The 144,179-nt window shown below is 38.6% G+C and overlaps 3 protein-coding genes and 1 pseudogene across 5 annotated transcripts; 1 reads left to right on the top strand and 3 right to left on the bottom strand.

Annotated features, from left to right (window-relative positions):
• Positions 1–36,207: 36,207 nt before the first annotated feature.
• LOC124126066 (selenocysteine-specific elongation factor-like) lies at positions 36,208–113,420 on the bottom strand. 3 transcript variants are annotated; one of them, XM_048398302.1, is made up of 7 exons: positions 113,342–113,420; positions 96,193–96,362; positions 86,162–86,254; positions 84,312–84,488; positions 69,716–69,799; positions 61,441–62,134; positions 36,208–36,680 (listed from the first exon to the last, which is right to left on the bottom strand). In XM_048398302.1, the coding sequence occupies exons 2-7, from the start codon at positions 96,343–96,345 to the stop codon at positions 36,532–36,534; spliced, it is 1,350 nt and encodes a 449-aa protein (XP_048254259.1). In that variant the 5' UTR covers positions 96,346–96,362; positions 113,342–113,420; the 3' UTR covers positions 36,208–36,531. The 3 variants fall into 3 exon arrangements, with proteins under 3 accessions (XP_048254259.1, XP_048254260.1, XP_046345447.1); XM_048398303.1 differs by having other exon boundaries at positions 113,347–113,367; XM_046489491.2 differs by lacking the exon at positions 113,342–113,420 and adding an exon at positions 112,261–112,679.
• Positions 113,421–118,519: 5,099 nt separating this feature from the next.
• LOC124126070 lies at positions 118,520–124,114 on the top strand (annotated as a pseudogene).
• A 4,476-nt stretch (positions 124,115–128,590) lies between these two features.
• LOC124126067 lies at positions 128,591–132,051 on the bottom strand. Its single transcript, XM_048397950.1, has 3 exons — positions 131,859–132,051; positions 128,888–128,990; positions 128,591–128,714 (listed from the first exon to the last, which is right to left on the bottom strand). The coding sequence occupies exons 1-3, from the start codon at positions 132,049–132,051 to the stop codon at positions 128,591–128,593; spliced, it is 420 nt and encodes a 139-aa protein (XP_048253907.1).
• A 513-nt stretch (positions 132,052–132,564) lies between these two features.
• LOC124126068 (putative deoxyribonuclease tatdn3-B) lies at positions 132,565–133,254 on the bottom strand. Its single transcript, XM_046489494.2, has one exon. It carries the CDS (start codon positions 133,252–133,254, stop codon positions 132,565–132,567), a length of 690 nt encoding a protein of 229 aa, XP_046345450.2.
• Positions 133,255–144,179: the final 10,925 nt, after the last annotated feature.

The following is a 144,179-nucleotide window of genomic DNA, read 5'->3' as shown; positions in this document are numbered from 1 at the left end:
GGTGGTGAAAATTTACAATTCTGGCATGAATTTGCACATTTGTCAAACTTCCAAAATTTAGGCTCAAAATAGACTTTTCAACATCTGTGGATACTGCGCAAATAATATGGGGACTTAAATTTTTTTTTCGATTTTGATGATTTTGACCACCCCGGGGTGGTGAAAATTAACAATTCTGGCAAGAATTTGCACATTTGTCAAAATTTCAAAATTTAGGCTAAAAAAAGACTATTGAACATCTATGGACACTGCGCAAATGATTTGTGGACTAAAAAAATTTCGTGTAATTTTGATGATTTTGACCAACCCGGGGTGGTGAAAATTTACAATTCTGGCATGAATTTGCACACTTCTTAAAATTCCAAATTTTAGGCTCAAAAAAGACTTTTGAACATCTATGGACACTGCGCAAATGATATGGGGACTAAACATTTTTTGTCTAATTTTGAAGATTTTGACCACCCCGGGGTGGTGAAAATTTACAATTCTGGCAAGAATTTGCAGACTTCTTAAAATTCCAAATTTTAGGCTCAAAAAAGACTTTTGAACATCTATGGACACTGCGCAAATGATATGGGGAATAACAATTTTTTTCGATTTTGGAGATTTCGACAACCCCGGGGTGGTGAAAATTTACAATTCTGGCATGAATTTGCACATTTGTCAAACTTCCAAAATTTAGGCTCAAAATAGACTTTTGAACATCTGTGGATACTGAGCAAATGATATGGGGACTTAATTTTTTTTTTCGATTTTGATGATTTTGACCACCCCGGGGTGGTGAAAATTTACAATTCTGGCAAGAATTTGCATATTTGTCAAAATTCCAAAATTTAGACTCAAAAAAGATTTTTGAACATCTATGGACACTGCGCTAATGATTTGTGGACTAAAAAAATTTTCGTGTAATTTTGATGATTTTGACCATCCCGAGGTCATGAAAATTTACAATTCTGGCAAGAATTTGCACATTTGTCAAAATTCCAAAATTGCGGCTCAAAATAGACTTTTGAACATCTGTGGACACTGCGCAAATGATATGGGGACTAAATTTTTTTTTCCGATTTTGATGATTTTGAACACCCTGCGGTGGTGAAATTTACAATTCTGGCAAGAATTTGCACATTTGACAAAATTCCAAAATTTAGACTCAAAATAGACTTTTGAACATCTGTGGACACTGCGCAAATGATATGGGGACTAAACATTTTTTGTCTAATTTTGATGATTTTGACCACCCCGGGGTGGTGAAAATTTACAATTCTGGCAAGAATTTGCATATTTGTCAAAATTCCAAAATTTAGACTCAAAATAGACTTTTGAAAATCTGTGGACACTGCGCAAATGATATGGGGACTAAATTTTTTTTTCGATTTAGATGATTTTGACCACCCCGGGGTGGTGAAATGTACAATTCTGGCATGAATTTGCACATTTGTCAAAATTCCAAAATTTAGGCTCAAAATAGACTTTTCAACGTCTGTGGATACTGCGCAAATGATATGGGGACTTAATAAATTTTTTTCGATTTTGATGATTTTGACCACCCCGGGGTGGTGAAAATTTACAATTCTGGCATGAATTTGCACATTTGTCAAAATTCCAAAATTTAGACTCAGAATAGACTTTTGAACATCTGTGGACACTGCGCAAATGATATGGGGACTAAAAATTTTTTTTCGATTTTGATGATTTTGACCACCCCGTGGTGGTGAAAATTTACAATTCTGGCAAGAATTTGCATATTTGTCAAAATTCCAAAATTTAGACTCAAAAAAGATTTTTGATCATCTGTGGACACTGCGCAAATGATATGGGGAGTAAAATTTTTTTTCGATTTAGATGATTTTGACGACCCTGGGGTGGTGAAAATTTACAATTCTGGCATGAATTTGCACATTTGTCAAACTTCCAAAATTTAGGCTCAAAATAGACTTTTCAACATCTGTGGATACTGCGCAAATGATATGGGGACTTAATTTTTTTTTTCGATTTTGATGATTTTGACCAGCCCGGGGTGGTGAAAATTTACAATTCTGGCAAGAATTTGCATATTTGTCAAAATTCCAAAATTTAGACTCAAAAAAGGTTTTTGAACATCTATGGACACTGCGCAAATGATTTGTGGACTAAAAAAATTTCGTGTAATTTTGATGATTTTGACCATACCGAGGTCATGAAAATTTACAATTCTGGCAAGAATTTGCACATTTGTCAAAATTCCAAAATTTAGGCTCAAAATAGACTTTTGAACATCTGTGGACACTGCGCAAATGATATGGGGACTAAATTTTTTTTTCCGATTTTGATGATTTTGAACACCCTGCGGTAGTGAAATTTACAATTCTGGCAAGAATTTGCACATTTGACAAAATTCCAAAATTTAGACTCAAAATAGACTTTTGAACATCTGTGGACACTGCACAAATGATATGGGGACTAAACATTTTTTGTCTAATTTTGTAGATTTTGACCACCCCGGGGTGGTGAAAATTTACAATTCTGGCAAGAATTTGCATATTTGTCAAAATTCCAAAATTTAGACTCAAAATAGAATTTTGAACATCTGTGCACACTGCACAAATGATATGGGGACTAAAAATTTTTTTTGATTTTGATGATTTTGACAACCCCGGGGTGGTGAAAATTTACAATTTTGGCATGAATTTGCATATTTGTCAAACTTCCAAAATTTAGGCTCAAAATAGACTTTTGAACATCTGTGGATACTGCGCAAATGATATGGGGACTTAATTTTTTTTTTCGATTTTGATGATTTTGACCACCCCGGGGTGGTGAAAATTTACAATTCTGGCATGAATTTGCACATTTGTCAAAATTCCTAAATTTAGGCTCATAATAGGCTTTTGAACATCTATGGACACTGCGCAAATGATATGGAGACTAAATTTTTTTTGGTCTAATTTTGATGATTTTGACCACCCCGGGGTGGTGAAAATTTACAATTCTGGCAAAAATTTGCATATTTGTCAAAATTCCAAAATTTAGACTCAAAATAGACTTTTGAAAATCTGTGGACACTGCGCAAATGATATGGGGACTAAAATTTTATTTCGATTTAGATGATTTTGACCACCCCGGGGTGGTGAAATGTACAATTCTGGCATGAATTTGCACATTTGTCAAAATTCCAAAATTTAGGCTCAAAATAGACTTTTCAACGTCTGTGGACACTGCGCAAATGATATGTGGACTAAAAAAAGTTCGTGTAATTTTGATGATTTTGACCACCCAGGGATGGTGAAAATTTACAATTCTGGCATGAATTTGCATATTTGACAAAATTCCAAAATTTAGACTCAAAATAGACTTTTGAACATCTGTGGACACTGCGCAAATGATATGGGGACTAAAATTTTATTTCGATTTAGATGATTTTGACCACCCCGGGGTGGTGAAATGTACAATTCTGGCATGAATTTGCACATTTGTCAAAATTCCAAAATTTAGGCTCAAAATAGACTTTTCAACGTCTGTGGACACTGCGCAAATGATATGTGGACTAAAAAAAGTTCGTGTAATTTTGATGATTTTGACCACCCAGGGGTGGTGAAAATTTACAATTCTGGCATGAATTTGCATATTTGACAAAATTCCAAAATTTAGACTCAAAATAGACTTTTGAACATCTGTGGACACTGCGCAAATGATATGGGGACTAAAATTTTTTTTCGATTTTCATCATTTTGACAACCCCGGGGTGGTGAAAATTTACAATTCTGGCATGAATTAGCACATTTGTCAAACTTCCAAAATTTAGGCTCAAAATAGACTTTTCAACATCTGTGGATACTGCGCAAAAAATATGGGGACTTAAATTTTTTTTTCGATTTTGATGATTTTGACCACCCCGGGGTGGTGAAAATTAACAATTCTGGCAAGAATTTGCACATTTGTCAAAATTTCAAAATTTAGGCTAAAAAAAGACTATTGAACATCTATGGACACTGCGCAAATGATTTGTGGACTAAAAAAATTTCGTGTAATTTTGATGATTTTGACCAACCCGGGGTGGTGAAAATTTACAATTCTGGCATGAATTTGCACACTTCTTAAAATTCCAAATTTTAGGCTCAAAAAAGACTTTTGAACATCTATGGACACTGCGCAAATGATATGGGGACTAAACATTTTTTGTCTAATTTTGAAGATTTTGACCACCCCGGGGTGGTGAAAATTTACAATTCTGGCAAGAATTTGCAGACTTCTTAAAATTCCAAATTTTAGGCTCAAAAAAGACTTTTGAACATCTATGGACACTGCGCAAATGATATGGGGACTAACAATTTTTTTCGATTTTGGAGATTTCGACAACCCCGGGGTGGTGAAAATTTACAATTCTGGCATGAATTTGCACATTTGTCAAACTTCCAAAATTTAGGCTCAAAATAGACTTTTCAACATCTGTGGACACTGAGCAAATGATATGGGGACTTAATTTTTTTTTTCCATTTTGATGATTTTGACCACCCCGGGGTGGTGAAAATTTACAATTCTGGCAAGAATTTGCATATTTGTCAAAATTCCAAAATTTAGACTCAAAAAAGATTTTTGAACATCTATGGACACTGCGCAAATGATTTGTGGACTAAAAAAATTTTCGTGTAATTTTGATGATTTTGACCATCCCGAGGTCATGAAAATTTACAATTCTGGCAAGAATTTGCACATTTGTCAAAATTCCAAAATTGTGGCTCAAAATAGACTTTTGAACATCTGTGGACACTGCGCAAATGATATGGGGACTAAATTTTTTTTTCCGATTTTGATGATTTTGAACACCCTGCGGTAGTGAAATTTACAATTCTGGCAAGAATTTGCACATTTGACAAAATTCCAAAATTTAGACTCAAAATAGACTTTTGAACATCTGTGGACACTGCACAAATGATATGGGGACTAAACATTTTTTGTCTAATTTTGTAGATTTTGACCACCCCTGGGTGGTGAAAATTTACAATTCTGGCAAGAATTTGCATATTTGTCAAAATTCCAAAATTTAGACTCAAAATAGAATTTTGAACATCTGTGCACACTGCACAAATGATATGGGGACTAAAAAATTTTTTTGATTTTGATGATTTTGACAACCCCGGGGTGGTGAAAATTTACAATTTTGGCATGAATTTGCACATTTGTCAAACTTCCAAAATTTAGGCTCAAAATAGACTTTTCAACATCTGTGGATACTGCGCAAATGATATGGGGACTTAAATTTTTTTTTCGATTTTGATGATTTTGACCACCCCGGGGTGGTGAAAATTTACAATTCTGGCATGAATTTGCACATTTGTCAAAATTCCTAAATTTAGGCTCATAATAGGCTTTTGAACATCTATGGACACTGCGCAAATGATATGGAGACTAAATTTTTTTTGGTCTAATTTTGATGATTTTGACCACCCCGGGTGGTGAAAATTTACAATTCTGGCAAAAATTTGCATATTTGTCAAAATTCCAAAATTTAGACTGAAAATAGACTTTTGAAAATCTGTGGACACTGCGCAAATGATATGGGGACTAAAATTTTATTTCGATTTACATGATTTTGACCACCCTGCGGTGGTGAAAATGTACAATTCTGGCATGAATTTGCACATTTGTCAAAATTCAAAAATTTAGGCTCAAAATAGACTTTTCAACGTCTGTGGATACTGTGCAAATGATATGGGGACTAAATAAAAAATTTTCGATTTTGATGATTTTGACCACCCCGGGGTGCTGAAAATTTACAATTCTGGCATGAATTTGCACATTTGTCAAAATTCCAAAATTTAAACTGAAAATAGACTTTTGAACATCTGTGGACACTGCGCAAATGATATGGGGACTAAAATTTTTTTTTCGATTTTCATGATTTTGACCACCCTGTGGTGGTGAAAATTTACAATTCTGGCAAGAATTTGCACATTTGTCAAAATTCCAAAATTTAGACTCAAAAAAGATTTTTGAACATCTGTGGACACTGCGCAAATGATATGGGGAGTAAAATTATTTTTTGATTTAGATGATTTTGACGACCCTGGGGTGGTGAAAATTTACAATTCTGGCATGAATTTGCACATTTGTCAAAATTTCAAAATTTAGGCTCAATATAGAATTTTCAACGTCTGTGGATACTGCGCAAATGATATGGGGTCTTAATTTTGTTTTCTATTTTGATGATTTTGACCACCCCTGGGTGGTGAAAATTTACAATTCTGGCATGAATTTGCACACTTCTTAAAATTCCAAATTTTAGGCTCAAAAAAGACTTTTGACCATCTATGGACACTGCGCAAATGATATGTGGATTAAAAAAATTTCGTATAATTTTTCTGATTTTGACCACGCCTGGGTGGTGAAAATTTACAATTCTGGCATGAATTTGCATTTTTGTCAAAATTCCAAAATTTAGACTCAAAATAGACTTTCGAACATCTGTGGACACTGCGCAAATGATATGGGGACTAAATTCTTTTTTTCGATTTTGATGATTTTGACAACCCCGGGGTGATGAAATTTTACAATTCTGGCAAGAATTTGCACATTTGTCAAAATTCCAAAATTTAGACTCAAAATAGACTTTTGAACATCTACGGACACTGCGCAAATGATATGGGGACTACATTTTTTTTTCGATTTTGATGATTTTGACCACCCCAGAGTGGTGAAAATTTACAATTCTGGCATGAATTTGCACATTTTTCAAAATTCGAAAATCTAGGCTCAAAATAGACTTTTGAACATCTGTGGACACTGCGCAAATGATATGGGGACTAAAATTTTTTTGTCTAATTTTTCTGATTTTGACCACCCCTGGGTGGTGAAAATTTACAATTCTGGCATGAATTTGCACACTTCTTAAAATTCCAAATTTTAGGCTCAAAAAAGACTTTTGAACATCTGTGGACACTGCGCAAATGATATGTGGACTAAAAATATTTCGTGTAATTTTGATGATTTTGACCACCCTGGGGTGGTGAAAATTTACAATTCTGGCAAGAATTTGCACATTTGTTAAAATTCCAAAATTTAGGCTCAAAATAGACTTTTGAACATCTGTGGACACTGCGCAAATGATATGGGGACTTAATTTTTTTTGTCTAATTTTTCTGATTTTGACCACCCCTGGGTAATGAAAATTTACAATTCTGGGAAGAATTTGCACACTTCTTAAAATTCCAAATTTTAGGCTCAAAAAAGACTTTTGAACATCTATGGACACTGCGCAAATAATATGTGGACTAAAAAGATTTTTAAAAAAATTAAGTCCCCATATCATTTGCGCAGTGTCCATAGATGTTCAAAAGTCTATTTTCAGCGTAAATTTTGGAATTTTGACAAATGTGTAAATTCTTGCCAGAATTGTAAATTTTAACCAAGCCCGGGGTGGTCAAAATCATCAAAATTACACTAAAATTGTTTAGTCAAAAGTCTTTTTTGAGACTAAAATTTGGAATTTTAAGGAGTGTGCAAATTGATGCCAGAATTGTAAATTTTCACCATTCCCATATCATTTGCGCAGTGTCCACAGATGTTCAAAAGTCTATTTTGAGCCTAGATTTTGGAATTTTGACAAATGTGCAAATTCATGCCAGAATTGTAAATTTTCACCACCCCGGGGTGGTCAAAATCATCAAAATCGAAAAAAAAAAAATTAAGTCCCCATATCATTTGCGCAGTGTCCACAGATGTTTAAAAGTCTATTTTGAGTCTAAATTTTGGAATTTTGACAAATGTGCAAAATTCATGCCAGAATTGTGAAATTTCATCACCCAGGGTTGTCAAAATCATCAAAATCGAAAAAAAGAATTTAGTCCCCATATCATTTGCGCAGTGTCCACAGATGTTCGAAAGTCTATTTTGAGTCTAAATTTTGGAATTTTGAGAAAAATGCAAATTCTTGCCAGAATTGTAAATTTTCACCACCCAGGCGTGGTCAAAACCTTCAAAGTTGCACGAAGTGTTTAGTCCACATATCATTTGTGCAGTGTCCACAGATGTGAGAAAGTCTTTTTTGAACCTAAAATTTGGAATTTTAAGAAGTGTGCAAATTCATGCCAGAATTGTAAATTTTCACCACCCCGGGGTGGTCAAAATCATAAAAATTAGAGAAATTTTTTTAGTCCACATATCATTTGCGCATTGTCCATAGATGTTCAAAAGTCTATTTTGAGCCTAAAATTTGGATTTTTAAGAAGTGTGCAAATTCATGCCAGAATTGTAAATTTTAACCACCCCGGGGTGGTCAAAATCTTTAAAATTAGACAAAAAATGTTTAGTCCCCATATCAATTGCGCAGTGTCCATAGATGTTCAAAAGTCTTTTTTGAGCCTAAAATTTGGAATTGTAGGAAGTGTACAAATTCATGCCAGAATTTTTAAATTTTCAGCACCCCGGGGTGGTCAAAATCATCAAAATCGAAATTTTTTTTATAATCCCCATATCATTTGCGCAGTGTCCGTAGATGTTCAAAAGTCTATTTTGAGCCTAAATTTTGGAATTTTGACAAATGTGCAAATTCTTGCCAGAATTGTAAATTTTCACCACCCCGGGGTGGTCAAAATCATCAAAATTACACGAAATATTTTTAGTCCCCATATCATTTGCGCAGTGTCCATAGATGTTCAAAAGTCCTTTTTGAGCCTAAATTTGGAATTTTAAGAAGTGTGCAAATTCATGCCAGAATTGTAAAATTTCACCACCCCGGGATGGTCAAAATCATCAAAATCGAAAAAAAAAATTTAGTCCCCATATCATTTGCGCAGTGTCCGTCGATGTTCAAAAGTCTATTTTGAGTCTAAATTTTGGAATTTTGACAAATATGCAAATTCTTGCCGGAATTGTAAATTTTCACCACACCGGGCTGGTCAAATTCATCAAACTTACACGAAATTCTTTTAGTCCCCATATCATTTGCGCAGTGTCCATAGATGTTCAAAAGTCTTTTTTGTGCGTTAAATTTGGATTTTTAAGAAGTGTGCAAATTCATGCCAGAATTGTAAATTTTCACCACCCCAGGGTGGTCAAAATCTTCAAAATTAGACAATAAAAATTTAGTCCCCATATCATTTGCGCAGTGTCCACAGATGTTCAAAAGTCTTTTTTGAGCCTTAAATTTGGATTTTTAAGAAGTGTGCAAATTCATGCCAGAATTGTAAATTTTCACCACCCCGGGGTGGTCAAAATCTTCAAAATTGGAAAAAAAATATTTAGTCCGAATATCATTTGCGCAGTGTCCGTGGATGTTGAAAAGTCTTTTTTGAGCCTAAAATTTTGGAATTGTAGGAAGTGTACAAATTCATGCCAGAATTGTAAATTTTCACCACCCCGGGGTGGTCAAAATCATCAAAATTAGACCAAAAAAAATGTTTCGTCCCCATATCATTTGCGCAGTGTCCGTCGATGTTCAAAAGTCTATTTTGAGTGTAAATTTTGGAATTTTAACAAATATGCAAATTCTTGCCAGAATTGTAAATTTTCATTACCCGGGGTGGTCAAATTCATCAAAATTAGACAAAAAAAATTTTAGTCCCCATATCATTTGCGCAGTGTCCATAGATGTTCAAAAGTCTTTTTTGTGCGTTAAATTTGGATTTTTAAGAAGTGTGCAAATTCATGCCAGAATTGTAAATTTTCACCACCCCAGGGTGGTCAAAATCATCAAAATTGGACAAAAAATATTTAGTCCCCATATCATTTGCGCAGTGTCCATAGATGTTCAAAAGTCTTTTTTGAGCCTAAAATTTCGAATTGTAGGAAATGTACAAATTCATGCCAAAATTGTAAATTTTCACCACCCCGGGATGGTCAAAATCATAAAAATTAGACAATAAAAATTTAGTCCCCATATCATTTGTGCAGTGTCCACAGATGTTCAAAAGTCTATTTTGAGCCTAAATTTTGGAATTTTGACAAATATGCAAATTCTTGCCAGAATTGTAAATTTTCACCACCCCGGGGTGGTCAAAATCATCAAAATTACACGAAATTTTTTTAGTCCACATATCATTTGCGCAGTGTCCACAGATGTTCAAAAGTCTATTTTGAGTCTAAATTTTGGAATTTTGACAAATATGCAAATTCTTGCCAGAATTGTAAATTTTCACCACCCCGGGGTGGTCAAAATCATCAAAATTACACGAAATTTTTTTAGTCCACATATCATTTGCGCAGTGTCCATAGGTGTTCAAAAGTCTTTTTTCTGCGTTAAATTTGGAATTTTAAGAAGTGTGCAAATTCATGCCAGAATTGTAAATTTTCACCACCCCGGGGTTGTCAAAATCTTCAAAATTGGACAAAAAATATTTAGTCCCAATATCATTTGCGCAGTGTCCATAGATATTTCAAAGTCTATTTTGAGTCTAAATTTTGGAATTTTAACAAATATGCAAATTCATGCCAGAATTGTAAATTTTCAACACCCCGGGGTGGTCAAAATCATCAAAATCGAAAAAAAAGTTTTAGTCCCCATATCATTTGCGCAGTGTCCACAGATAATCAAAAGTCTATTTTGAGCCTAAATTTTGGAATTTTGACAAATATGCAAATTCTTGCCAGAATTGTAAATTTTCACCACCCCGGGGTGGTCAAAATCATCAAAATTACATGAATTTTTTTTAGTCCACATATCATTTGCGCAGTGTTCACAGATGTTCAAAAGTCTATTTTGAGCCTAAATTTTGGAATTTTAACAAATATGCAAATTCATGCCAGAATTGTAAATTTTCACCACTCCGGGGTGGTCAAAATCATCAAAATCGAAAAAAAAAATGTAGTCCCCATATCATTTGCGCAGTGTCCGTAGATGTTCAAAAGTCTATTTTGAGTCTAAATTTTGGAATTTTGACAAATGTGCAAATTCTTGCCAGAATTGTAAATTTTCACCACCCGGGGTGGTCAAAATCATCAAAATTACACAAAAAATTTTTCCTCCCCATATCATTTGCGCAGTGTCCACAGATGTTCAAAAGTCTATTTTCAGTCTAAATTTTGGAATTTTGACAAATATGCAAATTCTTGCCAAAACTCTAAATTTTTACCACCCCGGGATGGTCAAAATCATCAAAATCGAAAAAAAAAATTTAGTCCCCATATCATTTGCGCAGTGTCCGTCGATGTTCAAAAGTCTATTTTGAGTCTAAATTTTGGAATTTTGACAAATATGCAAATTCTTGCCAGAATTGTAAATTTTCACCACCCCGGGGTGGTCAAATTCATCAAACTTACACGAAATTCTTTTAGTCCCCATATCATTTGCGCAGTGTCCATAGATGATCAAAAGTCTTTTTTGTGCGTTAAATTTGGATTTTTAAGAAGTGTGCAAATTCATGCCAGAATTGTAAATTTTCACCACCCCAGGGTGGTCAAAATCTTCAAAATTAGACAATAAAAATTTAGTCCCCATATCATTTGCGCAGTGTCCACAGATGTTCAAAAGTCTTTTTTGAGCCTTAAATTTGGATTTTTAAGAAGTGTGCAAATTCATGCCAGAATTGTAAATTTTCACCACCCCGGGGTGGTCAAAATCTTCAAAATTGGACAAAAAATATTTAGTCCCAATATCATTTGCACAGTGTCCGTGGATGTTCAAAAGTCTTTTTTGAGCCTAAAATTTCGAATTGTAGGAAGTGTACAAATTCATGCCAGAATTGTAAATTTTCACCACCCCGGGGTGGTCAAAATCATCAAAATTAGACCAAAAAAAATGTTTCGTCCCCATATCATTTGCGCAGTGTCCGTCGATGTTCAAAAGTCTATTTTGAGTCTAAATTTTGGAATTTTAACAAATATGCAAATTCTTGCCAGAATTGTAAATTTTCACCACCCCGGGGTGGTCAAATTCATCAAAATTAGACAAAAAATTTTTTAGTCCCCATATCATTTGCGCAGTGTCCATAGATGTTCAAAAGTCTTTTTTGAGCCTTAAATTTGGATTTTTAAGAAGTGTGCAAATTCATGCCAGAATTGTAAATTTTCACCACCCCAGGGTGGTCAAAATCATCAAAATTGGACAAAAAATATTTAGTCCCCATATCATTTGCGCAGTGTCCATAGATGTTCAAAAGTCTTTTTTGAGCCTTAAAATTTCGAATTGTAGGAAATGTACAAATTCATGCCAAAATTGTAAATTTTCACCACCCCGGGATGGTCAAAATCATAAAAATTAGACAATAAAAATTTAGTCCCCATATCATTTGCGCAGTGTCCACAGATGTTCAAAAGTCTATTTTGAGCCTAAATTTTGGAATTTTGACAAATATGCAAATTCTTGCCAGAATTGTAAATTTTCACCACCCCGGGGTGGTCAAAATCATCAAAATTACACGAATTTTTTTTAGTCCCCATATCATTTGCGCAGTGTCCACAGATGTTCAAAAGTCTATTTTGAGTCTAAATTTTGGAATTTTGACAAATATACAAATTCTTGACAGAATTGTAAATTTTCACCACCCCGGGGTGGTCAAAATCGTCAAAATTACACGAAATTTTTTTAGTCCCCATATCATTTGCACAGTGTCCACAGATGTTCAAAAGTCTATTTTGAGTCTAAATTTTGGAATTTTGACAAATATGCAAATTCTTGCTAGAATTGTAAATTTTCACCACCCCGGGGTGGTCAAATTCATCAAACTTACACGAAATTCTTTTAGTCCCCATATCATTTGCGCAGTGTCCATAGGTGTTCAAAAGTCTTTTTTGTGCGTTAAATTTGGAATTTTAAGAAGTGTGCAAATTCATGCCAGAATTGTAAATTTTCACCACCCCGGGGTGGTCAAAATCTTCAAAATTGGACAAAAAATATTTAGTCCCAATATCATTTGCGCAGTGTCGATAGATATTTAAAAGTCTATTTTGAGTCTAAATTTTGGAATTTTAACAAATATGCAAATTCATGCCAGAATTGTAAATTTTCAACACCCTGGGGTGGTCAAAATCACCAAAATCGAAAAAAAAGTTTTAGTCCCCATATCATTTGCGCAGTGTCCACAGATAATCAAAAGTCTATTTTGAGCCTAAATTTTGGAATTTTGACAAATATGCAAATTCTTGCCAGAATTGTAAATTTTCACCACCCCAGGGTGGTCAAAATCATCAAAATTACACGAATTTTTTTTAGTCCACATATCATTTGCGCAGTGTTCACAGATGTTCAAAAGTCTATTTTGAGCCTAAATTTTGGAATTTTAACAAATATGCAAATTCATGCCAGAATTGTAAATTTTCACCACTCTGGGGTGGTCAAAATCATCAAAATCGAAAAAAAAATGTAGTCCCCATATCATTTGCGCAGTGTCCGTAGATGTTCAAAAGTTTATTTTGAGTCTAAATTTTGGAATTTTGACAAATGTGCAAATTCTTGCCAGAATTGTAAATTTTCACCACCCCGGGGTGGTCAAAATCATCAAAATTACACAAAAATTTTTTACTCCCCATATCATTTGCGCAGTGTCCACAGATGTTCAAAAGTCTATTTTGAGTCTAAATTTTGGAATTTTGACAAATATGCAAGTTCTTGCCAAAATTGTAAATTTTCACCACCCCGGGATGGTCAAAATCATAAAAATTAGACAATAAAAATTTAGTCCCCATATCATTTGCGCAGTGTTCACAGATGTTCAAAAGTCTATTTTGAGCCTAAATTTTGGATTTTTAAGAAGTTTGCAGATTCATGCCAGAATTGTAACGTGGTCAAAATCTTTAAAATTCGACAAAAAATGTTTAGTCCCCATATCATTTGCGCAGTATCCACAGATGTTCAAAAGTCTATTTTGAGCCTAAATTTTGGAATTTTGACAAATATGCAAATTCTTGCCAGAATTGTAAATTTTCACCACCCCGGGGTGGTCAAAATCATCAAAATTACACGAATTTTTTTTAGTCCCCATAACATTTGCGCAGTGTCCACAGATGTTCAAAAGTCTATTTTGAGTCTAAATTTTGGAATTTTGACAAATATGCAAATTCTTGCCAGAATTGTAAATTTTCACCACCCCGGGGTGGTCAAATTCATCAAACTTACACGAAATTCTTTTAGTCCCCATATCATTTGCACAGTGTCCAAAGATGTTCAAAAGTCTTTTTTGTGCGTTAAATTTGGAATTTTAAGAAGTGTGCAAGTTCATGCCAGAATTGTAAATTTTCACCACCCCGGGGTGGTCAAAATCATCAAAATCGAAAAAAAAAATTTAGTCCACATATCATTTGCGCAGTGTCCGTAGATGTTTAAAAGTCTTTTTTGAGCCTAAAATTTGGAATTGTAGGAAGTGTACAAATTCATGCCAGAATTGTAAATTTTCACCACCCCGGGGTGGTCAAAATCATAAAAATTAGACCAAATAAAGTTAGTCCCCATATCATTAGCGCCATGTCCACAGATGTTCAAAAGTCTATTTTGAGTCTAAATTTTGGAATTTTAACAAATATGCAAATTCATGCCAGAATTGTAAATTTTCACAACCCCGTGGTGGTCAAAATCATCAAAATCGAAGAAAAATTTTTTAGTCCCCATATCATTTCCGCAGTGTCCACAGATGTTCAAAAGTCTATTTTGAGCCTAAATTTTGGAATTTTGACAAATATGCAAATTCTTGCCAAAATTGGAAATTTTCACCACCCCGGGTGGTCAAATTCATCAAAATTAGATAAAAAAATTTTTAGTCCCCATATCATTTGCGCAGTGTCCATAGATGTTCAAAAGTCTTTTTTGAGCCTAAAATTTCAATTTTGAGGAAGTATGCAAATTCTTGCCAGAATTGAAAATTTTCAACACCCCGGGATGGTCCAAATCATAAAAATTACACACAAAAAATTTTTAGTCCCCATATCATTTGCGCAGTGTCCATAGATGTTCAAAAGTCTTTTTTGTGCTTTAAATTTGGATTTTTAAGAAGTGTGCAAATTCATGCCAGAATTGTAAATTTTCACCACCCCGGGGTGGTCAAAATCATCAAAAATTGGACAAAAAATATTTAGTCCCCATATCATTTGCGCAGTGTCCATAGATGTTCAAAAGTCTTTTTTGAGCCTAAAATTTGGAATTGTAGGAAATGTACCAATTCATGCCAAAATTGTAAATTTTCACCACCCCGGGATGGTCAAAATCATAAAAATTAGACAAAAAAAATTTAGTCCCCATATCATTTGCGCAGTGTCCATAGATGTTCAATAGTCTTTTTTCAGTCTAAATTTTGGAATTTTAACAAATATGCAAATTCTTGCCAGAATTGTTAATTTTCACCACGCGAGGGTTGGTAAAAATCATCAAAATCGAAAAAGAAATTTAGTCCCCATATCATTTGCGCAGTGTCCACAGATGTGAGAAATTCTATTTTGAGCCTAAATTTTGCAATTTTGACAAATATGCAAATTCTTGCCAGAATTGTAAATTTTCACCACGCCAGGGTTGGTAAAAATGATCATAATCGAAAAAAAAATTTTAGTCCCCATATCATTTGCGCAGTGTCCACAGATGTTCAAAAGTCTATTTTGAGCCTAAATTTTGGAATTTGGACAAATGTGCAAATTCTTGCCAGAATTGTTAATTTTCACCACCCCGGGGTGGTCAAAATCTTCAAAATTGGACAAAAAATGTTTCGTCCCCATATCATTTGCGCAGTGTCCATATATGTTCAAAAGTCTTTTTTTAGTCTAAATTTTCGAATTTTAAGATGTGTGCAAATTCATGCCAGAATTGTAAATTTTCACAACTCCGGGGTGCTCAAAATCATGAAAATCGAAAAAAAAAATTTAGTCCCCATATCATTTGCGCAGTGTCCGTAGATGTTCAAAAGTCTATTTTGAGTCTAAATTTTGGAATTTTGACAAATGTGCAAATTCTTGCCAGAATTGTAAATTTTCACCACCCCGGGGTGGTCAAAATCATCAAAATTATACAAAAATTTTTTACTCCCCATATCATTTGCGCAGTGTCCACAGATGTTCAAAAGTCTATTTTGAGTCTAAATTTTGGAATTTTGACAAATATGCAAGTTCTTGCCAAAATTGTAAATTTTCACCACCCCGGGGTGGTCAAAATCATAAAAATTGGACAATAAAAATTTAGTCCCCATATCATTTGCGCAGTGTTCTCAGATGTTCAAAAGTCTATTTTGAGCCTAAATTTTGGATTTTTAAGAAGTTTGCAGATTCATGCCAGAATTGTAACGTGGTCAAAATCTTTAAAATTCGACAAAAAATGTTTAGTCCCCATATCATTTGCGCAGTATCCACAGATGTTCAAAAGTCTATTTTGAGCCTAAATTTTGGAATTTTGACAAATATGCAAATTCTTGCCAGAATTGTAAATTTTCACCACCCCGGGGTGGTCAAAATCATCAAAATTACACGAATTTTTTTTAGTCCCCATAACATTTGCGCAGTGTCCACAGATGTTCAAAAGTCTATTTTCAGTCTAAATTTTGGAATTTTGACAAATATGCAAATTCTTGCCAGAATTTTTTTAGTCCCCATATCATTTGTGCAGTGTCCACAGATGTTCAAAAGTCTATTTTGAGCCTAAATTTTGGAATTTTGACAAATATGCAAATTCTTGCTAGAATTGTAAATTTTCACCACCCCGGGGTGGTCAAATTCATCAAAATTAGATAAAAAAAATTTTAGTCCCCATATCATTTGCGCAGTGTCCATAGATGTTCAAAAGTCTTTTTTGAGCCTAAAATTTGGAATTTTAAGAAGTTTGGAAATTCATGCCAGAATTGTAAAATTTTCACCACCCCGGGGTGGTCAAAATCTTCAAAATTAGGCAAAAAATGTTTATTCCCCATATCATTTGCACAGTGTCCATAGATGTTCAAAAGTCTTTTTTGAGCCTCAAATTTGGAATTTTAAGAAGTGTGCAAATTCATGCCAGAATTGTAAATTTTCACCACCCCGGGGTGGTCAAAATCATCAAAATTACACGAAATGTTTTTAGTCCCCATATCATTTGCGCAGTGTCCATAAATGATCAAAAGTCTTTTTTGAGCCTAAAATTTGGAATTTTAAGAAGTGTGGAAATTCATGCCAGAATTGTAAATTTTCACCATCCCGGGGTTTGTCAAAATCAGAAAAATTAGACAAAAAATTTATGTCCCCATATCATTTGCACAGTGTCCATAGATGTTCAAAAGTCTTTTTTGAGCCTTAAATTTGGAATTTTGACAAATGTGCAAATTCATGCCAGAATTGTAAATTTTCACCACCCCGGGGTGGTCAAAATCATCAAAATTAGACAAAAAATTTCAGTCCCCATATCATTTGCGCAGTGTCCACAGATGTTCAAAAGTCTATTTTGAGCCTAAATTTTGGAATTTTGTCAAATGTGCCAATTCTTGCCAGAATTGTTAATTTTCATCACCCCGGTGTGGTCGAAATCATCAAAATTATACGAATTTTTTTTAGTCCACATATCATTTGCGCAGTGTCCATAAATGTTCAAAAGTCTTTTTTCAGCCTAAAATTTGGAATTTCAAGAAGTTTGCAAATTTATGTCAGAATTGTAAAATTTCACCACCCCGGGGTGGTCAAAATCATCAAAATCGGAAAAAAAAATTTAAGTCCCCATATCATTTGCACAGTGTCCACAGATGTTCAAACGTCTATTTTGATCCTAAATTTTGGAATTTCACAAATGTGCAAATTCCTGCCAGAATTGTAAATTTTCACCACCCCGGGGTGGTCAAAATCATCAAAATTAGAAAAAAAATGTTTAATCCCCATATCATTTGCGCAGTGTCCATAGATGTTCAAAAGTCTATTTTGAGCCTAAATTGAGGAATTTTGACAAATGTGCAAATTCTTGCCAGAATTGTAAATTTTCACCACCCCGGGGTCGTCAAAATCATCAAAATTACATGAAATTTTTTTAGTCCCCATATCATTTGCGCAGTGTCCATAAATGATCAAAAGTCTTTTTTGAGCCTTAATTTGGAATTTAAAGAAGTTTGCAGATTCTTCCCAGAATTGTAAATTTTCACAACCCCGGGGTGGTCAAAATCTTCAAAATTAGACAAAAAATGTTTAGTCCCCATATCATTTGCACAGTGTCCATAGATGTTCAAAAGTCTTTTTTGAGCCTTAAATTTGGAATTTTGACAAATGTGCAAATTCTTGCCAGAATTGTAAATTTTCACCACCCTGGGGTCGTCAAAATCATCAAAATTACATGAAATTTTTTTAGTCCCCATATCATTTGCGTAGTGTCCATAAATGATCAAAAGTCTTTTTTGAGCCTAAAATTTGGAATTTTAAGAAGTGTGGAAATTCATGCCAGAATTGTAAATTTTCACCACCCCGGGGTTTGTCAAAATCTTCAAAATTAGACAAAAAATTTATGTCCCCATATCATTTGCACAGTGTCCATAGATGTTCAAAAGTCTTTTTTGAGCCTTAAATTTGGAATTTTGACAAATGTGCAAATTCATGCCAGAATTGTAAATTTTCACCACCCCGGGGTGGTCAAAATCTATAAAATTAGACAAAAAAATTCAGTCCCCATATCATTTGCGCAGTGTCCACAGATGTTCAAAAGTCTATTTTGAGCCTAAATTTTGGAATTTTGTCAAATGTGCCAATTCTTGCCAGAATTGTTAATTTTCATCACCCCGGTGTGGTCGAAATCATCAAAATTATACGAATTTTTTTTAGTCCACATATCATTTGCGCAGTGTCCATAAATGTTCAAAAGTCTTTTTTGAGCCTAAAATTTGGAGTTTGAAGAAGTGTGCAAATTTATGCCAGAATTGTAAAATTTCACCACCCCGGGGTGGTCAAAATCATGAAAATCGGAAAAAAAAATTAAGTCCCCATATCATTTGCGCAGTGTCCACAGATGTTCAAACGTCTATTTTGATCCTAAATTTTGGAATTTCACAAATGTGCAAATACTTGCCAGAATTGTAAATTTTCACCACCCTGAGGTGGTCAAAATCATGAAAATTAGAAAAAAAATGTTTAATCCCCATATCATTTGTGCAGTGTCTACAGATGTTCAAAAGTCGATTTTGAGCCTAAATTGAGGAATTTGGACAAATGTGCAAATTCTTGCCAGAATTGTAAATTTTCACCACCCCGGGGTGGTCAAAAACATCAAAATTACATGAAATTTTTTTAGTCCCCATATCATTTGCGCAGTGTCCATAAATGTTCAAAAGTCTTTTTTGAGCCTAAAATTTGGAATTTTAAGAAGTCTGCAAATTCTTGCCAGAATTGTAAATTTTCACCACCCCGGGGTGGTCAAAATCATCAAAATTACACGAAATTTTTTTAGTCGCCATATCATTTGCGCAGTGTCCATAAATGATCAAAAATCTTTTTTGAGCCTAAAATTTGGAATTTTAAGAAGTGCGCAAATTCTTGCCAGAATTGTAAATTTTGACCACCCTGGGGTTGTCAAAATCTTCAAAATTATACAAAAAATGTTTAATCCCCATATCATTTGCGCAGTGTCCACAGATGTTCAAAAGTCTTTTTTGAGCCTAAAATTTGGAATTTTAAGAAGTGTGCAAATTCATGCCAGAATTGTTAATTTTCATCACCCCGGGTGGTCAAAATCATCAAAATTACACGAAATTTTTTTAGTCCACATATCATTTGCGCAGTGTCCATAGATGTTGAAAAGTCTATTTTGAGCCTAAAATTTGGAATTTTAAGAAGTTTGGAAAATCCATGCCAGAATTGTAAAATTTTCACCACCCCGGGGTGGTCAAAATCTTCAAAATTAGACAAAAAATGTTTAGTCCCCATATCATTTGCGCAGTGTCCATAGATGTTGAAAAGTCTTTTTTGAGCCTAAAATTTGGAATTTTAAGAAGTGTGGAAATTCATGCCAGAATTGTAAATTTTCACCACCCCGGGGTGGTCAAAATCAGAAAAATTAGACAAAAAATTTATGTCCCCATATCATTTGCACAGTGTCCATAGATGTTCAAAAGTCTTTTTTGAGCCTAACATTTGGAATTTTGACAAATGTGCAAATTCATGCCAGAATTGTAAATTTTCACCACCCTGGGGTGGTCAAAATCTATAAAATTAGACAAAAAATTTCAGTCCCCATATCATTTGCGCAGTGTCCACAGAAGTTCAAAAGTCTTTTTTGAGCCTAAAATTTGGAATTTTAAGAAGTGTGCAAATTCTTGCCAGAATTGTAAATTTTCACCACCCCGGAGTGGTCAAAATCAGAAAAATTAGACAAAAAATATTTAAGTCCCCATATCATTTGTGCAGTGTCCACAGATGTTCAAAAGTCTATTTTGAGCCTAAATTTTGGAATTTTGTCAAATGTGCCAATTCTTGCCAGAATTGTTAATTTTCATCACCCCGGGGTGGTCAAAATCATCAAAATTATACGAATTTTTTTTAGTCCACATATCATTTGCGCAGTGTCCATAAATGTTCAAAAGTCGTTTTTGAGCCTAAAATTTGGAGTTTGAAGAAGTGTGCAAATTTATGCCAGAATTGTAAAATTTCACCACCCCGGGGTGGTCAAAATCATCAAAATCGGAAAAAAAATTTAAGTCCCCATATCATTTGCGCAGTGTCCACAGATGTTCAAACGTCTATTTTGATCCTAAATTTTGGAATTTCACAAATGTGCAAATTCTTGCCAGAATTGTAAATTTTCACCACCCTGCACTGGTCAAAATCATCAAAATCAAAAACAAAATTTAAGTCCCCATATGATTTGCACAGTGTCCACAGATATTCAAAAGTCTATTTTGAGCCTAAATTTTGGAATTTTGACAAATGTGTAAATTCTTGCCAGAATTGTAAATTTTCACCACCCCGGGGTGGTCAAAATCATCAAAATCGAAATTTTTTTGTTGTCCCCATATCATTTGCGCAGTGTCCATAGATGTTCAGAAGTCTATTTTGAGACTAAATTTTGGAATTTTGACATGTGCAAATTCATGCCAGAATTGTAAATTTTCACCACCCCGGGGTGGTCAAAATCTTCAAAATTAGACAAAAAATGTTTAATCCCCATATCATTTGCGCAGTGTCCACAGATGTTCAAAAGTCTATTTTGAGCCTAAATTTTGGAATTTTGACAAATGTGCAAATTCATGCCAGAATTGTAAATTTTCACCACCCCGAGGTGGTCAAATTCATTAAAATTACACGAAATTTTCTTAGTCCACATATCATTTGCGCAGTGTCCATAGATGTTCAGAAGTCTTTTTTGAGCCTAAATTTTGGAATTTTGACAAATGTGCAAATTCTTGCCAGAATTGTAAACTTTCACCACCCCGGGGTGGTCAAAATCATCAAAATTACACGAAAATGTTTCAGTCCACATATTATTTGCGCAGTGTCCATAGATGTTCAAAAGTCTTTTTTGAGCCTAAAATTTGGAATTTTAAGAAGTGTGCAAATTCATGCTAGAATTGTAAATTTTCACCACCCCGGGTGGTCAAATTCATTAAAATTACACGAAATTTTTTTACTCCACATATCATTTGCGCAGTGTCCATAGATGTTCAGAAGTCTTTTTTGAGCCTAAATTTTGGAATTTTGACAAATGTGCGAATTCTTGCCAGAATTGTAAATTTTCACCACCCTGGACTGGTCAAAATCATCAAAATCAAAAACAAAATTTAAGTCCGCATATGATTTGCACAGTGTCGACAGATGTTCAAAAGTCTATTTTGAGACTAAATTTTGGAATTTTGACAAATGTGTAAATTCTTGCCAGAATTGTAAATTTTCACCCCGGGGTGGTCAAAATTTACAATTCTGGCAAGAATTTGCTCACTTCTTAAAATTCCAAATTCTAGGCTCAAAATAGACTTTTGAACATCTGTAGACACTGCAGGAATGATAATGGACTGAATTTTCTTAATCCGATTTTGATGATTTTGACCACCCCGGGGTGGTCAAAATTGACAATTCTGGCATGAATTTGCACACTTCTTAAAATTCCAAATTTTAGGCTCAAAATAGACTTTTGATCATCTGTCGACACTGCGCAAATGATATGGGGACTAAACAAAATTTGTCCGATTTTGATGATTTTGACCACACCGGGGTGGTGAAAATGTACGATTTTGGGAAATTGAACACACTTCTTATATTTTAAGATTTTGAGTTCAAAATACAAAATTTTCAGCTTAAAATACATTTTTGAACATCTGTTAAGACTGCGGAAACGATAGGGGGAATAAAAAAAATAATTTGATTTTGTTGATTTTGACCACCCAGGAACTGGTGAAAATGCACAATTTTAGCATTTTGGGCTAACTTCTTATACTTCAACATTTTGAGCTCAAAATACAAAATTTTCAGCTTAAAATACATTTTTGAACATCTGTGGAGACTGCGCAAACAACATGGGAAATAAAAAAATAATAATTTGATTTTGTTGATTTTGACCTGAAAAGGCACAATTTTGGCAAATTGGGCTCACTTCTTATATTTCAACATTTTGAGATCAAAATACAAAATTTTCACCTTCAAATACATTTTTGAACATCTGTGGAGACTGCGCAAACGATAGGGGGAATAAAAAAAAATTTGATTTTGTTGATTTTGACTTCCCCGGGTCTGGTGAAAATGCACAATTTTGGCAAATTGGGCTCACTTCTTATACTTTAAGAATTTGAGCTCAAAATACAAAATTTTCACTTTCAAATACATTTTTGAACATCTGTGGAGACTACGGAAAACGATATGGGGAATAAATTTTTTTATTTGATTTTGATGATTTGGGCCAACCCGGGTCTGGTGAAAATGCACAAGTTTGACAAGAATTGGCTCACTTCTCAAAATTCAAAATTTTGAGCTCAAAATACACTTTTAAACATCTGTGGAGACTGTGCAAACGATATGGGGAATAAAAATAATTTATCCGATTTTAATGATTTTGACCACCCCAGGTCTGGTGAAAATGCCCAATTTTGGCAAGAATTGGCTCACTTCTCAAAATTCAAAATTTTGAGCTCAAAATACACTTTTAAACATCTGTGGAGACTGCGCAAACGATATGGGGAATAAAAAAATTTCTCCGATTTTGATGATTTGGGCCACCCCGGGTCTGGTGAAACTGCACAAGTTTGGCAAGAATTGGCTCACTTCTCAAAATTCAAAACTCTTAGCTCAAAATACAAAATTTTGAGCTCAAAATAAATTTTTGAACATCTGTGGAGACTTCATAAACAATATGGAGAATACAAATTTTTTATCCGATTTTGATGATTTTGACAACTCTGGGTCTGATGAAAATGCTGAATTTGGGCAAGAATTGGCTCACTTCTCAAAATTCAAAATTATGAGCTCAAAATTCATTTTTGAACATCTGCGGAGACTGTGCAAACGATATGGGGAATAAAAATAATTTATCCGATTTTGATGATTTTGACCACCCCAGGTCTGGTGAAAATGCCCAATTTTGGCAAGAATTGGCTCACTTCTCAAAATTCAAAATTTCGAGCTCAAAATACATTTTTGAACATATATGGAGACTGCGCAAACGATATGGGAATAATAAAAATCTCCGATTTTGATGATTTTGACCACCCCGGGTCTGGTGAAAATGAATAGTTAAAACAGCTAAAACTAGAGACTTTAAAAAAATTGCGAAGAAATTAACCTCCATATATTTTATAACTATATCATGTACCATTGTATACCAAAAATATCAATTCATCATATGTATATATGTATATGTATGTGTGAGTGTATATGTAGGTATATGTGTTTGTGTGTAATACTGTATATATACTCACACGCAAAAGAAACGCAAGTCGAGTATGCAGTATACATGTTATTTATTTTCAACAGTAAAGACAATAAATACAAATGACAAAAAATTGACTGAAGACAGTTTAATGGATTAAAAGGCAGATGACATAATTGTTTTTTTTCAAATGTTAAGGGCTCACACAGTTTCGGATCAATACCCAAAATGTCAGTCAATACCTGGTGTGACCACCATTAGCATTGATCACTGCCACACATCTCCTGTACATTGAGTGGATCAGACAATTTGTGAAGGCCCTAGGGATCCTCCTATACACATCCAGAGCAGCTGTGCGTAGTTCATCGGCAGTTGTAGGGACTGGGCGCACATTGTGCAGACACCTTTGAACCTCATCCCACAAGTGTACGATGGGGTTCAGATCAGGGCTGAGGGTTGGCCACGGTAGAACACGGATGTGGTGTTGTTGCAGAAAGGCCATGGTAGCTCTGGCAACATGGGGGCGAGCTTTGTCCTGCTGGAAAATGTGTTGTTGATGTTGTGCAATAAATGGAACAACGTGGGGTCTGATCACTTGGTCGATATACCGCTGACCTTGACCAACATTCAGAAAGCACATGGGTCCAAGACTCGCATTAAGTCCAATCCCTGCCCATATCACGACGCTAGGTCCACCCCCATGGATCCCTTTCCACAACGTTTCTGTCAGCGAAACGATCACCTCGACGATCACCAAATTCTGACTCTTCCGTCTGCATGGGAGACACAAAAGCGACTTTCATCAGAGAAGATGACACGCCTCCACTCACGATGACGCCAATTGCGATGACCCTGTGCCTACTGAAGTCGTGCTTGTCGATGGTTGGAGAACAGGACGACGTGCTGGTCGGCGACATCTGAGGTTGTTGGAACGGAGACGTCGGATCACAGTGTCCCGGCTAATATGTTGATTATGTGTTCCTATGGTCTGTCGAGCACTTTCACTTGCAGTTAGGAACGGATGTCGCTGGTGTTGACGGGAAATCTGCCGATCTTGTCGAGGTGTGGTGACCCTAGGACGACCGCTTCGAGGAAGGTCATCTGTGGTCTGTGTAGCATTGTATCGATGCAGGAAACGGTAAATTGTGGTTATGTTAACGTTGAAATGACGGGCATCATCTTGGACAGACTCTCCAGCTTCCAAACGTCCGATAGCCTGGTTTCTCTGAATTTGAGTTAGGCGTGGCATTGTTGACCAAGGAGTGGTAGGTCCAAGAATCGGCCATAGTTTTATACCCACTACAGTTCGTGCATTTTCGATTTCGCGAGAAATGGGAGCATGATACCCACATATTCATTGAAATGGTGCGTTTGGGCGATTCGTGTTTTATGTTTGCGTTTTTACTCGGGGCTTCTAAAATGCAACCAAAAATATTGATAACACCATCAGGCTTCACTACATGCTAAAACTCGAATCAAATTATGGTTCCGTGTTTGTTACCTATTTGCTTTAATCCACTTGCGGGTTTTTTTGCGTGTGAGTATATATGAATATATGTGTGCTATTATATTTTCTAATTACTTGTAATTCCTCTGCACTGCACATTTATTCTGCACTGTCATTATTCACATATCACAATGTAATGAAATATATATAGGAGAAGGCCTCGTACGTGTGTCACTTGTGCCCAATCCATTTGATTTTTCGCATTAAATATGTTTAAATCAAAAAGTTAAAAAAATATAAAGAATTCTTGTAAAAGTAACAAAATCGGAAGGATACATTTCTTCACAAGAGAAATCGCATGTTTTCCAAATTTCAGTCAAAAGCCAAATTTTGGTTGAAAAACTGACAAAATGTGAAAGATGAATTTTTTCAGCAAAGGAATATATTTTTCCAAATTTTACACTTTAGTCAAAAAAACAACTTTTTTATTAAAAAAGTTTCAAAATCTGGGGGACGACATTTTTCAAAAAAGAAATCCAATGTTTTTTCTCAAATTTTACATTTCAGTTAAAAAGTCACAAAATCTGAAGGATCAAAGTTTTAGGAAGAGAAATCACTTGTTTTCCAAATTTTACATTTCAGTTAAGAAAGTATTCTTGTAAAGGCCTCAAAATCTGAAGGATACATTTCTTTACAAGAGAAATCACATGTTTTCCAAAATTTGCACTTCAGTCAAAGATCTTTTTTGTTGTTGAAAAAAATGACAAAATCTGAAGGATCATTTTTTTCACAAGAGAAATCACATGTTTTCCAAATTTTACATTTCAGTCAAAAATAATTGTTTTGGTTCAAAAAGTCACAAAATCTGAAGGATGAAGCTCAAGTTGTCTCTTGGAGCAGTGTATGTACAGTCCGTTTGACTCCAAATGAGAACGATGAATTGCAAAATAACTCGAAATCCAGAAAAGTGTATGAAACATTAATACGGTACTTGACCATGAATACCCTGTACCAAACAAAATCTGAATTTTGTTTAATTTAAGACCCATGACGGATGAAGTTCTTTAAGAAACTATCATGTAATTTTGTATAGAAATGTGTACATGACACGTAGGGGGACAAACTGTGGAAGGAACAGCGCAAGCACGGTCTCCACGTGCTACACAGTGACCGTGTTCATTCAATGACAAGATGCGCTACTCAGCAGATGTTAAACAGTTGATGTTGAATGTGTATGATTTCTTTAGAAGTGAAGCAGAAAGAGCAAAGCATTTTTATGCAATTAATAAATTCTTGAAACGAGCTTCAAAAGCTCTTGGTATGTCCCCTCAGAAACTTAAAAATGTTGTTAGTCGACGAGATACAAATAGTCAGGCCAAGGAGATAGGGAACAAGTCAAAACCACGCAAGGTTGATAAATTAGACAGTTTTCAGAGGGATCAAGTCAGACGTGCAATTGTTAAACTGCACTCAGAAAATAAGTACCTGTCCCCAAGAATTTTGAAGAAACACCTTGAAACTGACCATTATTTACGTGTTACAAAGTACAAACTATGGCAGCTGTTGCATACATTTGGTTACAAATACAAAAAGATAACTGGAGAAAATAGGGCTGTGTTGTGTGAACGGTCTGACATTGTTCGTCTCCGAAATCATTACCTTCGTACCATGAAGCAGAAACGTGAAGAAGGATATCAGCCCGTCTTCTTAGATGAGACATGGGTAAATGCGTCACACACAGCCAGCAGTCAGTTGGTACCCAGTGGTGACTGTAAGGAGTCTGGAAGAAAGTTACCAATGGGAAAGGGTGAAAGACTCATAGTTCTCCATGCTGGTTCTGCTAGTCAGGGTTTTCTCCCAGACTGTGACCTTGTCTTTAGAGCCAAGGCCAAAGACAACAGGGACTACCACACAGAAATGAACAGCAATGTATTTCTGGAGTGGATGAAAGATAAATTAGTCCCCGCTTTGCCTACCAAGTCTCTCATTGTCATGGACAATGCACCGTATCATAGTGTGCAGGATCCAGAAAGCAAGACTCCAACCTCTAATAACCGTAAAGGAGACATGGTTACTTGGCTGCAACGGAGGAACATTACCTTTCCTTCTCGAGCGACGAAACCACAGCTCTATGAAATCATCAAAACTATGAAACCTGACCCCGTGTATAAAGTTGACAGTTACATCAAGGGTCAGGGTCAGGGTCACGCTGTCTTACGACTGCCACCTTATCACTGCCACCTTATCACTGCGACCTGAATCCAATCGAGTTGGTATGGGGCATCGTCAAGGGCGACGTTGGACGATCGAACACAACGTTCAAATTACGAGACGTTGAACAACTCGTAGAGGAATCCCTTAGTCGGGTAACAGTAGAAACATGGAGGCGTTGTGTGGCCACATTCGTTGACGAGATAGAGCCACGTTATTGGTCACGAGATGTCCACGGCCAGCAACATATAACCTATAATAGTGGCAGTCGGTTCAGGCAATAGCAGTTCCGACGGCGAGATCTATGGCATGAGCGAGTCAGATTACGACTGAAATTATCATGAGACGGACCCTCTTACGCTCTGTCATTTCCCCTACCACAGAACGTGCAGTGCATGCGTGCTTGCGCTGTGCCTTCCACGGTTTGTCCCCCCTACGTGTCATGTACACATTTCTATACCAAATTACATGATAGTTTCTTAAAGAACTTCATCGGTCATGGGTCTTAAAACAAACAAAATTCAGATTTTGTGGGGTACAGGGTATTCATGGTCAAGTACCATATTGATGTTTTATACACTTTTCTGGATTTCGAGTTATTTTGCAATTCACCGCTCTCATTTGGAGTCAAGCATGTATGCCGAGAGCCTGTGAAACACTTTTATGAATTATGTATTTAGAAGAATCAGTATGTCACTGAAGTGAAGTAGAAGTTTAACCATTAACATCATTTTGTATCTCCATGACAGGGGCATTTTTACAATTGTAACCACAACATCCTGTGCATAGGAAAGTGCACTCCATCCCTACTTTGTCGCTACATTGCTTCCGCATCTCTGCATTGCAGGCACAAAATATCATCTTCAGGACTTTCAGAGGAGCAACGGGTCTGTCAGTCTCAGTGGGAACAAGCAAGGAACAAGCAATCCCTCTCTGTGGTGCCACAAGATTTAATGCAAAGTTATGGTTTTTCACCAAATCTGAAACAATTTCGGTTTGCAAAAGATAAAAGACTCCTGTAAGTGTTCAATTGGTTTAATTTGCCACACTGACTTCAGAAAATGCGTGATTTCATGAAAAAAACCCATGAACATGCCAAAATGTCAATTTACAAATTAATAGCTAGTGTGTCCACCTCTGGTTGCGATGCAAGCAACACATCTTCGTCTCATAGAATGGACCAGACGTCGCACAAAGTCCTGTGGGATATCTGTCCATATCTGCTGAAACATGTTTCGAAGTTCCTGGGGTGTCTGTGGAACACGTGGTTGACATCCAAGGCGCCGATCAATATGATCCCACAGGTGCTCGATTGGTGAGAGATCAGGGGAGCGAGCCAGCAAGGGGATGACATTCACGTTGTTTTCTTGAAGAGAATCCTGAACAAGTCGAGCAATATGAGACCGGGCGTTGTCATGTAATGGAAAATGGTAAATGTAAAGGTAATGCCTGGGCCATGACGACGCAAAAAGGGTAGAACAGGGCCGATGATCTCGTCGCGGTAGCGCTGTCAATGGAGATTTCCCTCTACCACTATCAAACGGTCCTCTGCCTTTCTGTAATCCCACCCCATACCATAACGCTGCCATCCCCGAACCGATCTTCTTCCATGACACAATGATTGACATAACGTTCACCTCGTCGTCGGTACACTCGAATCCGTCCATCGCTGTGGCTGAGATGAAAACGAGACTCGTCAGTGAATAGAACTTGTTCCCACCGCATAGCCGTCCAGCGTAGACGTTGTCTGCACCACTGTAGACATGCTTGACGGTGGTTTCCTGTCAAAATGGGACGTCTGTTGGGTCTTCTGGCGACAATCCCTGCACATCTGGAATCGATTTCGTAGGTGTGTTGTTCGAATCGAGTTGTCTTGTCGATTTTTGGTTACGTGTGGCCTGCCACTCCGAGGATGGTCTATGAATGCATTCGTCTGTTGCTAACGTTGCCATAAACACCAAATGTAGTTTCTGTGGACATTAAATTGTCTTGCAACATCACGTTGACTCGATCCTGCTTCAAGCATACCAATGGCTCGCAGACACTCATTTTTGGACAGGCGTGGCATTTCATAATGTTGAATAATTGCGTAATTTTGTTGTTTTTCTGAGTGGTTGTTGTCAACACGATGCTTAACAATGCATATGGAATCCCGTTTACGCACGTTTTTATACCCATTCTTGGGTAGTGAAATGCATGGGACTTGCATAAAAGTAAACTTTTGCATGGAATGCATGCTTTCCTGTAGCAGTTGCGTTTTTGTGATTTGATTCCATACATGTACTACAATATTGAAAAAACAAACTTTACTTGTTTGAAAAATACACTAAAATATGAATGTCACAGGAACTTTTGTTGTTGAGTATACATTGATTGCATGTACAAACATTAGGTGCTGTTTCATGCCCTTAAATGCTGCCTTGATTTCAAAGATACTGTACACTTGTGATGAGTTCCGTCTCATACTGAGATCCGTGCTAGGAGTGGCTTGTGGTGACCATCATTACCAGCAAATCTGTGTCCACCACAATAGGTTAATGCTGTGTTTGGGCAGTATCCATTGCAGTTGATGCTATCCACCAGTCCACATCTGCAGTGCTTTGCTTGAGAGTCAGTCCTCTGACATCAAATTTGTTAATGAGTTGTGTAGTAGTCTATCCTGGTTTTTGCCATTCACCAGAAAAGCCTTCTTTGATTTAGTGGTTTTCATGTCCAGTTCAAAAGCCATATCAGCAAAGGTATTCTGCCAGGTTCTGATTGGCAGTTTTTGCTGAGGAAGCATTGCCGTATCCATCGAACACCACTTTAGTCTTTGGTCCATCGTGATCAAGTACATAGAACACACAATGGTCACATACCTGTCCAAATGTAGCATCTACAGGCCAGGGCTGTAACATGGGGCAAGTGACCACCGTCAAGGTTGAAGCATGAAACATCAAGTAGTACATCCTTAACATTGACTGGGGGCTTGACCAGGACGCTCTTTGTGCTTTTGCCCATGATGCCTTTTTATCCCCGGCATATAATGCGGGGGGATATAGCCATCAGCCAGCCAGTCTGTCTGTCAGTCCATCCGTCCGTAATCATTTCCTTTTCCGGGGCAGAACTCGAAAAAAATTCAGTGTATTTGATCGAAACTTGGCCAATCTTTCAGTCACATACTCATGCTGAACTGGTGCCTTTTGCTTTTGCTAATTTTAGAATTTTATATATTTTACGTTTCCATGGCCACAAGGTGGACTTAGGTTCTATAAGGGTAGTGTTCATTTCCGGAGCGTAACTTAAAAACTGTTAAATACTTTCTTACAAAACTTTGCATGTCTACCAGGCACCTACTGAAATGGTACCTTGAGCGCTTTAGGAATTTTATACATTTTTATTTTTTACGTTTCCATGGCAACAAGTTGGATTTTAGTTTTCATATACGGTGGGTTCACTTATGGAGTATAACAAATAAACTGTGAAATATTTCCTTGCCAAACATTTCATGTCTATATACACTGGCCAAAAAAAGAAACGCATAACAGAATAATCAGTGTTTCATGACATGTTTAATGAAATAGGATTACACATTAAATAATGAAGATACAACAACCAAATTTTACACAGGATGAGGCAGATGGTTCTTACACTACAAACAGCCTTTAAATGTTGGGACGTCAGTGTCTGTGATGGCACTGTGCCAAAGTCAGTACCGGTTGTTACCACCACGAGCATCGATCGCAGCTCTGCACCGCCTGGGCACGGACTGTATGAGTCGTCGAATCATGCGTTGTGGAATTCTTCTCCACTCATCCTGCAATGCATGGTTCAGCTGTTGAAGCGTCTGTGGTTGAGGCTGTCGGCGTCGGCGTCGTACACGTCTGTCTAGCAGATCCCACAAAGGTTCAATGGGGTTTAGATCAGGCGATTTGGAGGGCCATGGCAGCACAGTAACATTGTTGTGGGCAAGATAGTCCATGGTAACACGTGCAGTATGCGGTCTTGCTGGAAAATCTCTCTCCTGGCGTCAATGGCGGGAATAAGGTGACGTTGAAGGATTTCATCACGGTAGCGTACAGCAGTTAAGTTTCCCTGCACGTGCACCAGATCTGTCCTACCATTCACGGATATGCCTGCCCACAACATGACACTTCCACCGCCGTATCGGTCTACTTCATAAATACAGTGTCGAGTGTAACGTTCATTTCTCCGTCTGTAGACACGCATCCTACCAACATGGCGATACAGCAGGAACCGCGACTCATCACTGAACCATATCCTTCTCCAGTGCACTAGGGTCCATAGTCGAACATTTCTGCTCCATTGCAGACGTGCACGATGATGTTGCCGCAGAACGGGCGCTGTATATGGTCTCATTGCTCGTATCCCATGCTGCCTTAGACGATTTCAGATGGTTTGCGCTGAGACTCTACGAAGACCAGGAAGATTGTTAGCTGTGTATGCTGCACTGATTGTCCGGTTGCGAAGATGAAACACCCGGATGAAGCGTTCCTGCGTGGCAGTTGTGACCCTGGGTCTTCCACTTCTCGGTCGATCTCTTGTAGAGTTGTGGAGTCTGAAGCGCTGCCACAGACGAGAAATGGTACTCTGCCTCACGTTAATGTGCCTGGCTACTGATGTCTGACTTTGTCCGGCTTCCAGACGTCCAATGGCTCTGTTTCTACTGTCTTCATTCAGTCTTGGCATCAAGAGAGTCACGTATACAGAACATCAGAGAGTGATTCGCAGCAGGACTGCAAACTTTTTATACCCATCAGTATAAAGGTTAAGTAGCCGTATTTGCACGTGGAGCATGCTTACAGCTTTTTCTCCATGCAGTTTCTCCCAATTTGGTTTCAAGATGCTGTATTTTGGCGACAAGTCACCAAATGTTGTGTTTGGGTGCAATAAATTTGTGTAAGGTCAATATTCACAGTTAGCAATGACTATATTGAGTTATGGCATCTTTCTGATGACTCTTGTTTACATCAGGAAGGTGGTGTTTCAGAAACTGGGGAAGAAGATATGATTCCATTTTAGAGCTAACCTTTATTACACATGTGGCCCTCATGAATAATGATGTTGAGTTCACCTCTATCCCTACTCCAGGCACAGTGATGTAGTTCTTGTCACCACTAATGCTGGTCACTCAATCTTTCCTCTTCAGTTTTATGTCTGGGTATGTGTGACCAGTTAAAGCTGAAGCTGACTGGATACCAAGTGAAATTGCCTGATCCACATAAACACATCAACCACTAGGCTACCCGACACCTACAGAGATCTTCCGCAATTGCACAAAATCATGTGCTGTTGCCTGATTACTGAAGTTTCCACTCCAGGATTTTTCTGTTCATTGAATGGTAAAGTAAGTGAAGTTGTGGTACTGCTCAGGAGACATGACATGAATCAAACGTTTCACTTGGTAAAGAGAGGTGGGCAAATTTTGCATATGGAAAATGGCTGGCTGCATGAAATTTGGAGAGGCCGGTCAAATGTGACAAGTCAAATACTAACTGAATACTTTTCAGCCAACTGTTGAGCGGAAACACAAAGCCAAATGGACTGTGCAAAAAGCCACTCCATGATGGACGTTGTGACACAGGTATATTAAGTGAGAAACTTATTAACGAGCAACTCTCCAAGCATTTTGCAAACTTCTAGAGGGGTGCATTTGACAGTGAAAGTTCAAGAGCCCTAAACTTGATGGACTTGAATCTTGATGTGTTTGTTTTTTTGTAAACTTTCACTGGAACTTTTCCGAATTGACCTAAAGAAGCAGCTGTCATGACCCTTCAGGTAGACCGTGGGAGAGAGCCTGGACTGCCTCAGAACCTGGAGTGCTGACACATGTAATACCACCCACAACATGCAAAGTACCATGACCTGTGAGATTCGTACATTGATATTTAAGTTGTCAAAGATACAATTTACCAGATCACCATCAAGATTTCTCATCTGTGATGAGTGCATCTTATATTCATTTGCGATTACAAACTACTCAGAATATCAACCAATTCTTGAGACTCGTACTGTACTTGCCACCAACAGTGTTGGTGTAACAAATGATCTTGGTTAACAGGCAGATATAAGGCGGCATTCATATACCTCGACCCAAGACATGCATTATACATATACTGCTTCAAGTCAACACAACTCTTAACTCCTTTGCAGCAGCTCATGAACAATATAATGACACTGGACATATTTCGTTGGGACCTAATATCATTCCTACTCCAAAAGTTGATTGATTTTGATAGTAGTGTACTTGGCTATCCTCCTATTAAGTAAGAAAGTATTAAAACTATTGTATTGACAGAAGGAGATGTTTTCTACTGTTTTCCAGTTTGATTAAAGTATTGCAAATTTTTCCTTCATACTTTTCAAAATGCCACAAGGGGAACCTTGGGGAACTTAATGCCAGGGGTATCAGTATGACTTTCTGGAGGTCTCCCGAAAAATGCAGCGATCTACTATTTTTTATCTGGTTGTGGTTATTCTTTGTCTAATGCTCTTGGCCTACAAGCCGAGTTGGTGCACCCGTCCAAAGCCGAGCTGGAATTCCTGTCTTTGGCTGCGTTTGAGTTTTCCACAGGTACAGCACCAAACTCCATTCATTCATTCAAGTCACTGAAGCTCAATCGCTTAGTGCTAGCACTAGTGGTATTGAAACTGTCTAAGACTATCTGTCTACAGCCACACCATTGAGAAAGCGCTGCTTCTCTTTGGCTCAGTTGCCCAATTGTGTTCAAACTTTGAATGTGTGTATGTAGGTAGTTCCACAGGTAGTGCGTGTGTGCATGTTACTTGGAGCACGTTATTGATGTATATTTTTAATCTTGTCTTCTCTTGTCAATGCTAGATAGCATACACTGTGTAAATCAGAGAGAAATATAACTGCAATAATGTGATCTTTAAAGGTTTTAAATATAAACTATATTTTTCACTCGTAACATGTTGACTGAGTAATGTGGTTGGAGTGAGTGGTTTTTTTACACACAGATTGATCTGATTCTTCATCATCAACCATTTGTTTTTTTCTTGAAACATGTCTTTATTTTGATTATGGGTAATAAACAGAATAACCAACGCAGCACAAGTGACTACAGAAAATCTGTCACTCGTGATATATACTCTGTATTCAATCCTACGTCTAGGGTTATTCTATAATTATGTTACATATGTGCATAACATGGTATGCTGTGATCGAATAAATATTGCCTGTATCAAAATAATCATTTATAAAGCATGAAATGAAACAAAGTTGAGAAAAAGCTTTTAGTCATGCATCAAGTGATGAAATACTGTATTTATCCGGAAACATAAAATAGAAATATAAATGTATATGATTCTTTACACACAAAAACATTTTGGTTCTGGTTATCATCAAAGTAAAATACCATGTGATATGTCAAATATACTGTGGTAAAAATGAAATAAAGGCCATAAAGGGGTATATTTTTAATATACTGAACCAAATTCAAAACTTCACAAACCTAAAATTTTTGACCAGTTATCATTGTGGGCCCTTATTGTGTATTTAAACAGTAATGGCCACGTATTGTCTTCAGATAACACCCGTTTTTGTGCAGGTGAATCGATCAAAATCATGTGCACAGCACTATAGTGGCAAAAGTGTTTTTTCACGTGCAACTGATCACGTGGCCGTAATGCCGCACATGTTTTCAGCCATACTTGTTAGCAGTCATTAACAAAAAAAGAAAAACACAAGAAAACAAAAGTCTTTACGGCCATTTGTCATGCCACGCCTTTCAAATGTGCAACGTGAACATGCCATCAGCATGTTGCAGATGGGAGCATCCGTAGCTGAAGTCGCAAGGACGATGGGTTGTAGTATACAGACTGTTTATGATTTACAGACGCATCTACAGGAAACGGGTACCACCGCTGATCGCCCTCGGCCAGGTCGACCACGTGTGACGTCACATGCAGAGGATCGTCAGATTGTCTTACATCACCTCTGTAACCGATTTTTGACGGCTACATCAACCAGAAATGAACTGTTTAGGGGTAGACTGAGTGCGCAAACTGTTCGAAACCGTCTGAGAACTGCTAAACCTTCAAGCACGACGGCCATACTGCGGGTCCATTCTGACTCAATTACATAGACGTCAACGTCAATTGTGGGCACAGCGACACTTACGATGGACTCAGAGGAATTGGAATCAAGTCGTCTTCAGTGATGAATCCCGATTTAATCTTTGATTTGCTGATGGTAGGGCGAGGGTGTGGAGGCGCCGTCATGAACGTTACGCCCAGTGTTGTGTACAGGAAGTTGACAGATTTCGAGGCGGAAGTGTCATGGTGTGGAGTGCTTTCTGTGGCAATGCACGTTCCAGGCTTCTTGTCATCCGTGGCAACCTCAACGCTGCTGCTTACCGCGACCAGATACTGGCACCAGAACTTCTGCCTTTTATGGCAGCACATGGACCCGGTTTGATCTTCCAACACGACAATGCTAGACCCAACACAGCAATTTTGACAAGGAATTTCCTTCAAAATGGAGGAGTCAAGGTCATGGACAGGCCGTCAAGGTCTCCCGACCTCAATCCCATCGAACACATCTGGGATGCTCTTGGCAGAAGTCTGCGCTCTCTCCAGAACCAACCACAGAATTTGCAAGTCTGGGCAATGTTTTGCAGCAACAATGGCGTCGTCTTCCCAATCATGTGTTCACAAGCATCACAAGGTCCATGCGGAGGCGTTGTGTGGCAGTTGTCAACGCACATGGTGGCCATACACGCTACTGAACTTGTGTGCCATCAGATTCTCGTGCTTGGGACTTATGATTTAAACTGTTGATGTTATTACCGAATACTGTAGGTGCTTGGAACAAATTATGGTTACCACCATTAATTAAAATCCTTCTTTGGACATTAATGATTAAAAATTATCTTTTCTGATACATTTGTCCATTGTATATCATATATGGGATTACTTTTAAAAATGTGAAGTTTTTAATTTGACACAGTATAGTTTTTAAATATTTTTAAACACTTATTTCTGACAATTGAATAGTGCAATACTGTAAATAAATTATTGCTCAGCACTGTACAGAGGGCAACCTCCTTTGAATTTCCTTTGTGATATGGTGGCTCTAATCAACAAGATTTTGTTTCTTCATACAAGGTGATAATAATTCAATGGGCAGTATATGAATATCATCAATGAAGAGAATCTCATCTTTGACCAACTATCATTGTTTCATCACTTTCAGAGGATCATAGACATATCTCTTGAAGTTGAGGATGACCTTGACAGATGCTGGAGTATCTACTGCAATGTCCTCTTTGCTCTTCTTCTTGCTGTTACAGTACATCTCATACACCTCTTCGCTCAACCCCTCTGAAACAAAGAACAAGTACAGAATGTTACCCCAAGAAAGGCCAGAAGGTACCACCAGTAATTGGGAAGATCATAATGACGTCTTTTCCATTCATGTGCCTCATACTTCCCTTGGGTAAGCTCATGATACTGCTACAGGGTCTGATAACATACATAATCAACACTTAAAACATTTACTGCAATCATGTTTGGAAACCCTTCTGATAATATTTGGACATAAGAAGAATATCCTGCTTCATGGCGAGATGCTATAGTTGTTCCTATACCTATGCCTGGACATGGTCATACCCATACCTCCAATTATCAACCTATTTCATTGACCAACTGTGTTTACAAAACCATGGAACAAATGGTCAATAATAGATTAACATGATATCAAATGATTTAATAACAAATATTCACTGTGGTTTTCATAAAAATCATAGAACCACTGATCATTTAGTCAGGTTGGAGTAATTTGTTAAGGATGCCATTATTAACAAATAACATGAAGTGTCTACCTCAACATGGAAACAAGGTACATAAATAGATTAACATGACTTTGGGTTGCAAGGCCGTTTGTCTCAATTTATATCAAAGTTTTTAACTGACAGGCAATTTCAAGCGTGTTGGTTCAACACCGTCTGATCATTATAATCAGGATCTGCTGCCACAAGGCAGTATTTTTATGTCTGTCACATTGATTACCATTAAGATTAACAGTTTACCAAAAGTTTTCAAAAATTCAATTGATGGAACGCTTCTTGTGGATGGTTTTAATATTACCTGTCAAGGGAAAAAGGCAACTTCAAGTAAAATCCATAAATAGTCTTTAGAAAATGGACATAAAATGTTCAAAATCTAAAACTAAAACTGTATTCATTTGTGTAGAAAATATCAACCTCATAAAGAACCAGAATTAATTTAAGATGACACTCCTGTTAAAGCTATAATTTTTTTATCATCATTTGACCTTTCTGCCTCACAATAAATATTTAAAGAATAAATGCCTGAAGGCCCGGTATGTATTGAAAGTTGTCTTCAATTCAAAGCGGGGAGGGGGAAAAAAAACCTCTGTTACGACGATAATTGAAATAATGCTGTATTTTGCAATAACAGCACTGCGGTAAATTGTAATAACTGCACTGTGGTAAATTGTAATAACTGCCCTGTGGTAAATTGTAATAACTGCACTGTTAGACTATGTGGTAAATTGTGATAACTGCACTGTGGTAAATTGTGATAACTGCACTGTGGTAAATTGTGATAACTGCACTGTGGTAAATTGTAATAACTGCACTGCGGTAAATTGTGATAACTGCACTGTGGTAAATTGTAATAACAGCACTGCGGTAAATTGTGATAACTGCACTGTGGTAAATTGTAATAACAGCACTGCGGTAAATTGTGATAACTGCACTGTGGTAAATTGTGATAACTGCACTGTGGTAAATTGTGATAACTGCAATGTGGTAAATTGTGATAACTGCACCGTGGTAAATTGTGATAACTGCACTGTGGTAAATTGTGATAACTGCACTGTGGTAAATTGTAATAACTGCACTGTGGTAAATTGTGATAACTGCACTGTGGTAAATTGTAATAACAGCACTGCGGTAAATTGTGATAACTGCACTGTGGTAAATTGTAATAACAGCACTGCGGTAAATTGTGATAACTGCACTGTGGTAAATTGTGATAACTGCACTGTGGTAAATTGTGATAACTGCACTGTGGTAAATTGTGATAACTGCACTGTGGTAAATTGTAATAACTGCACTGTGGTAAATTGTGATAACCACTGCCGTAAATTGTAATAGAATATCATTCATTTGCTACAAAACAAGAAACCTACATGAAGTCGAAAATGTGTGACTAAGCTGTTTGGAAATCAAAATCTGGACTTGGAAAACATGAAATGATAGAGAATAGTAAACAGTAAATAATTAGTATCTGTATTTAATTTAAATAAGTTTGAATTCAAATGTTTCTCTGAATGTTTCTCCGACATGTTGAAGGAAAACAAAAACGGTGACTTTTGTGGTTCAATTCCAAACAACATTATGTTTAAGGAACGAAAATAATGAGACAATTTCTGTCATTCACGCTGAAAGGTAGGTTTGGCAAATAATAATAAACTGCAGCAAATTATACTAACAACTGCAGTAAATTGTACTAACATCTCCCAGTCCTTCAGATTCCAAAGAAATCCAATTCCAGTGTTTGTTTGACTTCACCATGGCCAATAGACCAGTCTGTCAATCAAAACTAGCACATGCATGAGTTTGATCAAATCAGAAGGCCAGCTGTGCTTTGAGGATTTTTAAGACTTACTTTCCTGGTCAAATGATTAATGCTTTTTCACTTGCCATTATCTATCGCTGGGTTAAGATGTATACCTTTACCCGATCCCACAGGGTCGGAAGAAAACTTTTGAGGCTGAGAAAGGTGTGCGGTAGGCCTCACCATCCGTTAAATGACGCCACTATCTTCCACGGGGCCTACGCCTGCTCAAAGGTGAGAATTTGAACAAATTTTCGCAATTTTGCACAAATACAAATTCAATACGAGTAAATGAGACCACGTAGCAAGTTAATATTTTACGCATGTAATAGCCAAGATTAAAGCTTGTAACTACAAAATCATTTTTAAATTATGTATTTTTGCAACATCGGGCATTGAGTAAGCAGGTTATATTGATGAAATGAGACATGCAAGATGACCGTGACACACTGTAAACAAATATACTCAACAACAAAATTTTAAGTTCCTGTGACACCAATATTTTAGTGTATTTTTCAAACAAGTAAAGTTTGATTTTCAATATTGTAGTACATGTATTGAATCAAGTCACAAAAACGTAACTGCTACAGAAGAGTATGCATTCCATGCAAAAGTTGACTTTTATGCAAGTCCCATGCATTTCACAACCCAAGAATGGGTATAAAAACATGTGCGTTAACAGGATTCCATATGCATTGTTTAGCATCGTGTTGACAACAACCACTCAGAAAAACAACAAAATTATGCAATTATTCAACATTGCGAAATGCCACACCTGTCCGAAAATGAGTGTCTGCGAGCCATTGGTATGCTTGAAGCAGGATCGAGTCAACGTGATGTTGCAAGACAATTTAACTTCCACAGAAACTACATTAGGTGTTTATGGCAACGTTAGCAACAGACGAATGCATTCATAGACCATCCTCGGAGTGGCAGGCCATGAGTAACAAATAATCGACAAGACAACTCGATTTGAACAACACATCTACGAAATCGATTCAAGCCAGCAACGGTGACTGCAAGAAGCATCCCTGGCCTTCGACGAATATCTTCACAAACCTTACGTCGTCGCCTCAGATGTGCAGGGATTGTCGCCAGAAGACCCAACAGACTTCCCATTTTGACAGGAAACCACCATCAAGCATGTCTACAGTGGTGCAGACAACATCTACGCTGGACGGCCATGCGTTGGGGACAAGTTCTATTCACTGACGAGTCTCGTTTTCATCTCAGCCACAGCGATGGACGGATTCGAGTGTACTGATGTCGAGGTGAACGTTATGTCAATCATTGTGTCATGGAAGAAGATCGGTTCGGGGGTGGCAGCGTTATGGTATGGGGTGGGATTACAGCAAGAATAGGACCCGTTTGATAGTGGTAGAGGGAAACCTCAATGGACAGCACTACTGCAATCATCGGCCCTCATAAACCGTTTTTGCGTCATCATGGCCCAGGCATTACCTTTCAACATGACAACGCACGGCCTCATATTGCTTGACATGTTCAGGATTCTCTTCAACAAAACAACGTGAATGTCATTCCCTGGCTGGCTCGCTCCCCTGATCTCTCACTAATCGAGCACATGTGGAATGAGATGGATCGGCGCCTTGGATGTCAACCACTTCTTCCACAGACACTCCAGGAACTTCGAAACATGTTCGAGCAGATGTGGACAGATATCCCACAAGACTTTGTGCGATGCCTGGTCCATACCATGAAACGAAGATGTGTTGCTTGCATCGCAACCAGAGGTGGACACACAAGCTATTGATTTGTAAATTGACATTTTGGCATGTTCATGTTTTTATAACATAACGCATTTTCTGAAGTCAGTATGGCAAACTAAACTAATTGAACACTTACAGGAGAGTCTTTTATCTGTTGCCAACTGAAATTGTTGGAGATTTGGTGAAAAACATAACTTTGCATTAAATCTTATTCAATATCACAGGAACTTTTGTTGTTCAGTATATGACAGTGATCTTTTTTCGGTTAGTGTAGATCGAAATCTTCCATTATTTATATTGAAGTACCATCTGGTTGAAACTGTTGTCCTCTCACTTAGATATTTTGTTACAGGTTTTTAGATATAATTTTAGTTTCAAAATCACAAAAATTACAATAAGCCAACCTTTTAATATTGCAAATTACTCTAGCAGTAATAATTCTTTAAACATAGAAATATAATCATTGTCAATGATTTTCATTCCAGCAATACCATTCAATTTAATTCATACATAAGTTCCCATTATATCATTCTTTGCATATTTCAGCGTTTCTATGAAGAGACAGGACCCATGCAGTAATGAATTACCTGATCCTATTCTTGTGAAATGGAATCATCCCTTTAAGATCAGACAGAAGAGGAAAATTCCATGAGAAAGAAGAGAATTACTGAAATATTTGGACAGACTGAAATAAAAAAATCTTAGTTTATGCAGAGACAACAAAAGAAACTATGAATTTATTGATTTATTATGTTTTGGCACAAAAAACTGGGGGACAGATGCCTAGCTAAGCTAACAATATAAGTCTGGCATCTGTCCCCCCTACAATTGTAAAAGCATGTAAAACATAGGCAAGAATGATTGTAGAGAATACATGGACTGGGGCCCAGTAATACTGTGTAATGGATATGGTAAGTAAATGCTGGAATTACAGCGCCACATCCACTGCTGGGTGTCGTTCCCTGATGTGGCGCGACGATGGTGGAAATACAGAGACGTACAACTTACTGGGTGTCGTTCCCTGTACGCCCCGGACGGATTGCAGATGGGTGTGAAGTAGAGAATGGGCCCTCAGTCAAGATGAGGTATAAAAATGAATAGATAAGCTACTTGGGGTTTAAAATACAGAGTATCCCCATTGTGACTAGCAATGTTATTAACAGTATATGTAAAAGGAGTAAATACAAAGAAAGTTAAAAAAGGTGGAAATTGGGGATGGTGGTGGGAAAATTCAATATATAACGTGCGCTGGCAAAGTAGGAAGCAAAAGTGCAAGCATGGCAGAGACAAAGGATTACTGTCGCACATGCGCAGTGTGGGTCACCGGACGTGATGTATATATATGCTATAAATAGATGGGCATGTGCGCACTGTCTCTGCATAAACAACATTTTAACATAGATGATAAACTTACAATTTATGCAGAGACAACAAAAGAAACTATGAATTTATTGATTTATTATGTTTTGGCACAAAAAACTGGGGGACAGATGCCTAGCTAAGCTAACAATATAAGTCTGGCATCTGTCCCCCCTACAATTGTAAAAGCATGTAAAACATAGGCAAGAATGATTGTAGAGAAAACATGGACTGGGGCCCAGTAATACTGTGTAATGGATATGGTAAGTAAATGCTGGAATTACAGCGCCACATCCACTGCTGGGTGTCGTTCCCTGATGTGGTGCGACGATGGTGGAAATACAGAGACGTACAACTTACTGGGTGTCGTTCCCTGTACGCCCCGGACGGATTGCAGATGGGTGTGAAGTAGAGAATGGGCCCTCAGTCAAGATGAGGTATAAAAATGAATAGATAAGCTACTTGGGGTTTAAAATACAGAGTATCCCCAAAACTTAGTTGTAGAAAAACAAGTAAGCCCCAAGAAGAAAAAAAAAAGAAGTTAAAAGATATACATGGTAAAAAGACATGGAAGGTGAAAAGGCTGTAAAGAAAAACAGCTGTCCTGATGAGTGTGGATAGGTGAAAGGCGCTATGGTCAACAGTTACTCATAGCGACTTGCGCATTCTTGATGCTCTCTTGAGCCACATGAATGTACCGTAAGTAGGCCTGCGACGACCAACGTCCGAGAGTCTGAATCATATGATCCTCGACTTGAGCTTTGCTTGCCATTGTGGCGGCCCCAATGCGAAACGAGTGAGTGTTGTAGTTGGCACTAGGGACTCCACATAAATTAATTACGTGTTTTAATTTCCCTTGAAAGGAATCTCTGGTAAGAGGCCTAAGTAGCTCATCCAAGAAGAAAGCTTGAGAAGGAGCTTGGAAACACTTACTCCTCATGTTGAGGTATTTCACTAGAGCTCTCACTGGACACACACATTTATTTGCATATAATTGCAACACCACACCTTCCTTGAATGGGTCTGTTTTGGAGGCTTTAATCTTGATGTCCGCTCTTGTACACTGAGCATTCACATTCACATCGCTAAGGCACAAATTGATAGCTGGATCAAAAGATCCTCGCACTGTAAACTCACTACACCGAAGGAAAGCAAAAAAGGCCAAGGTGCATGCTGCTTCCATCATGCAGTCGACGAATGGTGTAAAGCAGCCTTTACGTAAAACACAGCACATTTGTTTCAGCAGGCCCGTGGTGATAGGTAAGCGAGTGAGTTTAGGCTTCCCTTGGGATTTCTTGATACCTCGTAACAGCAGTTGTACTCTGTCTGGTTGAATTGCTTGAGACACTTCTTGATAATGCCCTGCACGCACATAAAAGAACTTAACTCCCGCCAAGTACAGTTTGATGGTACTGTATTGCAGCTGTAACTTGGAATGGCAGTGTGTGATAAACAGTAGAATCCTGTTTTCAGTAAGTGGGGGCAGGTTGGCCTTGGTCGCTTCGAAGCCGTTCAAGAGTAGGAAGAGCTTAAAACGTGATAGGCCCGTAGAGTAAGCTTGGAGTGTAGATGGGGCCACCCCTGCTTCCATCAACCTTTGGGCATCTTGACTCAGGTCACGATGAGCTGCTGATAGGAGGGGCATGGAAATGGGTGTTGCTCTGCCAAAGGGACCAGCTCTCGGAACTTCTGGAAACGAAAACGTGATAGGGCGTCAGCTGACTCATTGTGCTTGCCAGGTAGGTGACGTGCCGTTAAACTAAAGCCATATCTCATTTCAAGCAAAGTGACAGTTCTCATCAACTTCATGATTTCTAAGTTAGGAGAGCGACCTTTCTTCAATATATGTACAGTACCCAAATTGTCACAGTGAAAACAAATTTGTTTCCTGCCCCAATACTGTCCCCACAAGAACACCGCTACCACTATAGGATACAGTTCTAAGAGGGATAACGATGTCGTAGTCAAGGATGATAACTCTGTCGGCCAGTGTCCTGAGAACCATTTGTGGCCCCAAATACCCCCGAAGCCGAAGGTAGAAGCTGCGTCTGTGTACAGATGGAAGTCGTAATCCAGAGTTAGAATAGTATCTCTGAACATGGATATGCCATTCCAAGTAGATAAAAATAGATCCCACATGGCTAATTCCATGAGAGTGTGCTCGTCCAAGGTCACCAAGTCGAAGAGATTGTTCACTGTAGTAGACATGGATATGAGAAATGATACAAAAGCGCGACCCGGAGGTATCACTCGAGCAGCAAAGTTGAGGTGGCCTAACAAAGATAAGAGTTGGCGTTTTGTGATAGCCGCCTTGTTGCGGCAAGAATTGATCACTTCTTGAATGCGATGTATTTTTTCCACTGGCAGACGTGCTTGCATATTCACAGTGTCCAGTTCAATGCCTAGGTATTCCAAACAAGTGCTGGGTCCCACTGTTTTGTGTTGTGATAACGGTATACCCAGGCGTTTAAATATCATGGACATGATAGCCATTGTCCGCTCTGCCATGTAATGCGGTCTGTCGATGCACAGGAAATCGTCTAAAAGGTGAAGCACACATGAGACTTTATAATTCTCGGTAGCGATCCAACACACAGCTTGAGACAAGTAGTCGAAGAGTTTGGGGCTAGAGCGTGAGCCGAATACCAGCCTGGTATAAAAGTAATATTCATCCTGCCACTTAACGCCATGAAGATGCCAGAGAGAAGGACTGATGGGGACTTGTTTGAAGGCATCCCGTATGTCAAATTTGCATAATTGTGTCGCAGTGCCCATACTCTGAATATGGCCGATAGCGTCATCGACACGAACATAGGCCATGGAATAATCTTCCTTCTTGATAAGGTCATTGAGGCTGGGTATTTCACAATCGTGAGGTGCGGACATATCAACGATCAGTCTGTATTTTTTGGAATATTTCCCCTGTGCTAACCCCAGTGGATTAATCCTGTACACAGGAAAGGGTGGTTTGCGATAAGGTCCGATGACGTAACCCTTGGCTACTTCGTCCTCAAGTAAATTGGTTACCACATTGACTTGCTGCCTGGCCGAGAGATTATTCCTACACTCCCAAGATGAAGTAGGTGGACTAGAGATGCCTGTATCGAAGCCATGAGTAAATCCCTGAATTAGTGTTTTGACAAATATTGTATCTGGGTGATTATGTAGTTCTTTTTGGAGCTGTTGAACATTGATAGGAGAACGAGTTACGCTCTGAAACTGTGGCAGCCGGAGGTTAGAAGGTCATGCCTGTTTATCGGACTTCTCTTGACTGCCCTCACTCTGAGATGCAGAAGCTCTTTTCCGACATCTGAAGACTGGGTGTGTGGCATGGCAATGGAGGCACAAATGAAGTAAGTAGCATGCAAAGCGATTGCATCCCTTTTCGTCATTGAAGTTATTACAGATTTCTTTCCCTTTGAACTGGACGCGCTGTCTACCGCGCCAGTCTGTGGATGGATGAGCATTCTTTGGAAACGTTGTCCTACCCCGTCTGGGACAAAAATCTGTGTTGTGAGACAGGCTGCCACACGCACTGCACTGTCTCGCTTTCCTGTTGGCCGCTACTGAGTCGAGAAGGCTTTTGTCCTTGATGCCCCAATAGACTGGTGTGTTGTAAGTTTCGAGGAGGGTAGCTGCTCTTTGAAAGAAGGCTTGATGGTAGTCGTAGAACAAAGAACCCTCGTGTTGATTGGCAATGTCGACTATGTCAGCCATATATTTGTGGAGTTCTTCTCTGCGATCAGCCACTTCGCACACAATGTCGATGTATTTTGTGAACGATGAAACAAAGTCTCCAATGGTCAAGGGTTGAGTTAAACGTTGATCTAATGCCCCTTTAAATCGAATTTCGTTCCCTTCTCCATCCATTATGGTGCGAACGTTTGACAACTCATGTTCAGGCAATGTCAATAAGGCGATGTTGACATACTTCCCCTGCTGAATCTTTGTTCTTAGTGCAGATGAGATACATACTACATTGGGTAAATCATGAGAAGCAATTCTGAGGGAATGCCTACCGAAAAGCGTGTTGGGTTGTCTGGTCGTCTCTTGCGCTGAGAAGGTGGATATCTGGTCACTTGCTCTGCTTGGGTTTTCCGCAATCTGTCGAGACAGAGATTCGACTGTTCGTTGTAAGGCCTGTATTTGATTTTGGAGAGAAGCAGCATTCTCCGGTGAAGTACAAGGCACTTGAGAGTGGGGCGATGGATCTGACGATCGTTCGGCGGAAGTGATCGTGGGCGCCGCCATATTGGAATTGGGTCCGATTGGTCTCTCCGGCGTAGGAAAGGTAATCCCATCTGAAGTTTGACAGTTGTCACTCGTGACTGTCGAAGATGGTCTCCTGCGATTTTCATTGGCCTCCAACAAGCGTACTAGGTCTTTCCTGGTCATGTTTGGGGTCTGTATGCCGAGATTTCGTAATTTTGACTTAAGTTGCGCCGTAGTCAAATTGGAGGGAATGTCAGCATAAACTGTTTGGCGCCGTCTCGATGTAGATCGGACTGGAGAAGATTGTACTGCAGCTGCAATAGACGGTGGAGGTTGGTGCAAGTCGTCATTTGGTAAATCAGTTGGCGCACTTGACCCCCGTCTTGTAGATCGTGACCTCGAGCGTGTTCGATTCGTTTTGCCCGTCAAAGTTCAAAGTTCGTCCAATCCCCAAGTGTCAGTTCTTCATAGCTCCGCGAAACCACGGGCAGGTAGGTGAGATGATGACATCGTATTTGCCACTTTAAGGTTCAGATTAGTAAAAAATTCAATATATAACGTGCGCTGGCAAAGTAGGAAGCAAAAGTGCAAGCATGGCAGAGACAAAGGATTACTGTCGCACATGCGCAGTGTGGGTCACCGGACGTGATGTATATATATGCTATAAATAGATGGGCATGTGCGCACTGTCTCTGCATAAACAACATTTTAACATAGATGATAAACTTACAATTAATATAAGAAAATCATTGGTTTGTAATTGTTTACAACATAAGTTATTCAATAGAAACGTCACCATGGATAGATATATGAGAAGCCTTATTTGTCCAAACACTGCAAACATACTTTGAGACATATTAAAAAGATGAAACTTGGCAAAACTGATCATCAAGGTTGAAATTGAAGTGTTGAATGTTCATTTGTGAAACACAACACTAGTCTCTGAGAAAATGGCATCAGAAGTCAGTATCTCATGTGCAACATTGATACATGGAATGGATGAGGCGGTTGATGAAGGTCATAGGCACTTGAGCCCATACTCTGAGGAACGCCTGACACAGTTCAGCTGCAGTTCAGCTGCAGTTGTCGGCCTTGGTCGGAAGTCATTCAGCCGTCTATAAATCTCGTCCCAATGGAATTTAAATCGGGACTGAGGGCAGGCCACTTCATGGTCCTGATGCCATTCTGCTGGAGAAAGTCTCTTGTTGCTCTCGCAGTGTGGGCACAGGCGTTATCATGCTGAAACTTGTGTTTGCGGCAAGATGCCAAATGAGGTATGGTGTTTGGTCTCAAGACTTGATCAAAGTACCAAGCTGCTGTGACACCACTGCCTCTCCCTGGTCCGATGTTCTGGAAGACCACAGGGCTGACCCTCTGTGCAAGACCAATTCCACCCCACACCATGATGCTCGGACCACCCCACGAGTCCCTTTCAACAACACATGCATCCGAATAACGTTCCCCATGGCATCGCCAGACTCTCTCTCTGCCATCTACTGTTGAGAAACAGAAACGGCTCTCGTCTGAGAAGAGGACTCTTCTCCACTGCTCATGGTGACAATGCTGGTGCTGTGTTGCCCACTGAAGTCGGTCGCGGCGATGACATGGTGTCAGAATGGGTCCTCAGTGTGGCCTGTGACAATGGAGGGGTATGCTCGTCAAATGTCGTCGCACGGTGTCCACACTAATGTGTCGCTGGTGTGTCCCCGTGATCTGTCGAGCAGTTTCCGCACAAGTAACAAAGTGATTTTGAAGATGCTGTCGCACAATCTGACGATCTTGACGTCGGGTGGTGACCCTTGGTCTTCCACTACGTGGTCGATCATCTGTAGTGTTGATGGTCTGGTACCCTTGCTGGAGCCTGTATATGGTCCTTACGTGGACTAGAAATGCATTGGCTACTTATCCAGCTTGCAAACGTCCAAGGGCTTCGAGTCGCTGATTTCTTGTCAATCTTGGCATGTGGTAGCAATTCAAAAATGAATGAATATTATCCGATCTGGGTGGATTTTTATAGGGCAAGAAATGGGGTAACGCATGTGCATTTCAATTTGTAGGGAACTTAAGTGCATTGGGTTACCATGGCCATTGTTGTGATGCGTTTGGGCGATCGGTTTTATTGTCATCTGCTATGTTTTTTTATCATTAAATTACATTTTTCCGGACAATGTAATGTTAAATTTTAGAAACTTTGACAAAAATTACCCAGGTATCTAAATGACAACTTCTCATGTTACTTGGGGATGACGTTTCTTTTGCGGTTCAGTATATTTACTTGATGCCGTATCAAAGTCAGATTAATATGATTTAACTGAAGGACTAACAAACAAACACTCAATGACTCATGGTACAATATCCACCTGGCATAAAACTGAGCTTGTTGGCACTTTCTTTAACATAATATTATTTCTTTTTAAATAATATATTTCTTAAAAAGACAGTGTTGAAAGTGCTAACCAGTATCATAACGCATGAAACTTATTTCAAGACACAAAGAATTTGTAAAAACAAAGACACTGTCTCTTTGTCACACCCTGATCAGGCATTATCCAGAGAGCCTAATCAATTCTGATACAGAATAAATTATATAATTCTTAATATATTTCATATATAACTGTGATGAATTTTGAAATGTTTAAAACCCAAAATGTAATTCCTTACCGTGATGAAAGGAGATTGTCAATATTTGATAAATGAGCAAGAGCTTGTGTTTATTAAGGATGTTGGTTATTTACATACTGTTCCAGATTTGGTTATGATTATGTTGAGAATGAGCTTCATATTTACTTTACAGTGATTTTGCTGGTTTCAGGACATTGTCATGTGATGTATTTTTTTAACTTTTGACAGGACTTTACCAAATTTTAAAACAACTTTAAGATATTAAGGATGACAATCAGTCATTATCCCAGAAAAGGAACTGGTCTGAATCCCTGTTTTGGTGTATTTTTATTATTTAAGGAAAAGTCATGTTCACACCAAGTATACTTGGGATGTATGTTTAAGTATCTAATGAATTCCAGCCACTTAATAATTGTCACTTCACATGTGATTTGTAAAATGAAATGTTTATTATTTAGTGTTATGTCCTATAAGCATGTGGTTTCTGGTGCAATTAAACAAGGTAAGGACTGGTGGCGGTAAGGGCTAAGGAAAAATCTGTGTATGTGAAGAGGGCATTAAGCTTTGAACTTATGAGATAAGTCTTTGAATGGCATTTAGAAGTGATACACATAAGGAAGAGAATGTATGGACGTCAACTTCTTTATTATGAAGAACACAATAATAAAGAAGTTGACATCCATAATTTCTCTTCCTTCTGAGATATTTGTTTTACATAATTTACATGTTTAGTTGTTCACAGTAATAATTCTTGGATTCATGACAATTCTTAGAACAAAAGATCATAAGGAAGAGAATGTATGGATGTCAACTTCTTTATTATGAGGAACACGACGTTTCAGAGTATATGCTTACTCCTTCATCAGGTGAATGGATGCCATGAGGCAGAGAGCATATGTATGTACATGTAATGACAACAAAATTAATAAGATAACAAGGGGGTAGAAAATAACAAGGGAAGCCAACATATGATTGGCTCTGATATGTGATTAGCAATGGACAATAGAGGCCAACACTTTACAGTTATTAGCACTGATAGTATATTGTAGAAGCCAGTACTAAAGTTTTCCACTGTTGTCACATACATGTACCTGAATACTGTCAGTTCTTCAAGTCCAGTATTCTGGAAGTGTTGACCAGGGATTTGTATCTAAATTTAGAATTCCAAACTGACTGACCTTGGCAAACCGATTAGGAAAAAAACTGTATACTCACATGCAAAAGAAACGCAAGTGGTTTTAAGCAAATAGGTAACAAACACGGAACCATAAATTCATATGAGTTTTAGCATGCAGTGAAGCCTGATGGTGTTATCAATATTTTTGGATGCATTTTGGAAGCACCGAGTAAAAATGCAACATAAAAAGCGAATCACAATTAAATGTCTCCTGCAACGATACAATGCTACACAGACCACAGATGACCTTCCTCGGAGCGGTCGTCCTAGGGTCGCCACACCTCGACAAGATCGGCAGATTACCCGTCAACACCAGGGACATCCGTTCCTAACTGCAAGTGAAAGTGCTCGACAGACCATAGGAACACATAATCAACACATTAGCCAGGACACTGTGATCCGACGTCTCCGTTCCAACAACCTCAGATGTCGCCCACCAGCACGTCGTCCTGTTCTCTAACCACGGCATCCACAAGCACAACTTCAGTGGGCACAGGGTCATCGCAATTGGCGTCATTGTGAGTGGAGGTGTGTCATCTTCTCTGATGAAAGTCGCTTTTGTGTCTCCTGTGCAGATGGAAGAATTTGGCGGCGTCGAGGTGATAGTTTCACTGACAGAAACGTTGTGGAAAGGGATCCATGGGGTGGACCTAGCGTCATGATATGGGCAGCGATTGGACTTAATGCGAGACTTGGACCCATGTGCTTTCTGAATGTTGGTCAAGGTTGGGGACACGGTGTCACTGCTCAGCGGTATACCGACCAAGTGATCAGACCCCACGTTGTTCCATTTTTTGCACAACATCAACAACACATTTTCCAGCAGGACATGGCCTTTCTGCAACAACACAACATCCATGTTCTACCGTGGCCAGCCCTCAGCCCTGATCTGAACCCCATCGAACACTTGTGGGATGAGGGTCAAAGGCGTCTGCACAATGTGCGCCCAGTCCCTACAACTGCCGATGAACTACGCACAGCTGCTCTGGATGTGTATAGGAGGATCCCTAGGGCCTTCACAAATTGTCTGATCCACTCAATGTACAGGAGCAGTGATCAATGCTAATGGTGGTCACACCAGGTATTGACTGACATTTTGGGTATTGAGCTGAAACTGTGTAAGCCCTTAACATTTGAAAAAAAACAATTATGTCATCTGCCTTTTAATCCATTAAACTGTCTTCAGTCAAATTTTTGTCAATCCTGCCCTATTAGTATTTCTTGTCTTTACTGTTGAATAAATAACATGTATACTGCATACTCGGCTTTTCTTTTGCGTGTGAGTATATAACTTATAATTTCCTTAAATTCTTTGTTATTTAAGGATGGCATAGATTTATTAAAACTTTTGAAGAGGGAAAGTTTACTGACATCTGCTGTAGATTTGGGGCTGAATATCAACCTCTAGAGCAGGTCTAGGTTTATCTCTGCTGACATGCCCAACCCCTTGTTCCAGATGCAAATCAAATATTTGTTATGATTCATTTATTGTATAATGAAAACCAGTGTAGCAGTGAGGGGAAATAATGTACTGCTTTGATTTTATCAACTTTTCTGTTATGTTTATTCATTAAAAAGACCCACTCTCTATGCCTTTCAGGTTACCGTATTTTCTTGAGTATAGTGCGCACTTTTTCCCAAAAAACACAGCTGTGTAGAGGGGGTGCGCATTATACACGAATTAATAAGTTTTGATGTTTTTTCCCCCATGGAAAGACATTACCGTGAGCATGTAACATCAGAAATACCATGTCAACAAATCCATACTGAAGATCGCAAATTATTCATGTAATTACACTGTCTGGCTATAAAAAGTGTTCTTTGTATATCTGGACTTATGTTTGTAACTTATTTCATTAATTTTATTCAAAAGCCCTTTTAACATTGTTTTAATTAATTTCGGCGAAATCGTGTGTGAAGCAATCAGAAGATCGCACAACTCACCGTTATTAACAGCAACCACGGTCAGATTACCGCTATTGACACCTAGAAACGAACTTTAGTTGACAGAGAATGGATACATATATCATAAATGCCATACTTTGAATCGTTAAAAGTCATATTTGTTTTTGTTGGACAATTCTATGTCAACACGTAATTCTCGCGATCACGCAATCACGTGCACGGGAGCCTTGACAGTGAATGGTCAGACTGGTTCCAAGTAAAAAATAATACCCGGCAATAGCGATCAGCTGCTTCACTTAGGGTTATTATTATTTTAATTATGTCTAGTAAAAGCTGCATCTAAATTAACAAGGTATTGGAATTTATCATATAATGGGTAGGTTTCGTGGCAGGATAAAGCCAACGGATAAAAACGATATCCGTTGGGGTCATATGCGGATAGAGATGCAAATATCAAAGGTCAAGTAGGGACTACTTTCACTGTTTATAAACAAACATGGCGTCGCCCTTGTCATTCGGCGATCGAGTCAGAATTAACCATCGTGAATCTGGATAAACTACGGAGATAATTGCTATCATTATCAAAAGAACAGTCTAATATACTGAAAATCAGTGTCTAACTGTGACGTAGCAAAGGCATTTTATAAGTTTTTGCAACTTCGGAGAAACAATTTTGCGAGGACACGAGGCCTAGCCAAGCGGGATCAGTAGCCATATCTGTGCTTGTAGACCTCTGCGGTTTGAAACCTTCTCCACAAATTAAAATAGTTGGATTTGGCCGAAATATGTTTGAATTGTTACCTTGTTTCGTTTTGTCGCTGTGTGTACATCTGATTACACTGCTTAATGTTATGACAGGACAGACCGACTGTCAACAACGTCTGACTGTGGCCGTGACGTCTCGTAGACTAGGTTTAGAGTAGCTTCCCTTTGACAAAGGGCAGTTACTCTAGCGGACAGACCGATGGATTGCCGCGAAAGGCAAATAAAACAATTGTTGTTTTGCGTATATGTTGCTTCGCCACTGTATAAGAAACAGATTTCAGTTGGAACCATATTGGCTACTGTCACTGTCCGACTGACACATCACTTACCCTGTGATGTAATAAATATTAATGCGCGCATTCCATGAAAACTCGCAATGTTACGGTAATGTTTATGAGAGAGGTAAAGCAATTTTGAAGCACAGAATTAAAGAATGACATTATATGATAAAGAGGTTATCAGGCTTGTGTGTTTGGGGATGGTAAATATCCTGTATTAGGAATAAACACTATGTATTTAGCTCGCCAAGGCTCGCTAAATACAATGTTTATTCCTAATGCCGGATATTTACCATCCCCAAACACACTCGCGTAATAACCTCTATATATTATTCCTGATAAAAAAAATAGTTTCAGATACAACTTTTGCTGATCCTTGCATTAAAATACTGTAAAGTTATATCATTGGGTGTGTCTTGACCGAATCACCAGTAGATTCCAAGAAAACGTGTGTACAGCTGATTGCTGTGTCCGGCTTAGTTTATGAGAAAATACACAAGGTAATCTTAATCCCTGGATATAAAACAATGCCTAGCTGAACAAAAAAAACAATTTAAACGGTAAATCAACATGTCTGGTGATTTTTTATCTCAAATTTCGAATTTGTACTGACAAAGTTTCTCATCACCTGTTCGTTTGCCGGACTTCGCTGAAGGGGTAGGGTGTATTTTTTTTTACACATGATATTCAAATTTCCTTTTTTCCAAAATATTGAACCTGCTAGAGGGGGGTGCACATTATACATGGGTGCGCACTATACTCAAGAAAATATGGTACATTGGTTTTACTTGGAGCACCAGACAGAAAATGTGGGCAATGTATTGTTAAGTCGAACAAACACTGCAATTTGTAGTATTTTTGGAATCTGAAGGAAGGAGAGATGTTATTACAATTTACCGCAGAGGTTATTACAATTTACCGCAGTTTGTTACAATTTGCTGCACCTGCCTCTCATAAAGAATGATATAAACAAACAAACAAAAACACCTTTTTTCTTTCCTTAAACAGGATGGTGGTCAGAATTGAAAATGCGAAATTTGAACAATTAGTGGCACTCAAATTATTTTTGGAATCTGAAGGAATGAGAGATGTTATTACAATTTGCCACACCTGCCTCTCAATATGAATGTCAATTATTATTTTTTAATCGTCTTTTTTTTTCCCTTTAAAGGGGAATTGTACACGCAAAGATCACTTTCTTTCTTATTTGGAACATTACGCAAGTTTATATCAGTGTTTGAAAATATACACTCATTTTTCTCACAGTAAAAGTGGGAAGCTCACATTAAGTGTGAAAATCTTAAGCCGTTATTAGGCCTTCGCTTTCTGAGCTAAACAGGCCTGAGTTATCCCCCTTAGATAATGACGTAATGGGTGCCAATTTGAATAGGACCATCTAGTCTCAATGCAAAAGTACCAGTTTATGGTGAGACATCATATGGTATCCGATACATTGTCTGATTCCAAAGATCAAAGTTACCTAAATTGACCCATCAAGAAATCGTAAAACCATACGCTTATGAACCAACATGAGGCAGGAAGACCCACATAACCTGTTGTGTCCACTGACCCCGACTCTACATCTTAACAATCACCAGTAACACGGTGCTAAGAATAACACTTTGATATGTGTGTACTTATATGCTCATTATTACATTTTCAGAGATATTTGTCACACCTGGTGACCAGCATTCTTTGTTAGCTGGCCTCATTCACCATGCCCCACCCTGTTACAACCCTATAGCTGGTATCAGCAGTGTTGTCAGTCTAAGCTTGTTAGGGCTATATGATAAGATTACACATCTGCCATCTGATTACAAGAGCATATACGAAAATGGGGTACATCCAAGTACATTTCTAAAGTTAGTTGACGAGTGGAAAATTACTGGGAAAAAGAGAATCCCTTTGATTTTTTCCCATCAAAATTAAAACAAATCGATAATTGATTAGTAACTGGATGTCATATTTCAAGCCAGCTCCAGCTCCAGCACCAGCTCCAGCTCCAGCACCAGCACCAGCACCAGCTCCAGCACCAGCACCAGCTCCAGCACCAGCACCAGCACCAGCTCCAGCACCAGCTCCAGCACCAGCACCAGGACCAGGACCAGCACCAGCACCAGCTCCAGCACCAGCTCCAGCACCAGCACCAGCTCCAGCACCAGCACCAGCTCCAGCACCAGCACCAGCTCCAGCACCAGCTCCAGCACCAGCTCCAGCACCAGCACCAGCACCAGCTCCAGCACCAGCACCAGGACCAGCACCAGCACCAGCACCAGCTCCAGCACCAGCTCCAGCACCAGCACCAGCACCAGCTCCAGCTCCAGCACCAGCACCAGGACCAGCACCAGCACCAGCTCCAGCACCAGCTCCAGCACCAGCACCAGCTCCAGCACCAGCACCAGCACCAGCTCCAGCACCAGGACCAGGACCAGCACCAGCACCAGCTCCAGCACCAGCACCAGGACCAGCACCAGCACCAGCTCCAGCACCAGCTCCAGCACCAGGACCAGGACCAGCACCAGCACCAGCACCAGCTCCAGCACCAGCACCAGCACCAGCACCAGCTCCAGCACCAGCACCAGCTCCAGCACCAGGACCAGGACCAGCACCAGCTCCAGCACCAGCTCCAGCACCAGCACCAGCACCAGCTCCAGCACCAGCACCAGCTCCAGCACCAGGACCAGGACCAGCACCAGCACCAGCTCCAGCACCAGCTCCAGCACCAGCTCCAGCACCAGCACCAGGACCAGCACCAGCACCAGGACCAGCTCCAGCTCCAGCACCAGCACCAGCACCAGCTCCAGCACCAGCTCCAGCACCAGCACCAGCACCAGCTCCAGCACCAGCACCAGCTCCAGCACCAGCTCCAGCACCAGCACCAGCTCCAGCACCAGCACCAGCTCCAGCACCAGGACCAGGACCAGCACCAGCACCAGCTCCAGCACCAGCTCCAGCACCAGCACCAGCACCAGCTCCAGCACCAGGACCAGGACCAGCACCAGCTCCAGCACCAGGACCAGGACCAGCACCAGCACCAGCTCCAGCACCAGCACCAGGACCAGCACCAGCACCAGCACCAGGACCAGCACCAGCACCAGCACCAGCTCCAGCACCAGCTCCAGCACCAGCACCAGCTCCAGCACCAGCACCAGCACCAGGACCAGGACCAGCACCAGCACCAGCACCAGGACCAGGACCAGCACCAGCTCCAGCACCAGGACCAGGACCAGCACCAGCACCAGCTCCAGCACCAGGACCAGGACCAGCACCAGCACCAGCTCCAGCACCAGCACCAGCTCCAGCACCAGGACCAGGACCAGCACCAGCACCAGCACCAGCTCCAGCTCCAGCACCAGCACCAGCTCCAGCACCAGCACCAGCACCAGCTCCAGCTCCAGCACCAGCACCAGCACCAGGACCAGGACCAGCACCAGCACCAGCTCCAGCACCAGCTCCAGCACCAGCACCAGCTCCAGCACCAGCACCAGCACCAGCTCCAGCACCAGGACCAGGACCAGCACCAGCACCAGCTCCAGCACCAGGACCAGCTCCAGCACCAGCACCAGCACCAGCACCAGCTCCAGCACCAGCACCAGCACCAGCTCCAGCACCAGGACCAGGACCAGCTCCAGCACCAGCTCCAGCTCCAGCACCAGCTCCAGCACTTGCCGGATAAAACAAACTGCCTAATTTTAAACCACAGATCACTCCATTCATGTGTTTAGTGTTGAAATCAGTCAGACCTATATTTAATAGTCCTAGATTATTGGTTATTGGTTAGTTCTGACAGACATTCAAAGAAAATGCATTGCAACTTGGCAGGGAAACTATTTATAATCCAGCATTAGGCCAGATTTTTACAAAAATATTTACAAACTTAAACAAATATAAAAGTTATAAATATACAATAATTATTAAAAACAGTGGGTTTTTCAATGAGTGGACAAGAAACATGTTAAATGTTTACAAAAAGCTCATTTACTGTCTTAATTCTGTTATATAAGTAATTAAACCATTGTGGTGATTAGGATCACTCATGTAAATTAAGTGATATAATATATTAACATATTATTATCCTGATGCAATAATGTTTCAGGTGCACTTGTTAGTGCGTGGGGATGCAGTCCAAGGCAGAGGAGTTGTGCTGTCTGGATGTCGCTCCCATCGGTAACAAGCTTGATACAAGAACCTCTGACTGCTACGGCTGCATCATCACTCACCTTGGTCTCCATGAAGTCTCCTCAAGCATATACAGTATGTAGGCCTTATACAATGAGTTTGTTTTCACCAGTTGATCACAAAGAGATGAACCAGAGCTCAAATTTGATAGGAAAATATTCCCTGAAATCTTTGAATAAATTCTTTGCTCATTGAATGTAATGTAATGAAGTTTCTAGGAATCAAATACTCAAGAAAAGTGGAAACACATGTTTATGTCCTAAAGGAAACCTTAGAACCCCACAATCAAGGAATGGGGGAAACCTCAGAACCCCACAATCAAGGAGTGTGGGAAACTTTAGAACCCCACAATCAAGGAATGGGGGAAACCTTAGAACCCCACAATCAAGGAATTGGGGAAACCTCAGAACCCCACAATCAAGGAATGAGGGAAACCTCAGAACCCCACAATCAAGGAATGAGGGAAACCTCAGAACCCCACAATCAAGGAATGGGGAAACCTTAGAACCCCACAATCAAGGAATTGGGGAAACCTCAGAACCCCACAATCAAGGAATCGGGGAAACCTCAGAACCCCACAATCAAGGAATGAGGGAAACCTCAGCACCCCACAATCAAGGAATGGGGGAAACCTTAGAACCCCACAATCAAGGAATGGGGAAACCTCAGAACCCCACATTCAAGGAATGAGGGAAACCTCAGAACCCCACAATCAAGGAATGAGGGAAACCTTAGAACCCCACAATCAAGGAATGGGGAAACCTCAGAACCCCACAATCAAGGAATGAGGGAAACCTCAGAACCCAACAATCAAGGAATGAGGGAAACCTCAGAACCCCACAATCAAGGAATCGGGGAAACCTCAGAACCCCACAATCAAGGAATGGGGGAAACCTCAGAACCCCACAATCAAGGAATCGGGGAAACCTCAGAACCCCACAATCAAGGAATGAGGGAAACCTCAGAACCCCACAATCAAGGAATGAGGGAAACCTCAGAACCCCACAATCAAGGAATCGGGGAAACCTCAGAACCCCACAATCAAGGAATCGGGGAAACCTCAGAACCCCACAATCAAGGAATGAGGGAAACCTCAGAACCCCACAATCAAGGAATGAGGGAAACCTCAGAACCCCACAATCAAGGAATGAGGGAAACCTTAGAACCCCACAATCAAGGAATGAGGAATACCTCAGAACCCCACAATCAAGGAATCGGGGAAACCTCAGAACCCCACAATCAAGGAATGAGGAAAACCTCAGAACCCCACAATCAAGGAATCGGGGAAACCTCAGAACCCCACAATCAAGGAATGGGGAAACCTCAGAACCCCACAATCAAGGAATGAGGGAAACCTCGGAACCCCACAATCAAGGAATCGGGGAAACCTCAGAACCCCACAATCAAGGAATGGGGAAACCTTAGAACCCCACAATCAAGGAATGGGGAAACCTCAGAACCCCACAATAAAGGAATGAGGGAAACCTCAGAACCCCACAATCAAGGAATGGGGGAAACCTCAGAACCCCACAATCAAGGAATCGGGGAAACCTCAGAACCCCACAATCAAGGAATGAGGGAAACCTCAGAACCCCACAATCAAGGAATGAGGGAATCCTTAGAACCCCACAATCAAGGAATGAGGAATACCTCAGAACCCCACAATCAAGGAATCGGGGAAAGCTTAGAACTCCACAATCAAGGAATGAGGAATACCTCAGAACCCCACAATCAAGGAATCGGGGAAACCTCAGAACCCCACAATCAAGGAATGAGGGAATCCTTAGAACCCCACAATCAAGGAATGAGGAATACCTCAGAACCCCACAATCAAGGAATGGGGGAAACCTCAGAACCCCACAATCAAGGAATAGGGAAACCTCAGAACCCCACAATCAAGGCATGAGGGAAACCTTAGAATCCCACAATCAAGAAACGTGTAAATAAAATTCTACCATGAGTAAATAAAACGCGAACTCTTTGGTGCTAGCAAATACACTGAGTGAAGCAGCTCGGAATTGAGTCCAGTGTTTTGAGTGGATTATCGATCTGAATTACGGAATCACCGAACAAAATATGGCGCTGTATATACTCAAGCAGTTTGTTTACACCCAAATACATCACTCAAACATATGACAGGCATTGAAAGCATATAAGCACAGCAACTTGGTAAGTTAACATGAGGGGGGAATCCCTAAAGAAAACAAAGCAAGCTTTGCAAGGCTTTAGCTCTACATCGCACGTCACCATAATGAGGCCATGTCGCTCATTTGACGCAAAAGATATGATGTCACACTGGTATATAGAAAAGCTCCAAAATTCCAAGCTCTCTGTTGTCTCCAAAACGTAAATACATTCCCTTTGTAGATTTCTATCGTGTTTTCTGCACGAAATGTATTGACACATATCCTTTTGAATATTGTAGTAACCGCATCTGTGCATTTTGTAACCTGTAATTGTAGATATAATTATTTAAATATGCCTACTGACAATGACTGAAAAAAGTACTATTCTATGAATATTAGCTTCCGCGGTGATGCGGCTGTCAAACCAGCTGTTTCAATCAGAGGGGGTTTATTGCGATTTATTAGCCTCTGATTGACCAATCAGAATCGAGTAAATTCCAAATTCATGGTAGAATTAATTTTAAACTTATCCTAACTTTCAGTTTGCACGTCTTCTTTCTTCTTCGATCAAATGCAAAAATGTGCTTGAAGAGATGTTTCCAGCCTCGTCCGAAGACATCAGAGCATTACCACGGTCAGCACTCAAACAAATAAGTCACACACTGTGATCCTCTGCCTACACGACCTGATCACATGCTTACCCCTGCCACATCATTCTCTTTCGTCAGAGCTAACAAGCTAGATGAGCTGTGATGCAGGTATGGTCGCGTTGGCACATAGCATGTGAGATACGATCACTTGTCTAATGAACAACAGGAAGTGCAAATAAAAAAGTACAGTTTTGAGTATTGGTCTAGTGCTTTCTGAAGACATTTACAGACGCTGATGGATAACAGACTAGACAATGAAGACACCGCCATGTTAATAAATAACACATGGGTCGGAACTATTTACTAACTGTTTTTGGATAAAAAATTAACTTTTGAATAGATATTACTTCCATAACTCTTACTGATTTCATTCAGAATTCCTCTGTTGATGCCTTTAATTTAATGAATATGAGATGTTTATGACTTGTACAGCCTTACAAGTGTTTCATCACATCAATGCTAACTTAAATTATTATTTTTCAAAGATATTCTTCCCTGTAATGAAAAGGTTTTAACTGCATGCAAATATGTAATATAATATTAAACCCCATAAGATGTTCATGACTTATCAGCCTTACACATTTCTGTAACAGCTAAAGTTAGGACTTGTTCAGCTTTAGAAATTGGCACTCATCCTGAAGTCTTTGCCAAACTGCCCAATAGTTAAGGTATCATAAGGACAAGTAGAAATTTTCCATTTTCTTAAGTTTTGCTATATGTTATCCTTATAAGGACTAGTGGACTGAAACTGTTAGTTTCTACCGCTGTTGTTATTTCCCCCTGATCACACTGGGTTACTCATTCTTGTAATAACCTAGGCACTTTATTCATAAAAGATGTTCTGGAATTAACAGATATATTTATTGAATGACAGAGACAAGTTGTACTTTTAATAGGGAAGTATTTGTGTAGGAAAAGCAGGAAAACACATACCGTATTCGACGTGATAAGTGCCTGGGGCGCTTTCAAAATTAGAAATAGGGGGCTCTCATTAGAATATAATTTTGGTGACAAAAAAAAAACAGAGTTAAAAGATTGTAAATTTCGTAGTTTATGCTGACAGCCTGAAATGATACAAAAGAAAAGTATGTGCGTATCATACACGGCAGATATATTTTCCAGAATTTAATTGCCCATAATAAAGGGTGCATACTACACACAAGTGCGTATTATACACAAATAAATAAGTGTTCATTGATCAATCGGAAGGGGTGCTAATTGGGATTGTTCACTAGCCAATATATTAGCAAATATCGCCTTGGGCGCTTATTAGAGCGGGGCGCTTATTACGTTGAATAGAGTACTAGCATTGAAGTTGATACTCATGTGCAAACCAAATTGAAGTCTTTGGTGTGGCAGTGCTTCATGGAAAAATGAAATCTAGACTTAGGTCAAACTTGATGACAAGAAGTTTGAACTGGGAAACAAGTCAGTTTTAAAGAGCATGTCATCATGCAGTTATTACACCAGATTAAGAAGGAAGACAAGTGAACATTACCTGAAAGTTGTATCTTCACTTTGCCACTTTTTCCAAAGCTCCCTTGTATAGTTCCCTTCTGTCCAGATGAAAGTTCAACCTGCATCCCTGTAAACAAAGTTATGTCGGTTTCCTTCTTGAACAGGTTTTTGGCAATCACTGTGTACTTATCTGTGGCTCGTTCCATCAGCCCTTCCCGTCTTTTCACCTTAACAACCTTCACTTTGGGTAAAACTGTTGTCAGGTAATCAGCATCAGCAAAAGACTCTAATATGTTCCCATGGAACGCAAGGCGACAGACATTTGCATCAACATCAGAATCTAACTTGGAGCCGATGAAAATAGCTGATGGCAAGCATACAACAGGTCTGTCAAACTGCAAAAGAGCAAAATTGTCCATTGTCTGCTCCACTGTATCACAGGATGCAGACACTTCTTCTTGGAATTCATATTCTTGTGAAAAGTTGAATCTTTTCAATTCAGGGCTATCTTTCTCTTGACTGCATCTAAAGAATGAAGCATGTCCCATTACGGTGTCATGTCCTACAGTTATATGATACTTGGATTTGTTGGAAATATTCCCTTTGAAGTGAGATATTTTGTGTATTGATACCAGGGCTGCCACTGTTGTTGAGAGGCTTCCTGGGGTGCATACAAATCCTCGCTCAAGCAGTTTGGGATCAAATTGAGTTACACACACACCTGCTCTGTCACCCTGTAACACAGACAGACATTTATCAGTCATCATTAATTAACATAAAATTCCTTTCACTTCTATGCCAACTTTTAACAGGGAACAACATGAATCAAATTTTCACATCCCTATCATTACCGCATGATAAAGATTGTCATCAATTTGGAACAGTAAAACTGAAGTCACAACTTTACAGGAAGGTAACAAATAAGGCTGAAAAAAAAAAGGTTTCTCAGACAATAGCTTTTGAAAATATCGTGCGGGCGGACGGCCTTTTTTTAAAGTTTGGTTGGGTACACACTAGTAAGAATCCAAATGGATGGAGAATGATATCATAATCAAATATATCATAAATGCCATACATTGAATCGCTGGAAGTCATACTTGTTGTAGTTTGACTATTATATGTCAACATAAGGTTTTCGCCATTGCGGGCACGGGAGCATCGAATGCGATTGATCAAATTCTTCCATATAAAAAAATATCCGGCAATAGTGATCAGCTGAACCAAAGTGCTACTCTTATCGTTATTAATTTATTTCACATATATAAAGCTGAAACTAACATAATATTGGAATAAATTATTCCTGATAAAACAAGTATGAAATACTCTTACCCCCCACCAATATGACATGTCCGGTTGTGTGCAATGCATTAGCTCCTGTGAACAATGTTCACTGGACCTTTTTGTAAATGGCCTAATTGCAGAACTAAAAAAGTTATTACTGGTGTTGTTTTGCCATCTGCAATTAATAATAGAATACATAACTGTATTTGTAATGATTAAGGATGAGACATATGGACGAACAACTTCTTTATTACAATTATGAGCAACGTTTCGGTGTAGGTTCAAAAATCGTTATGAAGCAAGTGAAGTACAGAGTATGGTTGACAAGAATCTATACATCCTCGGAGGCAGTGTTCATACAGCTGAGTAGGTTTAAGATGCAGTTACACTGTTGTATTTGTAACGAGTTGTGCTATTACTTAAACAATATTGTGATGCCCCATGCTAAAGTTCCTGGATATTGTTTTCTTTCAACCATGACAAAATATTGTACGGTTTTCAAGATCTGCTCCAGAAACAAGCACTACCACCATTTTCAGTCTAAGTCAAAGCTGTTGCCAGGGAAACTAAAAAAATCTTTTTTTTTAAAATCCCAAAGAATCAAAAGGCACCACTTTACGTCTGGACCTATTTAATGTGCCACGTTTGGTGAAGAAATAAGGACGGAAAGACGGACGGATGGCACCCATTCCTATATTCCCCTTCCACTTCGTGGCGGGGGATAATAATAGTTTCAGATACAACTCTTCCACTCATTTTTCAAAATTCTTTAAAGTTATATAATTGGGTGATTTTTGACCGAATCACCGGTAGATTCCGAGAAACGTGTGCACAGCTGATTGTTGCTTCTGGCTTAGTTTATGAGACAAGATGTACAGTAATCTTAATCTCTGCATATAAAACAATGCTAATGAGAACAGGAATTACAATTTAATCGGCAAATCATTATGTTTAGTGATGTTTTATCTCAAATTTCAAATTTGTATTGGCCAAGTTTAATTGTTATAATCTATTCCATTTGCCTGAATTCGCTGAAGGGCTACGATGTAATGTTGTATCGCAAATTTTATCTTTTCTTTGACCAAATTTGAAAACAGCAAAACAAGCAAGCAAATTCCTTTTGCTGCCATGACAATAACACACGAGATGTGCAGTAAAGCAGTGCGCATGAAAAGGGAAGTAACTGCACGTTGTATTGGATTGTATTGTTTTTAAGTATTGTAGCATTTCACTTTTGAGGTTGTGTGTTCGAGACATGGAAAATTTAAGGATTTTTTTGTTTTGAAAATGTAAAAAAAACCGAAATGTGCAACAGTAGCTGAGAACCAACAATATTTGATTTTTTTTAGCCTTACATAACTTTACATAAACCACAAACTGCATATCAAATTTTATGAGATACATGAAAAATGAGACACACACACCTCTGTAGCCAAACTAAATAATAAATACTTCCATAACACTTCAACTGTATTTTGATGACCAACATCAATAGTGAGTTAAAGAAACATGTACAATGATTCTGTGAAAAAGAAAATACAGTAAATTTGAAAAACTTTACAATGATATCGAAAGCAAATTTGGATCTTCTTTGGTTTAACCCTTTCGCCCCGACTGCCCGATTTATCGGGCAGGATAAACCGTGTCCCAGGACCCGGCTGCCCGAAAAATCGGGCAGCATAAGCCGAGGCCCAGAACCCGGCTGCCCGATAAATCGGGCGGCGCGAGCGTGTTTACAAAATCGCTCTTTCTACTTCCTTTCTCGTGTGTAATCTCGTTCTAAATATGGAAACGAGATCTACACGTATTGACACGTCATTCGATGGAATTTCCCCGTCTTTTTGGCGCGAAAATCGCGGGTATGTCACCTGTTTTCGCGACAGGTATTTTTCTCGCTTGAATCGTAAATCAAGCGTAATGGCGGCCAACTACGATTCGGATAGCGATCAGATGATTAACAACGACTATATCGGGAATAATAATGTGTTTGAATTGAATAATTTACGCGAAGGGGAGAGGGAATTTCGCGAATATTTTCGTGAAGATTTTGACGGTTTCGACGAGGTGTCCCCCCCCCCCCCCCCGCCAACTTTCGAGAATGGGAGTGGCAGAGGGACACACGACAGTGGAGACATGAGGGATTTTGAAGAGGCGACCGGATTCAAGAATATATATTGACACGGTGAGTGAAGAGTCGTGCTATTGATTTTTTCCAACTGTTTTACAATGATTCTGTGTTTGAACAGATTATCAGTGCGACGAATGAGAATGCAGCCTACACGTGAACGAGCGATCACAACAACAACAAAGGTGAGTGGCATGACGTATCTGTTTTGTTTTTTTTTTAATTTATTTTTCTGATCGCAATCCGAATTGTAGTTTGCCGGTTTGTCGTATGTCCTTATATTTCGCTCAATTTGAATAAAATTTATTTCCATATTCATGTTTGTTTTCTTGTTTTTTACATCTTAATTTAAATTTTAGTAACTGTAATGATTATTTATTTATTAATTGATTTAATAAAGTACTGATTTAATTTATTATGCAATTGTAAATAGCAGTGTATTGTAAATATGTTATCACAACTTGTATATTTGCAGAACTTGAATTTACGATCTTTCCGTCCTTTTACAATGTTTCCCTCTTCAGATCAATCTGTGTTATCTTCCCTGTGATGTCATTCTTATAGTAGCTGTGGTTCAATGTTCAGATAATGTGATAAATAACTTTTTAAAAACTTAAATACTTAATTTTTGTTTCAAATCCTGAAAAAGAACAAAATAAATCAAATATTTGTGTTTTTACCTGTGTTAACGAGTTTACCTGCGTTAACAAGTTTACCTGTGTTAACGAGTTTACCTAAGAGGCTGTAAGTGTATCATAAGTAATATGTGACATCAGTATAGAAAACAAAGTCAGTACCAAGAGTTGTAAACTTGTTTATTTGTTTACAGATGTGCATGAAGAGAATTTACCTGTAACACCTGGGATTACCTGTGCCGTCCAAGATGACAAGACCACTGTGTTATGTTTACCTTGTATCTGTGATTTATTTTTGTGATTTGTAATACAATTTGAGCCAAAATTCATTGTCTGTTTTCATTTTTTCAGTGTTTTCAAGTTTTATTTCACTTGTAAACACCTATAATTAGAAAATAACAAAGGTTAGAGACAATAACAACAAAGAATATTAAAGTATACTTAATCCTCTTTACAATGGTATATGATAAATGTATATTAAAAGCAGGTTTCTGGTAGAAAAAGTGCATCAAAAATGATAGTGTGATTTTCCAATAATACTGCCAGGGAGGCCAGTGTACAGGCCTTGTCAGTGTCAGGGACTGCAGGGTCTCAAGGGACATAACTCTGGGGCAGCCAGTGATGAAAGAGTTAAGGTTATGCTTTCTAAGCCCTTCATTTCTTTGCAGAAAATATTTTAAACTCCATGTAAAATTTGAATTGTTATAATAGTGGCCTGTCTTCCGTGGACAGTTTGGGCATTCTTGAACTCTTTTCACTATATTCACTATATTCCCCCATATCACAAGATGTAGGAAGGTGAAACTTTGCCTGAACCATCCACTATACAGCCTCTCTCCTAATGTTGTTCAAACCATAAACTTTCGAAGACAACATCAGTTTCCATGATAACTACTTGAGAAAATAAAAAAAATAATAATTATTGTGTATAATTCTAGGAATACAACCTCTATTACATCATAGCCTAATAAGCAAAATCTAAATATTTTTTACATTTGTATACTTATCCTGCATTACTCCTAACTGCATTTACTTTTGTTTTTTGACAGAAAGAAAAAAGCTGTTCCAACCTGAAGTGTGGCAGTACCCTCGCACAGCCGCCACGTGACCTGGAAGTGGTCACATCACATAAGAGCACATGACTGCATTGAACGTAACATTTGAAACTCTTTAGGGAAGTAGCACTGTGATGGGTGGGCACTTAGATGAAGTAATGCAGGATAAGTATACAAATGTAAAAAATGTTTAGATTTTACCACATTTTTTAACTTATCCAGCATTACTCCTTAATGCATCTTTACCAGTTGGTATACCTTCAGAGGTGAGCAGAACTAATCCACTTTGTAGTCCCAAGAAAACAGTACAGCATCCCGAGCGATGACCGTAAACAATGACCATTCTTGTCAGAATGAAAATGAAAGAGAGAGGAATATAGGAAGACCGGGTAAGAGAACAGTAATAGAAAAAAGTGTGTGCTAAAATCTAGAATTGACCTATCAAGCGAATGCTAAGAGCATGTGAGGCTTCTAATCTGGGTTGGCAAAAACAGGAGAAGGTTGACGATCCCGCTCAATAGTCTATGATCATCAATTGCCACACGGGTTGGAGACTTGTTGAGCCACCACCAGGGGACCTAAACTATAACAGGGTTAGAAACTAACAGTTTTCGTCCACTAGTCCTTATAATGATAATATATAGCAAAACCCTTAAAAAGGGCGAATTTCTACTAGTCCTTATGATACCTTTACCATTGGGCAGTTTGGCAAGGACTATAGGACTAGTGCCAATTTCTAACGCTGCCTAAGAGCATCTGAGTAAACATGGCAATGCATGTACAGGGCACAATAAAAGCCCCTATTCGTCGTCTGGTCCCACCATGGTAAAAGACCTATCTGGGTGTCCTGGGAGTTGATTCTTGGAGGTGAAAGCCCATCACAGAATAGAGTTCACTGACACGAGCCGCTGTAGCCAGAGCCAAAGAAAGCTTGTTATTCTGGCATTTTCATCATTCTACGGTCTTCTGAAATGGCTAGAACGAAGTTGATGGCCACCAGGTGTGTAGATATGGTAGATCCATTGAGGAGATGTCAACAGCAGAGGAAGAGTAAATATTCAGCCAAGAATTGAGGGGAAGCAGATGTGGGATCCTGCTGCTTGTCCTTGCAGAAAGATTCAAAGAATCGCCATTTGTCATCATACAGACTCCTCGTTGACTGTGTATGAGCCAATTGTCTGCGAACAGGCTACATGAATACAACTACATTGGTCATCATATGCGGAAAGGATGGAAGCAAAGAATGGAATGTTGAAGGAGCACGCACGATCGACTGAGGGTTGAGAGTGGAGGCAGAATCAGCAGCCAATATCAACGACATAGTCGTCAAAGAAACAGAGGGTGTATGTAAATGTATCACGTGAGATTGGATAAGTTTAAAAATTTCAATTTCCCTGGTTTGTGGCGAGCCTCCAAATCTGCAGCTGTTGCCAATAGTACAGAGGACTGGAGGGCAAATTAAATAAACCTTTATTTCCTGACTGTTTATGTGAAGGGCTTGATTTTCATGTGACCACTCTCCCTGGATCATTAGATTGTCCATATGAGCTCCCCAGCCAGTGTTTGAGTCATCAGCCTGTGTTTGTGGGAAACATGAATGGAATGTTTGGCATCAAATTGTGATGGGGGAGCCATCAATTCAGGTCTAAGTGTCTGGAAGCTGTAGGTTGAATTTTCATTCAGATGGTGTATTTGTGAGGTATTTATCCAGTTCTGCAGAGGACGCAAATTTAGCCTTTCTGTGTAGGTAAGGTTTTGCATGAATGAGCAGGCTGTATGTCCCTCGATCTTGCAGCCCCTGAAGGACGTCATGGATTGCTCCTGGGCACCTCATGCCCTAGCTGACTTCTCCTTACTCGTGAATCTACCCTTCTTCTTAAACAGGGTTTCTTACAACTTCTCCTCCTCAGACTTTTATAATGAGACGATGAGTAAAATTCCAAGCGTCCACTAATCCTCCAAATTCCTTTTCATTATGAGAAATGCCCAGATCACATCTTGAATCCATCATGCACATCAAATCCTGGCACTTGAATCACATAGTATGATAAGTTCCACAGTTCACACAGACCAATGGAGAGTCCTTTCTCATGCTCTCAACACAAACTCTATTCTGTTTGAAACATCTTGCAAGATGATGTTTAACTTATGGATAGTAAATGTAACTGTGGAAAACCTTCAGACAATTATCAATGAAAGAACAAACCCAAAATTGGAAGTGGGAAAACTGGGAAAATGAAGTGCCGTATTCCACCTTGCACGTGTGCAGTAGATCAGTTTTCATACTTCTCATTAGAGTGGAGAGGACATATGTTGAAAAATCTTAAGATTTTTATAGTGTGAGTTTAGCCAAAATGAATGTAATAGAGGTAAGGTATTTGAAAGAATGATCTAGTTTTTGCCATTGTTCCCCAATGTATGCAGATAATTTGCCAAAACATGGTTGTAGGCTTGTGTGCAGTGGGGTTTGAAATATAGTTTCCCTATTTGCACTTATTTCTGTGTTTTGTCCTTGACTGCATTTGCACTTTGGTGACATTAACTGTAAGACTGTACAGACACTAATGTCAAATCAAGGTAACAAGTCACAACAAAAAAGTTGTGAAATCTAGACACCAACTGGCGCTGCTGGCATATTTCTTGACATAAAGGGAAAGTTGACTTTATGGAAGCTGAAGTCATGCTTCTTCTCATTAATTCTGGTGGATAGTTTTTTTTCACCCTGAATCTTTATGCATAGAATATGATACAGAGGAGGCGGTTTCACTGGTCTCTTTCTATCAAAAGAAGGGAAATTACCTTCAAAGTGACATAGGGGCGGTCGGGTAGCCTAGTAGTTAAGGCATTCGCTCATCACGCCGAAGACTCAGGTTTGATTCCCCACATGGGTACAATGTGTGAAGCCTATATCTGGTGTCCCCCACCGTGATATTGCTGGAATATTGCTAAAAGCGGCATAAAACCATACTCACTCACTCAAAGCAACATAAGACACAACCATGACATAGGATGGGAAGTGTGTAACTTATTTACAGGGGGCTGCTTAATTGCATGATCTTATTTTTCACTGGAACATCTCTAAATGCAGCCTTCTCAATCAGATTTGGCAGATAAAATTAAATGAATAAGTTACCGAGTTAATGGATTGATTCAAACATGCCTTAGACAATAGTCAAATAATACCACATTAATGTATTATCATTTTTGTTCAATAGATACCTGTTGAATAAAATCTACTGGCTTCTTAAACATCTGTATTGACTTGATCTTCTTGTTGACTTTCATAGTTGGGAATTCAAGAGCCTGAAAGAAAAAAGAAATAGTATGAAAAAAAATCATTATTGTGCAAAATTGGAAATTCTTAAAGTACTTATTTTCTTAAATTCAGAGATAATTTCAATGTTGCATCCAATTAAACGCTTTTCCTTTTAATTGCTCCTGTTGTCAGTGAAATACAAGTCACCCCTACAGAGGCATATTTTAGTCATAACTATTCTGAAATGATTCACATGAATAGGGAAAACCTTAATTTCAGGTTTGAAATTTTTACTGACATTTGCTGCAGAGTTGGGACGTCTGAGCAGGCTCAGATACATCTTGGTAGAGCCCAGTGATTAGTTGTTAACTTCAGGTTCAATATCAACAAAAATGTATACCCCTTCTACCTTCTACACAGCTGTGTGGTTTTCTTTGCGCAGTATACTCAAGAAAATACGGTAAAAACAATAATTTGATAATATTATGATAAGAACGCCTTCAGCTGTACTCATTTACATTCTCAAAAGTTGATAAACAGTCCCAGCACTGTAGCACACCTGTTTGAAATGTCAAAAAAACAAACACTTAACCAGTTATTGTCAGCATTAATATTCAAAGATTTTCTAGCTAAATACTGAACCTCGACTGCATTGAACAAAATATGATGTCATTATAAGGAGAAACAAACATGCTGAACTCTATCAGTCTGGCAATTTTAAAGGAGATGCAAAACATGGAAAAGAGATAATGTCAACATGTTGCCAGTTGGTTTGTTCATTCTCCTCCAGTTGTAACTATTTTTCTAATCTTTATGCATACTTTAGTTAGAATGGGATTATGACATGGTAAGTTGTCTGCTTTACTAATGCTTGTGACTGACACTGATTGACATGGAGCATGTCTTTGAAGCAGTTAATTACTCATGTTAGAATATTCTGAGTTTGTGTAACATGATCTAGTGCATGCATTTCTGATTTCAGGAATTGCACCCAAACACATACCTGACTACAGGTGCACACTCTCAACAACATAACATACACACACAGAGAGTTGTTCAATACATAAAAGAGTACTATGATTCCAGAGACCTTCACTTCCCTTGAAGGTTCCTCAAAGCCTTCCACTTCAATGCCCCTCCCAAACATTGACCCATGTATGTACAACATTTCCTCCTGCAACATGCAGTCATTCCCAAATTGAAACTTGAAGCAGCCATAAGAACAGCAGCTGTAGTTCAGTGGCCAAGGGCACCAGTGTCAGTAGAGATGATTCCACAATGTCTCCACACTGCTTAACGCTGCTGTCAACATCTGTAAGAGGGACCAATTTTGACACAACCACACCGTTTTGCAGTGACATTTAGAGTGAGAACGGCAACATCAACAATGGCGACGTGCCAAGTGGCGTCAAATTGTCTTTTTGGTTGAGTTTCGCTACCATCTTTCTCATTCTGATGGTCAAGTACATGCGTTTTGTGTTGCCGCGGATTGCTGTGTCACTCAGGCTAACCAATGGGATGGTGGAAGTGTGATGGTTTAGGGAGCTTCAGCTACAACCATAGGTCCCAGCTTCACGTCTTCTGACACGTGCGAGTGCTGTTGTGTATAGGTTCATCATGTTGTTCTCATGTTTATTACAACTGCAGTTGTTTCAACAAGACAACGCACATCCTCACACAACAAGGGTGTCTATTGCTCATCTGGCTCAGAACAAAATCAACATTAGCGGGCAGACAACCAAACACACTTGCAGAATTGGAACAGAGATGAGTGTTGATTAGATGGCGTTGTACCGTGCAAGCCAGAGTAACACCCATACTCGCAACAGAGGAGACATTTTCCCAACAAAGGCTATCTCTCTTTGACGTTCTGTGTTCCTTTGTAAACTTCTGTAATATCAGTGTAACAACCACCTTTAGTTCTTAAACTGATGTCCCAGGGGATTTTTGTTAGAGATTATACAATTGTTCTCCGTCACCGTTTCAAGAATACAAGTTCAAAAATTCAGTTCATATAACCACTACATGCATAAGACTAATATCAGTATATATATAAGGTGAGGTGAAATTGGGTTTAACGTCACGTCCAAGATTATTGCACTTATATAACGACATGCATGTTTGTGTATGTGTTTGTGTGGCTGCTTGTACTAGTCCGGACTGATGCCGATTTATAGTGCTAGCTCACTGAGATGCCATGCTGCAGTTTAACATGAATATCCCACTCAGACACAGTATACTGACTCCGAGCCGACCAGTCCTTGTTTTAGCACCTTAATGCCGAGCGCCAGACAGGGTAACAACAAGTACCATCTTTTAACGTCTTTTGGTATGACGCAGTCGGGGATCGAACCCCGGACCTTCCGCTCTCCGGGCGGACGCTCTACCACTAGACCACGGAGGCGGTTAGGGAATATATCAAGTCATACTATTGAAAATTGCAAAACTGCTTTTGGAAAGACCTTCACTGTGACCCAAAAGATGAATTGTACCAAGTTTCATTATTGACCTACAGTAAATTCTTCATGTGTTACATGGTGAACACGTGTTCTTGGCATGGGTCATCAATGTGTCAAAAAAAACATTTACAAAGGACATAATGGAGAATATGTTTCGGGGAAAAAGTCTTAATTGATTTTGCGTGCCAAAGGTGTAAGTGATCTTGGCAAACAATTTATTGAACATGTAAATACAACAGAAGTGGTCAATGTGAAACAAAGACGATTTGAACAGTTTCTGTGTCACCTCTCGGCGAGCTTTTACCAGGCTCATTACTCCTGAAACATGGCAGGGATAGCAATGTTGACCTGTGCCATCAAGTGATTAGTATAATCATTTGGTTTTTAGCAAACAGCGGACACTCGACACTGGCCCAAACAACGCTAAATCACAGTTAAAAGCTGAAGTTTTCTAAAGATAGACACGTCCTTACAATCCAATGTCACCATAAATCCAAGGACTGTTCTCATTGTTATGTCAATACCAACACAGAACATGAAACAAAAAATGGATTATAATGTGTGGGTGTCCCTGTCCAAAGTTACTGGCCGAGCACATGCTGCTGGTTGCAACCGCCATGTCGGGTAAGTAGATCTACTAAATTATAGAGTTGTGACGATTAATCTATACGTATTCGAATCACGATCTCTAGGTATCCGATACGATATATCGATATGGTTTCTATGTATCGATACAATAACAATACATTTCATTGAATAAATTAATCTGTTCTGAAACAAAATATTTACTCGTAATACAACCGGAAACGCTGTCTCGTGGACGCCGCCATGTTTGAGGTTGCTATGCAACATTTAATCTCATTTAGTCTCGCTAGTTAAAATGGTGGCTCTTGGCGAGGCAAGCGATGTGTCAGAGTTTATGAAGCCTCCGGCATGGTTTAAAAGTGCTGTGTGGAAGCATTTCCTTCTGTCGAGAGACAAAACAAAGGTGTCATGCACTATTTGCAATACCATTTCAACATATAATTGCAACACAATGAATATGGCAGCCCATTTGAAGAGACGCCACGCGAGTGAAGATGTTCAAATTCACAAGAGGGCAAAACTGGATCCTCGAACTTCCAACTCGTCGTCGAAGAATTCTGCTGGTGACTTTTGACTGAATGAATATTAGTGATTGGCCATTTTAACTCATTCAAGTCTTTTATTCTGCAAGAATTCCTTTATAAACAGGTATGGTGCTAATTATTATTGTACCTTTCTGCCTGTACCAAGTGCCAATTGAGATTGATATCATTTTTGTTAAAATTTTGACTGAGTGAACTATTGCAATCATTACTGAATATTTCTAGTAACAGTATTGTCAGTTGTGACACTTTATGTGTTCTAAAGTTCAAGTTGTGTAAACTGAGGGTATGAAATTTGAGTTTCAGTTCCTCCACAAGTCCATTCCAAACTGTTCAATATAAGCTTGATTATATTTCTTGCTCAGGGACAAGCAAACTCAGCATAAATAGAAAATATGCTGATTTCAGTGTGATGAAAATTATTTGTGTTTTACCCAATCATGGTTTAATGGCCAAGAAATATTTATTTTCATATGTGTGCCAAATTGATTTTTATTTTGGATTTTCCTAATTAAAAGTTTCAAATAAAAGGTTTTTGAGATCTTTCTTTCATCTAACTCCTTGAATTTAAGAACAAAATTACATGGATTACACAAAACAAAACTGAAGAATTTAGTTTATTTATTTATTCATTATTTAGATTTTATTTTCTTAAAAACAGGCATGTTCAGCAGTTAATTGTGTATCGTGATACATATCGAATCGAATCGAATCGTAAAGCAAATATCGCGATACGTATTGTATCGGTTTCAATGTGTATCATCACAACTCTACTAAGTTACCATTAAACAGTAGCTCTAAGGTATCAGTTTTACTTACTGTGAAGTACCAAAACTAGTGTATGTATAATTGTTCTGCAATTGAATGAATTCTCCAAAACATAACCAAATAACAATATTGCATTTTCACTGTGCAATATACCTATATACATGTACATGGTATGAGGGTGTAATGTACAGCAACATTGTATTAATCCTACATCATTGTGTTATGCTACTTAAACTTTTGGATGTGGAATTATATGTTTTTATACATTTTTAATTAAACAATCAGTGAACAATATATCTGTTTCAGTGAGGGTGAGTTCTGCAACCATGCTGCTGTCCTTTATGCTTTAGTTGACATCTCAGGAAAAAAACTTGATGGATTACATGCATTTACTTTAAAGGAATGCAAGTGGAACCAGCCAAGAAAACGCAAATTGAGCCCGGTTAAATTACAAGATATGACATTCACAAAACACAAGGGGACAGAACATGCAAAGACATCAACAATTTCAAAGCAAGATGCTACTAACGCATTGTTAAACTAATAAATGTGGATAGATTTGCTGCAAAACTTTGTGGAAGTCCTCCACATGCAGGGTAGTTACTGACTCAAAGTCTGTTGTCAATATGGCTGAAGAAACAGATGTGACAGTATCTTCCCTTCACTCAGTTGATTTTAACTATGCAGACAGCTGTGATGGGAAAAGTGAGGAGTGTGCTAGACATTTGTCACAGTATTTCAGGGATATGTGCCTCTCAGAAGAAGACTGTGTTACTATCGAGAAGAACACACATGGACAAGCAAACCATCAACTGCCCCTGATAATGCAGTTAAGACCATTTTTGGATATTCATCATTTTATAATGATGGTCTAAAATGGGGATGTAGTCATGAGACCACTGCAAGGTGAATATATGGGAATCTGCTGAAAAAAGATAACTTGAGTTCAAAAGTTGTTACATGCAGTCTCTATGTGTGGAAGGTGTATCCTCATTAAAATGGGTCTATTAAAATGGGATCATTTTAAAAATATGGGCGACGGAACCTTATAAAGCGTGTAATGTGTAAGTTCTACAAATCTAAATTTGAATTATTTATCCTGGACAGAATTGGTAATCTTAATCATGTTAATTGTTTCACATAATGAACAGGCTTCTGTCTTTTCACTTTCCAGTCAAATTTCATGTTTGTTAGTTAGTGGGAATGCCCCACTCTGAAATGAACACTGTCATAAAAGATGAAAAAGGGTCTTGTGACAATAGAAATGTCAATACCTGTCTAAAACCTTAGCTGTTTGTCACTTCTATCATCTGCTGTTAACGTTTAGTTATGAACAGTTGTAGAATTCAATACCTGTCTAAAACCTTAGCTGTTTGTCACTTCTATCATCTGCTGTTATCGTTTAGTTATGAACAGTTGTAGAATTCAATACCTGTCTAAAACCTTAGCTGTTTGTCACTTCTATCATCTGCTGTTATCGTTTAGTTATGAACAGTTGTAGAATTCAATCCCTGGCTGTGACATACCAAAAGATTTTATCAAAATTTAATGGTTGGTACGTCATTGTACATGGTGTTTCTCTCCTAGGTGCAGACATTGAAATGGACAAGAAGGGACTGGTTCGCTCAGTACGTACGTGTTCCCAGTGTGTGAGTGGGGTATCTTTGTTCAACTGTGACATTGTGTCTTAGTGAGCAGCTGAACTAACATTATAATTAATGTTAAAAGTCCAAGCTAGTACAAGCAGGCATGCACATTCAACAGTGTTAGAAATTGGCACTAGTCCTATAGTCCTTACCAAACTGCCCAATAGTTAAGATGTCGTAAGGACTAATAGAAACTTGCCCTTTTTTGGTTTCACAATATGTTATCATAAAAAGGAATAGTGGAAAAAAACTGTTTAGTTTTTATCGCTGTATGATAAGATCCCAAGGTGCCAGGCATCTTAACAGCAGAAAAGAACAGGTCCTCATGCAGTGACCAAGGGGGAGCGATGCTGACAAGCACCTCTGGGTCGTCAGTATCAGGGAGAACTCTCAGGTTTTATGTAGTGTTTCCCGCTATAAATCTGGCTTCTGTGAGATAACTGAAATACTGTTGAAAATCAGAGAAAATGAGTAACTAACCTGCTAACACTACTCACTCATCATGATCATCGTCAAAAACCTTGTTCCTTTCATTATGTTTTGCATGCCGTGTTACTGTAGAAATGTTTTCCAAAATAAAGGCACAACTTTTATCTAAATCGACTGAAACAACAGGTATGATTAATTTTTATTACGGCTTTTCGGTTATATCAGCCTTTCTTCAGTCTAACAGCGATGCAAGCACTCTCACCACAGGCACCTGAACACAGCAAAATTACAATGAACAGTAAAAGGAAATTATTCCAGGTAAGATGTGAGGACACTCTCACCTTTTCGCAAACACGTAGTATCATCACTTGAAAGTGATCCATAAACACATCAGCGTTAGAAATTGGCCCTGGTCTTGTAGTCCTTGCCAAACTGCTCAACAGTTAAGGTATAGGGACTAGTAGAAATTTGCCCTTTTTAAGTGTTTTGCTATATGTAATCATTATAACTACTAGTGGACTAAACATGTTAGTTTCTAATGCTGCACATGTTCATGATAGTTGGAATTGTACAATTGATTTTGTTTATGCATATAGAAGGGTTTTGTTACATTCATTTTAACCAATACACAGCGTTCCCGCTGGCTGCTGAAACTGCCGGTCCTTGTGGACTGGCAACTCTAAAAATTACCAGCCCCCCCCTAAATTTTGCCAGTCCCAACTTTCAACAATTAAAAAACATATGAAAATTATTCATGTTCAGTGCAAAGATGCCATCTCTGCAGTCACAATTTTCTCTTTATTTTTTAATATTTTCAGACAAAATCGCTACAACTGGATATTTAACCTAGAAATAGATAAGGGGAAACCCTGATGGTAACAGACAAGATGACTTTGTTCGAAAAATGTACTTATATCTGAATATATGAATATCTCTGACTTTTTGTTCAACAACAAAGATTTATAAGTACTTTATTTGCCAGTCCACAGGGACTGGCAGTCACATGAATTACCGGTCCAAGCCTAATTTTTCTGGTAAAAAACTGGTAATTACCGGTAAACGGGAACACTGATACATAAATGACATTGACCAACAGCATGCTTTAATAGTTTTGGCCAGTTACAAGAATCCGACTTGTTTCCATTATTCCATAGATGCAAACTTATATACCAGTGATCAAGTGGGAATTCCTTTGGTACGCATTAAGGTGTTAATGTATCACATAATATCACATATAAATAACAAAGAACAAATCTCTCAGTACATTGGATTCAAATATTCTGAACATCAATGGTCTAAAATAGAATGCTGATATTTGAGTTTTTGCAGTGAACACTGTGTGTACACATTTCAACACTAGCAGTATACCAGTTCAGAGTTATTGCATTCCCAGGATCAGAGATGTAGTAAGCCACATAATTTGGAAATTGTGTATCACTAGTACTACCACATCAAAGATCAGACACAAAACTTATAACCCCAGCAGGACTAATCAATGATTTGTAAGTCATATGCGATTTGTAATTGGAGTATAGGAAGGCCCTGTAGGTAAACGATTGTGGTATTTCAGTGAGATTTTCGTGCAGTCTATCACAATTCATGTGTTGGAGTATTTTATAAATGTCTTTGGCATTGTTTTCTTAATGATAGCTTTTAATGGCCATACTGTCAAAGGAGACAGTTTTACACAGAAGTAGTCAAACCAATTGTCAACTACATGTTGATTTTGAAATGCAAAATCTATCCGCCAAATCCTCCAGTAACATTCCCAATCTTAGCCTCATGAGAACTAAGAAGAACTCAGCTATCAATCTCAAGGTGTGTGGATGACCTTCTTATTCCAATTCAGTAGAATAATTACCCCTAGTAGTATGAATCCATCTCATCAAATACCACTTTAAATACACTCACCTGGTCACAATGGGGTTTGCATTTTTGTTGCACTTTTGTTGAAAAATCAAGTGCAATTAAAGTGCTCAGTGGTGTAAGAAAATAAAAGGACGATATTAGCATGTTTATGCCTGAAAAGGTTTTTTCTTAATTTCATCTGCTTTTGTCTGAAACTCATCACAAACATCCCATGGGTTTAAGGACACTACAAAATGCTATATATTATTGAAGAAATATAAAAAGTCTCTTGAAATGGACAGTTTATTCAACAAAACAATCAGGGGAGGTATGAGTTCCATTTGACTGGACACTATTGGGCCTATTGCAAAGTTAACAGCCTTTTTTTCCTGTCTGAGAAAGCAGACGAAACATGACTGAAATTATGTTAATAAGCTGAAAATATCAGTTTCTCTTCTGAAAATATCTGGTAATCAATATCCAGTAAGTCTTATCAAATCCTTTAAAAACTTCTAGATAGAAGTATGTAATAAACTTGTAAGCCAATAAGTGCAAAGATAAATATCTAGGCAACTGACTTGCCTGTACTTAGGGCTACGGACACTACATTTTGCAAAGTGTCTAATCAGTGTACAGACAAACTGTAATAAGATAAAAATTAATGTTAAATGTTAAATGTTAAATGACAACTTTTTGTCTTTGGAAACTACTCAAGATAAAGTAAAACATTTAAACATCTAATAATCTGGGGCTACAGACACTACATTTTGTAAAATGTCCCAAATATTCAAAACCAAATGAATAGAGTAAAGGACAAAAAGTCAGATTTGTGTAGGTTTACATATTACATGCAATACCTCCTTTGGTTAAGTTACTAACTGAACTGTTCAGTCAAAATACCAGGTATTAAAAAAGGGGCTATGGACATTTGTTTTCCTGTGCCACAGTTGTCTGTGCAAGGAAATTCAAACAACTCCACCAGAGAAAAGTAGCTTGGGATAACCTGTAAAATATAATACAGACCCAACAGTCAGCTGTTGTTAGGTACTACAATAGCCATAGGGCTAGGGACACTACACAACATATGCAGAAAATAGCAGTGTTTGACACACACCTGCCAACATGATTAAGATCATACCTGATAATCATGCCAATTTTCACAAAGTTGGCATTCCGAATGTTAAAAAAAACAATGAAACAGCAAAAGAGGTCTTTTCACAAGAGGAGACATCTTCATATGTTAGCACAGGCTTACTACACTGAATTTCCCCATCTACCATTTTCGGTTTTGTTATAGCCCTTGATATATCATGTTTCAATGTTTGAATTGACAGGGTCACACATAAATTATCAAAGATATCTGTCTGATTGGATGCATCGATGGCGGAAGGAAGTAAATCAGCCTGTTCAGTTTAGTTTAACATGACGGAGTTAGAGGGGTGATTGTAATATATAAAGTTCAAGAGTTGGTATATAAAAGTTATACATAGGTAGGGAAGGGGGAAAAGTAGGTAGGTTTTTCTTTCAATTAAGTTAATGAAGTTTCCGCTTGTTGTTTTTGTGAAAACAAACTTTGGATCAACCTTTACTCTTTGTGTTTTATCTATTATTGAACTGATAGGTCGGTCAGGGGCCTCATGGGACATATAGACAAAAGAAAACTCAGCAGCGAGAAGAGAATACAAAGCAAATCTGCAGTAAAATATCAGACCATTTGCCATAAATTTATGGATCTACTGTCACTGGGCACCGTTTGGGGACGTCTGAGAGCGCCTATCACATGATCATAGTGATAACCAAGAAACGCATGTGCAGGAGAGACTGGTGGAGCAGACACGACACCAAGCATCCCAAAATTGGATGTGACTTGAACACTGAATCACAACAGTAGATGTGACTTGAACACTGAATCACAACAGTAGATGTGACTTGAACACTAAATCACAACAGTAGATGTGACTTGTACACTGAATCACAACAGTAGATGTGACTTGAACACTGAATCACAACAGTAGATGTGACTTGTACACTGAATCACAACAGTAGATGTGACTTGAACACTGAATCACAACAGTAGATGTGACTTGTACACTGAATCACAACAGTAGATGTGTGACTTGTACACTGAATCACAACAGTAGATGTGACTTGAACACTGAATCACAACAGTAGATGTGACTTGAACACTGAATCACAACAGTAAGTGTGACTTGAACACTGAATCACAACAGTAGATGTGACTTGAACACTGAATCACAACAGTAGATGTGACTTAAACACTGAATCACAACAGTAGATGTGACTTGAACACTGAATCACAACAGTAGATGTGACTTGAACACTGAATCACAACAGTAGATGTGACTTGAACACTGAATCACAACAGTAGATGTGACTTGTACACTGAATCACAACAGTAAGTGTGACTTGAACACTGAATCACAACAGTAGATGTGACTTGAACACTGAATCACAACAGTAGATGTGACTTGTACACTGAATCACAACAGTAAGTGTGACTTGAACACTGAATCACAACAGTAGATGTGACTTGAACACTAAATCACAACAGTAGATGTGACTTGAACACTGAATCACAACAGTAGATGTGACTTGAACACTGAATCACAACGGTAGATGTGACTTGAACACTGAATCACAACAGTAAGTGTGACTTGAACACTGAATCACAACAGTAGATGTGACTTGAACACTGAATCACAACAGTAGATGTGACTTGTACACTGAATCACAACAGTAGATGTGACTTGAACACTGAATCACAACAGTAAGTGTGACTTGAACACTGAATCACAACAGTAGATGTGACCTGAACACTGAATCACAACAGTAAGTGTGACTTGAACACTGAATCACAACAGTAGATGTGACTTGAACACTGAATCACAACAGTAAGTGTGACTTGAACACTAAATCACAACAGTAGATGTGACCTGAACACTGAATCACAACAGTAGATGTGACTTGAACACTGAATCACAACAGAAGATGTGACTTGAACACTGAATCACAACAGTAGATGTGACTTGAACACTGAATCACAACAGTAAGTGTGACTTGAACACTGAATAACAACAGTAGATGTGACTTGTACACTGAATCACAACAGTAGATGTGACTTGAACACTGAATCACAACAGTAGATGTGACTTGTACACTGAATCACAACAGTAGATGTGACTTGAACACTGAATCACAACAGTAGATGTGACTTGAACACTGAATCACAACAGTAAGTGTGACTTGAACACTAAATCACCACAGTAGATGTGACTTGTACACTGAATCACAACAGTAGATGTGACCTGAACACTGAATCACAACAGTAAGTGTGACTTGAACACTGAATTACAACAGTAGATGTGACTTGAACACTGAATCACAACAGTAGATGTGACTTGAACACTGAATCACAACAGTAGATGTGACTTGAACACTGAATCACAACAGTAAGTGTGACTTGAACACTAAATCACAACAGTAGATGTGACTTGAACACTGAATCACAACAGTAGATGTGACTTGAACACTGAATCACAACAGAAGATGTGACTTGAACACTGAATCACAACAGTAGATGTGACTTGAACACTGAATCACAACAGTAAGTGTGACTTGAACACTGAATCACAACAGTAGATGTGACTTGTACACTGAATCACAACAGTAGATGTGACTTGAACACTGAATCACAACAGTAGATGTGACTTGTACACTGAATCACAACAGTAGATGTGACTTGAACACTGAATCACAACAGTAGATGTGACTTGAACACTGAATCACAACAGTAAGTGTGACTTGAACACTGAATCACAACAGTAGATGTGACTTGAACACTGAATCACAACAGTAGATGTGACTTGTACACTGAATCACAACAGTAGATGTGACTTGAACACTGAATCACAACAGTAAGTGTGACTTGAACACTGAATCACAACAGTAGATGTGACCTGAACACTGAATCACAACAGTAAGTGTGACTTGAACACTGAATCACAACAGTAGATGTGACTTGAACACTGAATCACAACAGTAAGTGTGACTTGAACACTAAATCACAACAGTAGATGTGACCTGAACACTGAATCACAACAGTAGATGTGACTTGAACACTGAATCACAACAGAAGATGTGACTTGAACACTGAATCACAACAGTAGATGTGACTTGAACACTGAATCACAACAGTAAGTGTGACTTGAACACTGAATAACAACAGTAGATGTGACTTGTACACTGAATCACAACAGTAGATGTGACTTGAACACTGAATCACAACAGTAGATGTGACTTGAACACTGAATCACAACAGTAGATGTGACTTGTACACTGAATCACAACAGTAGATGTGACCTGAACACTGAATCACAACAGTAGATGTGACTTGTACACTGAATCACAACAGTAGATGTGACTTGAACACTGAATCACAACAGTAGATGTGACTTGAACACTAAATCACCACAGTAGATGTGACTTGTACACTGAATCACAACAGTAGATGTGACCTGAACACTGAATCACAACAGTAAGTGTGACTTGAACACTGAATTACAACAGTAGATGTGACTTGAACACTGAATCACAACAGTAGATGTGACTTGAACACTGAATCACAACAGTAGATGTGACTTGAACACTGAATCACAACAGTAAGTGTGACTTGAACACTAAATCACAACAGTAGATGTGACCTGAACACTGAATCACAACAGTAGATGTGACTTGAACACTGAATCACAACAGAAGATGTGACTTGAACACTGAATCACAACAGTAGATGTGACTTGAACACTGAATCACAACAGTAAGTGTGACTTGAACACTAAATCACAACAGTAGATGTGACTTGTACACTGAATCACAACAGTAGATGTGACTTGAACACTGAATCACAACAGTAGATGTGACTTGTACACTGAATCACAACAGTAGATGTGACTTGAACACTGAATCACAACAGTAGATGTGACTTGAACACTGAATCACAACAGTAAGTGTGACTTGAACACTAAATCACCACAGTAGATGTGACTTGTACACTGAATCACAACAGTAGATGTGACCTGAACACTGAATCACAACAGTAAGTGTGACTTGAACACTGAATTACAACAGTAGATGTGACTTGAACACTGAATCACAACAGTAGATGTGACTTGAACACTGAATCACAACAGTAGATGTGACTTGAACACTGAATCACAACAGTAGATGTGACTTGAACACTGAATCACAACAGTAAGTGTGACTTGAACACTGAATCACGACAGTAGATGTGACTTGTACACTGAATCACAACAGTAGATGTGACTTGAACACTGAATCACAACAGTAGATGTGACTTGAACACTAAATCACAACAGTAGATGTGACTTGTACACTGAATCACAACAGTAGATGTGACTTGAACACTAAATCACAACAGTAGATGTGACTTGTACACTGAATCACAACAGTAGATGTGACTTGAACACTAAATCACAACAGTAGATGTGACTTGTACACTGAATCACAACAGTAAGTGTAACTTGAATCATATGACTTACTTTTAAGTCAAACTTAATGAGAGAATTTCCATCTAGTATGTCAATACATATTAGCATACAAGTGTAGTTATTCAGCTATCAAAACATTAACAACATTGGGATTCGGAACCTGGTCTTTGTATGTGCACAGTTTCAAGAAAGAGTCAAAGTCAAACTTGTTTCCATGGAAACATGAAAAATATAATTGTATTAAAATTCCTAAATAGCAAAAGGCACCACTCCAGCCCTAGATTAATATATGTACCATGTTTGGGTGATAAATGTTGAATAGTTTTTGAGTTCCATTCAGGAAACAACACCTACCGTTTCTGCTAAGTCCAACTTGTCTCCATGTGGAAACATCAAATTTTGAAAAATTCCTAAATAGCAAAAGGCACCACTTCAGCCCTTGGTTAATGCACGTACCAGGTTTGGACGAAAAATCTTTCACAGTTTCCAAGTGGTGCTCCAGAAACTGCACCTTTTTTGCCATGATACAATAGGGGTAGCCTAGGAGGTATGTTTAGTGGCATATTTACCAATCCAGGAACACACAGAACGAAACGTGCAAATGTTGATCAATGACTTGTTATCCTTTAACTGATAATGTCTTTCGGTGAACTCATTATTTAGTGTTATTGAAAACCAGATTTCCTCATAACATATGGGTACAAATGATATTGTGTGCTAAACATACCACATGAAACAATCTTTAAAAATAACTTACATCACCCACTGTGGCTTTTCCAGCTAGAACAGTGCCTGTAAGAACAGTCCCTTGTCCTCTGATAGCAAAGCAATGGTCGACAGAGAAGATGAAGTTTCCCAGTGGGCTGCGAAGTGGTAAATATGTGTGTTGAACCAACAAGGAGATTAGATCATTCATTCCTTCAGATGTCATTTCCTGGAATAAAACAGCACAGTACATTATGCAAGCTAAATAGCTAGAGAGTTGACAGGTTTCCCTGATATATGATTGTTGTCAATAGTTTGTTCAAAAAACTGTTATCAAAAGATAAAAATTATCAATCCTTGTCAACAGTTTGTGAATAATTTCAACATAATTTGGCCTTGTCAAAGCCTTGTTTTGGCCATGTCAATCAGACATAGAATATTGGGTAGTTATTTTGACTTTGTCAGTTTGGACATTTTTGTATTACTTTAAGGAGTTGATTCCCAAGTTGAAAGGTGAAGGGTTACATACAAAAAGATTTCGTGAAATCAGTAAGTAACCACACAAGATCAATAAATAATCAACAAATGATACTGAAACACAGGATTTAGTTAACAGTTATAAATGGCAATATATTTAGTCTAATTTAGTCAGTGCACTCATGATTGTCCAGAATTAGTCACAGTTGAATATCTAGAGTGAGGCATATACTCTGTTCTTGAATCTAGGATTCAGGATTGGAAGCAGCCATAAAGGTTGGTGTTAAAAAATTCAAGTCGAAGAAGGACCTGGAATTCCCCTCATCTTCGCTCTTATATAGATACAACTGGCCTTCTGGAAATGCCTCAAACCAGGGAGTCATTTCCCAAAGTTACAACAGTGAAGCTCTCTATGCTGGGAGGGTAAAGAAGGTGTCAAGTGCTGGACAAAGTTGAGACAATGTAAACACTAAGGGGAGGTCACTCTATGTTATGAGATGCCATGGGAATATACTTGACATTTTATTAGCGCTTCATTTTTCTCCCACTAATAATCATCCAAAATAAACTTACGACAAAACTGCCACATGATACTCCTCCTCAAGAAAGAAAATTTTAACATCGTAACATTTTCTTTAAAACAGACATGCAATTTCAATGATAAAATTGTTTTCATAACAAACCCTATTACATATGTTAATGAACATAAAATATGTTTCCATCATACAATGCATGATTAGCAAAACTGCATTTGTGGACTGATATAATCAATATTACAAAGAAAACAGACTTCACTTTCGCATCAAACGGCTGCCCCCTGTCCTTGACCAACTACAGTACCTAAGAACACAACCTGGGCCTGAGCACTTGGCCAGTATTGCCTGTGATAGAATAGGTCTTCAGCAACCCAAGCATGCTTGTCGTCAGAGGCGACTAAAGGGATCTGCCGTCATATAGCTGGAAAATTGCTATGTGCGGCAAATGATCGTCCCACTCAATTGAAAGGCTGAGAGTGTCATCAATGTAAGTCTCTGTACATTCTCTGGCAAAGTGACATCATTGATGAGGTAGCTGGTGCATTTGTTACCCAGATGGCACACCTTTGTACTGATAAAGTCCATCTGGTGCAGCAAAAGCAGAAATCGTCTTTCCCTGTTCAGTTAATGCAATCTGATAACACCCCTTTAAAAGGTCAAATTCTGTTAATACCAAGTTCCTTATCTCTTGTTTGTTCCACCTGAAGCAAAACATTGTCCACTTTTGACTGCATAGTACCGATATATAGAGACACAAGATGGCATTTTTTCACGAAACTTGAAGGGGGAATGGGAACATCATACTTGTATTATACTTACTCAATTATACTTAAAGTTAAAGCACAGAAGGGTAATGACCAACATCTAGGAAAGCACTAAGTTCACCTACATTGTCCTTGCTTCCTGTGCATGCAGATACTGCTATTACTGGGCTGTCTTTGAAACGTGTTGTCTCAAGCGTTTTCAGCATGCGCTTTTTCATCTGTTTTTAAACAAGAAAATGGGTAGTTAGTTGCATAACATAACTATACAAAGGCGCAAATTCAAATGAACTCACACAAAATTAAAGTACAATTTAACATGACACCCTCCGTCTTCAATTCTGGCAATCCCAATACAAAGAAAGATGTATACCATGTCAGGCAGTTAATGGCAGACATCAAAACAATAGTTAGCTTTGTAAATCTTTTCTAATAATACTACCTCTAATATTACATCATTACCTGTATTTTGGATGCAAATTTTCAGACTTTCAACAGAAGTCCTCTTCACTATCAACTATACATAACTAGCTGTTCCCCTAATTGCACAAACAGCTCACACCTCTTACATGTGCAAAGGCTGGAAAATCCTCACTTCTTTCCAAACATATACCAACTGGAGGCAGATGATTGGAGAGGTGGGATGGAGTACTTTTGATGTTAGATGTTATAGAGGCAGTATTCTTAGAACTATTAACAAAAATAACTGTTATTTTTATCGTTCCTACGAATCCTCTACCTCTATTACATCATTGCCAGAATACACCAGAGAGATTGGCGGGTTCTGCGTCTATTACACTCCCTCTATAGTTGACAGTATATGAAAAAAACTCTTGTGATTCCTTCATATGATAACTGCTTCAAATTCTAATACAAGATAATTTCCATTGAATCACCTCTCAATGACTTGAAAATCAAGCAGTGGAATAAATCAGTTAAATATGTGATATCTTCTCTTGGATTACCATTATATTTGCTGATATTCATAGTTATGACATCATTAGAGTTTCTAAACCATCTCTTATTTTCAATTCTGACGTCACTTCCTGTCATTCGGTCACTTCCGGTCTGACGTCACCTTCCAGATTAGTGTCATCATTATCTATCTTGTTGACATCATATCCATTTCTTTATGACATCATTCCTGTTCTTGCATCACTTCCGGAATAAATGTCATCACTATGACCTCCTTTTCAATCTCATATGATGTCATTTATATGATGTCACTTCCAGTTGTGATGTCACATATGGTTTCACCTTCAAATATGGTTTCACCATCAAATCCAGTTTTGATGTCACTTCAGGTTCTGACATCACTTCTGGTCAATCTGATATCAAAGCTTGTGACTTAAGGCTTGATTCAGTTATTGCCCCCTGGTCTATCCTACACTCAGTAGCTAATAATGAGCAAAGGTCTATCTACCCTCTGAAACTGCCGGTGTCGGATCCTCACACCCCACCCCACCCCACCCATTTTTTTATCATAGAAGGATGAAAACTATTGGTAGAGAACAGTTTGAGCTGCCACCATACATCTTCCTGAGGCAAGTGAGTTAACTGACTATAAAAGTCCAGTTTCCATCCTTGCTGAACTAGGCTGGTATTATGGAGTTTCATTTTGGCTGGACTAACGAGTCTATGCATAGTCCAATCAAAATCGCGCAATGAAATCGATATCTGGTTCGTAAACTGTGGCGCAGATTTTGGTCGGTTGCAGGATTTGCAAAGCATGTGCACCGCCAACTCGTTGTCAACAGATATTTTCCAAACCTTTTCATGTTTTTAATCAAAGGTGCTCGCATGATTTGATGCACTTCGCGATGTCACAATATAAGATCTTGATTATCGATTAGATCGTCTTGACCGGGCACCACCGTAGGCCACCATAGGACCTGGGGTATAGATCCCTTGCAAATCTTGGGCTTGCTGACAAGTTGCTGCAATACTGGATTTGAACTAGCCAGCAACTGTGGCTATGGTAATATCTTGTCATATTCTTGCAGGGGCTGAATAGTCTCTTCCTATGTATTTCAGATATGGCCATGAGGTAATATCTGAGAGAACTAATCAACATAGTCTACAGTTGGGGCTAAGGCTTGGATGGTGTAATGTCTGTGGCCCAACGGCCTAAGAGAAGTTGACTGAATCTTTGCGATAAAGTTAGGTAGCGATCTGACATTAGTTGAGTTCCAATCATTAGCATGAGTGAGACTTGGCGAGTCCTAGACATGAATTTGCGATACACTAGCCACTGTAGCCATGGAAAGGAAGAGCTGATGGAATCTGAATGTAACGAAGTTGAAAGTCGCTACTTTATACGACTTGTAGGAACGTAAGGCTCAGCAAAACAGTACCAGCTCCATAGATGAGCCAATCACTCATCAGTAACTAATGGTAGAGGTTTGAGCATGGTGAGATGATGATCCTCCGTTAGTCATAAGATTTCACCGACACTGGATATAATTGTCTTGTACTGGCTTCATTTCTGATTTGGTTGTATGCAAACAAGATAAAATAGATGTTGAATCAGGAAAGTCATGTTAAGCAACCCCTATGAAAGTGAGTTCTTCAAATTATGAACTGTTCATGAACATCATGAACTGTTCAAGAATAAGAATCACAGGCCTTCTAACAATATTTCTTTGTCAATGTCCTTACCAGAAATGCAAGCTAAAACTTTGAGCAAGAAGAATGAGATTAAACACCAAATCTAGGAAGTGACAGTAACTTAGATGTACGTACTTTTAAAGGATTTAACAATTAAAATGTTCAGGTAGCTGTTTACATATGTATTTTGGAAGATATCATATAAGGTTAGTGGATTAAACTATAAAACAATATCGAAATAAACTATACAATGTGTTTATGCCGGAAGCACTAGTAGGCCTAGATAGCCGGACAATTTAAGCCGATCACTTGTAAATGTCACTGTTTTCACTCCTAACTGTCATTGCTTAATATTAAACTGATATAATCAATTGATTATAGCTGTAATGTAGCTATATTATACATGATTTTAACACACAAGATGTGTATGTATTAAGAGGAAATTCTATCTCACACACTTATACACTTATAATGTAATACGATTTCGGGAATGTGAGTGAAAACCAAAAACTACACACAATGAATACAAACACTTAAAGATTTTAACCAGACAATTTATTTGTCCTCAGAATGGACTTAAAACTCTGGGACAATATTCAGAGCTCGAGAAAAGCTGCGCTATTTGCGCAAAATACACATAAAATAAACTGAAATACACAAGACAAATCAAATCCTAGCGTACCAAATCTGCAAAAAAAACAATAAATATGCTATTGAAATAAACTTAAATGCATATCTCATAACTATTACATAAAACGATTGCGTATATTACAACTGTCAGATTAAATGATTGCGTATATTACAACTGTCAGATAAAATGATTACGTATATTACAACTGTCAGATAAAACGATTGCGTATATTACAACTGTCAGATAAAATGATTGCGTATATTACAACTGTCAGATAAAACAATTGCGTATATTACAACTGTCAGATAAAACGATTCGTATCAGCCTATGGCCAAATTCACTTACAGACATTTGGAAAAGCTTCTGTGAGGAACATACTGAAAGATGCCAATTGAAAAGCACATCATGTTTAGTCAATGTACATGTTGTATCTTAATAAGTTGCTGATTGGTGGTTAAAGAAATAAAAATATTTTAAAAAATGTCTTCACTGAGAGGAATCTACAAGCAGACGCAGACGAGTATACTACTATTCACATAGCTTAAATGATTAACAGGGATTGCTACGAAATAGTTTTTAAGTTAAATACCCAAATGTTAAGAAACAGGAAGGTATAAATTTGAATACCCTCTAAATTTTGTGGATACCCAAACAAAATAAAACTCCTGGGGAAAATACCAAAATAAGCAAAAGCTTATCTATAGCTCTGGCATTATGAAAATAATTTGTTGGGGAGGATACTCCCAAACCCCCTTGGGCACTCCATTCTTTTAAGGACCAATGCAAACACTCAACATATTTTCAATTTCAGAAGATGTCATTCGTCACTAGCACTGATAATGGTGTAGGTATTAGATAAATATCCCGAAGGAGCATGAATTGATAAGTTCAGAGACATATCATATTGACAGCATTTGATTATTCTCCTTGTAGTCCTTGAACTGCCGGTCCTGAATCTACGGTATACTGGTCAGGGTAGCAGTGAAGGGTGGTGTTGGAGTAGGCGTCCTCCGGGCGCTTGGATTGGAAGGTTTAGCTGAGAGATTTTGTCCGTTGATACTTGAAAATGTGCTGTTGTACACTTGGAGATGTGCCATAGTATACAACAGCACATTTCCAATTATCAAAGATTATTTTGGTGATAGTTCTCGGCACAAAATTGATCAATGGATCATTGTGCACACACACGATATTCCCCCTCAGTTCCCTGGAATGTATTCAGCCCTAGCTGCTGCAAAGTTAATAGTCCAGGGTTTGAAATTATTAGTGCCATCGTGCCGAGGGCACACCTAACACTGTAATGGCACGGTGAATTCCTTACCTGCGTGCCCCTATGGCACACTTAATTTATCGATGAAAGTGACTGATGAGTATTTCTGTTGATAATCATGACTCGTATGTAAAAATAATTTTTATAAGTATGTGCGAAAACGATGATCAACATGACTGAACTCTTTTAACACCGAGTCCCCAGACACCGCAGGCCAGAAGACTGGCCAAGCTGTAGTCACGTCAAAATAGTGTTTAACTTTTATGAACCTACCTGTCATATCATTCATTTATTACATCTGTCACGTTTCACAATGTCTGAAATACGTATTTTATTTCAATTAATTATTTTTTATCGAAAGATTAAAAGATTATTTACTAGATCTATTTCCCGCAATCTTATTGGGTCCACATCAAACATGTCAAAGAGCAAAATAAAAAACATGTCAATGAAATCTTTAAATATATTTTACAAAGTAAAAAAAAAAATCAACAAAATTTTATCTAAAAGTTGTCAAACTTACATCTAAGTTATTATTTTTATCTCTTCGTGCAATCGCGTGTAATGTGAGTCAAATGACATCTCAGCTTTTGGCGCCTCGATTTCTCCGCACGGACAATACAGCTCGTTTTAAAAAAACTTTTTGACAAAATCTTAAATTCATCATACACAAGGACGGTACCATTGCTGTAATTTGATTGGTTGCCTTAGGTCACGTGCTCAAATTTGACCAATCACAAATCTTGATGCAGATTTCGGCAAGGAAGCATCATTAGAAACCAATAAAATTGAATGTTACAGTAATTTAGGCGAGTTTACTATCATGTAGATGACAAAATAATCTTTATTGATAATGGTGTGAGACTATTATAATTAGTATTGCAGTATTTAACAAAGATTCAAAGGCAACGAGTAACCAGAAATGAGTATTGAGTGATGTGTGTTTGAATTTTGTGATAATATAAGTATAATTTGACTTGTGGATGCCTAGTGTTTTTTAAGGACCTGGTACTGTAGCATTCAGTGTCTTCAGAGTTTGGGTTTCCTTACAAGTAAGTCCACTCAGTATGTCACTGAGTCACTGTGTCACACAGACACTAGATTAACAAGACGCCTCTATCTTTAATTGAAGAATAGGTTGTTATGTAAGTAGAATAGTAAGTATGTAGGTTGATTTATTTGATGTAGTTTGTTTAGAGTTTCCCTGGGGAAGAAGTAGGGTAATGACTAAGAGGATTAGGCATAAAAATATGTAGTAAATAATAGAGATATTCAGACCATAATCATAGATAAAATGTACATTATGTCATCTGCTATATGGTATAATTATAGATATATGACATAAATATGGGTTTGCGCCAAAAATCATAAATGAAATAACTAATGATCATACTTAAAAAAATTTGGTACCAAGCAAAAGGGGAAATCCTGATGAATGTAAAAATATTTATTTCAGGAGCGATAATAGGAAGATATTCGTCTGTAAGGATGTGAAAATTAAGAGTTGTGGTGTAATTATTTCAGAAAAATTCAGATTTGTTGCATTTCTGGAGTCAAAATCAGAAATTTGCAAACGCCCCAGTTTTGTTTATGGCACTAAACTAATTTTTAACATATATCCTTTTCATACACCTCTGTAACCAAGGACGTTCATTGCAAGTTAGTGGCTGTTATTGAAAATCATAATCTGCACTTATGCAGATAATACATTTACACCATTTTGCTCACTTGGACAAAGACAAAATGTGTCCACTTTCAAATGATATGCTTTAGGGCACCAACAAATCTTAGTTGTAGGGTTCACAATGTTAAGAAATACATGTGTAAATATATATTTTGAAATATATCCTTTGCATGGAAAACATAGCGACAACAATGACAGCAGTTGATATGTTTCCGTACGATGAGGTCCAGCTGAAGAAGAAGATGTGTGGCTAATACCATCACACAGCGTCCACATGACTACAGAAGTGATTATGTCACAGACCATGACATTACTGCTAGCTCGTAACATCTGAAGACGTCACTGGGAGGCATTTTTGTGACAAGTGGGCCACTTTAGACGAAGTAATGCAGGATAAGTATACAAAAATAAAATATATATCTAGCATATATAACTTATCCTGCATTACTTCTTAATGCATCTTTATCGGACCGTATGGCAGGGGGCATACCTTCAAATACGGTCCTCAGTGACAGAAACTCTCTAATGGATCACAGCAGTCGTTGAGCGCATCACTTCTTCAGATCTTAAACTACTTCGACCAATCCTGTCCACGTGCTGTGTCTGGCGTGCGAACACTGCACGAGTCTCTGGAGAGGAGCATTTTAATGGCGACAAGGACTGGTGACCTGCTGGGTTCTGACCAGAGATCTAAAACTATGAACACTTTGAACATCTTCCAAGATCACATCCCACAGGTAGTGGCTTGCGAAGACAGTGTCTGACCTTACAAAAACATTCATCCATGATGGCTCCAAGGGGATCAAATACTGTGTAGAGCCATCGTCAATGCAACCACTTAAATTTCATGAGCCTGAAGGATGACAGCTCACAACCATAATGATATAGTGTTGCAGTTAGCTTTGGGCATGGAGGTCACAGATACGGGAATATAAAAGCCATTTCCGAGCACCACACAAAGTCTACAGCTCCCTTAAGATGAGTCAGGTGTGCAGATGAAACCTGCTTGGCATTGGATGTGGTAGCCGGCTGTTCAGATGGATAAGTAAGATGGAAAACCCCGGTAGAGGTAGTGGATTACTTCCTGCAAGACTTCAGAGATCTATGAACCACCCTCTCGCTGGTCACCAAGGTGCGATCACAATCAGAGCGAGGCTCTTGGTTGCCCTGATCTTCTGCATCGCCCTGGGAAGAAGTACTGGGGGCGGAATAGCTCTTTGCCCTTCCCACAGGATGCTGAATGTGTCCCCAAGCTTGCGACTCTTGGATCAGGAGACGGAAGGTGTGATCTGGTAGTTCTGACAAGTTGTGACGAGGTCACTGTTGAGATGACCTAGGCCCTGACACACAAGATAACAATTGCAAAAGTGAGCGTGGCTCACTAATACCCCTGACCCGCCTAGTGTGTCAGTAGTCACAAATTAAATAGCTAGGATAGGGTTAAGGTTTGAAAAATTCATAAAAAAATGGAAAATTAATAAAAACAATTTATTTTCTTTTGACTGCACCCCTTTATATGACACAGATTATATGTACTAAGGTTGAGATGAATCCACTGAATAGTTTAAGAGAAATCGCACGGACAAAGTTTTCGGACGGACGGACAGACAGATGGACAGACGGACGGACGGACGGAACCTTGGTATAACTATATACCCCTGACATTTTGTCGGGGGTATAAAAACCTCAGAAGGAAGCTTCCATTCCAGGTAGCTACCCTGCCTTGCCCAGATATATCGTCTGCCAGAACATTCCGACATCCAGGACCAGAACAGGTAGAAAATATCAAATATAAACTTTCTCACAATTTCAGCATATCTATAAAACATACTTCATAAAAGCCTATTAACTATACCAATATTGTATACTCATATGGCAATGACAACGGAATATTTAAAGAACAAAATTTAAATTTATCAAAATATGCTGAAAATGGCTAATAGTTTTGGTTGGTTAGGGGCAATTTAATGTCATCACATTTGTCACCACATTTGAAAAGTGGTGTACCAATCAAATGTGCCACAACAGTCACACACTGCTCAGCTTATCCTCTCAGACTTACATCTCCATCTGAGAAGCTCTTGGCATGACTTAGAAGCTTGTGGTAGTGTGGTCCACCAAGGCTCATAGCCTTTGCTACCGATATTGCCCATCCGCTCTCAGTTAAAGAGGTATGCAAAAGCTACATTTTGAAGCTGTCAAACATATATTGGTGCAGTCCAGACACAAAGGATGGGGATCCTAGCCACACTTGTCACTGTGGTACTGAGTCCAAGGGGGCCTAAATCTGCAATGAAGCAGAAGGTGTAATCACAATGCGTACAACCATGATTGTGTGTGTGTATGTGTGTGTTGGTGTGAGACACATCTATTCTGTGAAACAATGCAATGGCCAGGACAATGACATCAGTATCAACTGTTCGAATCAAACTCAGACGTGCAATAAGGGTTGTGTGTCAGTTTCTTAATCTGAACATGGATGCAGATCATTGACAACTGACCCTTTGTTATATAGAACCTGTTTGCTGAAAGTGCGTATACTTTGTTTATCCCAACATGCTTATGAAAAAACTTGTTAAGCCAATAACTAAAATACAGTTGTCTTGTTCTCATCAATTCTCAGAAATGCATGTGTGAAGAATTTTGCTGTTTGGTTGAATGCAGCATGTGACTCTTTTTCCTTGTTTGCTTCTTGCTGTTGACCTGAAACTGTACTCATCCCTACTGGGTATTGGATTTGGTGGCCATATTAGATTTGTTTAGGTGGACCCATATTTGAAGATATAGAGAATGTCATTACCCACAACTGTGCCAAGTTGCATGCTCTTATCACAAAGTACACAATTTTTCACGAAACAGCTCCACTTGAGGGGGTAGAGCAACGGATGGGTCCTGATGTCATGTGAGGGGCCAGGAACTGCTGCATCAGAAGCAAGTGTAGTCGACCTCAGCTCATCACATCCTGGGCTGTTTTTAGCAATCGTAGGCCGGTGCAGGAGCAGATTGATCTCCAAGATATTTGTGACGTCTGGTCCTGCCCTGTAAATGACGACCCCCGAGAGGTGGGTACCCTGTAGCATATGACGATTCTGTCATACGGCGAGTCAGTCACAAATTTTTGATGATCTTCAAGTTAGGGTACAGATCATGTCTACCAGAAGCCACATGAAAGAAATTCTATGAGAGTAATATCGTCCTCTCCATGGAATTGCTCAGCAATTCGACAGGGAAAGTGCTTGAGGGCTTCCCCTGTTCGAAAGCCGATTGCATGTCCAGCAACTGTTCTGATCTCGTGAGGGTTGCCCTGGGGGGATCCAATCCAGCGGTCTCATATGCCTGTGGAAAAAGAGCACGTAACCACAAGGATATCGTGTTATGGCTAACTTCTGTCTGCGAGGTCATCCCGAGTGCGTGCCACAGACGTGTTGATCAGCGTAGCCTTCAGTGTGGTCATCAGCGTCTGGAATACTGTTGTCCCTGAAGTATTCACCAGCACCTGTACAGGTGAGATGTCAATGTAGATAGAAGAGACGAAGGGGAGGCCGATCTTAGAGAGGTAGATGCTGGTTGGGGCTTCCAGCCCACAGAAGATGAACTTAAATGGGTAATTGGAACCACAACACACCTGATACTTGCCATGATACCACAATTGCAAAAAATAGTAGGTAAGACATAAATCACAAAAAACAAATAGTGCTGAATAACACGCAAAGGATGTCAATGGATTGTAGCTTGAGAACTCAAACAGGACTGTTCAGTCTGTGTGACAGCAGTAATGTGATGGTCATGTGACATCATCATTTCCGTGGTCATGTGAGCGATGTGTGATGGGATTAGCCACACAACTAGTTGAAACTACTACTTCTTCAGCGGGACCTGATAAACTTCTTGATTCTGTCAAAACAATCAGTAAATGAATTAAAGAGTAATGCATGATAAGTTGAAAAATCAATCAATTAGGTCCTACCTTCTCAAAACTAGCAGATCTTTTTTCGCTTGGTAAAAGATCCATCTTGTTTATCACAACAATCATTTTGTGGCAGAGTATCTCTCCGATGACAAGGCACTCTGCTGTTTGAGTCTGCATTCCTTTCACAACGTCCACCACCAGTAACATCATGTCTATTATCTGTGCACCTGGAACATGTCAAGGTTAACATACTGATGTTTTATCCCACAATATTTGATAGTTGTCAAATATATCTCATTGACAACCACTGTCCAGAGTAACTATTAATTCACAAGATAAAAAAACAACCCTTTAATTCACGAGGTAAGAAAAGAAAAGTTCTTGCAAGTACTTGTTTGACCCTTCACTGACATTTTTCAAGGCCCACATCACTTTAAGTCCTATGCATGTCGTTGCCTAATAAGGAAGTTCCATCTGGATGGTGTTGTCATATGCAGTGCAACTATAAATCAGAAAGTTCCATGCCTGCAACTCACATGAAAGATGTTTACATTACTTGCAAAAACAGAAGCAGGCCAATCCCCACCGTGCCTCTAGCATCTATAGTAACAAAGTCATAAGCACTGTAAGTAATGACATAAACACTACTGTAGAGAGTGAGTCACAACACATCTGATTCAGTCATTCATGTCCAATGCAGTACAACTTTGAACAAAGAGTCATGTGCTAAAAGCTACCTAAATAACAAAGTTCTCTGCACTTCTGGTTCAATAACATCACTTTCAGTTGGAGAAATAGTCCTGTGCCTGTAGCTACCCTAATAAACTTATAAGCAGTCCGACCAAATGACCTTATCCTTCAATCTTGGTCATTATCTGCCAAGAGATCAAACATATATAGTTTCATCACATTAGTATAATCTAAATATTTTTTTACATTTGTATCCCTATCCTGCCTTACTCCTTAATGCATCTTTATCAGATGGCATGGCCTGTGGGCATACCTTCAGCTGTGATCCATATTAAAGTTAAACCCTCGTCAAGGTCCAGTGAAACCGCACCTCATACAAGTGATGACCTGAACACCTGTAACCATTTCTGTCATCAGGAAACGGGAGTCGATGCAAAAAGGAAAAAACCCGAATAGGTGACAGAAATAGAATGAGGCGGGTAGCCAAAACCTAGAACTTACCTAAGAGCGAATGCAGAACGCAGAAGAGCCCTCTAATCTGGGGTGATAAACATAAGAGAGTTTGACGGGCCCCACTCGGGGTATCGAAGAACCGTCGGCGTTGGCGTTGGCGTCGGCGTTGGCGTCGGCGTCAACATCTACGACCATTCCCGAGAGCGAATGCTGAACGCAGGAGAGCCCTCTAGTCTGGGGTAATAAACACCAGAGTGGTCGATGGGTTCCGCTCAGGGTATCGGAGAGTCGTTGGCGTCAGCATCGGCATCAACATCTATGACCATTCCTGTCATCAGGAAATGAGAGTCGACGCAAATAGGAAAACACGAATATATGACAAAAACATTGACCAAAGAGGAACGCAGTAGAGCCCTCTAGTCTGGTCGAGGTCAGGGTATCAGACAATCAGTGGCGTCGACAATTGGTGAGCCAGGGAGCCAAAACTCTGAAGGCTGGCGACATCTTTCTTGGCCTCATCACGGAGGTAATGGCTGGCGAAGACAGCGTGAGATCACCAATAACAGCCTTCCATGATCGACTTTGAAGGAGCAGTTACTGTGAAGAGCCATGGTAGATGTGACCGCCCTGATCTCGTGTGGGTTGTTAGCCTTGAGGGGGGAGCCCAATCCAGCGGCTTTATAAGCTTGGAGGATGACCGCCCGGAGCCACTAGGAAATAGTATTCAGTCTGACCTCTGACTGCGATGTACAGATCCTACGCAGGCGGTGTGAACTGATCTTCAAAATGAGTTAGGTGATTTTCATCATTCTCCGATCAACCGAGACAGCAATCACAGAAGAAGAGAGAGTAGAGCTTTTCAAAGTGTGCTGCGCAAATAAAGGAGAAACTCAGCCAGAAACTGAGGTGGCGCTGTCAACGGATCCTGGTGTTTGTCTGAGCAGAGGGCCTGGAAGGACCACCCTTTGTCGATATACAGTCCCCATGCAGACGGACCATAGGCTAAAGAAATAGCCTTGGCCGTTCAAGCCGAATAGCCCGTGGCTCCTCCTTCTGATGGCAAGGGAGGCGTAGGAGACCGCAAAAGGGCATTGGTAGAGCTGAGGAAGGGAGTCTCCGAGTTGTAGGCCTTATCAGGGTGTCGACGAGCACGTTGAGTGAGGTGTGTTCTCGATACTCATATGAGTTGAAGGAGCACAATGACAAAGGACTGCAACATCGGCACTGCGTTGTGAAAGTACAGGGCATCGTAGAATCAAGGCAGAAGGGGCAGGCCCCAACCAGATATGTTCCCGCGGCAGCAAGTGCGGTGAGACATAATGTCTGGAATTTAAGCAAAAACATAACGATGTGGCTAAGCCACAACGGGAATCATAATTTTTATTTGATTCAAGTTTATGAGAGCAAACAATTACCAAAATGGCAGTGAAAAAATAAAGCTTAAAAAATAGATAAATTTAGTGTATTACCTATGCCAAATAAAGAATTCAAAATGCAAAACATGAAAGTATGTGGCCATCGCAGAAATGGCGGGGAAAAAACCAAAATGGCGGGAACATGAAAACGCCCATAAATTAGTGTGACTAGAGCCAAAAATGAGCAATAAACATTACAAATTACGAAAGGGAAGACCTCAAAGGTAACAGACCATACACAGGCAACAATATAGCAGCATACGATGAATGCAGAAACACGCAAAGCATAGAAACAATAAGCTTAAATTTCCACAAGGGATACAAAGTACGTCCGTCCGAGGAGGTGACAAAGCAGTTATGTGTTTTGATGTGACGTCATGACTTCTGGGTCACGTGACGACTGTTGGAGGGTGCTGCCGCTACTGGTTGGAACAAATTTTCTACAGCTGCTGGATCTCACACAGTTTGTCTCTCTGTCAGAAAACAGCAGTAAATCCTTTAAGGAGTAATGCAGGATAAGTTAAAGTTTTACAATTTTAACCATTCAGAATGGTTAGTGTAAGAAGGTTTATGTAATGTGGCAGATGCATCTTATTGAATTACACAGTCATGTACATATAAGTTTGTATTATTGTATTACACAGTCATGTACATATAGTTTGTATTATTGTATTACACAGTCATGTACATATAGTTTGTATTATTGTATTACACAGTCATGTACATATAGTTTGTATTATTGTATTATACAGACATGTACATATTAGTTTGTATTATTGTATTACACAGTCATGTACAGATAGTTTGTATTATTGTATTATACAGACATGTACATATTAGTTTGTATTATTGTATTACACAGTCATGTACATATAGTTTGTATTATTGTATTACACAGTCATGTACATATTAGTTTGTATTATTGTATTACACAGTCATGTACATATAGTTTGTATTATTGTATTACACAGATATGTACATATTAGTTTGTATTATTGTATTACACAGGCATGTACATATAGTTTGTATTATTGTATTATATAGACATGTACATATTAGTTTGTATTATTGTATTACACAGTCATGTACATATAGTTTGTATTATTGTATTATACAGACATGTACATATTAGTTTGTATTATTGTATTACACAGTCATGTACATATAGTTTGTATTATTGTATTATACATTCATGTACATATAGTTTGTATTATTGTATTAAACAGTCATGTACATATTAGTTTGTATTATTGTATTATACAGTCATGTACATATAGTTTGTATTATTGTATTATACAGACATGTACATATTCGTTTGTATTATTGTATTACACAGTCATGTACATATAGTTTGTATTATTGTATTACACAGTCATGTACATATAGTTTGTATTATTGTATTATACATTCATGTACATATAGTTTGTATTATTGTATTAAACAGTCATGTACATATTAGTTTGTATTATACATTCATGTACATATTAGTTTGTATTATTATATCATACAGTCATGTACATATTAGTTTGTATTATTGTATTACACAGTCATGTACATATTAGTTTGTATTATTGTATTACACAGTCATGTACATATAGTTTGTATTATTGTATTATACAGTCATGTACATATTAGTTTGTTTTATTGTATTATACAGTCATGTACATATATTTTGTATTATTGTATTATACAGTGATGTACATATTAGTTTGTATTATTGTATTACAGTCATGTACATATTAGTTTGTATTACACAGTCATGTACATGAAGTTTGTATTATTGTATTACACAGTCATGTACATATAGTTTGTATTATTGTATTATACAGTCATGTACATATTAGTCTGTATTATTGTATTAAACAGTCATGTACATATAAGTTTGTATTATTGTATTATACAGTCATGTACATATTAGTCTGTATTATTGTATTAAACAGTCATGTACATATTAGTTTGTATTATTGTATTACACAGGCATGTACATATAGTTCGTATTATTGTATTATACAGACATGTACATATTAGTTTGTATTATTGTATTACACAGTCATGTACATATAGTTTGTATTATTGTATTATACAGACATGTACATATTAGTTTGTATTATTGTATTACACAGTCATGTACATATAGTTTGTATTATTGTATTATACATTCATGTACATATAGTTTGTATTATTGTATTAAACAGTCATGTACATATTAGTTTGTATTATTGTATTATACAGTCATGTACATATAGTTTGTATTATTGTATTATACAGACATGTACATATTAGTTTGTATTATTGTATTATACAGTCATGTACATATAGTTTGTATTATTGTATTATACAGACATGTACATATTCGTTTGTATTATTGTATTACACAGTCATGTACATATAGTTTGTATTATTGTATTACACAGTCATGTACATATAGTTTGTATTATTGTATTATACATTCATGTACATATAGTTTGTATTATTGTATTAAACAGTCATGTACATATTAGTTTGTATTATACATTCATGTACATATTAGTTTGTATTATTATATCATACAGTCATGTACATATTAGTTTGTATTATTGTATTACACAGTCATGTACATATTAGTTTGTATTATTGTATTACACAGTCATGTACATATAGTTTGTATTATTGTATTATACAGTCATGTACATATTAGTTTGTTTTATTGTATTATACAGTCATGTACATATATTTTGTATTATTGTATTATACAGTGATGTACATATTAGTTTGTATTATTGTATTACAGTCATGTACATATTAGTTTGTATTACACAGTCATGTACATGAAGTTTGTATTATTGTATTACACAGTCATGTACATATAGTTTGTATTATTGTATTATACAGTCATGTACATATTAGTCTGTATTATTGTATTAAACAGTCATGTACATATAAGTTTGTATTATTGTATTATACAGTCATGTACATATTAGTCTGTATTATTGTATTAAACAGTCATGTACATATTAGTTTGTATTATTGTATTACACAGGCATGTACATATAGTTCGTATTATTGTATTATACAGACATGTACATATTAGTTTGTATTATTGTATTACACAGTCATGTACATATAGTTTGTATTATTGTATTATACAGACATGTACATATTAGTTTGTATTATTGTATTACACAGTCATGTACATATAGTTTGTATTATTGTATTATACATTCATGTACATATAGTTTGTATTATTGTATTAAACAGTCATGTACATATTAGTTTGTATTATTGTATTATACAGTCATGTACATATAGTTTGTATTATTGTATTATACAGACATGTACATATTAGTTTGTATTATTGTATTACACAGTCATGTACATATAGTTTGTATTATTGTATTACACAGTCATGTACATATAGTTTGTATTATTGTATTATACATTCATGTACATATAGTTTGTATTATTGTATTAAACAGTCATGTACATATTAGTTTGTATTATTGTATTACACAGTCATGTACATATTAGTTTGTATTATACATTCATGTACATATTAGTTTGTATTATTATATCATACAGTCATGTACATATTAGTTTGTATTATTGTATTACACAGTCATGTACATATTAGTTTGTATTATTGTATTACACAGTCATGTACATATAGTTTGTATTATTGTATTATACAGTCATGTACATATTAGTTTGTTTTATTGTATTATACAGTCATGTACATATATTTTGTATTATTGTATTATACAGTGATGTACATATTAGTTTGTATTATTGTATTACAGTCATGTACATATTAGTTTGTATTACACAGTCATGTACATGTAGTTTGTATTATTGTATTACACAGTCATGTACATATAGTTTGTATTATTGTATTATACAATCATGTACATATTAGTCTGTATTATTGTATTAAACAGTCATGTACATATAAGTTTGTATTATTGTATTATACAGTCATGTACATATTAGTCTGTATTATTGTATTAAACAGTCATGTACATATTAGTTTGTATTATTGCATTAAACAGTCATGTACATATTAGTCTGCATTATTGTATTAAACAGTCATGTACATATTAGTCTGTATTATTGTATTAAACAGTCATGTACATATTAGTTTGTATTATTGTATCATACAGTCATGTACATATTAGTTTGTATGATTGTATTACACAGTCATGTACATATAGTTTGTATTATTGTATTACACAGTCATGTACATATAGTTTGTATTATTGTATTACACAGTCATGCACATATAGTTTGTATTATTGTATTATACAGTCATGTGCATATAGTTTGTATTATTGTATTACACAGTCATGTACATATAGTTTGTATTATTGTATTATACAGACATGTACATATTAGTTTGTATTATTGTATTACAGTCATGAACATATAGTTTGTATTATTGTATTACACAGTCATGTACATATTAGTTTGTATTATTGTATTACACAGTCATGTACATATAGTTTGTATTATTGTATTATACAGATATGTACATATTAGTTTGTATTATTGTATTACACAGTCATGTACATATAGTTCGTATTATTGTATTATACAGACATGTACATATTAGTTTGTATTATTGTATTACACAGTCATGTACATATAGTTTGTATTATTGTATTATACAGACATGTACATATTAGTTTGTATTATTGTATTACACAGTCATGTACATATAGTTTGTATTATTGTATTATACATTCATGTACATATAGTTTGTATTATTGTATTAAACAGTCATGTACATATTAGTTTGTATTATTGTATTATACAGTCATGTACATATAGTTTGTATTATTGTATTATACAGACATGTACATATTATTTGTATTATTGTATTACACAGTCATGTACATATAGTTTGTATTATTGTATTACACAGTCATGTACATATTAGTTTGTATTATTGTATTACACAGTCATGTACATATAGTTTGTATTTTTGTATTACACAGTCATGTACATATTAGTTTGTATTATACATTCATGTACATATTAGTTTGTATTATTATATCATACAGTCATGTACATATTAGTTTGTATTATTGTATTACACAGTCATGTACATATTAGTTTGTATTATTGTATTATACAGTCATGTACATATAGTTTGTATTATTGTATTATACAGTCATGTACATATTAGTTTGTTTTATTGTATTATACAGTCATGTACATATATTTTGTATTATTGTATTATACAGTGATGTACATATTAGTTTGTATTATTGTATTACACAGTCATGTACATATTAGTTTGTATTACACAGTCATGTACATGTAGTTTGTATTATTGTATTATACAGTCATGTATATATTAGTTTGTATTATTGTATTACACAGTCATGTACATATTAGTTTGTATTACACAGTCATGTACATGTAGTTTGTATTATTGTATTATACAGTCATGTATATATTAGTTTGTATTATTGTATTACACAGTCATGTACATATAGTTTGTATTATTGTATTATACAATCATGTACATATTAGTTTGTATTATTGCATTAAACAGTCATGTACATATTAGTCTGCATTATTGTATTAAACAGTCATGTACATATTAGTCTGTATTATTGTATTAAACAGTCATGTACATATTAGTTTGTATTACTGTATCATACAGTCATGTACATATTAGTTTGTATTATTGTATTACACAGTCATGTACATATAGTTTGTATTATTGTATTACACAGTCATGTACATATAGTTTGTATTATTGTATTACACAGTCATGTACATATAGTTTGTATTATTGTATTATACAGACATGTACATATTAGTTTGTATTATTGCATTAAACAGTCATGTACATATTAGTCTGTATTATTGTATTAAACAGTCATGTACATATTAGTTTGTATTATTGTATTATACAGGCATGTACATATTAGTTTGTATTATTGTATTATACAGGCATGTACATATTAGTTTGTATTATTGTATTATACAGGCATGTACATATTAGTTTGTATTATTGAATCATACAGTCATGTACATATTAGTTTGTATTATTGTATTATACAGTCATGTACATATTAGTTTGTATTATTGTATCATACAGTTATGAACATATTAGTTTGTATTATTGTATTATACAGTCATGTTCATATTAGTTTGTATTATTGTATTAAACAGTCATGTACATATAGTTTGTATTATTGTATTATACAGTCATGTACATATTAGTTTGTATTATTGTATAATACAGTCATGTACATATTAGTTTGTCTTATTGTATAACACAGTCATGTACATATTAGTTTGTATTATTGTATTATACAGTCATGTACATATTAGTTTGTCTTATTGTATAACACAGTCATGTACATATTAGTCTGTATTATTGTATTATACAGTCATGTGCATATAGTTTGTATTATTGTATTATACAGTCATGTACATATTAGTTTGTATTATTGTATTATACAGTCATGTACATATTAGTTTGTCTTATTGTATAACACAGTCATGTACATATAGTTTGTATTATTGTATTATACAGTCATGTGCATATAGTTTGTATTATTGTATTATACTGTCATGTACATATTAGTTGGTATTATTGTATTATACAGTCATGTACATATTAGTTTTTTTTATTGTATTATACAGTCATGTACATATTAGTTTTTGTTATTGTATAATACAGTCATGTACATATTAGTTTGTATTATTGTATTATACAGTCATGTGCATATTAGTTTGTCTTATTGTATTATACAGTCATGTGCATATTAGTTGGTATTATTGTATAATACAGTCATGTACATATTAGTTTTTATTATTGTATTATACAATCATGTGCATATTAGTTTACAATCATGTGCATATTAGTTTGTATTATTGTATTATACAGTCATGTACATATTAGTTTGTATTATTGTATTATACAGTCATGTACATATTAGTTGGTATTATTGTATTATACAGTCATGTACATATTAGTTTTTATTATTGTATTATACAGTCATGTACATATTAGTTTTTATTATTGTATAATACAGTCATGTACATATTAGTTTGTATTATTGTATTATACAGTCATGTACATATTAGTTTTTATTATTGTATAATACAGTCATGTACATATTAGTTTGTATTATTGTATTAAACAGTCATGTACATATAGTTTGTATTATTGTATTATACAGTCATGTACATATTAGTTTGTATTATTGTATAATACAGTCATGTACATATTAGTGTGGTTATTATTGTATTATACAGTCATGTACATAATAGTTTTTATTATTGTATTATACAATCATGTGCATATTAGTTTACAATCATGTGCATATTAGTTTGTATTATACAATCATGTGCATATTAGTTTACAGTCATGTGCATATTAGTTTGTATTATTGTATTATACAGTCATGTACATATTAGTTTGTATTATTGTATCATACAGTCATGTACATATTAGTTTGTATTATACAGTCATGTACATACTAGTTTGTATTATTATATCATACAGTCATGTACATATTAGTTTGTATTAAACAGTCATGTACATACTAGTTTGTATTATTATATCATACAGTCATGTACATATTAGTTTGTATTATTGCATTATACAGTCATGTACATATTAGTTTATATTATAGTCATGTACATAGTTGCTTGTATTATTCTATACACATCTATTTCATTTGATTGTATTGAGTCAGTTAAGGAGGTATCGCCCCTTGTTGTTTATTGTCATGTAACAGGATATTGTACATATAGTTTTTAGGAATACAGTTTTAGCTTTTTCATTTCAAGTAGTTGTATATATCTTCATTAGTTGTAGCACAAAATGTTGGTCCATTTTATTGAAGGGTGGACAGGTAAGTCTATTCCTTTCCCTTTGTCTCAAACTCTCCAGCTTGTCAATACAATAGCTTTCAGCTCCCAAGCTGATTAACATTATCTAACTACAGCTTTCTTCCCTAACATTTGAACACTTTCTATTCACTCTGCTTATAACTCTGCACAGACAAGACATGGACTACATATAGCTCAGGTTAGTTAGTTACATTATCTTTCCTAAATAGAATTCTAACTTATTGATTGAATATGTTACCAATAATGTATTGTAAATGCTTAACTATGATATCAAATAATCAAGATATCTTCTATTTTATCAGTATAAAGTGTTTAACATGTAAGTATGTGTGAGAGCATGATTTGATTGGGAGTTTTGAATGTAAGGATTGAATTAGAAGTTGGTTTTCTATTATTTAAGGTAATAGTTGTGATGATGTATGTATGTATGTATGTATGTATGTATGTATGTATGTATGTATGTATGTATGTATGTATGTATGTATGTATGTATGTATTCAGGCATGACAGTTATGTTATTGTTGTGAAGGCCTAGTGATAAGGAAAGGTGCTTACCTTACAGTGTAAGCGTAATGATGGGGAGATCGAGGTGGAGTTAGCTTCGGTGTCATATTCGTTCGTTCTGTTTTCTGTCCAGTCTCAATCTGTCACTTGTCACCTGTCAGATTTGGCAGGTAAGTTGATCACATGCCTCGATCACACACGGAAACATACGAGCAGCATCGGGTCGCCAATCCGATGTAACCCAATGTACGAGTGTGGAAGCACCAATCACTACATTATATTTACTTTTATAGGAATGCAATAATCCTTTATGATGTGGGTTTATAGACACACCCCGGTGTCACACACAGGGTATGTATAAATCCTTTATTTCATCACTCACTTATGAATGAATTTCTATGTACATGTATTAACTATGTGTTATAATTTAACACCACGTGGTAGCATTTTATATATGTTCCTACTCTTAGTGATAATAAGTATATATTTATGACACCATACGGCTAATGGTATCCTTCTAACTATATAGTGTGTAACTGACATATTCAGTTATGATAAGAGACATTTTATATATGTATCACTGATTTGAAAGTTCTGTAAATTGTATATAATATAAGTTATCTACAATGAACTAGTGATGTGTAACTGTATGTGTTGCATGTGTGGATTAATGTGACTGCTCAAACTAGGATATAATTAATATGCAGTCGTATCTTTGAATGCTATTGTATGTATAGTATATACTGTTATATATTGTTATATTTTATTACAGGGTGATTGATTGAGGAAGTGATTGATAATGGAATAAATGTCACTTCAACAAATACAACCGCAGCTTGTCATTTTTCGTAATGAGTAGTTTTTTGTATATATTTGTTTTAATTTCATTTTAGGTTTTTACATATATTTATTATATATAACTAGTTGTTAGTTTCAGTCAGCTATAACAAAGTGTATCTGACCTGTCTCACCTACTAATTGCCCCATGGCCAGAAGCTTCATTTGCTGATTGGCCAAGCTAACACCTATTGTTAAACTGCATGCTTTGATTACACTGCATACTCTCTCAGCACATGAACTGACAGAACTGCTCAGACCAGCAAAGCATAAAGAGATAATATTAAATCAGGTGAGTTAAATGGTTATAATCTCTATCTTGTGTTGTATTTAAATAATACAGTATGTTTAAAGTGTTATATAAAGTAAACTAAATGTATGGACATCACTCTACACATACAGCTGGCAGCACATAGATGACAGTCCCTATGTGTGTCAAGTGATGTCCATGGGGACTGTAAGCTGTATGTGTAGAGTGATGTCCATGGGGACTGTCATCTGTATGTGTGTCGAGTGATGTCCATGGGGACTGTCATCTATGTGTGTCGAGTGATGTCAATTGGGGCTGTCATCTATGTGTGTCGAGTGATGTCCATGGGGACTGTCAGCTGTATGTGTAGAGTGATGTCCATGGGGACTTTTATCTATGTGTGTCGAGTGATGTCCATGGGGACTGTCATCTCTGTGTGTCGAGTGATGTCCATGGGGACTGTCAGCTGTATGTGTAGAGTGATGTCCATGGGGAGTGTCAGCTGTATGTGTGTCGAGTGATGTCCATGGGGACTGTCATCTATGTGTGTCGAGTGATGTCCATGGGGACTGTCATCTATGTGTGTCGAGTGATGTCCATGGGGAGTGTCAGCTGTATGTGTGTCGAGTGATGTCCATTGGGACTGTCATCTTTGTGTGTCGAGTGATGTCCATAGGGACTGTCATCTATGTGTGTCGAGTGATGTCCATGGGGACTGTCATCTGTATGTGTGTCGAGTGATGTCCATGGGGACTGTCATCTATGTGTGTCAAGTGATGTCCATGGGGACTGTCAGCTGTATGTGTAGAGTGATGTCCATGGGGACTGTCAGCTGTATGTGTGTCGAGTGATGTCCATGAGGACTGTCATCTCTGTGTGTCGAGTGATGTCCATGAGGACTGTCATCTCTGTGTGTCGAGTGATGTCCATTGGGACTGTCATCTATGTGTGTCGAGTGATGTCCATGGGGACTGTCATCTATGTGTGTCGAGTGATGTCCATGGGGACTGTCATCTGTATGTGTCGAGTGATGTCCATGGGGAGTGTCAGCTGTATGTGTGTCGAGTGATGTCCATGGGGACTGTCATCTATGTGTGTCAAGTGATGTCCATGGGGACTGTCAGCTGTATGTGTCGAGTGATGTCCATGGGGACTGTCATCTATGTGTGTCGAGTGATGTCCATGAGGACTGTCATCTCTGTGTGTCGAGTGATGTCCATTGGGACTGTCATCTATGTGTGTCGAGTGATGTCCATGGGGACTGTCATCTATGTGTGTCGAGTGATGTCCATGGGGACTGTCATCTGTATGTGTCAAGTGATGTCCATGGGGAGTGTCAGCTGTATGTGTGTCGAGTGATGTCCATGGGGACTGTCATCTTTGTGTGTCGAGTGATGTCCATGGGGACTGTCATCTATGTGTGTCGAGTGATGTCCATGAGGACTGTCATCTCTGTGTGTCGAGTGATGTCCATGGGGACTGTCATCTATGTGTGTCGAGTGATGTCCATGGGGACTATCATCTATGTGTGTCGAGTGATGTCCATGGGGACTGTCATCTATGTGTGTCAAGTGATGTCCATGGGGACTGTCATCTATGTGTGTCGAGTGATGTCCATGGGGACTGTCATCTGTATGTGTGTCGAGTGATGTCCATGGGGACTGTCATCTGTATGTGTGTCGAGTGATGTCCATGGGGACTGTCATCTATGTGTGTAGAGTGATGTCCATGGGGACTGTCATCTATGTGTGTCGAGTGATGTCAATGGGGACTGTCATCTATGTGTAGAGTGATGTCCATGGGGACTGTCAGCTGTATGTGTGTCGAGTGATGTCCATGGGGACTGTCAGCTGTATGTGTGTTGAGTGATGTCCATGGGGACTGTCAGCTGTATGTGTGTCGAGTGATGTCCATGGGGGCTGTCATCTATGTGTGTCGAGTGATGTCCATGGGGACTGTCATCTATGTGTGTCGAGTGATGTCCATAGGGACTGTCAGCTGTATGTGTAGAGTGATGTCCATGGGGACTGTCATCTGTGTGTGTCAAGTGATGTCCATTGGGACTGTCATCTGTGTGTGTCGAGTGATGTCCATGGGGACTGTCATCTATGTGTGTCGAGTGATGTCGATGGGGACTGTCAGCTGTATGTGTAGAGTGATGTCCATGGGGACTGTCATCTATGTGTGTCGAGTGATGTCCATGGGGATGTCAGCTGTATGTGTAGAGTGATGTCCATGGGGAGTGTCAGCTGTATGTGTGTCGAGTGATGTCCATGGGGACTGTCATCTATGTGTGTCGAGTGATGTCCATGTGGACTGTCATCTATGTGTGTCGAGTGATGTCCATGGGGAGTGTCAGCTGTATGTGTGTCGAGTGATGTCCATTGGGACTGTCATCTTTGTGTGTCGAGTGACGTCCATAGGGACTGTCATCTATGTGTGTCGAGTGATGTCCATGGGGAGTGTCAGCTGTATGTGTGTCGAGTGATGTCCATTGGGACTGTCATCTTTGTGTGTCGAGTGATGTCCATAGGGACTGTCATCTATGTGTGTCGAGTGATGTCCATGGGGACTGTCATCTGTATGTGTGTCGAGTGATGTCCATGGGGACTGTCAGCTGTATGTGTAGAGTGATGTCCATGGGGACTTTCATCTATGTGTGTCGAGTGATGTCCATGAGGACTGTCATCTATGTGTGTCGAGTGATGTCCATGGGGCCTGTCAGCTGTATGTGTGTCGAGTGATGTCCATGGGGACTGTCATCTATGTGTGTCGAGTGATGTCCATGGGGACTGTCATCTCTGTGTGTCGATTGATGTCCATGGGGACTGTCATCTCTGTGTGTCGAGTGATGTTCATGGGGACTGTCATCTATGTGTGTCGAGTGATGTCCATGAGGACTGTCAGCTGTATGTGTCGAGTGATGTCCATAAGGACTGTCAGCTGTATGTGTAGAGTGATGTCCATGGGGACTGTCATCTATGTGTGTCGAGTGATGTCCATGGGGACTGTCATCTATGTGTGTCGAGTGATGTCCATGGGGACTGTCATCTATGTGTGTCGAGTGATGTCCATGAGGACTGTCATCTCTGTGTGTCGAGTGATGTCCATGGGGACTGTCATCTATGTGTTGTTGTTTATAAAATTGGCTCTTTCACATAATGTCATATTTCTTGTAGAAGATATTTGAATACTTTACGGAATTACTTTTCAAAATTAACATGAAAAAATGGTGGTGACAGTAGAAAAACCTTAAAAAGGGCAAATTTCTACTTGTCCTTATGATACGTTAACTATTTGGCAGTTTGCCAAGGTCTGTAGGAATAATGTCAATTTCTAACGCTGATTTCAATTCAGTTACCAATAACAGCCCAAAACTTCTCCAAAGGAATCATCATGATAAGGCATATAAGGCATTACAAAAATTGGTGGGGTGCAGGCTAAAACAACACCTCAGCAAAACGTCTATGATTTTTGGGTGAAAACGGCTACTAAATGTCAGGCAAAAACAGCACCTATTTTTATTAACGATAAGAACAATTTATGTGGTAGTATATATGCTTTATTAACATGCTTTATTATGTTGTTTTGTCGTATATATGTTTTCCTTGGGCGGGGACACAGTCTGTTTTCTGGAGCAACATTCTTGTGATGTCGGATGTCGGCAGAAAGGGGAGATATATGTGGAATATCTCTGTTAAATTACAATTTATTTCAAACTTAATCAAAATTAATATTAAATATATGGTATACCGGTAGTTTCAGCTTGACATTGAGTTACATTGAGTAAAGGTACTTAAAACTTCAAAGTATGTGATGTTTCAACGAGAAGTTTAGTTGCGCCTCCCAATCAGTCAGTGAGTAACTTGGAGTAGAGGCTAATTTCTAATGTAAACTTGTTTTAAGGCGATTAACATTTCACAATTATTTGTGTTTGAAAGTGACCACGTGAGTTTAATTTCATGTATTTCAGTACCAAAGTAAAAAAAAAATACTGTGCCGTTTACGGCAGGAAATAGTAGCCGTTATCGCTTTAGGCGAGATGACGTTTTCGCCAATCGGTGACGTTTTGCCTGTAACCCCAAAAATAGACCACTGCGCCACGAGGCGTGCAATAAACCTCACCTCCAATAATTGTTCTGATAAGACTTGCATGGCCAGGACAGTCGACAAGTGTGTATTGAACTCGGTCGTGTCCACCAAACTTTTCTTTTGAATCATCATCTAGTTGTATTGAAAATGACGAAAAGCCCAGGTCAAGGGTAATACCTCTTTCTTTACTTTGTGGGTTTTTGTCAAAACATGCAGTACTTGCAACAGAACTCAACGCCTTTGACAGACTGGTTTTCCCACTGTCTACGTGTCCCAACACACCCACGTTGAAATTAAACGGCCTTGATTCCATATTTCCACCACATCCGGCGAGAATTCTGAAATATTTAACTTCCGAGCTCAGATGATGTTGACGATCGTCGCTATTTAACACACCTTTCCAGACCGTGACACACAAAATGATCTTCGCGAGTAGTCGTTCTTGGGTAAATTTGTCACGTCTCTGGTTCAAAACGGGACCAATCCAAATCGTACCAAAGCGAAGTCGTCGAATGCTCGCCTTTGTGGTGAGTCACTGTTTAGGGAATCTACAGCACAATAAATAAGTTTGATTTAATTTGGTGTTCTTATCTCCTCTATTTCTTTTGAGTGGGCGAGCGGTCATCTATAAACATGAGGTTAGGTCTACAGGATGTAAGTGCAGAAACTGCGGATCCGCTTCATTTCATCGTTTTGAAATTAGCTGATGTTTTCCCTCGATCTGTAGATCTAGATCTAGTGGATGCATGTCGAGTTAATTTTCTGACGTACATATTAACCCTCATGGTTACTTGGTATGGCTGGGACGGGTAACTCGGATACTCGAGTTGGATGGGTACTGAGTAGGACCCGGGTACTCACAGGACTACCAAGACCGGTGGTTAGTCTATATAGTTACATAGATATTTTTCTATGACATTAACAATAAAATTTCATGGTTACACGTCGCTGATGTTCGCATTTCTTTCTGACTGTGCACACATCCCTTCTGATTTTTATTTCAGTAAAGACAAAGCTTCAGTCAACTTCAATATATGCACGATCAGATCGTTTTAAACTATATATAAATACATTTTGCTAGTAAAAAAACCCTTCCCATTTGAACATTTTGTACCTTACTTGAGACCTAGAGTGGGTTCCGGGGGTCGGGTATCCGGGTAGTAAATTTAGAGTCGTCTCAGCCTTATGCCTGGCCGTCAGCTGGCTTTGCATACCGCTCAGTCCCGCACTGTGATGTCGTCGCGATTTTAAAAAACATATACTGGCTGCCGTTGTTCTAAACAACCTCAAGACTGTCGTAAGTCTATGGTAATGCATGGGAGTTACGATCACCCACAGGACCATGTAGATCTAACTAATAATAACAATAAAAGAAAACTCGCAAAAAAAATCATAGACGAGGCGCGCTTTTTTGTTACTATTATTAGTTACATGGTCCTGTGGATCACCTCAGCGTTGATGTTGCTTTTCATTAATCAACTAAATCGGCCTGCATCATACGTACAGTCCAGCAGGGCCAAAACGGCCGGGCCAATATGGAATTTGCGCGTGGCCTGATTCGTTTGTTTATCTTTGTAACAGTACACTTTTAGCATTTATTTTGGTTGAAATATCGTAGATTAAAATAATTTTTGGAAGCAAAGCAATAAATATAACAATGTGCTTGAAGGCGCACATAATATCCTTCATGACCACGCGCGCCACCTAATAAGTTCCCGCTTGAACTTGGAAGTTGTGAACGACGAAAACAAATGCCCAACTAGCGATGTTGACAGAAATGACACAGGTGACAAACCGGCTGATTCAACGTACGTCGTCATCGCGATTCCTAAAGGTAACCGATGAATATACTGACAAGTTCATTGATGAAAACAAAAATAAAAACACGATCTGGAAGACTAAGAGTGACCTAAAGGTGTTCAAAGCTTGGGCAACAGAAAACAAGATGATCGAGGGACATCGAATCTGTACCTGCTCAGGAGTTCGATAGCCTTTTGGAAAGATTTAACCAAGGTAATTTATTTGTAGAATTTTTATTTAACCCTCTGAATGCCGAGTTTCTGACGCACATTTTCGTAAGATCGGAAAAGTGAAGGTTGTGCGAGAATTGCGCTCACGCGGCACTGGATCTACCTCTGGCTATAAAATTACGCAATTTCCTATTTGATGGTGTAAATTTAACTGCAAATATTTAAATCGGTTTTAAAAAAAGACACGTCTTAGTGTTGTACGAGAATTTATTCTGCGTTGAAAAACAGTAAATTTCTCCGCTTTTTATCGTAAACCGATAAAAGTACTGTGCGACGATTTTTTTTATTTATAAGCTTTACGGAAACTGTGAGCGTACAAAATACTGCTTTATATCCTAACGACATAACTACATATCAAATGGAGTTATATACGTATGTATTCAATGCCAAAATAGCATGCCGTAAATGACGAAAACTGATTTTTCTCAATTCATCAAAAGGCGACAGAGAGGTTACATACACAAGCTCCTCACAGCGATATTCCGTTCGCGGAGCTCTCTATACTATGTTACTTCTGAAGCACTGGAAGACATATAACCCAACGTACACCATACGAATCCATGTTCCTAACCAGGGTGCCAAGGTCATGCTTGAAGACGATACATTCTGGCCAGAGAATGTCAACTGTAGAGAGTGGGTTCCCAGCAAAAGATGGTATGTACACAGTGATGATGAACAGTCAAGATCTTAAACATGACAAGTAAATCAAGATCCCGACTATTTGCGACCTATCTCTTGTTTCTTATGATCAGACTTGCTACATGGAATGTGCGTGGCGTTATGCATGCTGCTACTGAACTTGCTGATAAACTTGAAAGTTGTGATATAATGTTCATTTCTGAACACTGGCTAAACAGACAAAACGAATCCTACTTAAATGGGATCCATGATGAATTTGATGTGTATTCCAAATGTGACAAATCAGAACTACCAAGACGTAGAGGCTCAGGAGGCGTAGCAATATTTGTTCGTAAATGGGACTGTTGTGTCTCGTCTGTGATAAACACTCCAGATGATGATTGAACGATCAGTATCAAATTGACTATGAACAATGTTCCTGTTTTTATTATAGGAACATATCTTCCATCTAGTAATGTGCTGGACAGTGTTTATTGTGAAGCGCTTGACTATGTCATACAATTATATGATGTGTATCCACAACATGGACAGACTATCATACTTGGTGACTTTAACACAGACTTACGCACTCCTGATAAACTGCGTTCCAAGTACTTAAGCAGAGTATTGAATGAGAGATGTCTGTACTCTGTGATCCCCATCGATGACGTCACTAGATATACATATTTCACCAAAAGTGGAAATATTAAGAGTATGCTAGATTACATTTTTGTAAATGTTGATTTTACACCTAATGTTGTCGGATTTGTCATTGATACAAATGTATCTTACTCTGTATCAGATCATTTGCCTATTCTTGCCTGTCTAACTGTAACAACACCTATTAGTCAATATGGAGTTGATAAACTTAAGTGGCGGAAAGCAACTGAGACAGACCTAATGCTTTATCGTTTTGAAACTGAAAACTGGCTTCGTGATACTGTTTTTGCAATTTCAGACTACCAGAGGCCAGTAGACTTTATTCAATATTACAATGAATACATCACCTCAGCCCTTCAAAATGCAGCAATAATGTACATTCCTTCATCAAAATTCCAACCTAGGCTGAAACCGTACTGGAAAAAGGATAATCTTAAATCATTACACAATAGTATGCGCAAGTGCCGTAAAGAATGGAAGGAAAATGGTAAAACTCGCGCTAAAAGCAACATCTTTTTTGCTAGATACAAAGAAGCCAAACAGTTATTTAGAAAACAGCATCGGATCTCAAAACAAAAGCTGATAGATGATAGATACAAAGAAGTTTATGAAGCTGCTGAGGTTGATGTTCATGAATACTTCAGGGTAGCTAAACGTTATCGTAAAAACAAAGGTCATACTCAAAAACTTGTCTATTCAGATAAATCATCTAATGACCCGAAGGATATATGTGATATGTTTGGTGAATATTACAGAAATCTAGCTGCCCCGGATACTGATCTGAAACATGATGTTCTATTTTCCTCTTACGTCAAACAACGTGTTAATGACCTTGAAAATGAGGTATTAGATAGCACTGATTCTTATTACAATAATGGTGTAGCTATAGCATCTCCCCTTTCAAAACCCTTCACTGCTGAAGAATTGATGGATACTGTCAAATCTCTTAAAACAGGTAAATCACCAGGGTATGACGGAATCTCAAACGAGCATATTAAAAAAGCAGGTATATCTATTCATCACCATCTCATGGTTTTATTCAATGCAATTGTGCACTATGAATATATACCATGTGAGTACAACATAGGTCAAATCCTCCCAATCCATAAAGGTCATGGTAAAAGCAAGTCGGATCCTGCTAATTACAGGGGAATCACTATGACATCTGCTTTTGGTAAACTTTTGGAAAGACTCATACTCAACAGAATCGAATCCTGGGTAACTAAAAACTGTAATTTCCCACATCTTCTCCAATTTGGCTTTCGCAAGAATGCAGGTGCAGACACTGCGGCCCTCACACTATTAGAAGCAATAGCATATTACAATGAAAGAAGTTCTCCAGTCTACTGTGCATTTCTAGATAATGAAAAGCCTTTGACAGGGTATGGCTAGATGGCCTTTTTCTAAAACTTTATGACCTTGGTATCACGGGTAAAACATGGCGAATACTACGTACTCCTATGTCAGCTTTGCAGGCTATAGATCAGACTTGTTTCATGTACGCCAAGGAGTTGGTCAAGGCAGAGTTATATCTGCTTGGCTCTTTACATTATATATAAATGATCTGTTATGTGAGCTGGAACGCTCTAAGCAAGGACTAAATCTGCCGTGGGCACATACTCCAGGCCAGCTCTTGGCAGATGATACAACACTGTTTAGTAGCTCACCAACAGGCCTTCAAGATCTTCTCAATGTTGTAAATCAGTATGCATATAAATGGCAGCTTAAGTACAATGTCACGAAAAGCGCTGTTCTAATATTTGATGTGCAGCGTAAATTTATCTGCTCTCAATCACTGTACTTGGGCAGTATGTGTGTTCCACTTCAGCAATCTATAATATATGCAGGTGTCAGGATAAGCTCTGATAAGTCTTCCTTAGAACGAACACAATTAGCTTGTGAAAATGTTAATAAATAGTAATAATGATACTGGACTATAGTTTGGAGGTATGAATCCAATCCCAGCAAAAAGGATCTGGGAACGAGTGATACTCCCATGCGGACTCTATGGATGTAATGTCTGGGGGCTATTAACCCTCAAAGAATACGATATGCTGGAAGTTATTCAACGTTATTTCAGTAGAAAAATACAGGGCCTTCCAAAATGTACATCAGGTACTGTTGCTGTGGACAACATGGGCTTGATATCTCTCCAATCCTTTATTGACAAACAGTCACTGTTACTTCTTGGAAAACTATGCCGATCCAGTTACAGCTATGTCTTTAAAAAGGTATTCATTACTCGCCTTGGGCAGTTTAGATACGAAATAGCGTTGGATAACCTCAAAAAACGATGTGCTTTGTCACCTGTATATAACATAATCAGACTTGTCAAAAAATACAATCTTAATGCAGAAATAGAAGATTATCTAATTAAATGTAGCTTCCCAAGTAAAAAGGCATGGTTTTATTGTTAAGGAAAGGATTATTTCTGCAGACCAGGAAGCTGTATGCTCTAAGCTGCTATCTAGACTTAACTTAAATAGATATGTTTCGCTACGTAATGATAAAGAACACAGACTCTGGCTACTTGCACTTGAACGTCCTGAACAGTTCCCAAACTCGCCCCTTTCCGTAACCTGCAAGTAGACTCGTCCCCCCTATCGATGAATATTATGTGCGAAAATACGACAAACCAATCAGAATGCGCGTATGATTTCATGTTCTTCGTCAAAGAATCCCTCAGAAATAATTTTTGATTTTACTTATGTCTTGCATCTAAAAATATACCCAAGACACATTTTAATGTGTTCAATCATACTGTATAATTCCGCATGTCAAGATGTGCTGTAAATTGCATCTGAAATATATATAATATATGGGGAAATATATGTGAACCATAACGTAACAACTTGTTTTAGGTATGCCCGTTTGCGCTAAGACGGATCCCGGTCGCAAAAATGGCCATGTGAGGGGCACGAGTCGCTATTCGGCTTGTCCCGGAATAACACGAGTTGGTCACGAATGGGCTATCGCTATGACCTGGGTCTCGCGAAGCCTATTTCCGGTTCCCAGCTTCCGGTGACAAGCACATTTTTTTCGAGGAAATAGCTTCACCATCTGAATGCGCAGTTACTTGTACGCCTAACATACACATAATAGACAACATCCTAGTCTATCGGTTTGACAGCTCGGCGGTATGGTATTGTTTCGTGTTCGGCTGTAACCACCGTAGTGGTCGTGAATCATGCAAAAAAAATTCGCTTTCCAAAGGAAAAGAGAAGTTTATGGGGTCGTTTGTCAAGGTAATTTGTTACTTATGAAATAAAGTAATAAAGACTACTGGAAATTATGTATACATGTTGCATTGCTGCTCTCGCAGTACACGGTACATAACCTAATAATTTTTTAATCTCAAGTTTACACGATATACGGCTTTTCCATTGATCACATGACCGCGAAATTGAAGTTCACTTAAGAATTGAACGTCAGTTTTGATGGGTTCATTGAAGTGTGAACGATTTAAAGGCGGTGGTTAAACGGTGAACCTCCGATCACATGACCGCGAAATTGACGTTCATTTAAGAATTGAACGTCGCAAGCTCGGAGGTTCACACAGTTTAACCAGCGCCTATATCGTTCACACTTCAATGAACCCATCAAAACTGACGTTCAATTCTTAATTCACGAGACCATGTTCTTGAAATGACGTTAACACTGACGGACTACTTCCACATTCCTGGGAAACCCTGGGAATTCCCTAGCACGAAAACATGCATATGCATTCTTTCTGATCATTGAGAACCTTTATTCTACGGCCCATCCTAATGAACAAATGAAGACATACACATCTAAACTATCGACTCTATCCGTGCCTAGGCTGACATTGACCGTCTCCAGCAATCTACGAATTTACCTTTGTGTCTGTTTGATGCATCTTTATTCACCTTTCAATTATCTGCCAGTTGATCACTGATGACTTACACATGTAACCGCCACAGGTTCATTAACAGCTTCGGAAATCTCTCCATCTCTCCGTCTCCCGTAATACGACTTGCTGTCATTGTGACTGACCTACTGAGGTAGTTCTTTACAGACCTTTCTCATCTAATAAGGATATGATTTGAACACATGTAAGATGTTTCTGAAGAGCAAGTTGTGCATCCATACGCCAATGTCACCTCTCTTTTTGAGGAACTATTTTACTCCGATATAGCTGGTTGTTGTATGGCTGTCAGTGTAAACATTTAGTCACACGTACTAAATAATTGTTTAGATCTTGGCCTACATCCTCTGAGGTAAGAAATTGTGATAAAAAATTAAAAGAACTGACTTTCACTTTGTGTGAGTTCATTGGAGTAAGCAAGCTCCGACGTTCATACAGTTTGGCCCTCACTCTATGAAGGTTCATACTCAAATGAACTCTCACAAAGTGAAGGCCATTCCTGTTTATTATTCTCCCTTTTGTAATCGCCGTTAATAGGTACAATATATAAAAAATAAATAAATATACTGAACAGCATTGAAAACGCACCACCATGAAAATGGATCTATTTTTATCCGGGCTTAAGTCATATGAAAATATATAAGTGAACCAGTAATATACGACGTTCTGGAGTGTCATGGTGTGGGGCGGCATCAGTCATAACCATCGAACAGAGCTCCATGTTTGTCGTGGAAGAGTTAATGCCCTTTAATATGGGAATAACATATTGGCAAATCACCTCATCCCATTCTTTCATCAGCACCAGGATATATGCACACCTTCCAGCAAGATAAAGCAAGAGCGCACACAGCACGCGTTTCAACACAGTACCTAGCGAACAATAATGTGCCTCTGCTTCCATGGCCAGCCCTGTCACCTGATCTATCGCCAATTGAACATCTATGGGATTACCTGGGTCAATGCCTCTCACGTCGTCCGTAAGTACAGAACCTGAGAGAACTTAAAGATACACTACGTAAAGAGTGGAATGCCCCAGAACACTATTCGATCAATTAGAAGACGTTGCCTGTGTTGCTGTCAATGGCGGACATACCAGATATTGACTTTTCATTTTAACCCTATGTGTCTTCCTTACACTGATGACGTAATTGTAATTACTGTGTGGTATTCCTGTTTCCTTTGTCGTCTTTCTTAATAATCCGTCTGTTCTAATCAAAATCATAAATTGCTCAAGTTGTTTTTGTAATATTTCAAGATTTATTGCTGGTGCGCTTTCAATGCTGTTCAGTATATATAACTATACGTTCATGTCCCCTATACTTCATGTCCGTTATTCAGTTATGGGCTGATAAGACGTGGTTCGAGTTTAAAATTAAAACTGTGTGCAATCTTACTCCACTTATTTAATTATTACTATAATGTGCCTGAGTACTTTCTCTCTATATATATATTATATAGTCAGATCTAAATATGCACAGGTAAAATACTCTTTGGTTTTAAAAAAAAGTCCCAAATAAAGCTTGAAAAGATTATGTATCCACCCTCACAAAATGCCAATACATGCAATATATGTTGTTTTAAAGAAATGTCCCCCCTCCTACCCCCAATGTATGATGGTTATTAACGAAGTCAATGCATATGTAAGAATTGTAGCCTCAGCAGCCTTAACCACAGTCATTTTCATGTTTCAGGCGACTTAACAGGTGTCCATCATCTGAAAAAGTGACAGAATTTGCTCCTGTCATTTTCAAGATGGTGATAAATCTAACAATCCATCCTTCTTCCCTCATAATAAAGGGAAGCTTTTCCAGTTCGAGGATCTTACAGCTGGAAGTATTTGGAGTGTGCTCAGGTAACAAAAATATTAAACCAAATAGGGATAAAGCAAATAGCACTGATGTTTAAAAATTGTATAGTGCATACAACATACATGAACAGTGGTTGAGGTTTTATAGAAAAATTTTACTCCGCAAAATGAAATCACATATTCAACAACATTTTAGTGAAAGTTGGGTTTATATGAAGGTGGGGGACCTATGTGGGGAATCAAACCCAGGTCTTCTGCTTTAACCACGAGGCTCCCCACTGCCCCTTTTCCTGAAGTCATCTTGTCTGTCTGACACATTGACTAAAAATAATTAAATTTTCAAAACAAACATATCAGATAAGGATAATAATAGTAAAACAAAGACGTTTTTCTCAGAAGTAAAAGGCAGCATGGCCCACTTGAGGATGCAGCCACATCTATTGTAAATGAAGATGGTGAACAGAAGGATGACAAATCATTCAAAAACATTCGCGCGAACGCACCACTTGTTCTGGACAGCAGCAGCACAGGCGTCATGCGCAAATGCGTGCGGAGGGGAACTCTGTCGCTAGGCTTGTCACTTTTATAGTCATGCTTGGTAGAGAGCAGCCACGTTGCCGGGCAGTTGGCTGCCTCTGACAGTGTCAAATCAGGACACAATTGTAGTAATTGTAAAGTCAAATGAGGACTTAAATAAAACCTAACAAGGGTTTTTCAGTCAAATAAGGACTAAATCGTGGTAAGTAGTGATTTTAGATTTGTTTCTGAAATCGTGGGTTAATTCAAATATGGTGTAAATTTGAGTTTCAGTTATTAAACAGACATTAACTTTAAGTTTTGTTGAGTTATTTTTTTAAGACTTTCACTGCGTATCAGATGGTGACACACAAACATCACAGGCTGACTCTCACCTATGCTGTACAAAAATATGCATGAGAAAAAAGATTTTAAAAACACTGGATATTTTTTTATTTGGTTACAATTTCTCCTCAACAGAGCAATCATTATCCATTTAAAAGATGTTAATGTCACAGGTTGAAAAGGAGCACAGCAAAGTGTCTCAATCTAAACACAGCCCTGAACACACAGATCACAATGCTTAAAGACCAGATTGCAACACTTGAAGATGAAATCCGGCAATTGTGTCAAAGACGGCCTCGATTTTCCATCGACGATATCAAAGACACTGATGAATCTTTAACATACTAATGGTATGGATATATCATACTGAGAAGGGTTTAACAGTGAGCAATGGACAATATATCTGTGCTCATATATCCATACATTAGCCATCTTAACAGCTACCAGCTTTAGAAATATATATAAAAAACAAGCATGAAATGCTCATATCCCCTGCCCAGTTGTGTGCAAGGCATTAGTTCCTGTGAAACGAAAGTTGTTGCTATGGAAACTTGAATAAATAATTTTTCAAAACTCCCCAGTGTACAAATAGACCAATAAATGTGCCAAGTTTTGTGAAGAAATATTTTTCAGATTTCAAGATCTCTGGAAAGGAGCACTACCGCCATTTTCAGTTGAAGTCAAAGTTGTTGCATGGAAACATGAAAAATATTTCTTTTAAATATCCCAGATTATCAGTTCCCGACTAGACCTATCCATGTGCCAAGTTTGGTACAGATATCCATGTTTTTTTAGTTCCGCTAGGGAAACAAAACATGACAGACAAACAGCCCCCAATCCCACATCCCCCTTCCACTTCAAGCCTGGGGATAATAATCACATTTGTGATTGTTGATCTACAAAAGGAAGTCATTACATTATCTATAAGTTTTAGCGATATGGTCCAGACAAAACACTATGAACAGAGTTAGTTGAACTTGTTGTCATGGAAACAGGTAAAAAAAATTTAACAAAAATTCCTAAATAGCAAAAGGCACCGCCTTCAGTCCCTGGTTAATAAATGTAGCTTGTTTGGATGACAACAGTGTCACGGTTTGCAAGTTATGCTCCGAAAAGGAAATACAAACAGACCAGATGATGACTATATCCCTGCGGCATTATATGTTGACGGGATACAAACTTCAACAATGAATCTGTATTTGTGAAACAAAAACAACAACAAATTGCTCTGTTACAGATGCTGCTGTACACCAGCATACCGTATGACATCTTTGTCATATTGTCTGACACCATCAACAGATTTGGCCGCAACTACTATGCTGGCTGGAGTGAGTTGGGTTTAACGCCGCTTTTAACAGTATTCCAGTTATATCACCGCGTGTCAGCTTAATGTGGGAGGAAAGCCCAAAGTGATACAGGTCTCAGACGTTTACCAGTTCGGTGAAACCCACGAGCACGGGTATGGTGCTGACAAACCTAGAAACATAATCGGGGCGAACTGGGATTCGAACCCACAATCATAGGTTTCTGGCGTGCCCAAGGGACGCAACTCTGCACAGCAAATCGCGGCGCCTAAGACGACTGGGCCACCCTATGCTGGCTGGAAGCATTAGTGCACAGAATCAGCTCCTTCTTACTCTTATGAAACTGACACTTAACTGCAAAGATTTAGATTTAGCACAGCGGTTTGATGTCAGCAGAGCCACTGTGTCAAATATTTTTAACACTTTCATTCATGTATTACATGAGTTGTTGTTTGCTGGCATGACAAAGGTCAATGCCTGAATCGATTGATGCTGTTGAAATAGCTCAAGATATACCACATGACCTTGACAAACAAACCAGAGTTTACAGTAACTCCAAATGAAGCTTTGACATTTGCATCTGAATTATATCCCGGGTCTGTTTCAGACGTTGCAATAGTGAACCATTGTCATCTTGCCAGAAAATTTGAAGCTGGGGACGTAATCCTTGAAGACAAGGGGTTTACCATACATGACTTGCTGACTCAGGGAGTTCATGTAAACAAACATACCACCATTCCTTTCAGGAAAATCCCAGTTTACTCCTGAGGAAGCCAAAATTTGTTATAAAGTAGCTAGAGCACGCATACATGAGCGTATTAAAAAATTTGACATACTCAACCATGTTCCAGCCAACTATAGGCCCATTTCAACAAAAATATTTCAGGTATGTTGCGCTTTCATAAATCTTCAAGCCCCTCTACTCAAGGAAGTAGCTGAAAACATAAAAGCAGATGCAGTTGGTACAGTTGAACTATTCTACTCTCCCGACCGCACCACTATGTAAATACATATTAATTTGCCCGCTTATCCTGAATTTGAGATAGAAATACAGTGCTATCTCAAACCTTGGACTCAGTTCCAACTTTGACTTGACTACAGAATTTTGTACCTTTATTTAGAAGTTGGCATTTGCCACATTAATAGATTTGATAAGCACTACTATATGAAGGTCCCTTCCTCACACATGTTACATTGCTGTTAAAGTGTAGTGCAATTTAAATGAATTGGTCAACCAATCTTTTAATCAAATTGTTATGGTAATCAATTTTGACAATAAATACATCATGAGCACACGCGAGTATAAACATGGCGGTACTTCCTGAATCAAAGTCACATCACTAGAATCAAAGTTGTGTGATGCTACTCACACTATCCAAGCTTTGAATTAACAAGTTTGAGATGAGAGTGGCACTTTTTTATTTTTGTCAAGTGGAAAGATGAAATGTTGATTGCTGCTATGCCGAATAAGGCACATGGACAGTGTACATAATTTAATACAAATTTAATTGTTGCGGGCAAAAAACATGATGTAGCCCTAACTTCTTGTGTATGTAATTGCATTGCTATGGATAGTGTTCATTAACTATTGCACTCTTCAATATAGCGCTAACTCTTATGGCATGCAATAAAGCATGGCTCCCAAAGTTACTAATATTTTTAATAAACTCAAGTTTTCCAATGACACGATTTTTTCCCCCATCTCAGAAAACATTATCAGCTGATCACCGCGATCATGTAACACCGGAAATACCTGTCAACAAATACGAACTGAAGTACACAATTTAATCCTATTATCATAATATCCGGTGATAAAAAAAATTTCATTGTTTATCTGAACTAATGTTTGCAATATATTTCATTAAATTTATTCAAAATTTCATTGGGTACTTTTTAACTGAATCACCGGTAGATTGGGATGAAACGTATGCACAGCTGATTGCTATTTACGGCTTAGTTTACGAGAAAATACACACAGTAATCTTAATATCTGCATATAAAACAATGCCTTGGAGAACTGGAAATACATTATAAATGGTAAATCATCATGTCTAGTGATGTTTAATATCAAATTTCATATTTTTATTGGCCAAGTTTGTTATACATGTACCTGTTTATTCACCTAAATTTGCTGAAGGGATACTATGTGTTTTCTTGAAAGCGCATATTAATACTGGATACAGCCATGTTTCACAATAACATCCGAGATGACCTTGACCTTTGATAGACATGTGGAAGGATTTGTAAACATGTATGAGGTAACCATGCCTTAGAACCATGTTTGTGAAACTGCTGATTGTTGACCTTTTCCTTCTTTTGACATACACCTTTTCAATGCAGTGCTACGTCCCACAGAAGGCACACACCAATGATACATGCATTAACACATTTTGGAGAAATACCAGAATGGATCTATGACAGAATTGACTTTATAAACTGATTGTGAAAAAAATCAACCAGTTTGATAATATTTGGTGACCAAGATTGGTCTTTAGAAATCCTGACCACAACCATGTCAATTGGTGTCCAAACCAGCAGGTCACAGCACTCTTTCCCCAAGATATACACCTGACCCTGAATTTGGTGATAGTACTCATGACTGTCAGACAGATGAAGACAGCCATTTTCTCCTCTCACTGAAAATGAAATAAACAATTAAACATTCAATATCACAACATGATTAAACCCCACAACATATCCCTTAATGTACAGTGTGCTTATAAGAATCACTCCAAGGACCAAGTATATTTAGGGATGCCCTGTATATTTGTAAAATGTCAAAAATGTTCAATTACATTGTACTGGGTATTATGTCCCAACTTATGAACTTATGTATCAAGATATGTTATTTCATGGAAGAAGAGGGTGTATGTTCTTCCATTCAAACGTGCAGACTTGGGGCAGAATATAAGCCTATGAACAGAATATAGATCGGCCTTGTTTGAGTAGTGTGTGCCTACTACATACTACAATAAAACATCATGTTCTTAGGGCATCTGCTGTTTGTATTTCATAAGTAGTGACCGTATTAAAATGAAAAAATGTACTTTGACATTGTCAAGATGCACAAACAAAGCTCTGACATACTAACCAAGACAGAAGCCTTTCACAGTATCAACAGCTGCTTGAATTCCAACAGTTCTTGCAGCATAAGGGCACTTCACCTCAATATTGTCTGGTAGGAAATGCCTTGCTGCAGGTGACTGGAACTGGCCATCTGGGGATGCCCCAAGCACACCAGATTCATGCATCCATATTCCTGAAAACACACGAACATGAATAGATCAGTAGTATGTCAAACAGATTTTTGTAATTGCAAGCCAACATTGTTGGGAAAATTAATTTTGATAGTTTTCACATTTTATTCTGAAACAAAAAGATTAGTATCTTCAACAAACAAATTCAGCTTCATAATGCACATTGAAGCACTGAACAAATAGCACCAAGAATCGCAGTAATGTTAAGAACCCACATCATATTGTACCAAAATATCAGCTTTTTCTTCTGGGAAGAATTTGCTTTAGCAGGGTCCAAAATAGTTAAGAAGATAGAAGGAACCATTCCAGGGGGTAAACCATGTTACTATCATCTGATTTCAGAAATTACCTGTATTTGCAATCAAACCACCACCAGCTTCATATGCCCTGAGAGCAACTGACTCATGATGTATTCCCCAGGCTTTTTCACTGCTTCCAGATTGTAGGCTGAGAGTAACCGCTTCATCAGTGATGTCGGATACCTTCAATGTATTGGACACACAAATAGGTGCTCAATAATACAGAAAAATGACAATATGCCATGGCATAAGCTCACTGGGAATGTAGGCCTTGGTGAGATATAACAATACAAGAGCAAGTAAATATGTATATAACATTGAAAGTGGCGCTATTTGACAGAGTCCTGCTTTCTACTTGCAAATAGCATTGAAGAAATATTTCATTTTCTCATCAAATTAGAATTCCATACCTATTTCTCCCGATCGACCTAAACACAGCACCAAAGTTGGAGGCAGTGATTCGGTGTTTCCGAACAATACACCACAGAGGATTTGTCCTCTGTCCTGCTGTCTTTTTTTTGCAATATCTGCAATCCTGGATGGTGACAGCAGGAGTGCCCTGCTCACCCAGGACTGCTTACACGGTGCTTCCATGTACGCCTGGCTGAGTACAGCATCTTCTACAGATGTAATTATTGGCTCCTCAACTGGTGGTTCTGGTGACAGAATCCATCGGAGTGCTACAATACATAGTTACATAAATAAGCTACAGGTATATAAGCATGATAAGTAATGCTATTTCAATGACAAAAGATCAACAGTGTATAAGTGATTAAGGCTGCGAAAATAGATGTTATTTTTCAAATTGCATATAGCTCATAATTTAAGCAATAAGTAGCTCAGATACTTTTAAGAAATTGATCAAAGTTAATTACAACTTAGGCATGATTGAGAATAAATTTATATGTATAATATGTATTTTAACACACAGGAAATACTTCTATCTAAATAATACAAACATTATGATTTATTGGAAAATGATTGTTAGAATGAAAATAAACTTAAAACCAACTTCCTGAAGATATCAGTAAATTTTATTGTTGAAACAAGAAGTAATCTAATCCTCTTGTAACAGAAAACAAGAAACACATTTGCTGTCAACCTGCAAATGTATTTACCCTCAACGTTGAGTATTTTAAAAATGGTTAGAGCTAGTGCAAGCGCACATGTATAGAATAACTTAATAAAGAATAAAACAATAATATCAACACATCAGCACACAACTTAAAATAATAAGGCACCAGTGAATCGTCCAAGCTTGTCCAGCTCATCATGCATAAATTTGCGGTCGTCATCTATGACCTCTCTAGTTAGAGTGAGTGAATGAGTATGGTTTTACGCCGCTTTTAGCAATATTGCAGCAATATCACGGCGGGGGACACCAGATATAGGCTTCACACATTGTACCCATGTCGGGATTCGAACCCGGGTCTTCGGCGTGACGAGTGAACGCTTTAACCACTAGGCTACCCGACCGCCCTCTCTAGTTAGAGCTCTGGCTTATAAAAGGTATAAAGTAAGTACTTAGAACAAATGAAATGACATTTTCAAAATAATTAAATCATGAAACATTACCATGATTACATACATATTTACCACATATTGATTAGGGATATCAAAAGGCAGCTGTATTGAACACACTCACTTGTAATTAGGCTTGCGAGGTGGAAACAGTTCCTCCATACTGGCAATCCCTGGCCTCATTTTAGACTTGGGTGCATCTAGCCAGCTACACTTCACATCAGTTTTGCTGGCTCTCCTGCAACTATTGTAAATTACTTGAAAAATTAATAACCAATAATGCTGAGTAACCACATTTTAACTTTGACCGAAAATATTGTGGCATGGTGTTCGAAATCAACCGAGTCAGTGTGCACAATGAGTCAAGTAGGTACATTATTATCAACAGTTAGCCTATATTTTATCACATAAACTTACCAAAACAGAAGTGCAGCAGCTACATGGTGACAGGAAAATTGACCCAAAGGACATTCACATGATGAGTATGCCACACCAAAGGTATCATCCAGGTGAAGCTGCAGTTAAAGTTTAACAAAATTGATACAATGTATTCAAAAGGAGGGTTCTGATGGCGCATGTATGCGAGTGTTTTAGTCTCAAGTAAGTTTGCATTAATGCATCTATGGACCTATCTTCTCCATGGTATACTTTTTTTTGGAAGAGCTCACATAATTTATTTCAGTAGTTTCTTAGTATTCTAGCAAGTGCAACATAGCAATCATTATCAAATATTGACAGTAGCGGGTGACCTCGCCTTGGTGAACACTACCAAGCTATAGTTCCCTTCACGCATCATGAAATTTGCTCATGTAAGGCACTGTCTTCATCAGCTGAAGAACATCAACAAATACAACTTCAATCCTTAAGTAAAGGTGTCTCAATTATATCAAAATAAAAAAGCAAAGACTATTTTTACTTTCACCAAAGAATTTTTCTAACAATAAAGATATTAACAAAAGAACACAACACTCCATCACAAAATAAAGCCATGCAGTGAATAAAATTTCTCAATGTATGTGCCTTTGACCGGAATCGAACCGATGTCTAAAGATTAGACTACCATTCAAAAGCTTCAGTACATCTTGAAACAAATAAACACTTTGTTATTATGCACATCGAAGTATGAACCCATCATACTTGTGATGAAATAATAAATGTGTGAACCCATCACACAGGTGGATGAAATAATAAATGTGTGAACCCATCACACAGGTGGATGAAATAATAAATGTGTGAACCTATCACACAGGTGGATGAAATAATAATTGTGTGAACCCATCACACGGGTGGATAAAATAATAAATGTGTGAACCTATCACACAGATGGATAAAATAATAAATGTGTAAATCCATCACACAGGTGGATGAAATAATAAATGTGTGAATCTATCACACAGGTGGATGAAATAATAAATGTATCAATCCATCACACTTGTAGACGAAATAATAAATGTGTGAACCCATCACACAGGTGGATGATATAATAAATGTGTGAACCCATCACACAGGTGGATGAAATAATAAATGTATCAATCCATCACACTTGTGGATGAAATAATAAATGTGTGAACCCATCACACGGGTGGATGAAATAATAAATGTGTGAACCCATCACATGGGGAGATGAAATAATAAATGTGTGAATCCATCACACAGGTGGATGAAATAATAAATGGGTAAATCCATCACATGGGGGGGATGAAATAATAAATGTGTGAACCCATCACACGGGTGGATGAAATAATAAATGTGTGAACCCATCATACAGGTGGATGAAATAACAACTGTGTGAACCCATCACACGGGTGGATGAAATAATAAATGTGTGAATCTATCACACAGGTGGATGAAATAATAAATGTGTGAACCCATCACACAGGTGGATGAAATAACAAATGTGTGAACCCATCACACGGGTAGATGAAATAATAAATGTGTGAATCTATCACACGGGTGGATGAAATAATAAATGTGTGAACCCATCACACGGGTGGATGAAATAATAAATGTGTGAACCGATCACACGGGTGGATGAAATAATAAATGTGTGAATCTATCACACAGGTGGATGAAATAATAAATGGGTGAACCCATCACACAGGTGGATGAAATAACAAATTTGCGAACCCATCACACAGGTGGATGAAATAATAAATGTGTGAACCCATCACATGGGTGGATGAAATAATAAATGTGTGAACCGATCACACGGGTGGATGAAATAATAAATGTGTGAACCGATCACACGGGTGGATGAAATAATAAATGTGTGAACCCATCACACAGGTGGATGTAATAACAAATTTGTGAACCAATCACACAGGTGGAGGAATAACAAATGTGTGAACCCATCACATGGGTGGATGAAATAATAAATGTAGGTAAATCTAAAAAGGGACTCACTGTATTACAATGACGAAGAAGCCGACATGCCTCAGTCATCCTTCAGCCATCAAAGGGTTGAGAACGCCAGCATTGTTAAGTGTTTTGCAAATATTGCATGTAATAAATCATATATAACACAATGATAGAGTAATTACATGCAATAGATACACAAGTATCAAATTCTCACCTCTGCCTTCGGGACCTACCATATAATTTCACCTACCTGAGACTGTCTAGTGACTGCCTATAGGGAAACAATGAATTCATAGCCACTCCCAACTCATAGACACAATTTATGGTGAATCTGAAGACAAACCGGGAGTTAATTTGTAGCGACACTTTTCTATATTGGAAATGAATTATAGAAAATAAATTTGCATCGCAGATGATTGGTTGCGTCACTTGGGCGAATGAAAGACACATTTACATTGGTTGCAAGTTTAACTGTATGTTTCTGGGTGTTTTCTTTTTACAGTATCTTTTGTGAATATAGTATAAAATACAAAATTGGTAAGTATAAGACTTTCTCTACCAGGATCAATATCATACATAAATAATTTGGTAAGTATGTAAAAGCTGGGGCACAAGGGGTTCATTCGTTAAGTGGTGGGTGGAATAGATGACTACATTATTATATAGATAGTATTTGCAAGATAATTTATATATCATAGAAGTTACAAACATTCAGATAAGCTCCGGTATCAACCCGTAAAGGACAATTGGTGAGTGTAGTATGTGAATACCCATGGATTCAAGGTGAGGAGATTAGCTTCCGCATCTGGCAGTACGTCACGCCAGGACATAATGCATCTAGTATTTGCATCTAAAATTTAAGATTTAAAACACATTTGACTAATATTAACTCAATACTTAGATGAAATAATCATTATTCAGTTCTATTTCTCTATTGTGATTGTTTTGTCTACGAGTTCACCGTGTATTTTTTCTACGAGTTTGGAGTAGGTACGAATTCTCCATGGTTTTGTAACGTATATTCACATACAGCCTGCACAACCTACCTCCACTTTGTACGACCTGTCACGCATAGACACCTGAACAACAGCACTGAGGCGAGAACATTCCCTGTCGTAAAGAAACTTCAACACGTAGTCGCTGTGTACAGCATCTTCGGACTTCCCCATGAGCTTGACCTTATCCCGTGTATAATTTGCCCACAACATGATGGAAAGGGCCATTGCGGACATGGGATCCCGGCTCGCTGAATGGCTGCGAGGTTTTCGGGTCCTGCAACTTCCCTGGCACGGGCAGCGTCTCTCGGGAAACTTCGGCTGTACTGGCGGACATGACTGACCACTACACTCCCCCCTATTTACAGGAACCTGACGTCTTCTTGGACCTTCGGAGGGGTAGGACCCTATATTCTGCCCTGGTTAACATCCTGGATTTTTATAGATTACGACTTTGTCTCTTCCGTTGAGATATCCACCTTTGACTCCCAAGGCTCTCTGGGACTAGTAGACACTTCTTAGATCTCCATTCTCAGTTTTCCGACAGGGATTACTTTTCGGCTGTTCCTGGGTCCTATTCAATATACTAGGCCTATAAGTCTTTTTCTAGACGCTCAGTAAACAGATCGGGCCTATGGATCTTCTCTGTGATGCCCAGTAGATATCCCGGCTTATGGGTCTTCTCCTCGATGCAAAGTAAATATACCGGGCTTGGGGATCTTCCGGCCTCAGTCCTTCGATCTAGGGGATCCGGTAGATGGCCCTGGCATTGCTAGTGGAGCAATACAGAACCTCTTCCAACGAGGTCCCCCTAGCCCGGGCCACCAGCACGGCGACATCTTCAGTTCTGTGAGGGGTGTTGATATCTTCTCCCCCAGGGCTGAGGTGTGGTGCATCTGTCTCTAACAGTAGACGATTCTTGGAGACCGACCGAAGGCCCTCCCTCTGCCCCCTGTCAAACCCCTCTACCATAGTGTTAACACTAAAGTAAGCCTGCAGAAAATCCGCGAACCAAGCGTTCACATTCGCCGCCTCCCCAGTGAAACTATGAAGGTGGGTCACCTTGCACATCCGATCCATACGGATCATCTCAGTTCCCAGGCAGGTGAAGCATGATGATTTTTGATCGGTGCTGGGAATCTTGAGCACCTTCTGCAACACCTCCTCTTGTCTTCCCCAAGTGTGGGATGGGGTGGTCCGATCTAGCCCTACCTCCCCCAGGGCCTGTGCGTTCGGGGATGCTGTCAGCAAATCAACCAACTCCCCCAGTTGTTGGTGATTGAACCCACCGGCATGCGTGAGGTGAATCCCCACCACAGTCTTCCACTTAGGATCCCCTTCCACCTGACTGGGATAGTTTGCAGGGTCGCTAAAGACGATGACCCCCCCCCCCCCCAAGCTGTACTTGCTTTTGTATTCCTCCCTGGGCATGGGGGTGGTCCAGCAGGTCGTGGATGTTTAACTCGTGGCGCCGCCCCCTGAGGTCCTGACAGGTCCTGTCTAGATGAAAATGGGCATCTATAGTTTCCGGGAGGATGGGGGCCTCTTCCACGTCCGATGTGATGCTCACCCCTGAGGCAGACCAGGTGACCACCTGGTCCGCAGGAGCTTCTTCTTTCACCCTATTCCTCCCTTGTTCTCAGAGACTGAACTGATCTGTAGTCGAATCCGTTCACCGACAGGTTCGAGCAATGTTCGGAACTCGGTTTGTTGGTGAGTATCCACCTCTGCCAAGAGCGCCACCAGGACCCTCCAGTGAGCCAGGCAGTTGGCTGGCATAAGTTGAAATCGGCTGGGTACCAACCAATGTTGATACAGGCACATGGCCCTCAGATCCTTGGTGGTCTCACTTGAAAGCTTGCAGTCACTGGGAATCTTTTTGCTGGCCTTGGCCCGATTTAGCGAGTCCTCCAAAGTCGCCCCGGATTCATTAATGTCCTAGCTAAGTGCTGTAGTGCCCGGACTCTGTCCTGTGCCTCCTCCTTGGTTATGGCTGGCCTTCCCTCCATGAAATAGAGAGGTAATTGTGCCAGTTGCAAGTGTTGTTTCATCTTCCTCTACCTGACGCTGCATCCAGGCAGGGGGCAGACCGACTTCCTGCCCCTGGCCGCCCGGCAGACACGCGGGGCTGCTGCAGGGTGGCTGGACCGACGATGATCCTGGTTCCCATAGTTATCCTCCGAGACTTGGGCATGTCTAGGCTGAGGTTCTTGAATAGCTATCCACCCAGGAGAAGGGGAACGACAGTGGGCAGGTTTCGCAAAGCATGCATTACTCTAGAATAATGCAGGGTGGACGCCTAGTATAGTGTTCAATGTTTTCTGCCTCTTCCGGAGTCACTCTGACACAGGCCGGTAATGGTAACTAGGAAGAGGCAAATAGTGTCGACCAGACAAACCGGTCCCCCGGGGGGCTGGCGAATACCCACCATGGGCAAGGTACCTCTGCGCGTGTGACGATGTAATGTTATTCATCTTGCCTGGTGTGGAGGCATGTGTCTGACTGTTGGGCGGTACTGAGACACTGACACTGACGAGACACTAGCAGATGAAGTAGGTCTGTTAACCGCTGGCGTTTCCGGCGGTGTGTGATGGTACATGCAGAAATCGGTTGCTACTATAGTTCTTAGTTTCTGACTATCAACTGACAGTGTATATCTTCAATGTTGAACAATGCTGTGTAGTTGTTAAATGTTCAAGCCTGTGGCAATGTTTTTAATGAACACCAATGATTGGCACACTTCAGCCTCAATATACACCTAGGTCTATTAAAACATGTGTTCCCACAGTATATCGAAGGGAAATATGTACAATAACTGTCCTTGTAACTGAACCTCACTTGTTGTTTTGGGTTTGCGTGAGTCAGTTGGGTGCAAGCTAAAACGGCACCTCCGCAAAACGTCACCAATTTCTCGGGCGAAAAAGGCTCCTGTATTTTTGATAATGATAAGAAGGATTATTGTAGTAATATATATATATATATGGTTTATATACATGGTCACAGTTATCACATGATACAGCATGTTGATTTTTCTGACATTCTTCTCGCATGCAACACATCGAAAGGCCATTGTGAATAATTATGATCTGACAGCACCATGTTAGGCCTCTTCAATACAGTTTCAGCTTAAATTGAGTAAAGGTACTTATAACTTCAAAGCGTATAGTGTTTTCACAATAGTCTGTTTTGTTCATATTTTTACACTTTAACTTTTACGTGTTAAAAGTCATAAAAACCTTTGATACACTGTATTTGTGCCAAGGCCCAATTAGTACTAACTGAGTTGTTTGAATATTTATTATATTAACTGCATTTATTTAAAATCTGAGATCGAAAAAAGTTGTTTTTTTCATTTCCGTGTGTACTTTAATGTAAACTTGTTTTGCAAGTTACCACGTAAGTTTAATATCACTTATTTGACCAAGGTAAAAAAAATAATAAGGTGCCGTTTTCGGCAGGCAATAGTAGCCGTTTTCGCTTGAGTCGAGGTGCCGTTTTCGGCCAGTGACGTTTTGCTGAGGTGCCGTTTAACATTTCGCTATAACCCAGTCAGTTGCACATGTAATATAACATTCAAAAATAATTTTTAAAAATCACTTTTGACCAGTATGTAATAATTCAATATTAATTCGCTATAAATCCCAGCAATGTGTTGAATCTCACACAACAGCTGGGTCGCCGATCCTGGTAATGTTAGTGAATCAATCAATAATCAATGTTAATAGAGCTCCTCTGCAGAGTTACTCGAAGGCGAATAGAACAGAATCCGACTCCCAGAATTCACACTGTAGAAATCCAGTAATACCTCACATGTTATTCCAAAACACATGAGTGGTTTGAATATCCCGCGTTATGATCACAGCACAACACTGAAATGTCAGCGTAACCTGGGCTCGCCGCACGTGGTTGGCCGTGTATACTAACAAAGCCACGTGCGCCGATTGACATTCAGCGATTTTCGCTGACATTTCTGAATGACAGCCGTTCCGTGTGCGCGGAGCAGACGACGAGCGCAGCTTGGAGGCAAGATGCGACAATAAGTCATCTCAAATCTTTTTGAAATGACAACAAAACTACTTTTGTCACGTTTTTCCAATCCAAGATGGCGGATGGGAAAAAATGACTGGCGCGACGACCCGTCCACTTGGTCGGACTTTTACACCCGATTTATGAATTGGTTCGCAGCGCCATTGTAGTGTGAACTGATGTCGGTACTATCCCGGCGGTAATAGTACCAGTGGCACTAGTTGACACTATTGTGAGTCTTTTACTTTAGCAAAGTAAGTGAAAAGCCATGAAAGACGCGTACTTACTTTGCTTGCTTTGGATTCGACTGATTCCCCACATCACTCTCCTACCCAGAGTTCCATGCGGCCGGCAGCCAGCTAGCATAGTACCTCTGCCACAGGCCAGCGCCATGTGACGATTCGTCACATCTTTCACAGTTCATTCAAGATATTGCATATGCTTTTCATCCGTTTCATGTTTGACAAGTCTACACATTTTCATAAACAAATGTCAAAGAATCGTTAACTTTCATTGAGAAAGTATGCAAATACGTAAAAATCTACTTGTTTTTGTGTAGTTATCCTATGTTTACATAGGTTGTACGGCTCCACGTGCTGTCATCGAAGCCCAACGGAGAGCTAGCGACACGGTCACTTTGATGCATAAATATATATTGTCATGCAACTCACTGTCGCAGTTGTAGTAGCATATCTATATAGTTATGCAAAACAATATGTAAAGCGCCCCCAAATGCTTGAATTAGTCCGTTCTTTACTGATTTCTGAAAAAGCGCGTTTGTTTACAAACAAGAGAAAAGTCCGGTCACGTGATATGCAAATTAGCCTGTGGCAGTGGTGTTATGCTGAGTCACCACTGCGACGGAGTGTGTCCCCCACATGCGATCCAGGCTCGCTGATTGGCTGGGAGGTTTTCGTGTCCTGTGTCCTCCTGCCCTGGCACGGGCTGCGGCTCTCGGGAAACTTCGGCTGTACTGGCGGACATGGCCGACCACTACACTACTTACGCGCCCTATTGTCATAGTGGGCTCCCAAGTAAACAGGCATTAACTAAAAGGCATCTCGTTATCATTACGTACTAGTTACTGAAGAAATACTTAGGCCTATACACTACAATCTGGCGACGAGATAAAAACTTTGAAGAATTAGTCAGTAACAAGAAAATGATCTTGGACGAATAAGTGGAATAACGCGGGACATTCAGAAACCAAGTTATCGGACAGAATGGATTCTCGGAAGTGTGGTACCTTGTGAACTGAGGATACAATGACTTTGTGGAAATGTGTTATTTTAGTTAGTGGTGTTGTGCGGTGCATGTTTTCTCACGGATATTCATGGAAATTTGCGGAACTTTGGAAATAACCAATTCCGAAACACAAAGGTGGGATCGTTTCAATATTATCTCAGCCCTGCGACATTGCCTTAAGTACATTGATCTATAGTCAAATATCAAACATGTCTTTATATGTTTGGCGTTTGGAAGAATTTGATGACAGTAAATGTGACTTTGAAACTTACATTGAACGTTTTGAGCAAATATGTAATGCTAATGGTATTCCGGAAACCCGTAAAACATCGGCACTACTGGCTTCAATTGGTCCTAAAACTTTCACGTTGTTGAAATCTCTCATTGCACCGGTGAAACCTAATTCACTTTCGTAAGAGGAAATTGTTGCAACCTTGTCTGCGCATCTATCCCCAAAACTGGCAGTTGCTGAACGGTTCCGATTCTATAGACGAAATCAACAAGAGAGGGGGAGTGTTTGTGATTATGTGGCAGTCTTGCCAACAAGTGTCATTTTGGAAATAGTCTGTGGGTTACGAAATGAAGCTATTCAACGCAAATTATTGTCAGAAGTTGATCTTAACCTTAAGAAAGTTCAAGACATTGCCATTGCTATGGAATTAGCCGACAAAAATGCACACGACTTGAAAACCGTGCAAGAACAGATCGGAATTCAAATCAATAAGGTCACACAGCAAAGGTCAACCAACAGGAAGCAAGGATCGCGTCCTTCACCTCAGAATGACACAAATGTAAGGTCACAGTCACTGAATCAGAAGTGTTACCGCTGTGGCAAAACTAATCATAGATCGGAAGATTGTTGGTACAAGAACTTTAGATGCAATGATTGTACCAAAATTGGCCATTTGCAATCGCAATGTAGATTAAAGTCAACCAGTTCAATGAAGTTTGTTGAAGAAAACCCGATCCCAAATGGATACGGAAACGAAGAAATAGATGATTATGTCAGTGATACCGTTACACTGGGACTGTTTCACAACAATGAAAAGACAGTCGGGAAGCGCGAAGCGCGAAGCGTTGAAAGTTGGCATCAGTGTAAACAGACAACCGATCTCCATGGAAATTGACACGGGTCAGCAACCACAATCATTCCATATTCGGTATACACAGAAAAACTGTCTGAAGTAGAACTTTCTGAACCTATGACAGTACTGAAAACTTACTCGGGTCAATCCATACCTTTGATTGGTCGGACTGAAGTGGACGTAGAATACAATGGCACCATTCACAAGTTACTATCCTAGTGGCTGATGTGGCCAGTACACCGGCAATCATTGGTAGACTTTAGATATCCAAGCTAAATCTAGACATGAACAGTCTGTTCACAGTGAATTTCAACACCGACTCCGACTCCGATGTAAAAAAGTGAAGTTGCGACAGTGTTAAAGAACCATGCAAGTATTTTTGCTGATGGATTAGGAACAGTGAAAGTAAAGGAAGCTAAAATCACAATGAAACCAAATGCCAGGCCAATATTCACGAAAGCAAGACCAGTGCCATATGCCCTGAAAGAGAAAGTGGAGAAAGAGCTAGACAAGTTGGAGAAAGATTGGGCAACACCTGGTCATTTTGATACCAGAATTTCATACGGGTAACTTTGTGCACATTTTAGTGATTAAATTCACTTTTCTTGCAAATCACCTGAAGCACGTGCACATGTTCACAGGGAAAAGGTAAGGCGCATTCCAGCTGTGTGTTCCCAACTGTTCGTGATGGTTGGCAAATTTGTTGAAAACTAACGACCATTATATAATTTGGTGTCGTTTCTTTTGCCTCTCAGTTATTTCAGTGATGTATTTTAAGGGTTTTAATCACAATTTCAAGAAAGTCTACTCAACCAATTTTACCAGAAATAATGATTTTGATAGTTTCCATTTATGTTTGTTGTACTGACGGAGAGTTGTTTGGGTTCAGGTGGAAACATACTAATGAAAACATCCATTCTTATCCTAGATTTCTAGCGCTTCACAACTTATCGAGATAATATTTGTCATGTTTGATAAAAATTAGAAAGATCTCGATCCTTATCTAGTCTATATAATATAATCAAATATAATGAAGGTTCTGAAAACAAATAAAAAACATAGACCTATATTTCAGCACTCTATATATACTGAACCAAATTAAAAACTTCACAATCCTAAAATTTTAACATTTTGACCAGTTATCATTGTGGGCCCTTATTGTGTATTTAAACAGTAATGGCCACGTATTGTCTTCAGATAACACCCGTTTTTGTGCAGGTGATTCGATCAAAATCATGCGAGTAGTTTAGTACAGCGGTCCAGGACCGCTCCTGGCTTCTGATTGGTCGTTAGGATCACGTGACCTCTGTGACGTCACTTCCGGTCACGTGACCTGCGCTTGCGGGGCATGATGGGTCCTGCGTGCGCATCCAAGATGGCGTCACATCCATTTGGGGTGGCGTGCGCATCCAAGATGGCTACACATCCGTTTCCGGTGGCATGCGCATCGAAAGGGGGATACACATCCGTTTCCGGTGGCGTGCGCATCCAAGATGGCGGCGCATCCGTTTCCGGTGGCGCGCGCATCCATGATGGCGTCGTATCCATTTCCGGTGGCGTGCGCACCTCCAAGAGGGCGTCGCATCCGTTTCCGGGGAGGAGGGATGGGGAAAAACCAAGAGAAACGGTCGTACAAGGTGAACAAGATCGACATGGTTGTTGTTCTTTTGTTGTTCTAAAAATAGAAATAGGAGGGGGTGGTGGTGAAGGGAGGGAGGAGAAGGCGGGAAGGGAGTCGGGTTCTTTGTTTTGTTTTGTTTTGGTGGGTGTGTGGCGATGGCATGTGGAGATGATAGCTCACTGAGACTAGAAGAGCTTATCATACACAGTCGACGACTCTGTCACTTTGTTGCTAGGTTGACGTCATATCGGCGAAGTATCTTGCAACAACATTCCACAAATCATGTCATCGGGTATGGTGATGTGATTGTAAACTTTGAGATGTAAGGTTTCGTTCCACAAGGCGATTGTGTATTGTAGCCAACTATGGCAGTCATTCGTCTAAGTTAAAAGTCGGTGAGTGGCGATCACCTTAGCGCTACAATCATGGTGTGGAATTCTAAAGGTGTTGGCTGAATTCTAAAGGTGAATCGACAGGCACAGACATGGACGTGATGTAGATATCTAGGTATATACCTACGTACTGTCATTCGTGTCTCCATGCAAACATGGTGCCACGCGTGACTACAAACACACGTTTATCCATAGGATGATGACGTTGTCACTCGTTCATTTATACCGAGGTGCTGACACTCGTGTATGTTGACGCGTACTGTCACGCGTGATGTACTTCATGTCTTCAAACACACATGGTGTACTACGTCTCTCCATGTGAACGTGATGTACTTCATGTCTTCATGCAAAACGTAGTGTCATGTGTGTGTCTTCAAAAAGACATTGATCCATAGGATGATGACGTTGTCACTCGTTCATTTATACCAAGGTGTATGTTGACGTGTATGTTGACATGCGTACTGTCACGCGTGTCTTCATGTCACGTACTGTCATTCGTGTCTCCATGCAAACATGGTGCCACGCGTGACGACAAACACACGTTTATCAATAGGATGATGACGTTGTCACTCGTTTATTTATACCGAGGTGCTGGCACTCGTGTACGTTTACATGCGTACTGTCACGTGTGTCTCCATGCAAACGTCATGTACTTCGTGTTGCCATGCAAACGTGGTGTCACACGTGACGACAAACACATGTTTATCCATAGGATGATGACATTGTCATTCCTTCATCCACGCCGCGGAGTAATTGGCACTCGATATGTCTACATGTCTGTTGCCATTTGTGTTTCCATGCAGACGTCATGTACTACGTGTTTCCATGCAAACGTGATGCCATGCGTGACTACAAACAGACGTTTATCCATATAGGATTATTATTTATACCGAGGAGTTGGCACTCGTGAAGGTTTGCATGTGTACTGTCACGCGTTTCTTCAAACAGACGTGGTGTACTTCATGTCTTCAAACACACATGCTGTACTACGTGTCTCCATGCAAACGTGATGTACCAAGTCTCTCCATGTAAACGTGGTGCCACGCGTGTCTTCAAACATTTATCCATAGCTAGGATGATGACGTTGTCACTCACTCATCCCTGCTGAGGAGTTGGTACTCGTGTATGTCTACATGTGTACTGTCACGCATGTCTCCATTAAACGTGATGTACTTCGTGTCTCCATGCAAACGTGGTGTCATGCGTGTCTCCATGCAAAATGTTGTGCCACGCGTGACTACAAACACACGTTACTAGAAGTATAGATCGATACACATGCGTGACGTTTGCAAACGTGATGTACTTCGTGTCGCGATGCGAACGTAGTGTCACGCGTGTCTCCATGCAAACGTGGTGTCATGCGTGTCTTCAAACAGACGTTACTGATCGATAGACATACGTGGTGTTTGATTCCTGTCTCCAGGCACACGTGATGCCACTCGTGTATACCACCATACATACAAACATATTTTGAAACATGGTGTCACGCATAGGCGTGTACCTCCAAGAGGACAGGGGAGGGTGTGGGTTCTTTGTTTGGGTTTGAGGGTCGTCAAAGCAAAGGATGAAAAGAGTTCTTTCGGGAGAGATGGGTGACCCTGAAAAGGGCCGTTGGAAAACAAACTGGAAACAAGCTGGACAAGGGTTTCTCCTTGATTACATTACTTTCCTTGATCTCGATACTAGATAATAATACGGACCACCCCAACAGTCGGGTATGTCAATTCCGTGTTGAATAGTTTGTTGTAATGCTCTCCATAGCCTCAGACTTGTTCTTAAACCAGTGTGGGCTCTGCGATAGGATCGTCTCAGATTCACCCCGTCTTACGGGGTTGTACACTCAGCCTTACAGGGGTGTACACTCAGTCTTACAGGGTTGTACAGCCAATCTTTCAGTGGTGTACACTTAGTCTTACAGGGTTGTACACTCAGGCTTATACAGTGGTGTACAAGTTGTCTTATAGGGTTGTACACTCCGTCTTACAGGGTTGCATGGTCAATATTGCAAGGGGATGTACAGTCACTCTTACAGAGTTGTAAAGACAGTTTTACGGGATTGTACAACCAGTCTTACAGGGTTGTACAATTATTCTTACATGGGGATGTACAGTCACTCTTACAGAGTTGTACAGTCAGCCTTAAGGGATATACGTCTGTCTTACAGGGGTGTACAGTCAGTCTTACAGAGGTGTACACTCAGTCTTACTGACGTTCTGATTGGTCGGATGAAAGGTCGTTCTGACGTGGCCGTAACTGGGATGTCCTAAGATTTGATTTAATGAGATAGGGCATTATATTATCAGTTAGGAAGTACGTATGGCAATGTCGAATGAGGGCACCCTTCTCGATGGCTTCCATGAACCAATTCGTGCCCTATCTCATTAAATCAAATCTTAGTTTTCGCTACTGATTGGCAAAGCTCTGAGGACATCCCAGTTACGGCCACGTCAGAACGACCTTTCATCCGACCAATCAGAACGTCAGTAAGACTGAGTGTACACCTCTGTAAGACTGACTGTACATCCCTGTAAGACAGACGTATATCCCTTAAGGCTGACTGTACAACTCTGTAAGACTGACTGTACACCCCTGTAAGACAGACGTATATCCCTTAAGGCTGACTGTACAACTCTGTAAGACTGACTGTACACCCCTGTAAGACAGACGTATATCCCTTAAGGCTGACTGTACAACTCTGTAAGACTGACTGTACACCCCTGTAAGACAGACGTATATCCCTTAAGGCTGACTGTACAACTCTGTAAGACTGACTGTGCACCCCTTAAGACTCACTGTACACCATATAAGGTTGACTGTACATCCATGTAAGACTGACTGTACACCCATGCAAGACTGTCTGTACAAATCTGTAAGACTGACTGTACACTCATGTTAGACTGACTGTACATCCCTGTAAGGCTGACTGTACACCCATGTAAGGCTGACTGTACATCCATATTGATTTCAACATAATTATAAAACTGATTGATCACTGATGTACGACTGACAGTACGCTCGGGTAATACTGTCGGTAACCTTGTACGGTTGAATTAACTTACATCAACTGACTGTACACCCCTTAAGACTCACTGCACAACTCTGTAAGACTGAATGTACACTCATGTGCAAAACTGAGTGTACAACCCTGTAAGACTGACTGTACACCACTGTAAGACTGATTGTGCACCTCTGTAAGACTGACTATACAAGTTCTTAAGATTGACTGTACAGCCCTGTAAGGCAGACTGTAAAACTCTGTAAGACTGACTGTACTGTTCTTGAGAATGATTTTACAACCCCGTAAGACTAACTGTACAACTCTGTAAGAGTGACTGTACACCACTGTAAGACTAAGTGTACAACCCTGTAAGACTGACTGTACACCACTGTAAGACTGAGTGTACATCCCTGTAAGACTAAGTGTACACCACTGTAAGACTGATTGTACAACCCTGAAAGACTAACTGTACAACCCTTTAGAGTGACTGTACACCCCTGTAAGATTGACTGTCTACCCATGTAAGACTGATTGTACAACCCTGTAAGACTACCTGTACACCACTGTAAGATTGACTGTGTAACCCTGTAAGACTACCTGTACACCGCTGGAAGATTGACTGTGTAACCCTGTAAGACTACCTGTACACCGCTGTAAGATTGACTGTACAACCCTGTAAGACTAAGTGTACACCACTGTAAGACTGACTGTACAACCCTGTAAGACTGACTGTACACCCTTTAAGACTGAGTGTACATCACTGCAAGACTAACTGTACACCACATGTACAGTAAGACTGACTGTACAACTCCTTTGGATTGACTGTACAACCCTGCAAGACAGACTGTAAAACCCTTAAGAATGATTATACAAACCCGTAAGACTGGATGAACAACCCCGTAAAACTGCCTGTACAACTCTGTAAGAGTGACTGTACATCCCCATGTAAGAATAATTGTACAACCCTGTAAGACTGGTTGTACAATCCC

This window comes from Haliotis rufescens, unplaced genomic scaffold (assembly GCF_023055435.1).
Source record: "Haliotis rufescens isolate VD_foot unplaced genomic scaffold, xgHalRufe1.0.p SCAF_18, whole genome shotgun sequence".
NCBI lineage: Eukaryota > Metazoa > Mollusca > Gastropoda > Lepetellida > Haliotidae > Haliotis > Haliotis rufescens.
Note: the sequence above shows the minus strand (reverse complement) of the source record. Positions and strands in the feature narration are given on the sequence as shown.

What these genes read in the sequence shown, in the direction of transcription:
- LOC124126066 (XM_046489491.2), bottom strand. Translation starts at nt 112,540, where the DNA reads ATGGAATCAAGGCCGTTTAATTTCAACGTGGGTGTGTTGGGACACGTA. An exon ending in GAAAAGCCACAGTGGGTGAT is followed by an intron (nt 69,800 to 84,311) that starts GTAAGTTATTTT and finishes TTTTTCTTTCAG; the next exon opens with GCTCTTGAATTCCCAACTAT. An exon ending in CAGTAGATTTTATTCAACAG is followed by an intron (nt 62,135 to 69,715) that starts GTATCTATTGAA and finishes TCTGTGTTACAG; the next exon opens with GGTGACAGAGCAGGTGTGTG.
- LOC124126067 (XM_048397950.1), bottom strand. Translation starts at nt 132,051, where the DNA reads ATGGCCCTTTCCATCATGTTGTGGGCAAATTATACACGGGATAAGGTC. An exon ending in GGAGGTAGGTTGTGCAGGCT is followed by an intron (nt 128,991 to 131,858) that starts GTATGTGAATAT and finishes TTAAACTTTAAC; the next exon opens with TGCAGCTTCACCTGGATGAT. An exon ending in GCTGCTGCACTTCTGTTTTG is followed by an intron (nt 128,715 to 128,887) that starts GTAAGTTTATGT and finishes AATTTACAATAG; the next exon opens with TTGCAGGAGAGCCAGCAAAA.
- LOC124126068 (XM_046489494.2), bottom strand. Translation starts at nt 133,254, where the DNA reads ATGCCCAGGGAGGAATACAAAAGCAAGTACAGCTTGGGGGGGGGGGGG.